General features: G+C 44.3%; 1 long non-coding RNA gene across 1 annotated transcript; it reads right to left on the reverse strand.

Moving 5' to 3' along the window:
• Positions 1 to 4,559: 4,559 nt before the first annotated feature.
• On the reverse strand, positions 4,560 to 88,601 carry LOC132541757 (uncharacterized). Its single transcript, XR_009552855.1, has 3 exons — positions 88,494 to 88,601; positions 34,528 to 34,674; positions 4,560 to 4,726 (listed from the first exon to the last, which is right to left on the reverse strand). It is a non-coding gene; the product is annotated as an uncharacterized LOC132541757 (long non-coding RNA).
• Positions 88,602 to 144,179: the final 55,578 nt, after the last annotated feature.

Genomic DNA, 144,179 nt, shown 5'->3' on the forward strand with positions numbered 1-144,179 from the left:
GAACCACTATATTTCACCAAAATATACAAAGGTATATTCCAAGTGGATCAAAGACTTGGATTTTAGACCAGAAACTAACAGATACTTAGAGGAAAATACTGGCAGAACTCTTTTCCACATAAATTTTAAGGACATCTTCAGTGAAACGAATCCAATTACAAAGATGACTAAGGCAAGCATAAATCTATGGGATTGCATCAAATTAAAAAGCTTCTGCACAGCAAAAGAAACCACTACCCAAACCAAGAGACCCCTCACAGAATGGGAGATGATCTTTACATGCCATACATCAGACAAGAGGTTAATAACCAAAATATATAAAGAGCTTGCCAGACTCAACAATAAGAAAATAAATAACCCCATCCAAAAATGAGGAGAGATCATGGACAGAATATTCACCAGAGAAGAGATCCAAAAGACTAAGAAACACATGAAAAAATGCTCAAAGTATGGTGTGGGCTCAAAGGAACCCTCCTGCACTGCTGGTAGAAATGTCAATTTGTCCATCCTCTGTGGAGAATGGTCTACAGAACTCTCAGGAGACTAGAAATGGACCTACCTTATGATCCTGCAATTCCTCTACTGGGGATAGATCCTAAGGAACCCAACACACCCAACCAAAAAGATCTGTGTATACATATGTTCTTAGCACAATATGTAATAGCCAAAGCCTGGAAGCAACCCAGGTGTTCAACAACAGATGAGTGGCTAAGCAAGTTGTGGTATGTCACTTGCGGCAGCGGCAGGATGCAGAAATAGGAGGTTTGGAGCAGAAAGGGAACACAATCCTTTATTTGCGCTGGCACCTCAGAGTTGGGTGAGAGAGCAGCAGTTTGGGCCATGTGGAGGTAGCAAAAATGGCCGCCTCACGCAGCAACCTTCCCTGCATCTAATCACTGAAGTGAAAGGCAGGCAAGAGAGCGAGGGGCAGAAGAAGAATGGCTTTCATGGGAATAGCTCTTATGAGAAAGAGAAGGGGGTGAAGTAACCATAGCACTCCAGGGTAGGATAATAACTCTCTCGGGAATGGGAAGGGGGAGGAGTAACCAAAGCACTCCAACTATGCGGGGAATTGAAAATGCCCTGAGGGCACAACATGGCAGAACAGGTGCTCTGAGAATGTCCCCACTCTCACAGGAACTAGCAATAGCCTGAGGGGACAACATGGCAGATGTGACTGCATCTGCACAATTTTCCAGCATCTCCCCTTTCTTTATATCTAATGGCCACAGTATAGGAAATTTAGAGTGGAGCAGGCTTAACTGTTTTTAAGGAATGCCATGCTCAGGTGGGAAGATGTAGGATGTTTTTGTGGGGGAGGGAAGACTTACATGGCCGCCAACCTTGTGAGATTATGTGTCTATGCCTTTTGGGCATAAACCTGAATGATATAACAAAACAGGAAGGGACAAGTAGGGGAGCAGTAAAAGCCAGTGTGATGTCAAGGGAAGGCTTGGTGCGCAAAGGAACAGTCCCTATCTCTGGCGGGGGGCAAGAGTTAGTAATGAGGGGGTGTTTCCTGCCTCAAAGGGCAGGAACTGTAGGCGGGAAGGCATGGCCCACCAAGCAGAGGGGCTATTTGGCATTGTATAGTCCTCAAGGCAACAGTCTGCAAAGTCTATGAACTACTCAGGGTCAGTCGCTGAAAAGCCAGCAGCGTGAATGGAAGGAAGCTGCTGTAAAATTGTGTAAAGTGTCCAAAGGGTAAACCAGCAAGTCCAATATAAGTGTCAGTCCAAAGTAGGCGACTAGGGGGAGAAATGGCAGGGGGTAAAATGCTGCATGAGGAAGGTCAGCTGCTGGAGTGGTATATATACACAATGGAATACTACACACTTATTGAAAATGGTGAATTCACTGTTTTCAGCCGATCTTGATGGACCTTGAAAAATTCATGTTGAGTGAAATAAGTCAGAAACAGAAGGATGAATATGGGATGATCACACTTTCAGGCAGAAGTTGAAAAACAAGATCAGAAGAGAAAACACATGTAGAACCTGAACTGGAGTTGGTGTATTGCACCAATGTAAAAGACTCTGGACTGTGTGGAGGGGAGAATACAGATCCAAAAAGGTTTCAGAGGACCTAGTGGGTGTTGTATTGGTATATGGAAAACTGAGAAATGTTATGCATGTGCAAACTATTGTATTTACTGTGGAATGTAAAGCATTAATTCCCCATTAAAGAAATTTTAAAAAATTAAATTAAATAAGGTAAAAAACCCTAACAGTCAGTCTGTTACTTGGACTGCTCAGGATTGGCTGCAGGTAACCTGAGCAAAGATAGTCAATTATAAGAAGTATACAAAAAGAAAAAAATGCCTCCAGGTAGACTTTCCAAGATAGGACTGAGGCTCTGATTGGTCAGGTATTTGTCACTCAAATAGAGCTCCAGCCACCTAGAAAAAACAAGAGAAGGAAAAAAAAAAAGGGAAAGGCTTGGAATGACACCCCAGTGAGCCAGGAATCTTGGTAAAGAAAATCGCTCAGTAGGACACCTGCTAGAATTGGCTGCCCAGCCCCTGGGGGCTGTTTCTGGGGTTGGGGGGGAGGGGTGAGTTTAGAAATAATCAAGCCAAAAAGATTTTCCTTTCTTGATCCTTTTGACCTTTGTTTGCCAGCCTGAGAGTGGATTATAGCACTCTTTTTTGGTGTCACCCTGACCATCCCTTGCTCACTCTCCTACAGAAGGCCCAGTATCCTACCCTATCCAGAGAATTCCAGGTTGTAAGCTGCTCCTGTTTGGAGCTCATGCTAGCTGCTGTTTCCAAGTCACCATCTTGGCTTTACCTTCCCAGAACATGTATATTTATGGAGTCCCTTAGAATGTCATCCACCTCCCTTCCAATTTCCCTGTCTACACAGTATTTGGGAACAGAATTAGCAAGCTACATTAAAAACTGTCTTGAGATTAGAGTCAAAGGAACTACTTTCTTGAGCACACACATTACCATGCTCAAGAACCTAGGTTCAAACACCATCCCCTTCCTCAAGGGAGACGTCTCACAAGCATAAAGTAGTGCTGCAGGTGTCTCTCTTTTACTCTTCCTCTCTGCCTCTCCTTTTGCTCTCAGCTTCTTTCTGTATCTACCCAATAAAACAAAAATAACTAGAACATCTTAAAGGAACTAAATAAAACAAACCTCTGCAACTTACTAGCTAGGCCAAGACACAATTTTATCCATCTCAGTCTCCTCATCTTTAAACTCAGTTCAAGTTATATCTAAGACCTTGGAAGAACTATAGTGGTTCTCTTTGGCAGAGTGGGGAGCACAGAACTTTGGTGGTGATCGTGCTGCACAACTATACCTTTATAATCCTATAATCTTCTAAGTCACCATAAACTCACTAATACAAAAAAAAGGAAAAAAAATAATGCATTGGGTATAAGTTTACATAGGCCATGGACATCACCAGAACAATGTTAGTAAGTGTTTCATGAAAGGCCTTGAGGAGAACATAAGCTGTGGCCCAGTCACATGGACTCAGGCTCCAAGGACACAGTTTAGCTCCATGCAGCCAGCCGCATGTGTCAGTCCCAGAAAGAAACCTGGAAAACCTGCTCTCTCAATCTGAGCCCTACCCCTTCTTCTAAGCACCCTCCATCTTCTAGAAGTTTCTATTCTTGCTCATACCATTCATCTCCTGCAGATGCTAGCAGAAAACTCCATTTCTCAGGACTTAGTTGATCAGAAGGTCCATGTATCAAGTGTCTCCTATACACTGAGCAGAGTTTAATTGGACAGGGCTCCCTCTTCTACAGTGACCAGACTGCTCCAAACGGGAATACTACCTCACCTGTCCTGATCAGCATGGTGGCCTAAGTACAAACTGTTCAATGTCATACTCCTGGCTCAAGGTCAATGGTGGTGCCTGCTGCTACCTGTTTTACCTAAATCCCAAGGCCACCCAGAGTCAGGTACAAGACTTAGCCCTCAGTCCCATCTCCCCATTGCCTCAGCCACACAGCTGCCTGATATGCACTTTCTTCACCACTTCCCTCCACCCACCCCACCCTGCCAATCCCTCAAGCCCTGCACTTCTCTGTGTTCTGTCTTCTGATACCTACCCCCCAACACACCCACACACAGAGCCTCCTGAACTCAGCACATAATTAAAGACTAAACTGAGCAATGTTGCTTTGTAGCCCTCACCTTTGTGCTCTCTCACACACAATGATCAGAAACCTGCTCTCCTGAAACTTAAATGTAAGTAGGGAAAGACAATGAGTTTCTCTTTAATGGATGTTTTTCTCTCAGTTTCTTAGTAGGAACTGACCTGAATATAGACCCTTTGAGAAACTATATGACTTAATCAATCACGAGTTAAAAGGGTAAATCTGGAGCCAGGAACCAGCTGGAGGCAAACCTGGCTGAATGCACAGGTTAATGTGCTCAAGGAAACAGGTTCAAGCCCCTCCTGGTCCCCACCTGCAGGGGAGAAACTTCAGAAGCAGTAAAGCAGTGCTGCAGGTTTCTCTCTCCCTCTTCCCTCTCAATTTCTGTCTCTATCCAAATTAAATAAATAAACAAATAAATAAATTTTAATATATGAGGACAACCAGAACATTTTAGGCCCAGGATAGTCCCCCTGGAAGATTTCACACTTAACCATAAGGACCTGGGTTCACAGCACCACATGGGAGCATCGTGTCCAGTATCAGAGGAAGCTCCTTAAACACTAGAGTAGTGCTATGATATCTCTCCTCTGTCTCCTTGTCTTTCTGTCTGTAATTTAAAAGGAAAAAAAAAATAAAAGGATTATACTTGGAGCAGTGCAACTGCATGCAAAAGAAGACAGTATTTGGGGGAAAATGAAAGATATTTCCCTATATTGGGAGTGGACAATACATAAAAGTAATAATAAAAATTTTACAAAAATCAATTAAAAAGAACAGGTAGACTTGAGACCTAACAAAATGTGTCCAAGTCTTCCAAATTTTTTCAGTTACTCTGAACTTAAGTGTGCCTATATCCTGGTTAAGAAACGAGGGAGATAACTAAGCTGTAGCACACATGCCTTACATGTGTGAAGCCCTGAGCCAGATCCCCAGCACTGCTAAAAGACCAAAAAGACAAAGGTGAATGAGACACTGTAAATGTAAGAGTGATGTTCTGTTCTCTCACAATTTTTTTCTCTTTTTTTTAAATTTTTTTATATTTATCTTATTTTCCCTTTTGTTGCCCTTATTGTTTTTTTATTATTGTTATTGATGTCATTGTTATATAGGACAGAGAGAAATGGAAAGAGGAGAGGAAGACAGAGAGGGGAGAGATAGACACCTGCAGAGTTGCTTCACTGCTTGCGAAGTGACTCCCCTGCAGGTGGGGAGCTGGGGGCTCGAACTGGGATCCTTAAGTTGGTCCTTGTGCTTCACACCATGTGCGTTTAACCCGCTGCACTACCGCCCGACTCCCTCACAATTTCTCTCTTTTACACACACACACACACATATCACAATAACATTGTTTTGTTTCATTTTGTTTGTTTTTTAAGATTTTATTTATTGATTGATGAGAGAGATAGGAGGAGAGAGAAAAATAACCAGACATCATTCTGGTACATGTGCAGCTGGGGCTTGAACTCAGGACCTCAAGCTTGAAAGTCAAGCACTTTATCCACTGTGCCACCTCCCAGACCACTTGTTTTGTTTTTAAACATCTGTGTTGATGGAGCATATCTGAGGAAATCAGCCAGGAAGCTCTGCTCTGTATTTGAACTCATTCATACAACAGTGCAGGGTAGACCTACCAGAAAGACATGCAATTTGGTCCTGGCACTGCTCCTTACTTAGCTGTGTGAACCTGGACGAAGCCCTAGCTTCAATGCAAGCTTCAATGCAAATGTGAAAATAGTACCTCCCAAAAGACACGCAGGGAGAGAATAATCAGGTACACTGCCTAATACATGTAGCACAGGTGGGCACACAGCAAATGGTGCTTGCTCAGTGTGAATAGTTCAGAGGGCATGGGCTAGGGCATTCCAGATCAGGCCCAGGGCTACTGCCGGTCCACTCTCAGTACTACTGCTAAGAGATTAGGAGAACTTCCCACCTTCCATCTCTTCTGAAGAAGAAGTGCACAGATGAGATGCAGCCTCATGTGAGAGGAGCCGGGTGCCTGGGCTTGCGGCTGTCTGGTGGGATCATTAATAAGATAGATGCTCCTAATGGCTCCAAGAAGGATCATGGAGCTACTCATTATCAGGGTTTGAAATCGCTAATGATTCGTTTCTCTGCAGCTGTCACTCGCTGCACCTCCCAAACCACAGGCCCCAACAGAGGTCCTTTCTCCCCTGGCCAACAGGGGGCCGCCAGCATGCATGGCCAGCCTCGGGGCTGGGGGTAAAGTCTTCTTCCTGCATTAAATACTTATTAAAGTTGATTAGAACTCAATGCACCATAAAATCTCTTTCAAGTCAGTGAAATGCCTTTGGCTACAGATTTTCTCCACCACCCCCCACCCCCCAGCCCCCCCCACACCCAATTCAATCCAAAAGGAACTCCCAAGCATTTGGAGAGTATTGGGAAAATTAAGGCTGAGGAGGGGGAGTGTAGCATTCCAGAATGGAGGAGTGGAGGTGGTTTAGAATCATTCTGGGAGCAGATAGCAATTCCTGGAATGAGGAGTATCCAGGACAAAAAAGGGAGTGTGGATTCAGGCAGGGTGGGGAGGCTGCTGGATGCCCATATTTTTAGGAACAATGTTACTCTGGACCTAAAAATATGAGACGTGGCTTTCTTTAAAAGCTATCTAGGCCCTATTTACATTTGAGCAAACAGCATATTGTTTTCATCAGGGGGAAATAAGCACTCATGTTTACCTTATGTTTCCTTCAAAATATTTGCATTTCAAAGCCTTCTGAGCTTTAAGTTTCAGAGCTGTTCAAAATGTGGCACCTGGGCTTCTCCCAGATGGGCCATGTTTACAACAGAAATCCATACCACTCAACCAGGATGAAACCCCTCAAAAAAAAAGGGGGGGACAGAGGCCCCTTTAAGGTCCATGATGTATCCCCAGGGGCTGTGCAGCTGGACCAAAGCTGGTGGCCAGATGAGAGATGGAGGGCCAGGCAGCTCTGCCACAAAGCTTCAGAGTGGCTTCTACAAGTCCTTCTCTTTCATCCACTGTAGACTGGGGGTTGGGGGTTGGGGCTGGGGGAGTGGTTACCATTCAGGAGGAAGAGGAAACAGTCCTGGAGCTCTCAAATGTTGCAAATGAAATGGGCTCAAGGTGCAGAATAGTTATCCCAGCATCAGTGTCAGTGTCAGAGGGCTGGCCCAAATGATCTCAACCACTTCTTGACCTAAATCTTTCATTCATTCACTGAACAAATCATCGCTGGAGATCCATTTAGTGCTGAACCTCAGGCTAGAAACCAAGGCCATACTGATGAGCAAACCATTCAGAGCCAGTGTTCAGTAGATGTGTGCTCTGTGTCAGGTACATGGCTGCATTCATGCCAAGTGCATAGCTGCATTTTAGAATGATCTGGGGAGATCTGGGTCACACCCCTAAGAAGTTAGAGCCAAGTATCTGGAGATGAGGCACATAAAATATTAATATTTTTAAAAGATGTATTACACATTTACTTTTGAGAAAACACTGGCTTATAAGACTATGTTTTAGAAGTACACTCCACACCTCTTCAAAATATCTGTCACAAACAGATGGAACCAGAGGTGATGGTGCTAAGTGAAATAATTCAAGAGGTGAAAGACAACTACTGGTAGTTTTGCTCATATGTAAAATACAGATTACTAAACAAACTAGCTTGCAAAAAAAAAAAAAAGCAACTGAATTGTCTCTGAGACCTCATGAGAATGGTAGGGGAGGGCAGAGGGTAGACAGCATAATGGTTATGCAAAGAGACTCATGTCTGAGGCTCCAAAGTCTCAGGTTCCATCCTGCACACCACCATAAGCAGGAGCTGAGCAGTGCTCTGGTAGAGAGAGAGAGAGAGAGAGAGAGAGAGAGAGAGAGAGAGAGAGAGAGAGAGAGATAGTGGTTGCTTTTAGAGAGTGAAACACAAGGGGGTGTTGCAGAGGAACCCTTCTGCACTGCTGGTGGGAATATAAACTGGCTCAACCTCTGTGGAGAGCAGTCTGGAGAACTCTCACAAGGCTAGACATGGACCTTCCATATGACCCAGTAATTCCTCTCCTGGGGATATACCCTAAGGACTCCATAACACCCAACCAAAAAGATATGTGCACACCTATGTTCATAGCAGCACAATTCATAATAGCTAAAATCTGGAAGCAACTCAGGTGTCCAACAACAGACGAGTGGCTGAGAAAGCTGTGGTATATATACACAATGGAATACTACGCAGCTATTAAGAACAATGAACCCACTTTCTCTGACCCATCTTGGATAGAGTTAGAAGGAATTATGTTAAGTGAGCTAAGTCAGAAAGATAAAGATGAGTATGAGATGATCCCACTCATAAACAGAAGTTGAGAAAGAATAACAGAAAGGGAAACTCAAAGAAGCATCTAACTAAATTTGGAGTACAGCACCAATGTAAAAACTCTCAGTTGAGGTTGAGGGTGGATGTTCAGCTTCATGGGGAGGGGGGATGGGATGGGATACCATCTTTTGGTGGTTATTTAATACGAGAGGGGGAAAAACTGAATGTCTCAAACTTTTTAAAGCACAGACTGAGTCTTTTTAATACATAGACTGAGTCTTTGATATGTTGACTCTCTTAAAAGCATAGTCCAGGGAGAACAGAAGCAACTGGTGGTATAGCTATATACAAATAATGTCAAAGGACATAAATTATGGTGATGGTGTGTATGATACAGCAAATCCTAACAAAGGGATTTTTCAAAGTTAACCCAATTGCCAAACAATGTGATTATAACAATAACTATCTATTGTCTTCTTAAACCCTAAGACAGCAGGGAATCTCCCACTTCCTCTATAGAACCTATATTTCCCCCAGTCCTGAAACCTCTGGGGTGGGCATCACTTTCCTGCATGCTTCTCTCAAGTCATACTAAATGTTATCGTATCTGCTGATCCCAACCTAATGAACACAAGGAATACCACTTCAGTATGTTTTACTTCAGACTGTGTCCTGGGACTTCAGATATGGAATGTCAACCCTTCACCCTCATTACTCTTGTGAGACCTTTCCTTTCATAGGATTCTCTAATTCTATTCCAGGAGGTTTACTTCCTAACAAAGTCCCAACACCTAGATATAGACCAGGCCCTGTTAGATAGAGCATATGTTCACATGTATCCATAAATTAGGGCAAAAGATATACCTGAATGTCAAAGTACACAATAGTCGGTAAGTGAGTCAGTATCAAGTTCATAATGAAATAGTATCTATTTAGACTTAGATACCCTCCTTACCTACTTCCTATTACAGTTCTCTTACTCACTCCAAAGCTAACCTTATCAAAGCAAGAACTGCAAAAGCTGAATAAGGGCAAGAGACTGGCATACTTTAACAATGACTCTTTAGTCACTATCAGGCCATCAGCTGGGGCCCTTGTCAGGGAATCCTGAGATTTCCAAACAGACTCGATGGGCCTAGACCTCGAATAAATCCCTCTCTCCATTGTTACCAGTCATCTCTATCAGGAACAACCCAATAGACCCTTTTGTGGGCCACCATAGGACATTGCCTTCAACTTGGATCAACAATGGTAGAGAATGTTCCATCCTCCAAAGGAAGGCTGGACAACATACTCTATGCTATATCTGAGGAAGGTGGGTCCTGATATTGGGGCAGCCTGGAATGTTCCTACTCATGACCACAGAATGTGAGCTCAGATCTACAGGAATGCAGAGTTCACACAGGCTCGTAAGCTGAATATGGGCCCCAGATCACATCAAATCGATGGGGTTTTCAGTCAACAATATTTATACCCCTTCCCCATATTAGGAAGCAACTCTCTTCCCTGATCCAGCTTTCTGGTCCTTCTGCCAGCCATGACATCATCTCCCCAGACAATAACTTGGATCCGCCTGCATATCAGATTTCAGGCTCAGGGGCAAAAAGAAAAAAGAAATAAAAACAACCAAAAAATAAATAAATAAATAAAACCACTAGTATAGCCACAGGCCCTTTGGAATGTAACTAAAAGATGCCTACCAGATATCTACAAAATGGAGGATCCCCCCCCCCAATTCTTCATCTTCACTATTCCAGCCCTTAGGTCCATGATTGGTCAACAATTTGTTTGACTTTATATGTTAATTCTGTTGTCAACCACCAGGTTCCAGATGCTACCATGATGCCAACCAGACCTCCCTGGACAGACAACCCCACCAATGTGTCCTGGAGCTCTGCTTCCCCAGAGCCCTTCCCTACGAGGGAAAGAGAGAGACAGGCTGGGAGTATGGATCGACTTGTCAATGCCCATGTTCAGAGGGCAAGCAATTACAGAAGCCAGACCTTCCACCTTCTGCAACCCATAATGACCCTGGGTCCGTACTCTCAGAGGGCTAAAGAATAAGAACGCTATCAGGGGAGGGGGTGGGATACAATGTTCCGGTGGTGGGAATTGTGTGGAGTTGTACCCCTCTTATTCTATGGTTTTGTCAGTGTTTCCTTTTTACAAATAAAAAAAAAAAAAACATCAGGGAGTTGGGCTGTAGTGCAGCGGGTTAAGCGTAGGTGGCACAAAGCGCAAGCACTGACATACGGATCCCAGTTCAAGCCCCCAGCTCCCCACCTGCAGGGGAATCATTTCACAAGCGGTGAAGCAGGTCTGCAGGTGTCTATCTTTCTCTCCCCCTCTCTGTCTTCCCCTCCTCTCTCCATTTCTCTCTATCCTATCCAACAATGACGACAATAATAACTACAACAATAAAACAACAAGGACAACAAAAGGGAATAAATAAATAAATATTAAAAAAACATCAAAAGTGAATACAATACATAGGATGTGTAGTTTAATAACTGCATAATCAAGAAACTGTGCTGATGAAAGATTCAATTAGGATGATGTTTAGTTTTTTTTTTTCAAAAAACTGCAAATCCATAGGCTTAAGGACAAAATATTAATTGAAAGAAGAGGCTGGGGCAAAATTTGAAGTAGAGCTTGTTTTTGAGAAACTGGTATCATAACTTTGAGAATTTGTAAATGTAAAATGTCTATGCTTCTTTTTAAAATTCAATAAAATTTCATTAACTTAAAGTATAAAAAAAGGAGTGAATGGTGGTGGCTTTTAGAGATTTAAACACAAGACTTTAATGGTAGGCGCAGTGACTCACATATAGCATGGATGGTATGAAACTACATCCCTTATAGTCTTATAAATGTGTAAACCACTGTTCAATCACTAATTATATATATATAAAAATCTCTGTGTCACCATACTACACTCACCACTAAGTTATTAACACCCTCCAGCACAGTCCACCAACACAACCCCCACACCCCAACCCCGCACACACACATAAACAATGGTAACCAGCCCTGCATTCTGAGTTTACAGTTTTGTTTTCACTTTGCTTGTTCCTTTGCTTTTGTTTCTTTTCTTTTCTTTTATTGCCACCAGGATTGTCGCTGGGGCTTGGTGCCCACATGATGAGTCCACCATTCCTAGAAGCCATTTTTTCCCTTGTTTTTCCTCTCTTTATTTTCATTGGATAGAATAGAGAGAAACTGAGAGAGGTGAGGAGATAGAAAGGAAGAGGGAAAGACAGAAACCCGCAGACCTGTTTTACTGCCCCTGAAGTGTGGCCCCTGCAAGTGGGAAGTAGGGGGCTCGAACCCAGATATCTGTGCATGGTAATGTGTGTGCTCTCCTGGGTGCACCACTGCCCAGCCCCCTCTTTTTTTAAATACCCATATGACTGAGTTCATTCAGACACCATTAGTTTTTGAAACTGCCTATGTGCTTTCACTATGCTGCCAAATTTGAGAACTGGTGTTCTAAATGTTCCACATATGAACTCATTTAATCCTCAAGACACAGTCTCAGGCAAGTAAGAATTTCTTTTTTGTCATCACCAGGCTTTCACCACTCCAGGCCAACTTTTTCAGACGAGAAGAGAAGGTGGGGAGAGGAGAGGGAGAAACTATAGTCCAAATGCTTCCCCCAGTGTCCTAGAGGCAAATTCAAACCTGGGTCACAAACATCACAAAGCAGGCACCCTTCTCAGGTCAGATATCATCCCATCAGGTAGGATATTATAGCTAATGAAAAGCAGAGATGCCAACCCAGTCAAGGAAGATGAGTAGAAGCAGCATTTGAACCCAGTTTTCAGGCTCCAGATACTACAACCCTAGCAGCTTGCTGTGATGTCTCCTGCTACCAGTCACTGACCACAAAGAACTCCAGCTGCCCATAGACAGCTGAACCCAGTGTCAGACACACCAGGACACTGAGGGGCAAAGTAGAAGGCATAGTGGTTGATAATGGTTCTCCAGCCACATGCCATTTCCAGCCTTCATCTTTGCTTGCCTCCCTATTTAAGTCGAATATCCAGCAACTTCCTGCCCATATCTCCCTTGGAGCTAGGATTCTGGTCAATATTATGCCAGAAAAGTTGACTTGGCAGTATCTGAGGAAAAGTTCCTCAAAGGTCAAAGGTTAAGAAAAAATACAAGTGTATGTGCCAATTCTGTCTTTTCACTATTCCAACTACCCTCATTCTTTCCTCTGGGATGTTTTCATGGAAGACCATGATGTGTGGGGTGACTGGAGCCATTTTGTGACCATGAGGAGAAGGCTGAGTGAATCACAAAGACAATGGTGAAGACTGTGGAGGTAGTCATGAAATACCAGCCCCCTACAGATTTCTTATTAAACAAGGTAACTAAAATTTGCTTTCCAGTATTCAGTACTTGCACCTGCATCAATTAGAATGAAATCTTCTTTTGATTAACAGAAAGTCCCAAAATAACAGTGATTCACAAGTTAGAAGCTTATTTATCTTTCATATTAAAAAAAAGAAGAAGAAAAGAAAAATCCCTGAAGATAAGAAATTCAAAGTAATAAATAAACCTTTTTAAAATATTCACTAGTGGGCAGGGGTAGATCACATAATGGTTATGCAAAGAGACTTTCATGCCTGAGGCTCCAAAGTCCCAGGTTGAATCCTCCACACCACCATTAACCAGAACTGAGCAGTGCTCTGGTTAAAAAAAAAAAAAAAAAAAATTACCAGTGATTTAATACTGTTTTACATGATTATAAAATTACAGGGGTCAGGTTCTGTGTCCCCCCCCAATCACAACCCCCACAGGTCTCACAAAATCTCAGCTATAGTTTACAATTTGGCTACTTCTTTTCAGACCCATGTGTTTTAGTTCTTTACATTTCACATAAGAGTGAAACCACCCAGTAGTTGTCTTTCACCTTGTTACTTCACTAAGTGTAATTACTTCTGGTTCCATCCATTTTGTCCCAAAAGACACAATATCAGTTTTGTTTTAATTGCAGAGTGGTATCCCACTGGATATATGTCCTAGAGAAACTTTTCTTTTTTTAGATGGAGACAAAGAAGCAGAGAGACAGTGAAAAAAATCAACTGTGCTGAGATGTCCTTCAATGCAATGAGGTCCAGACTCAAACCCAGGTCATGCACATGGCAAAGCAGCACACTATTTCACCAACCCAACTGATGGGGAAGCTTTAAAGTCATCAGAGATTCAAGTTGTTTTTTTTTTTTTCCTCTTGCTAGCCTGACATTCTTAGCACATGACTTCCACTTATATGGCTCAAAGATGACTTCCCAAGCTCTAGATGTCACATTTGCATCCTAGCTAGGGAAAAGGAGAGGTTTAAAAAAAAAAAAGTGATGTACACATCCTTTCAACACCACTTCCCAGAAGCCCTTCTCTTGGTATTGCAAAGGAGGTTGGGAACCATGTTGATCCTGCAAAGTCATGAATTCAACCAAAACAAGAGAATTCATTGAGATGGGAGAAAGGAAGACTATTTGGGAGGAATAAGTAGTTTCTGGCACACAGCTAAGGTCAAACTAATTGAATCAGGTGGTTGGCTCACACATGGGTTGAGGAACTTTGAGCTTTGAGCTCCAAAGATGATTTCTCTGGTGACGGAGTTAGGAGTTAATCAGGCCAAAGAAGGGAATACAGGATTCTAGCTAAGAGCCACACCTTGGACAAGAATTTAGAGAGAGATAAAATCCAGTGCATTTGAGGGACCTAAAAGAAATCCCGTCATTTGATGATAAAATCCCAGCAGGAAAAAGGTGATATAGGAAAGACAGCAAGGAACTAAGCTGTACAGGACCCTTTCTGGAAGGAAAGGGAGAAAAAACGTGGAGAGGAAAATGGGCTTTAGTCAAAGTGCAGTAGAGACACACTGGAAGCTGGTGGAAAAGTTTCAGGATAAGGATTGCAGTTTGAAAAGCTCATTCTGATAAACAGAGGATGAACTGCTGTGGAGGAGAGAAAGTCTAGAAACAGAAAGCCCCAGTAGGAGGCCTCTGTAGAGCAATAAAGAGATGACCTTTAGTAAAACAACAGAGTGGCAAGGGGCCAGGTGGTGGTGTAGCTGGATGAGCGCACATGTTACAACGTGAAAAGACGCAGATTTAAGTCATGGTCCCCATCCTCAGGGGGGAAGCTTTGCGAGTGGTAAAGCCATGCTTCAGGTGTCTCTTTGTCTCTCCCTCTCCTTGTGCTTCGTAATATATGTTTTTAAGCCAGTGCACCACCGCCTGGCTCCCTTCACGCTCCCTCTCTGTCTCCCCTTATCCTCTTGATTTCTGGCTGTCTCTATCTAATAAATAAAGACAATAAAAAGTTTAATAATAAGAAGAAATAAAGAAAAGGAAAGGGAGAAAAGGAAGAGAAGAGTAAAGAAGAAAAGAAAAGAAAAGAAAAGAAAAGAAAAGAAAAGAAAAGAAAAGAAAAGAAACAACAGAGTGGCAGGCCCTGCTTGTCTCACACTGCAAGGCAGAGAAGTAGCTCAGTGCTACTCAGAGAACTCAAAATCTGTACCAGGGCAACCCAGGTGTTCAACAACAGATGAGTGGCTGAGTAAGTGTGGTCTATATACAAAATGGAATACTACTCAGCTATTAAAAATGGTAATTTCACCATCTTCGCCTGACATTGGGTGGAGTGTGAAGACATCATGTTAAGCAAGATAAGTCAGAAATAGGAGGATGAATATGGATGGCATGATCTCACTCATAGGCAGAAGCTGAATAACAATATCAGAAGGGAAAACTCTAATCAGAATTTGGAAGGGAGTTGGTATACTGCACCAAAGTAAAAGAATCTAAGGTGGGAGAGGGTTCAAGTCCTGGAACATGATGGCAGAGGAGGACCTAGTGGGAGTTGAATTATTTTGTGGAAATGTTACACATGTACGAAGTATTGCATTTTACTGTCAACTGAAAACCATTAATCCCCCAATAAAAAAAATTTTTTTAAGTCTGTACGAGGATCTCAAACAATATACTGCCCCACAAATTTTATCACTATAAAAATTAATAAGTCTAAAGCCAACCGAATTAGTGCTGCTTATGTTACACTATAACACAGTTTGCAGATCAGCAACAGCTTGTGGGCAGACACTGAACATCACTGGTCTTGAGGCTAGGGGGCCCTGAAGTCTTTATGAACAACTGCAATCTCAGGTTACACGGGGGAAAAAGGGGGTTTCAAAGAAGACATATCTCAAAAACTGAATTCTGGTTGAGAACAACAAATGACACTCAACAATTAAACAACTGGGAGAAAATATAAGGTCGTCAGATTAAAAAAAAAAAAAAAAGGACTACAAAAGTTGGATAAGGGCAAGAAGACTGGCTCACTTAATAATGGCCCTTTTTGCAGGAAAAGCAATAAAATACCTAGGATAAACTGACCAAAGAAGTGGAAGACTTGTATACTGAAAACTATGAGTCACTATTCAAGGAAATAGAAACTGATACCAAGAAATGGAAAGCTATCCCATGCTCATGGATTGGAAGAATAAATATCATCAAAATGAATATTCTCCCAAAGAGCCATATACAAATTTAACATGATACCCATCAAAGTTCCACCAAGCTTTTTTAAGAGAATAGAACAAAAACTATAATCATTTATCTGGAACTACAATCATTTATCTGGAAAACACCTAGAATTTCCAAAACAATCTTGAGGAAAAGAAACAGAAACGGAAGCATCACACTCCCAGATCTCAAACTATATTATAAGACCATCATCATCAAAACAGTCTGGTACTGGAACAAAAATAGGAACAGAGACCAATGAAACAGAATTGAAAGCTCAGAACTAAACCTCCACACATACAGACATCTAATCTTTGATAAGGGGGCACATAGTATTAAATGGAGGAAGGAGGCTCTCTTCAATAAATGGTGCTGGGAAAACTGAGTTGAAGCATGCAGAAGAATGAAACTGAACCACCTTATCTCACCAGAAACAAAAATCAACTCCAAATGGATCAAGGACCTGGATGTTAGACCAGAGACTATTAAATACTTAGAGGAAAACATTGGTGGAACACTTTCCTACCTAAACCTCAAGGACATCTTTGATGAAACAAACTGAACTGCAAGGAAAACTAAAGCAGAAACAAACCAATGGGACTACATCAAATTGAAAAGCTTCTGCACAGCCAAAGAAACTATCACACAAACAAAGAGACCCCTCACAGAATGGGAGAAGATATTCACATGCCATGCATCAAACAAGAGACTAATAACCAAAATATACAAAGAGCTCAGCAAACTTAGCAACATAAAAGCAAATGACCCCATCCAAAAATGAGCAGAGGATATGAACAAGACATTCACTTCAGAGGAGATCCAAAAGGCCAGCAAACATGAAAAATTGCTCCACGTCACTGATTATCAGAGAAATGCAAATAAAGTCAACACTGAGATACCACCTCACCCCTATGAGAATGACATACATCAAAAAGGACTGCAGCAACAAATACTGGAGAGGCTGTGGGGACAACGGAACCCTTCTGCACTACTGGTGGGAATGTAAATTGGTCCAGCCTCTGTGGAGAGGAGTCTGGAGAACTCTCACAAGACTAGACATGGACCTTCCATATGACCCAGTAATTCCTCTCCTGGGGATATACCCCCAAGGACTCCATAACATGCAACCAAAATGATATGTGCACACCTATGTTCATAGCAGCACAATTCATAATAACTAAAACCTGGAAGCAACCCAGGTGTCCAACAACAGATGAGTGGCTGAGAAAGCTGTGGTATATATATATATATATACAATGGAATACTACGCAGCTATTAAGAACAATGAACCCACTTTCTCTGACCCATCTTGGATGGAGCTAGAAGGAATTATGTTAAGTGAGCTAAGTCAGAAAGATAAAGATGAATATGGGATTATCCCACTCATAAACAGAAGTTGAGAAAGAATAACAGAAAGGGGAGGCCGGGTGGTGGCGCACCTGGTTGAGCGCAAGGACCCAGATCGAATCTCTGGTCCCCACCTGCAGGGGAAAAGCTTTACAAGTGGTGAAGCAGGGCTGCAGGTGTCTCTCTGTCTCTCTCCCTCTCTATCACCCCCTCCCTCCTGATTTCTGGCTGTCTCTATCCAATAAATAAAGATAATAATAAATAAAATAAGAAAAAAAAAGGAAGAATAACAGAAAGGGAAACTCAAAGAAGCATCTGACTAAAGTTGGAGTAGGGCACCAAAGTAAAAACCCTGGGTGGAGGGTAAGGGTGGATGTTCAACTTCATGGGGCAGGGTGGTGTAGGGGGGATGGGATGGGATAGGACACAGCCTTTTGGTGGCAGGAATGGTGTTTATGTACACTCCTATTAGTCATATTAGTCACTATTTAAGTAATATGAGAGAGGAAAAACTGATTGAATGTCTCAAACTTTTTAAAGCACAGACTGGGTCTTCTTAATGCATAGGCTGAGTCTTTGATATATTGACTCTCATAAAAGCTTAGTCTAGGGAGAACAAAAGCAACCAGTGGCATAGCTGTATGCAAATAATGTCCAAGGACATAAAATATGATGATGGTGTGTATGATACAGCAAATCCTAACAAAGGAATTTTTAAAGTTAACCCAGCTGCCAAACAATATGATTATTGAAACAACTATCTATTGTCTTCTTAAACCCTAAGACAACAGGAATCTCCCGCTTCCTCTATAAAGCCTATGTTTCTCCCAGTCCTGGAACCTCTGGGGTGGGTCTCACTTCCCTGCATGCTTCTCTCAAGTCATACCTAATGATATTGCATCCACCAATTCCAACTTAATCAATGCAAGGAGTATCACTTCAGCATGCTTCACCTCAGACTGTGTACAGAGACATCAGGCATGGATTGCCAACACTTCACCCTCATTACCCGGGTGAGACCTTTCCTTTCATGGCATTCTCTAATTCCATTCCAGGAGGTTCACTTCCTAACAAAGTCCCAACACCTAGATATAGACCAGGTCCTGTTAGATAGAGCATATGTTCACATGTATCCATAAATTAGGGCAAAAGATATACCTGAAAGCAAAAATACATTATAGTCTGTAGGGAGTCAGTATCAAGTTCATAATGAAATACTGTCCACTTAGACTTAGATAACCTCCTCACCTACCTCCTATTACAGTTCTCACTCACTCCAAAGCTAACCTTATCAAAGCAAGGACTGCAAAAGCTGAATAAGGGCAAGAGACTGGTATACTTTAATGATGACTCTTAAGTCACTATCAGGCCACCCCATCAACTGGGGCCCTATTCAGGGAGTCCTGAGATTCCCAAACAGACTTGATGGGGCTAGAACTTGAATAAATCCTTCTCTTCATTGATACTAGTCATTTCTATCAGGAACAACAAAATAGACCCCTTTGTGGACCTTGCCCTCAACGTGGATCAACAATGGTAGAGAATATTCCATCCTCTGAAGGGAGGATGGACAACATACTCTATGCTACACCTGAGGAAGATGGGTCGATACTGGGAAAGCATGGAATGTTCCTTCCTACTCATGACCACAGAATGTGAGCTCAGATCTAGAGGGATGCAGAGTTCACACAGGCTCCGAAGCTAATTATGGGCCCCAGATCACATCAAATCGATGGGGGTTTACAGTCAATGTTATTTAGACCCCTTTCCCATGTTAGGGAGCTACTCTCTTCCCTGATGCAGCTTTCTGGTCCTTCTGCCAGCCATGACATCACCTCCCCAGACAATAACTTGGATCCACCTGCATATCAGATTTCAGGCTCAGGGGGAAACAAACAAACAAACACTAGTATAGCTACAGGCCCTTTGAAATATAACTAAAATATGCCTAATAGCTATCTACAAAATGGAGGACCCCCCCCCCCCAACACTTCATCTGCACTATTCCAGCCTTTAGGTCCATGACTGATCAACAGTTTGTTTGGCTTTGTATGTTAACTCTCTTTTCAGCCACCAGGTTCCAGATGCTAGCAGGATGTGACCAGACTTCCCTGGACAGACAACCCCACTAATGTGCCTTGAAGCTCCGTTTCCTCAGAGCCCTTCCCCACTAGGGAAAGAGAGACAGGTTGGGAGTATGGATTGACCTGTCAATGCCCATGTTCAGCAGTGAAGCAATTACAGAAGCCAGACCTTCAACCTTCTGCATCCCACAATGATCTTGGGTCCATACTCCCAGAGGGGTAAAGAATAGGAAAGCTATCAGAGGAGGGGATGGGATACAGAGGTCTGGTGGTGGGAATTGTGCGAAGTTGTACCTCTCATCCTATGGTTTTCTCAATGTCTCCTTTTATAAATAAAAAATGTAAAAAATATAAAGTAATGGCCCTTTTTGGGTGAATATCACACCAACTCATCATCTGGGGCCCTAATCAGGGAATCTTTGGACTCCCACACAAATAGAATGGGCCTAGACCTCTAATGGACCACTCTCTCCACTATCAATGATTCACTTCCAACAGGAATGTCATCATAAGCCCTCTCGTCGGTCTCTCTAGGACCTTGCTCTCACCATAAAGCAGCAATGGTAGGGTCAGCCCTACTCTCCAAAGGGAGGCTGGGTCATCTTGCCCTGCCACTCAAGGAAGACTGGCCCTGAATTGAGTGCAGCCTGCAGTGTTCCCAGTTGTGGCCATGAACTGCATAAATGTCGAGGTTAGATCAATAAGAACTCAAAAGGTTATACAGGTTCTTTTGCTAATTATTAAAATATATATATGGGCCCTAGGTCAGGTGGATGGGGTAAACAGTTGATTTTATTCATAAATTTTTTTTTTCAAGAATGAGAATTACTCTCTGCCCTAGCCCAACATTCTAGCCCTTTCCTCTACTCTGACACCATTTTCTTAGACAATAGTTTTGTCTGACACCACATTAGCTATCAAACTCAGGCAAAAAACTGTGATAGTCATGGGCCTCTAGGAACATGCCTAAAATGGACTTTCTATCTTTTTTCCATCTTAAGATCTCTGTTGTCATCGGCTCTACTACTTTTTGTTTCCTGTTCATTAATCAATTTTCCCTGCTTTATATCTTGCTGCCTCTCAGCCACCAAGTTGCAAATGCTACTAGGATTCAACCCTGACTTCTCTGTGAACCCATCCTCACCAATGTATCTTGGAACCTCACTTCTCCAGAGCCCTACCTCACTAGGGATAGAAAGAAACAGGCTTGGGGTTATATCAACATGGCAACACCCATGTCCAATGGAAAAGTAATTACAGAAGCCAGAACTCCCGTCTTCTGCATCCCCAAAAGAATTTTGGTCCATATTGCCAGTGAGGGAGAAGTGATAGGGTGATGATCAGAGGGCTCTGAACTCCAACTCCATCAGGACCTAGAGAGAGAAGAGGAAAAAGGAGGGGCATTTGGATGTAGTAATAAGGGTATGGGAGACTTGGAAAGGAGGAGAAGATGGGACCTTAAAAAATGGGCAAACATATACAAATATAGGCAGATAGCTGTAGAAATAATAGCCCATATCTGCAACCTTGGGAGAATTACTGTCGCTTACAATGGAGGGATTGGGGATTTAGAACTCTGGTGTTAGGAATGGTGTGAAGTTGTACCCCTGTTTTCTTCCAATTCTGTAAATCGATATTAACTCGTTAATAAAAAATAAAATAAAATTTAGATGAAAAATAAAAGAAAAAGAGAAAAAAACAAAAGGGATCTTCTCTGTGTCTCACACAAACCCTGGTATTTCTTTTTTTATTTATTCCCTTTTGTTGCCCTTATTGTTTTATTGTCATTATTGATGTCATTGTTATTGGATAGGACAGAGAAATGGAGAGAGATGGGGAAGACAGGGGGGAGAGAAAGACAGACACCTGCAGACCGGCTTCACCACTTATGAAGTGACTCCCCTGCAAGTGGGAAGCCTGGGCCTTGAACCAGTATCCTTACGTCAGTCCTTGGGCTTTGCACCACCTACGCTTAAAATGCTGTGCTACCGCTCAACTCCATAAAACCCTGATATTTCTTAATTGTCCTAGCATCCTATGTCATTGCACTTCCTGCAGAGCTTACAAGTGGCACTGAGGGACAGGTACTTCTGGTCACCTTTTTCTGGAGGACAAACTCCCAGGTAGGCAGCCTGTGAAAAGGGAGTTGGTCTGGTAATCATTTACCACCCACGTGGAACCCTAGGGACTATACAGCCCTCCCTAGTTAAGTTCTTTCTAGGAACAAATTGGTTGCCTTGGGGATGGCAGAGGGAGAAAACCTCAAGCTCATTCCCTGGGGAGAGGCCAATGTGAGCTCTGGGATTAGCTACTGGAGATGTCTCAGTTTTTCTGCCATTCTAACAGGAAAGGATGAAGGGTGGCGCTCAGACAGTCAGCAAATGAGAGATACTTTGAGGACTATAGGGACTCCTTCAGCTCAGGTCCCAGTCACTTTGAACACTGCCCTTCTATTCTGGGCTGAGACTATCCACTACTGGCCTGCCTCCTCCCACTGAAAGCTCTTTAAGGGAAGTGTCTGCGCCTATAATCAGCTTCCCTGGTGCAGCTCCATTTATCTCAGTGCTCGAAGGTTTTTCTCGGACTACTTTGTCTTCAACAGCTAGGTCAATACAACCATTCCAGAGAGAGTCAGTGTTTACGTACAAGTTTCAACGACAGGAGACCCCAGATTTGTATTCAGGAACAAAGACAACCAGTTGCTCCAGTGGAAGTCCATTTCCATCTCGGTATGAGCTTTGCTCTGATGGAGCATTCAGGCACAGGATCTGGGAGAGTGGGATTTGAGCTCTGCTAGACAGGACCTGAAAGACTGGCATAGTCCAGAGGCACCACCAGTGTGGTGTGGCCACATTCCCAGAGAAGCCTATGTACTTGGCCTATTCCAAGTACATCCATCCCAGCCTGCTTGTTGGGCAGATGACAAATCGGGGACACTCAAGGTCACTCCAAGGATGAAATGATAGGAATAAGGCCAGGTATTCTCCCCAAAGCAGACTGGATGTCCACAATGTCCACAACAGTGCTTCCCAGGGAAGAAGCCAGCATGCACGTGGGTGCATACCAGACCCAAGAGGCCACCAGCCCCTCACTGGAGACTTTTGTGACACTGACCAAGGAAAAGGGCTGAGGCATTCATGATCCTTTTTCTGAACCTCTGCCCCAGAAATAAACAAGTAAGAGACATCTGAAGGCCAGGCTAGTCACCCACCCAAATGGCTGGCCCCTCAATTGGAGACCAAAGTACCCTCCCCCTGACCTGATCTCTGTTGTATGGGAAAGTTGACTTTAGACCTTCACCCTGATGACATGAGCCCTGCCCTCCATTCAGCCCCTCATCTGTCTCCAGCTTCATGTTTTATGTAAAGGGGGCTGGGACATGGGAGGGGTGGCTTGCCAGTGGCAGGCCAGAGAAGCAGGGGAGACACAATGAATAAAATTCTTTGTTTAAGAAAGGCATGAGCCGCGCGTCTGCAAGCCCGGGAGAAGCATGTCATTTTGCTGGAAATGCGATTTTCCCTAACAAGTACAGAATTCTACATGACATGTTGAAAAGTGTATCTCTTTGAGAAGCTGCTCTGTATCTCAGAGGCATCGCCAGTACAGAGCCATGTAATGTGGCAGTTGCCATGGCAACACCTCGTTTTCCATAGACAGGAAAATCAGAGTGGCTAAGTCAATTGAGAGGCCCCAAATAATGTCTCAAGAGCAGGTTGAGATGTGGTGCCTGCTTCCTCAGTGACTGGGGTGTTATTTGGGGGTCTGGAGAGCTACCTTACATGTGCTTCAGAGAGAATCCCCAAGATAATGTGGAATGCCTTCTTCTCTTTTGTCAGTGGCTAGGAAATTATAAAATAGGATTTGCCCAATGTCACCAGACAAGATAATGACAGGTCCCTCACAACCAGGCACCAGTGTTCACAAATGAGGTGACATTGGCTCCAACCTCCCTCCCACCAGTCTCCCCTTCTACCTCCAGGTCCACTTCCCCAAAGACGGACATCAGCCCTCAGCACCAACTAAGCTTGATGGCAGTATGTCCCTCGCACCCACATGTGCTGCTCAGTCATGTGTGTCAAGGACACATGCACTCCCAGTGTCAAGGCCACACAGAGCAGGTGCTCCAAGCACCAGGGGTGTTGAACTAACAGTCATACACACCCAACCACACCTGCGGCTATTCAAGCTCAGAGGTTGAGGCTACATCACCCAGGGTCTGACAAGGGGCCTCACAAGGAACATATGCATATGACTGTGACAGCTTAATGCAACACTCACACACACACACACACACACACACACACACACACACACACACACGTGCAGACACACACACACACTGCAGCCAGTTCTCTGCCTCCCACTCACCAGTCATCCGCCTTTCCTTTATCAGGCATTAGCTGGAAGCAAGTTAGCCATTCTCCCACACCTTCCTCAGTTTGGTGACTTGTGGTTGTGTATGTGTGTGTGGGTGGGGGGATGAGGGAGTCTGGAGCCCATGGAGGAAGCAGCTCCCCCAAACAGACACCTGAGTCAGCAGAGTTCAGCCCTGTGGTCCTCTCCACTCTCAACTTTCATTGTGTCACCTGACAACCAGAGCTTCCTCACTCATCTACTGGTTGTGTGCCTAACCCTCCTACCTCCCTGGAAGTTACCAGCAGCTAATGTGGGGGCAGAAGTGAGAGAAGCATCCATCCTATTCTTTAATCTCCAAGTACAAGTTAGCATGGGGACTGGGAAGTTCTGGTGGCACATTCACCCCTCAACTTCCTAGAGGAGAAATTTTATAAAACTGTCAGAGATGTAACAGAACTGTCAGAAGTACAGGAAATCAGCTTCACAGATTACAAAAACATATGTCAGGGACCTATTGGTTTCATGACAGTGTGAAAATCACAATTTTTCTGTCAAGATAGAAAATAGAAACAGAGGGAAACCAGGAGCACTTTAGCATATACCAACTGACAGCAGCAAGTTCAACCCACTGTCATGGGGAGAGATCCTCTGGGGTAGGAATGAGTGATCTGAGCTCCCCTTGTTCCCACCCCCACCCCAAGCAACATTCACTTCCTCCACTCCAGTACTGAATCCCTGCCACCTTTACCTCCTGAGAATGCAGAATTTCATTCTTCTTGTATTTCCCGAAACCTTCACCTTCAGCTAGTAGTTGCCCTCCAATGATGGGCCATCCAGGTAATTCCAGATAGCAGATAGCAACTGGGTCATGAGCTGTCCTGGCTGCTGAGCGGTGGAAGAGTCAGGCCTCCTCACTGTTCCCTTCTGAAGTCAGACTGCCCTGTGACTTTCTAGGCCTATTCTCAACTCTGACACCATCTTCCCAGACAATAATTCTAGTCCATCTGCATGTTAGCTACCAGGCTCGAGCAAAAATTACTAAAGTCATGGGCCCCATGGAACAAACCTAAAATAGACTTCCTAGCTTCTTTCCATCCAAAGACCCCTAATCTCATCTGCTCTATTCCTATCTTTGGGTTCGTGTTTAGTAAGTGATTTATCCTGCTTTATACTGCCCCTCAGCCACCAAGCTGCAGATGCTACTAGGATTCAATTCTGACTTCCCTGTGCAGATGACTTCACCAATGTGTCCCAAAGTCTCACCTGCCCAGAGTCCTACCCTACTAGGGAACAATAGAAACAGGCTTGGGTATAGATTAAACTGCCAACATCCATGTCCAGTGTAGAAGCAATTACAGAAGCCAGATCTTTCACCTTCTAAACCCCATAAAGAATTTTGGTCCATGCTCCCAGAGGGATAAAGAATGGGGAAGCTTCCAATGGAGGGAACAGGACATGGAGCTCTGGTGGTAGGAACTATATGGAATTGTACCCCTGTTATCTTACAATAAATCACTAATAAAAAATAAAACCATGGTGTGCACTTGGAGAGTGCAGAAGGGTGTCAGGGCAGGGCCAGAGCCCATAATTTTGAGGAAACCTCAGTGCTGTCAACTTGTCTACATGTCCCTCTGCCTCCTTGCAACAGGAGCTCAGAGCCCTCTTTCCTCTGAGGATCTTCACAACCCTGCTGCCCAGTCTAGCAGTCTTTCCTGGAGCTGTATCCAGAGTCAGGATGGAGACATCTAGTTAACCAACACTGGGAAGAGCTGATAGACTTGCATTGTACACTAACAAGTAGTTGGAGTAGAAACACCTCAGAGGATTGGGAAGTGCTGAGGTACTGTTTGTAGTCAGACAGATTCAGGCTTAAAGGAATCTGAGATCCAGAGGTACTCCTGCCCTTGGCTAAAGTAGTTGACATCTCAAAGCCCCAATTGCCTCAAATGTCCACGGAGATGAAAGTATTCATCTGGTTGACTCGTGAGGGAATTTTACAAGATATCAAATGCACATTTGGGCTCCCAGGAAGTACCCCCTCCATGGGCTCCCAAGAAGTACCCCCTCCATGACTAGTCCCCTCCACAGCAACAGACAGGGCCCCATCTTTGTATATCACATTGCAATTGAAAATCCATTTTACATCTTGAACTTGGTTAGACATTTGATTTCTCTTCTGTATAATGGAAGTGACTGTTTCGGCCCTTGTACCTTTCCCTAAAGCCACAAGGAAGCCCCTCAGCTCCTGAGCACGGTCTGTGTATGTCAATCTGAGCCTTCCAGAAAACAGAAGTGGATGTGAGAGTCAATGGGGAGAGAAAATGTGAGGGTAAGAAAGGCTGGAGGAGCTTTCAGAACATAGAGCAGCTGTGACAATGAAAAAAGGAGAGGAGGAGGGGCAGGGGTTAGATAGCATAATGGTTATGCAGAGACTCTAATGCCTCAGGCTCTGAAATCCCAGGTTCAATCCCCCACACCACCATACACCAAAGGTAATAAGTGCTCTGGGAAAATAATAATAATAATAATAATGATAAATAAAATAAAAAAGGAGATGAGGAATTCACCATGTAGGCCAAGGAAGGCTGACCCACAGGCTGACCCTTTGCCTGCAACATTCTCCCAAACTCTGTGCCTAATTAATCCCAGCTCACCCAGTGAGGCTCCAAGCAGAGGTCCCTTTCACCAGGCCCCGTAACTGCATGGAGTTCTTGCCCCTCTCCTTACACTGTGCCTATTCACAGCTGTGCACTTTCCCTGCAGACCCTGGGCCAGGGACTGTGCCAGACCTCATTAATATTGCTGAATTATGAGGACAGAACAAAAACCCAGGAGCTGGCAGGGGCATTTGAATTTGGGAGTGCTGATTCCAAAACCCACCGCTGTGGCGCCTCGTCATTAGGGAAGGCTGTACAAACTTTTCAAACAGGAAGAGCACAGATACCATTCAATTAGAGAGAAAGAGAGAGGTAGAGAGAGACAGTTATCTGGTATCTGTGCTGCCTGTGTCAGAGTCAAATCCAGGATATTGGGGTCCATGCATTAGGGTACCCAGAAATAAGTACTCAGAAGCATTACTGATGCTGACTCAGGAGAGATAGCATCCAGGATACAGATGTCTCCGTCAGTGAGCTGGGAAGCACTTAAAGTCACCAAGCCTCATCCTGAAAGGGATATCTGAGTTGATAACTGACAGTCAGTCTACTCACCAGCTGCCTCAGACAAGAATTCCCTCAACCCTCCGGAAGTCCCCAAACTGGTCTCTCCTACCTGTGAGCAGTCTTGCCTGTTGTTATCCATAGCTCAGTTTGTTATCCAGAGTTCAACTTTTTCCACATTATGGAAATGTCAGGAGGTGCTGACTCTGACCCATCCCTGTGAGACAGAGGAGGAAATGAAAGGCCAAAAATAGGAAAGGGAACTTACTCAGAGACACCAGAAACAACGAGGATGTCTGGGTTCTCATTCTAGGGCTGTCACTGGGAAGATCAGGACACTGCAGCTTTGCCCTTACCAACCTCAGCCCCATGTCAGTTCCAGATCACAATGGGCCTTTCTCCCCCAAGTAGCTCCCTCTTTCCACTTAGGCCAGTAGATCCCAAGACCATCCTGACAGTCTTAGCTAAGAATGAACCCCTCTTTCCAGGAGCTGTCGCCACCTTCTCTAGTTTTCCCCTCTCGTAGGGGAAGGCATCATACCGGAGTAGGAATTCAGCTAATAAATATGTATGCAGGATTTTTATTACTTAATAGTTGTAAGGTTAATCGTCGTGGTGAACGCCTATATTTAATGTGTCAATGGAGCTGCAAAATGCCAAACTGAATAGCTTTAACACACATTAGTTCTACTTGTGAATCTACAAATAGGAACCTTGTCAGAAAAGTATTCAAACCAAGATCAGTATTGATTTTGGTCCTCGGGAAAGGCACTGGACTGTGACAGTTTAAAATGATAAATGTCTAGAGAATTATTTGCCCGTATTGATAAAAAGAGCAGATATAAAGCTGACAGTCTCAGAGGCATAGCCACTGAGTGAGGGCAGCACATCCAACATTGTTAGGGGGCTCCGAGCTAATCTCCCCTTTGATATGGAGAAGATCCTCATCTGATCTGGCCCTGCCCTGAGACTAGAATTGCAATTACAAAGGAGGGGTCTCCTTGCACATGCTCAGCCCACTCCCAGATGGCTGCCCTAGCCCCCTCCCCCCACCACCACCACCATTCTTGGTAGGTAGCATTCCGCAGAGCCCTAGAGATCATTCATGCCACAGCCTCCCTCCTGCAGTAACTTTTTGGAATAAACTGGCTTTCAAAATCAAGACTGATGTCCCCAGCAGGGCCTTAGCACTCTTGTTCCAAATGGCACCACCACCCTTCCAACGTCATCACTCAGAAGTTCACCCCACAGGACCTCCGTGACAGCCAGACTGGCCGGTCACAGCTCCTGTGAACTCCCTCAAAGGCTTTGTTCACACCACTGCTCTTATCTCAAATGCACCTGCTATCCACTGTAGCTGTCTGAAGCCAACACTCAGACTGACTCCACCCCCACATCCTCTTTGTCCTCTATGCCAGTGTCATTGTGACTTGAACAAGAGGGCCACCAACCAAGATTACCTCTTTGATCAAACTCTAGTCAGGCTTTTCCAGATGTCCTTCTCAACTAGATTGAGCCTTTTTACATGCTCATCTCTGCATTATACAATTTTAGGAAAAATTCTGCTAAGTCTCCCACCACCAGTATCTGATCACCACCCACATCTAGTGGGGTTTCTCATCCTTGACCATCTCATGGGTGACACCTGACCACCCTGGCCCACTGGCAGAAAGATTCTCGTTTGGTAGATTTGACCAGAATTCCCTAGTGTTTCCACTTCATAATTTTATATCACTACCTCCCACCCTGCTCCTTGGCTCTGTATTTCTTTTTTTTTTTTTTTTTTTGGTCATATTTAGAGTTGAGCCATTATCTTCCTCTCCTGTTACAAAACATCACAATAGTTTCCCCACACATCAGGCTAGTGAGGAGAGAGAGAGAGAGAGATAACCCAAGAACCAAACTCATGATGGCGAGGCCATTCAAATCTTTATTCATCCGCACACCCCAGAGTCAGGTCGTAGCACACCTGGTTAAGCCACATGGTGCAAACCACAATGGCTGGTGTCAGCCTTCCGGTCCAAGCCCATGTGCTCCTTGAGGCCAGAAACCAGAAGCCCTGCAAGTCAGAAATGGAAGTGGCTTGACAATACCATACATGGTTAGGAAAGGGGCGGAGAAAGGTAAAAGGGGACTGGGAAAGGTAGGGACTTCCTTAGCAACTGTTGCTAGGGTTTTAACTAGTAGGATTAATAATACCCTGTGGGGAATTAGGGAGGAGACCTTTCAGGCAAAACAATGATTATGTAGATAATATGGGAGCAGGTCATAGTATCAGGAATGCATGGTGGTTGTGAGGCATGGAGTCTGATAAGATGAGGAAAACCTTGGGGGTCATGTCCCTCCTCACTCGACCTCTCAGTAGAGAGAGACTGACAGGATGGATGTGCCCCTCAGTTCAAGCCCTGCCAAGCTCAACCACATCCTCACAATTTCCCTACACACCCCTAGTACATAAAGACTGTTTCAATTATTTAACAAGTAGCATGGACTGGTGAAATAGCTGACTTAGATAGTATGCAGCCATGTGTGCCACCCAGGCTCAAGCACTGAAGGAAGCTTTGGTGTCATGGTTTCTTTAACTCACTAGCTCTCTCTCCCTCTCTCTCTCCCCTACCCCTAACCCTAACCCCTCTTTTTCTTTATCTAAAAGACAAGACAAAAGTATCATGAATAAATTTGTCTTTTACACTGGACACACAAGATGAAAGAACATCCCGTTCACTCTGTCTCCTTACCTACCTGTTATTTTTCCTTCTGAGTCTGTTTTACTGCCTGAAGATATGTTTATATGTTGGTTACTTTCTGTCTATCTTCTAAACCGCAAATTCAGGGTGGGCCCATTGTTCATTTTATTCATCACTGTGGAATGACATCTATCCTATGAAGGTACAAAATAAGTATCTGCTGAATGAATGAATAAATAAATGAATGAGTGAACAAACAAACAAATGAATAAATCCTTTAAGAAATCTTTAAGGGCCTATGAAATAGCTCCTTTAATTAGCATACTGCTTTGCCTAAACCTGGGCCCCACCATATTGAAGGAAGTTTCAGTTCTGTGGTGGTCTCTCTGTCCCTCTGTCCCTCTGTCTCTCTGTCTCTCTGTCTCTCTCTCTCTCAATTCACTATCTTTCTTATTTTCCACCAGGGTTATCTCTGTGGCTCAGTGCCAACACTATGAATCCACCACTCTTGGCAGCCATTTTTCTTTTCTCCTGCCCCCCCTTCTATTTTGTAGGACAGAAAGAAATTGCAAAAGGAGAGAGAAGGGGAGAAAGACAGACACCTTCAGACCTGCTTCACCACTCATGAGGAGCCCTTCCCCCACCCCATTCGCAGGTGGGGATGCACTCATGCATTCACCATCTTGCTAAAAACAAAACAAACAAACAGACAAAAAAAAAAACAGTTTTTCAAACACCCCCAGCTCAGTGATTATCTATTTCTCTCATCTCTCCAAATTGACTGCAAACATTTCCAATCCTATCATCACCCACTCCCCTAATCAAAAGCTTTCTACTATTCCTTGTAGCCTATGGACCAGGTTAGCACTCCTTGGTTCTACACTGTAACACTGTGCCTGAACCTTCTACCTCTTCCCCTCAATTCAGAATCTGCAGCTGGGTGTCTCCTTCCTGCCTGCGGCCTGGCCTGACTGCCCTCTCTCTTCATGCCGCTGTAAGACAGACTTCTAGTGGTTTCATACTATTTTGTCATCCAAAGTGGCCGCTCCCAGTTATGAAGCTAAGGTTCTGTCCTGTTCTGCCCCCATCCTAGGACCTGGGCCAGCACAACAGAATGCAGTCAAAGTCTGAGCTCTGCTTGTTTCATGGGAATCTTAATGCCAAGCTCAGTTGGAGACACCTGAGTTCACATACATTTATACCAAATGGTGTGGCTGGAGACAATTTTTGTTTATTTTTGCCTCCAGGGTTATTTCTGGGGCTCAGTGCCTGCACTGTGAATCCACAGCTACTGGAGACCATTTTCCCCATTTTTTTTTCCCTTGCTGTTGCCTTTGTTGTTGTTACTGTTGCCATTGCTGCTATTGTTGTTGAATAGGACAGAGAGAATTTGAGAGAGTTGGGGAAGACTGAGAGGGGGAGAAAAAGATAAGTCGCCTACAGACCTGCTTCACTAGTTGTGAGGCGACCCCTCTGCAGGTAGGGAGCTGGGAACTCGAACCCAGATCTTTGAGCCGGTCCTTGTGCTTCACACCATGGGCACTTAACCTGCTGCACTACCACCCAGCTCCCTGACTGGAGATAATTTCAAAGTTTCAACTCCCAATGACATATTTTTCCTCCTGAAATCTTTGCTTTCCCCTCCCAGTCCTGCATCATTGCTGTGTAGTGGCACTGCTGTGCAGCAAAAAGGAAAAGGGATCTGTGGGATATTCTAACTTTTGCTTCCAAATCATGAGTCTTCTAGGAAAAAATGCGGAAGGTTTTCAGTGAAAGAATGAGAGAGAACCAAGGTGTTAGTAAGAAGCTGTTCACAGAAGAAACATGAATGAGAAGGCTTTCTCTCCAGAAAGAAACAAGCTGGGGGGGGGGGGAAGACCTGTAGGTGTCTTGCCTTTAGGAGTAGAGACGTAGAGACCTGCCCTCTGCTTCCCAGCACTGGCCCCAAGGAGCAAGAGCTCAGGGTAATGACTTCCTAGGGTTTGCAAGTGGGTGGCAGGGGTGGGGTCAGGCTCTGAGCAGCCTCTGAAAGGAGCCAGAGCCCTAGAGAGGGCTGGAAGGTGGCCAAGAGCAGGCCAAACCCTGCAGAGTATGCAGATGGGGAGAACAGAGAGCCTGGTGGAGGAACCCAGAGGTGACATCAGAGGCCCAAGAGGACTAGAATGAGCCCCGCTCCTGAGAGGGAGAAGAACCATCCAGAAGAGCTGTGTTGAAGAGCTTCTGCTAGCCGTACATGGTTGGCTGAGGTAGACATGAGCTACAGGAAAAGGGACAAGAGACTTGTAGTTCCAACCAGACTAGGTACTACCCGAGGATGGACACGGCACCCCTTCTCCATCCACTCAGAACTACTCCTGTCTCAAGTTCATTTCCTGAAGTTTCACCCCCATGAGTCTATGACCTACAGTGGCCTGAAAGATCCTAGAATCTAACCGATCACTGTGGACCTGCAGTGGGCTAAGTCAGAGATGGAGTTTCATACAGGCAAACGTTTTGAAGATCCAAAGCCAGAACAGAAATCCCTAGAGTCAGAGTGCCCAGTAAATCAGGTGGAGTAGTGAGTGGGCCTGGTCATGATGACAGCCTGAGGAAGATAAGAATCAAATGGCAGGGATCTTCAAGTCACTGAGAGCAACATCAGAGGGGCTGCTGCCCACCCTCCACCTCTCCAAGGAGGAAGTGGCCAAAATTCATGAAGACCAGAAGCAGGAAGCTGGACATCCTATTTAGCCAAGGTCAGGAGCCTGAAATTAGTCCTGCTTGCTCAAGGAGAGTAGCCTGTCCTAAGAAAAAGACTACCTGCAGGGGGGCATTTCTGATGAAGCCCAGTCACTAGGGACACTGGCCCTCCAGCCCTCGTCACTGTTCCGTTTGCTCCTCCTGTGCCTGACCCTTGGCATCCTCTCATCCACCCAGGCCTGCCTGCAGACATGACTTTCTTCCTCATGATGATGTTACATGTGGCATAAGAAAGCTAGTTATATAACAGGCTCTTTTCTAGTGCCCTTATTATAAGAGCCACAGAGGGTCCAAGACACCTTGGAGTCCAGTGAGGGACATCCTCTTCCTGCAGCAGGGAACTGGCCCTCATAAATAAGATTCCTAGGGGTTAGGCAGTAGCACAGCGGGTTAAGCACACATGGCGCAAAGCACAAGGACTGGCATAAGGATCCCGGTTTGAGCCCCCGGCTCCTCACCTACAGAAGGGTTGCTTCACAAGTGGTGAAGCATGTCTGTAGGTGTCTATCTTTCTCTCCCCTTCTCTGTCTTCCCCTCTTCTCTCCATTTCTCTCTGTCCTGTCCAACAACAACATCATCAATGACAATAATAATAATAACCACAACAATGATAAAAACAAGTGCAACAAAAGGGGAAAAAAGATGGCCTCCAGGAGCAGTGGATTCATGCAGGAGGCACTGAGCCCCAGTGATAACCCTGGAGGCCAAAAATAATAATAATAATAATAATAATAATAATAACAACAACAACAATAATAATAATATTCCTTAGAGCCCTGAACATACAGTCAATGAAAGGAAAATTGCTGTGGTGGTTAGAGGAAGGGGGTGGTTCTGACCCATACAGAGACCCCGTCCCTTTTCTCTGCCCTGTTGCTGAACTTACAGGGTTCTACAGAACAGTTTGGGAACCAACAACCTTGTCCATACCCCTCATTCTACCAACAGAAAAATGGCATCACAGAGAAAGGCAGGAAGGTGTTCAAGGTCACAGAGCCAGTCTGGAGAAGAGTCTGAGTTCAGGACATGGTAAGAAGGGAAGGTCACTATGCATTCTTCTCTGGCATCAGAAAGCTGTAACCTACCAGAGGGACAGAGGACCCAGCAATTCCCGCACAGCCTTGAGTAAGGCTTCCTCCCCCTAGAGAAGCTGAGCACTCAGTCCAGTAAAGAGCAAGTCTGCTTGCTGCCACAGGCACTGCTCTTCTGCCTCATGGCTCTCTTCCAGCGCCTTTCACTCCCTTCCCTTTGAAGTAAGTCAGAGCGCACACAGCCCGGAACAGTTCCCAGACATGGTGCCGGTGCCCTCGCTCCCTGCTCGTAATTAGCCTGTGATAGATGTCGGCATTGCTGCTAAAGGTATCTGCGTGCAGGCTTTATGGTCATTTTCCAACAGCCTAGACCTTTTAAACTCTCTTGTGGGAGCAGGTTAAGATGATTATGCAGATGGATGGGCCCTTGTGCAATATTATGTCAGCGATGGAGATGTAGGAGCTGCAGACGGGGCACGATTACCACCAAGAGGAGGCTGCTGCAGCCTGTACAGGAACCCTGGGCTCTGAGAACATCACACACACTCTCACACTCTGATTCACTCCTCCTCACTCACTCGCTCGAGCTCTGGTTATAGGCAGACAGTGTTCCCATGGAAACATGAAATGTCAGCCACATCTGTTGGGATGCCAAGAAGGCACAGGTCTGCTGGGAGGAGAGAAAGCCCAGATCCAAGGAAAACTGGCTCTCCAAATGGGTATGGGGCAAGCTAAGTAAGATGTCCCCAAAGGACAGTCCAAAGAATGGCCCAAAGGACCAGCAAGCCTCCATCAGGTCCTAGAACAAGAGTAAAGAGCGACACATAGAGGCATTAGTATCAGAGTCCTAGCATAGTCTAGAGATGGCTGCTCACTTGGCTCTGAGCTTCCCAAAGACAAAGCAGGGAGGAAGAAACAATCAATTTTTATCTAATAGTGGGGGGGGGGAAACTCCTATAATTGACCTTCCTTTTTCTAATTCCAAAGATGTAAGAAAAGTCTCCCAGCAAGTTCCTTGGCAGCTCCTCTCCTGCAATAAATAAGCATGGTCATTACTACCTTCTTAGGGCTGATTCCAACACCCTGTTTTCAGCATAAGTCAATGGTGTAGCTCCAAAGAGAAGCTCATGGAGGAGGTTCTACCAGGAACAAAACCAGCAACAAGGTATGGAAAGGTACCTCAGAGTGAAGGTCGGACTTTCAGCAACCCCCAGAAGCAGAGTCTTTTCTTCAGGCTTCAAGGAGCTTACAGTTGTCATCTGAGAGTGACCAGCAGGACGAGTAGCCTGTTTTTCTGATAAAGGGTGGATCCATGTGTTCTGACATCTGTGAAGCAGAAGATATGGATTATCAAATAGCCTTAAGGGCTGGACAGACAGTTCACAATTAGGGTGTCTGCGCTACCATACATAAGACCTAGGGGCCACATGAGAGATGCTGCGGCATTAGAGAAAGCTTTGATACTGTACTGTCTCCCCTCTCTGTTTTTCTCTATATCTGAATGAAAATAGTGGCCCAGGACAATGAAATCATGCACGTGTGAGGCCTCAGTTCCATCAAAAATAAACCACCTAACGTATAATAGGGGTACAGAGGAGCAATAATTATCAATAGCAGAAGTATATGCAAGCCTGCCTGTCTGTGGCTCATACTGGTCTTAGTCTCTGATACTAATCCTTAAATGGAGTGAAGGCTGCTGCTCTGCCGACAGTCCATGTGTGGCTGGCTCAGAATCTGGGGCGAATGAGACCCGCAGGAGGCGGACTTCTAAGGAGGCTGTGGGTACAGACATAGGGATATAAAGACAGGGTTGACACTGTCTTTTCCCCATGAATTTCATTCCTTGTATCAATATATAAGAACTAAAGCACAAGTCTGTATCTCCTAAAGTCAGCACCCAGAAGTGGGGATAAGAAATGGGCTCCTTTGGTGGGGAGGAACTAGGAAGCCCTATACCAACACACATCACCATCTCCCTGGATGAGTTGTTCTGGTTGGCTGTGCGCCCACCAGCAGCAGACACTGTCCTGAATCACTTACTTCATCCTGCCCAATGACATGTTTTCAAGGTGGGGATACTGAAGTTCAGAGAAACAGTGGGACTTTCCTAGGGTCACCCAAGAAAGGTTGTCAAGCCAACACAGAGAGGCTACAGAGGTATCTAACAGCAAAAAGAAATGAGTATCAGAGAGGGTCCAGCACTGAAGCCAAACAAACCTGGCTTTAAATCCCAGCACAGCTCCTCTAACTGTGTGCCCTTAGCCCGGTGAGTCAAGAGCATTAATCCTCCAGTTTTGCTCTCAAAGTTGATGTTAGTTACTCCCACCTCCAAGAGTCACTGTGAACAATCAGGAAGGAGACTGTGTAGGAAGTGTGCCCAGAAGCATCCTAGCTGGGAGAAGGACTGCCCTCTGAGAGGTAAGAGTGTCCTGTCTCTTGTACCACTGGACCCACACAGGGTCTCGGAGGGTCTGGCACTAAATAAGTAGCTGTGGAATCAATACAGGCTTTTGCCCTACTGGAAAGCAGCCTAGGCTCACAGAACACATAAGAAGTGAAAGCACGCAGTTTTTAAATGTCACAACTGAGATCCACCTCCCAAAAGCAATCACTGTTCTGTGTTTTTGTTTGTTTGTTTTCAGGCAAGTCATCTGAGTCCTATGAATTTCTCACCTCCCAGACAAGACGGAGTTCTGCCTTTTCTACTTCAAGCTGAATCAGTGATTGTCCTGAGGCTCCAGCCACATTCCTACCCCCACCCCCAGAGCTGCTAACTTAAGGAAGGAGAGTCCAGCCAGTCTCTGTGGTTCACCATATTCCTCCACTTGTTGCAAGTGAAACGGAAGACTTCTCCTCTCAGGAATGGTGATTTCACACACCTCACTCCTGATTCTAGATGTTTTCCAACTACCTATCCCAGGGCACTGTGACCTCAGCCTGCTCCAGGCTGCTGTTGCTTAGACACTGCCAATGTCCTCTCCTCTCCTCTTCTCTCCTCTCCTCTCCTCTCCTCTCCTCTCCTCTCCTCTCCTCTCCTCTCCTCTCCTCTCCTCTCCTCTCTCTCCTCTCCTCTCCTCTCCTCTCCTCTCTCCTCTCTCTCCTCTCCTCTCCCCTCCCCTCCCCTCTCCTCTCCTCTCCCCTCCCCTCCCCTCTCCCCTCCCCTCCCCTCCCCTCCCCTCTCCCCTCCCCTCCCCTCCCCTCTCCCCTCCCCTCCTCTCCCCTCTCCTCTCCTCTCCCCTCCCCTCTCCTCCCCTCTCCTCTCCCCTCTCCCCTCCCCTCCCCTTCCCTCCCCTCTCCTCCTCTCCTCTCCTTTCCCTTCCTCTCCTCTTCCCTCCTCTCCTGTCCTGTCCTCTCCTGAGCCACAAAGGTGGCTGTCACCTAAACAAAGCTGCACCTGCTCAGTGGGGGAGGTGGAGGTATGGAGCTCCAGTGGCAGGAGATGGAGGGCTGGAGACTCCATTCTCAGAAGGTGACACTGGACTGTGCTCCAAGGGATTGAGGCTCAGCTTCTGACACAGAAGGTCAAAATTAAATATTCACTGGACTAGAGTATCTCTGGAGAGATGAACGAGAGGCAACGGGGGAAGGGAAAGAGCAGCTGTGTGGGAGAACTGCTGTAGGGGAGCATCCAGGGAGCACCCCAGGGCCCTGACATCCTAAACCAACGCCCCTGTCTTCAGCCACCAAGTCCCAGCAGGCAGCCCCAGCCCAGGGAAGTGTGAGCACCAGGTGTGTGACCCCACCCACCCCCACCCTGCCGAGAGGCTCACCTTTGCACACAGTGAGCTCTGCCCTGTTGGCTGGGTTGTGGTTTTCCCTCCACTCCATGAGCTGAGCTGAGAGGAGCTGTTTGTGTTCCCATCAACCAGCCCTGATTAAATCGGCTGGGTTCCTCAAAGGGCAAAGCCACACAAACGGAAACTAATAATAATAATTTGCTAATTGCCTCCAAGCTGGAGCCACCCTAATCACCCACGGATAAAAGAGAATGATTAAAAGTCCCCCAACCAGGATTTGACACCATACCCCACCCCCAGTCAGGCAGGCTGCAGTAGAAGGGTGCAGGTGGCAGGGTGCTGTGCTGAGAACCAGAGACACAGAGCAGAGGAGAGCCAGATGGTGATGAGGGAAACAGATGCCCCCATCACCCCACAACTGCCACCCCTCGCTCAACCCACCACTCCTCAGCCTGTGGTGGTGAAACTCCCAGCTTCATCTCTTATCCATCAACCCTTTTATGTACCACCTCCTCCAGGGAGCCTTTCCAGACTGCAAATAATTCATTCCCAAGAACTAGTGAGCCTTACCCCTGCTGTACAGGTGAAGCACCTGGGACTCTGAAAAGTGCATCAAGTTGGCTGAGGTTACACTGGAGAGAACACGTGGGTACATGTCTCCTCCCCATGGGGATGTACAGTGAGAGTAGCTTTTCTGTTAAAGCACTTTCTCCACCCCACCCCCCACCCCACAAGTGTCATCTTTTCAACTATTCCTAAGGTAGTAAGTTGACAGGAGAGTTGATTTGACTGTGGTGAAAAGTCATTAAAGAAAACAGTGTAAAAACAAGCCTGTAAGGAACTCTGGTGGTGGGTTTGGTGTGGAACTATACACTGTAATCTTACAATCTTAACACACTATTAATAACAAATAAAAAAATTAAACAAGCCTGTAAGACATATAGAGAAGATAGGCAGAGGGGTCTGGTGGTTTCCACACTCACTCCCACCCCACCAACCAAGGAATGGTCAGGCCTGACCCTCCCCAAACTCATTCCGGTCCTTGTATAATGCAGCTTCTCCTCCCTAGGAGTCCCCTAATCTCCTATTACCAGCCTTCAGACCCACTTATGAGGGACTTGACAGCTCCCTTGTCTAGACTGCAGACTCCTAAAGTCTTAATTGCTCTTTCATCAGCAGAGAAGGGCTGCTTCTTCCTCAAGCAGCCAGCCACTCAGTGAGCCCTTGTGGAGCTCCTACTGGTACCAGGCTGTACTGGGGAATCAGAGACGTCTGAGGATTTGATGGATCATCGGGGTCAGAGGAGGACAGTTCAGAGGCTGCCTTGGCTGGGCCTCACGCCAGATGTCAGACTTCCAACAAAAAGCAAAACTCTAGCTGTCTGGATGCCCCGCCAGACCTCCAGAGAAATTGGGGGTGGGGACACAGGAAAGAAGAGATGGGGGCTGGGAGAAAAGCTCAGGCTGCAAGCTGCCTTCCCACATTGCCTTTCAACAACCTGGTCCAACGGCACAGTGACCTCTGTGGCTGTATCAGCACTGAGCCCCAACAGACACTCTCCACATCTTTACTGAGCACCTACTACATTCTGAGCAACATGTTCAGTGCAGGAAGAGTGTATATGAAGGATCTGGTTCCTGACTGGGCATTACCACCTGGCTAATTGGTTCTCACGTTCATGCCCACCTTGCCCGAGTGATCAGTAGATTAAGGGTATGTGTTCCCATAGCCCTCTGCTCTCCCTGTGACACCAAGGGTTGGATTCTGATTTATGTCACCCTCTCACCCACATCTCAATTCTGAACCCATCCAGGAGGTTCTACCCCCAACTCCAGTCACCAAGGGGCTCCATGAACAGTAACTATAGCCTAGTGACATCCCCTAGGCAGGGGGTACATGGGCATCTTCCATGTATGTCCCTGAAGGACAGCTCCCTCAGGCTCAGTGGAGCCACAACCCCTCCTTGGCATTCAAGGCAGAAGAGAAGAGCCCTCCTTTGTCATCATTCTAGAAAGATAGCTCCCTGGGGGTAAGACTCTGGGTTGTCATAAACAGGACTGTCAAGCCAAGAGCCATTAATTCATCTCACAATCATCTAAGTGCATCTGTTTTTTTTTCTAAAAAAAAAAAAAATCATTGATTGCTTGCAACATGCCAATCCTGTCATTTGCTTCTGCTTTGCATCCCCACTACCACTGAGGAAGCAGGGCTCAGAGAAGGGAAGCAGCACGTTCAAATCACCCAGCAAGTCAGAGCATACTGGGATCCAGTCCCACCTGCTCCCATACCAGGAGCTGGATGTCTTGCTTCTGTGCACAGCCCCCTCTGCTCCTCCAGGCAGAAGGAAGCATTAGCCTCACTACAGGGAAGAAGCTGCAGATTAACTACCTGAGCCTGTGCCTCACTCTCAACCAGCCATGCTGCTGCAGCCACTGCAGTAAGGATGAAATAGAGCCGTGGAAAACCCAATAGAGTGGTAGCCATAAACCATCCCTGCCAGGAAGGGCCCAGTGCCCCTCATGGGAGAGGAACAGCACTGTCAGGAAAGAGCAGCTACAATGGAAGAGGGTGATGGGGCCCTTCTAGGTCCATATTGTACCCCAGGAGGCTGGAAGGAGGCGGAAAAGCTACCTTGCTAGACAGAAACCAGGTGCTGCTCTATAGATCAGGAGGTGGGCGGAGGGGTGGAGGGGAGAGGAGGCAGACCATCTGCAAGGAAGAAACTGATTTCCTCGATGACATTGGATGTATTTCTGTGGAAAAGCCCCAAGATGGCCTTCTAATGGAAAAGTTAGGGCTCTGCTGTGCTGATATGTCCATCAAATCTTCCCCTGAGGGGAGACATCCTGCCTTCCAGAGCAGAGAACAATGGATACCCAGCTGAGCGTGTGTGTCTGTGTACATGTGAGCCTTCTCCCAGACACTGCCAAAGGAAGAGATCAATTTGGAGAATTAGAGGCCAGCCCACTTTGCATGGTTTCTAGGAGGCAAGTACAGTAAATAAGGATTCAGGAAAAGAAATGTTGCATCATTCAATTAATTTTAGCCTTGAATTGCAGCGACTAGGTGGGGATAGTGGGGGGGGTGTAATCAATACCAAGCATTCAGCTTGCTAACATGAAGCACATTTCATACAAAGCTGGACATTTTTCTCCTTGTCATACAGAATTATCTTAATTATTGTTTCAAGGAACAGCCTTATATAGCATCATCTAGTAGTCCAGGAGGCGGCTCAGAAACTCGTCACTGGAATAATTTATGATTTTCCTTTCTAACATCTTGGTCTTGTTTGATATGCTTGCCATTTCTCCCTGACAGGGAGGTCGATTAAATCACATTTATATTGTAAACGTATGCATTGCTTTTTACCCAAGGCGCTGGATGAAGAGATACAGGGGCCCCAAGGGAGGGAGAAGCCAATCCACTTTCATATTGCAAATTTCTGCTGTTCGGAAGAAATGAATGGTTGCCAGGGAGAACTGGGAATTACTTGAGGATGCAAAATGTTATTTTAGAATCCTTTTGAGAGGTGTTTTTCCCCCTCCCCCACCTCCTCCAGCATTTTCACTTCTCTTGCTGCTAATGGAGGCCAGCACCAAAGGAATGCACTTCACTGGCATTCTTCAGGGGATCAGAGGGACGCAGACAGCTGAATTTCCTGCTGGCGACCTGAAGCAGGCTGCCTCTTGGCCTCCGCGCAGGGTGGGGGGCATGCAGAAAGAAAAAGGAGCTGTTCACATTTTGCAGAGCATGTCCTCTCCCCATCCAGGACTAGATGGGGCCCCTGTAGAGCTGGTCCTTGGGTTGCTGAGGGTGGGGGAGTGTACATATCAGAACGTACTCAGAGTGAAGAGGGGAAAGGTCATTAGCAGGGACCAGGAAGAAGTGACGCTGCACCATCATTAACCTAACAGAACTAATTAGCAAACATTCAGGTTTTATAAATTATGCAAGATGCTCAATTTATACTTTTTCAAATTCCTACCATAACATAGATAATGAGGGAACATTTACAGTAACAGCGTAACCTAATCAAGAAACCCTTTCATTAGCATGAAATCTTCCAACACGGTGTTTGCGAGCACAACAAACGGAATTATAGATGCCAGGGGAGGCCAGGGAAAAGGCTGGGTGGTGGGAGAGGGGTACAGATTTTACATGTGGCAAAGAATCCCCCACTCTGATCCCCAGCAAGAAGTGGAGCTTTCCCAGCGCTCAGTTTTGCAAAAAAGGTCAGGGAGACCTGGAAGGTCCCTGAGACTTCACAGCCCACTCTCTGAGTCAGTCCATGGGTGATTTATAGTCTCTTCTGTCCTGACCCTTGAATCCAGGAAGACTGATAGCTGAGGTGCAGGCTGGCCTTTTGTGCAGGCCAAAAATACCCTCCATAGGTTATGAGTCAGGCCTATGCTGAAGGTGTCATCTTCTGTAAAGAAAAGACAAATGACTTGAGCTCCAAACAGGGCAGTGACTTTGCCTAGTCTTCTTCTAGCGTTTGCCCTTCTTCCATAGCCAGTCAACAGCGTCAGGTTGAGCCTGATAGTCATTTCAAGCTCACTGCTAGTGGCCAAAAAGCAGGGAGCATAGTACAGGCATCATCTTGGAATCCTAGGGCTCAGACAGATCCCATGTCAGGATACCAGACCAAGTAAGCAGGTTAACCCCCTGCAGACTGAACTCACTATTTCACAGGAAACTACTTCCCATGCTAAATAGTTCTCAAAACTTTGAAAGATTCTCATGAGGAAATGACAAAAGCTCAGCCTTCTACTGACCTCTCCAACCATAGGTTCCCAGTAGTGGGGCTGAACTGTAGTCTTCATATAAGTCACTTAGGTACCTATAACAAAATATCACCACAGACTGAGTGGCTTAAACTACAGAAATGCATTCTTCATTTGGGAGGTTTGAAAGTCCAATACCAAGGTACCAACAAGGTAGATTTCATTCTGAAGTCTCTTCTTTTAACTCATAGACAGTTGCTGTCTCTATGTGCACTCAAGACCCCTTCTTTTGTGCAAAGAAAGAGAGGAAAGAGGGCCCGGTGGTGGAGCACCTGGTTAAGTGCACGTATTACCATGCACAAGGGCTGGGTTCAAGCCTCCCCTCCCCACCTGCAGGGGTGAAGCTTCATGAGCAGTGAAACAGTGCTAAAGGTGTCTCCCTGTCTCTCTCTCTCTGCCACTCAATTTCTCTCTGTTCTATTGAATGAAATAAAGCTAAAAAATTAAAAGAGAAAGAAAGAAAAGAGAGAGCTCTCTGTTATCTCTGATTATAAGTTCACTGATTTGATCATGAGGCATGCACTCTCGAGCCCTCATCTAACCCAAACTAACTTCCAGGGGCATCACCTCCAAATGTCATCACTTGCAGGAGTAGATCTTCAACACATCGATCTTCAGGAGACCTAAATATTCAATCTGAAAGTGTTATGTCCATCACTCCTTAATGTGTGAACTGTCCTTATTTGAAATAAAGATTTTCATAAATGTGATTAAATTAAGAATCCTGAAAAATTATCACTCTGGAAGTAGGCCTTAAATCCAAAATAAGACAAGGAAAGGATAAAATGAGAAAACAGAGACAGAGATTGGAGTGACAAAATCTACGAACCAAGGATCAGCAAGAATTGTTGGCAGACAATGTCTAAATGCATTAATCAGGTTTCTCTATAGGAATAATAGAATGCACATATATATAAAAACAAGTTGCTGTAAGGAATTGACCCATATAAGCTAGAAGGCTGAAATGCCCCCCTGTCTTCCAACTATAAGCAAGAAACCCAAAGAAATCCAGAGATGTATTTCCAGTCTGAATCTAAAAACATAACTAAGATAACTAAAAGTGTAATTCTTTTTTTTTAAATTTCTTTATTGGGGGATTAATAGTTTACAATCAACAGTAAAATACAATAGTTGGTACATGCATAACATTTCCATAAATAATACATCCCCCACTAGGTCCTCCTCTACCATCATGTTTCAGGACCTGGACCCTCCTCCCTATCCCAGAGTCTTATACTTTGGTGCAGTACACCAACTCCAGTCCAAGTTCCACTTAGAGTTTTCCCTTCTGCTCTTGTTTTTCAACTTCTGCCTATGAGTGAGATCATCCCAATTCATCCTTTTTTCTTTCTGAGTTATCTCACTTAACTTGATGTCTTTGAGCTCCATCCAAGATGGGGTAAAAAAAAAAAAAAAAAAGGATGAATTCACCATCAACCTGAGAATTGGAGCCTCAGGAATAAGAGTCTCTTTAAACATGACAGCAGAGGAGGACCTAGAGGGACACTGAATTGTTATGTGGAAAACTGAGAAATATGAACAGGGGTAGATGATTATGAAAAAAAGTATAAATTCTAAGCCCAATCTGAGGGTCTAAGAACCAAAGAACTGACTGATGGTGTATAGTCTCAATCTGAGTGCAGGAAAAGATAGATAAATGGATATTCCAGCTCAGTCAGACAGGCGTGAAGAGAGAATTCTTTCTTCCCCCATCTATTTTTTCTATTAAGTCCCTTAATGGATTAGATGAGTCTCACCACTAGAGATGGCAATCTTCTTTAATCTGTCTACTGATTCAAATACTAATCTCTTGTAGAAGATATCCTTACAGACATACCCAGAAATAATGTTTAACAAGGAACCAGACATCCCTTGACTCAATCAAGTTGACATATAAATGTAGCCATTACACTAATCCTGTGTCCATTGCCTGCAGTGGCAACAGTAGCAATACCCTACTCCCTCCTTGCAATCTAAAGACAAGGTATTTTATGATCACAGCTAGATACTCCTAGTAGTTTACACTGCTTCTTCTATGGCATAGTTGTTACCACCTCATTATTCTGATAGCTGTTTTTTGTCCAACCAAGGCACAAGCCTTGGGATGAACATGGATGAAATAGAGTAGGACTTCACTTCCTCCGGAACCATTAATTTATCACTCATAATTCACTGATACATTCATTCATTTATTCATTGAGTGAAAAACTTTAAGGATCTCCTAGGTAACAAGGCCCATGCTTACAGCTAAGAATACTGAGGTGGAATGACAGAATCTCTACTTCTATGGAGATTTCAGACTAACTTGCACCCTTCTGCTACCTACTTGGCCACAACCCATTGTATAAGAAAATATCCACTGGGGGCACTTGTATGAATCAAAGCCCAGGGCTCAGTGGCTCTGTCTTTCATCAAAGTCTGACTTCCCCACCAGAGCAATCCTCCCAGTGCAGTGAGGATATTTCAAATACCGTCATGGAGATTACCTTTGCTATAACTGTTCAGAGCATGAGTTTCAATTACCCAATCTCTGGTTCTCTGGTGCAAGAAAACCCACATTCGTGCCGGGGAATGTTCTCTCCCACATCATTACCCAGGTTTCCACATTCCCTCCAGTAATTTGCAAGCTGCAGACTGTAAATTCTTCCAGGAAAGTGCCAGAGACAAAGGTATTCTGCTTTACCTTCACAGCCATGTGGCAGAGATGGCTCACAGGCTATTCCCCTCCAGTTATACCACTTGCAGAGAGAGGAGAAAGAAAGAGAATGTTTCTAAAATTACTCCCAAATGTTCCTCTGAAAACCTTAGGTTGACCCTGCTTGTCAATGAACTATTCATAGGGTGACAATTTCATAGATCTTGGTCAATGAGCATAAATCTCTGCTTTGGGAGGAGGGGTGATTATGGGCCTGCTTTTAGCAAGCGCTCTTGCAGATGTTTCCAAGCACCTCGTCACTGGGTACCAGAATCACACATCTGGATAATAAACTTGAGGCTTCACATTCAGATGTGGGGGGTGGGGGGTGTCGGGTCAAGACAGTACAAATGAGAGACAAATAGAATGGCTCTAAAGGTATCTCCCAAGCTGGGGAGATAACACCACACCATCATTAGTGCAACAGATTTTCATACCTGAGGGCACCAGACGCTCCAGGTTCAATCCCTAGCACCACCATAAGCCAAAGCTGAACAGTTCTCTGGATAACATAACAATAAGTTAGTAAGTAAATGAATAGGTAGGTAGGTAGGTAGGTAGGTAGTAAATAAAGGTGTCTCTCTTGAAGGTCAATGGAAGGAAAAAAAAAAAAAAAAAAACTCAAGACATCTACCCAGCTCTAATCCTCATAATTCCACAAAGTCAGCAAGTGAGAAGAGACTGCTCCATTTTATAGATAAGGAAACTGGAGGCTTAGGAAGCTAGAGAATGTAGAATTGGGGGGTGTGGGTGGGTGGTGACACACCCAGTTGAGTGCACATAGTATATAATGCAAGGACCCAGGTTCAAGCCCCCACCTCCCCATCTACAGTGGGCAGGGGGTGGGGGAGGGGGAGTGCTTCACAAGCAGCAAAGCAGGTCTGCAGGTATCTTTCTCTCTTGCTCTCTATCCCTTCCTCTCTCAATTTCTCTCTGTTCTATCCAATAAAATAGAAAAAAAAATGGCCACCAGGAGTAGTAGATTTGTAGTGCTAGCACCAAGCCCTGGAAGAAAGAGGGAAAGAGAGAAACAGAAGAGGAAGAGAAAGAGACAGGATGTAGAATTAGGATTGCTGAATGATTTTCGAGGCTAGATAGGACAATTCAAAGGTGCTGCTTAGCCAGGTGATCATCGGAGCACAATCGTCACCCCATGTCCGGGCCAGCAGAGTTGTGCAGACCACGCAAGCAGGCCTTTAGCATCTACCTATCGCTCTGGCACATTTCCCAGTCTCAGTCGAAACATTCTCTAGACTAGGCTGAGCTTGATCATGTTTCTAATTCTGAAGACTAAAAGTCATATAGGGTCTTCCTCTCCTCTCTCAATTTCTCTCTGCCCTATCCAACAACAGCAATGGCAACAATAACAACAACAAGTAGGGCAACAACAAGGGCAACAAAATTAGAAAAATGGCCTCCAGGAGCAGTGGATTCATAGGCACCGGGCCCCAGCAATAACCCTAGAGGCCAAAAAAAAAGTCAGGTATGGGAGCCAGGTGGTAGTGCACCTGGCTGAGTGCACATGTTACAATGTGCAAGGACCTGGGTTTAAGCCCCTGGGTCCCACCTTCAGGGGAAAGATTTGTGAGTGGTGAAAGGGACTGCAGGTCTACCTATCTATCTATCTATCTATCTATCTATCTATCTATCTATCTCCCCCTTCCCTCTCAATTTCTGACTACCTGTATACAATAAATAAATAAAGATTAATTAAAAAATTTTTTAGAAAGTCAAAGACAGAGACTGTATAATGGTTACTCAAAAGATTTTCAAGTCTTAGTTACCAAAGGTTCAAACCCCAGCACCACGATAAACCAGAGCTGAGCAGTGCTCTGGTTTCTTTCTTTGTATCTCTCTCATTAAAATAAAGTAAATGTGAGGATAGGGATATAGCGTATTGATTATGTTATGCCTAAGGCACCAGTGGTCCTAGGTTTAATCCCCAGCACCACTAGAGACCAGAGCTGAGCAATGCACTGGATATAATAAAGGGGGAGTTGGGGGGGGGGAGAAAGAAGGAGAAAAAGAAAGGAAGAGAGGGAGAGAAAGAGAAAGGGAAAGAAAACAATAAAATACAGAGTCTAGGCAGTGGTGTATCTGGTTGAGTCCACTCATTATAGTGTGCAAGGACCTGGGTTCAAGCCCCTGGTCCCCATCTGCAGGTCTGAAGCTTCACAGCAGCAAAACAGTGCTGCAGGTGACTCTTTCTTTCCCTCTCTATTTCCCTTTTCCCTCTCATCTTCTCTCTATATATATCCAAAGTAGATAAATAAAAATAAATCAGATAAGAAATAAATAAAAAATTTTCATGTCAGATGTTCACATCCAAAAATCATGTCTTAGGTAGATTATGACCATAAACAAGAACACAAGGGCAAAGCATATGATTTGATTGCATCATTTGAATGCCTAAGGCTTAAAAATATGAGACAAGGGTAGAGGGTTAGTGGGGGTAAAAAGGAGAAGGACAGATGCAATGTAGGAGAAGTAGTAAGACTTCTACAGATGGAGCTGCTCCTTTCTGTGGTAAGCAAAATACAATTATCCTTTTGTCACAATTCCCATGAGGCCCCACTAGGGTACAAGTCCCATTTCTGGTGCCTTTAAGAAACTTAACATCTTTCAGTAAACCATTTTTCAAAGGATATTTGAGTAGGCCTTCAGTTTTGGTAATTAAATGAGCCTAACTGCAGGTGTCTAGGGCCATCTCCCTATTAACCTTGTACGTACACAGATTTCCCCCAGGTCCTCCCAGATGCACATGAGAAACAAATCCGAATGTGGAGCTCCCCTCCCTTTTGGTGCTTGTGTGCTGGTGCAAGAAACCAAGACCAGCTCTTAGAGGGATTAGCTATACTAAGGAAACTACTGACAGTCACAGCTAGCTCAGGGCTGCCTCACTAATGGGGAGATGTTAGTTGCAGCACCACAGTAGACAATCTTTGCTATTGGATTTTTGTTAGAGGCCAGGCAGGAAAAGGTAAGCAATACTGAAGATGCAACAGAGAAGCAAGCAGAGTTCATTGAGGACCGGGAGAGTTCCCAGGCCGGGGAGTAAAGATAAGGGCCACTGAACTGGGTCTTGATGGAATGTGTGAGTATGAACAGGGTGAGAGGGACTTGCATAAAGTAAGAAGACTTAACATCCAGCCCATGTGGAGAAGGCTGATGTGTCCCACTGACCTCAGCTAGTCTCGTCAGCTATAGCCTCTAACACATATAGGAGACATAGGTGGCAGGGGACAGGAAGAAAGCAGACATTACCTTTTAAATACCCTGCTGTCCTCCTATCAATTCAAGGTGAAGCATGTCACCATTTGTTATTATTGTTTGATGATATAACCTGAGGATGGGGTTCTCTCCACACTGCACAGATGAGATGCATGGAGTTCAACAAGGTGAGGCAATTTACCTTTGGTCACTCAGCAAGATACCAAGACAGTCCAAACAAGGGTCCATTTATTCTGACCCCAGACTCCCAGCAATCTTTACTAGACCCTTCTTGGAGCAACTAGTTGTGAGCAACTCTTGATTTTCTCCTCAGTACACCCTACAGTGAGGTCTTTCAGGGCAGCTGGCCTTCATTATTTTTAGTGCTGTTTACATATGAGAGCAAGGCAAGATGAGCAAGGAGGCAGTACAAAAGAGCACCAGGTCAAATGTAAAGCCGGTGGCAGCCAGAGTCCTTCCTTTCCCTCTCCTCCACTCTCCACTCAGCATCAAACCCTTCTGATTGTTAGGAAAATAACTGAGGCTGCCATTTGATTCCCAGCTGAGGGACTGAGGCTGGGTCAGGGAATTGATGGCCTCTCCTGGCAGTGATGGAAGGGCTAGAGGCAGTGGAGGTTAGAAATGCAATTTCACAGAGGAGCTGAAGACAGGATTGGGCGGGGCACGAATGAGGGACAGGGTGGAGAGGAGACATCATGGTCTCTAGGAGGAAGGATTGGGGCAAGGAGCTATGGAGGGTTGGTGGCAGCTTTCAAGCTGTTAAGCATGGGCTCCCTGAAGCCCATAGGGAAGTTACTACTTCAGAGAGTTCCTCCTTAGGGGAACACCCTGTTCATTTCTTAGTACTCCTGCCCTGAGACTCAGCTCAAAACCCCCAGGAAGTTTTCCTTGATCTTCTCAAGGCTAAACTATAGACTCTTCTTCTCCTGTAGTCCTGTGGCATCCCTCTTCTGCAACTGTTATGGCATGGTAGTGTGTGTGTGTGTGTGTGTGTGTGTGTGTGTGTGTGTGTGTGTGTGTGTGTGTGTGTGTTAGAGAGAGCACAAGAGTGCAAATGTGCATATTTCTATGTGTATGTGTCTGTTTACAGGGGCATGTATTTCTGTTTGCATATGTATGTGATTGATGTCTTCCTATGGGTGTGTGGCTGTGTGCATCTGTATCTGTAGTGTCAGTTTCCACTGGACGTGGGCTGCTTAAGGGTATGCGTCATACATAAAGCAGTTGTTTCCTTAGGGGTTGATCCTGGGCCTAGCATGTAATAAAATCTCAAATTACAGAGACTGAAATAATGCATTAATAAATGAAATATCCTTTGGGATGCAACTTGGATAAAGCTAATCTGTTTCACCAACAATATGCCTACCCTTTAACATCCTTGATGGGAGAGATCTGGTCTAGATTGAGCACTGCTGGAAGACCAGTGTCTACAGCAGAATCTCTTGACCTCAGCACTATTGAAGTTTGGGATTGATAACTGTTTATTATAGGGACGGTCCTGTGCATCATAGAATGTTTAGAAATATCTCTGGCCTTTACTCACTAGATGCCAGTAAGAGGTCTTGCCTCCCAGTTGTAATAAGAACATCTTGAATAATGCTACATGTGCCCCCAACCCCAGAGAGCAAAATAGGCCCCAGCTGGGAAATATAGGTCTAGTGGAATTCTTACAAAGTCAATATTGACTAGTATGGTTGTCTAGTTAACTGATCTTTGAAAGTGTTGTAACCATGCCTGGTTTGCCCAAGATGACTGCAATTCTCAGGGCACTGCAACTGAGTAAGGGCTAAAAAACCAGAAAAGTATGAGTGTGGGACTTCTGGTCTCACTTCTTCAATGTCAATGATCAGCACTGTGGAATTGGGCTTGCTGCTTTTCCCTTGCAGGCAGGACCCATCTTTACCATTCTAAATCTGAGTTACTCATGATGTTACTTCCTGCCACATCTGATCAGCTCCCACATGCCTGAAAGAGATTCAATTCAGGGTTGGAGAGAAAGTATCATGGCTAGAAAAAGACTCTCTTTTCATGCCTGAGATTCTGAAGTCCCAGGTTCAATTCTCAACACTATCAGGCATTTTTTTCTGTATCTTTCCCATTAAATATAAAATAAATGCTGAGAGAAATAGAGATCGAGATAGATGGGGGGGGGGGTGTAGATTTGATTCCACTTCCTAAACAGAGTACTCATCCTTCAGGGTTTCTCTACAGTGCTTGCTTTTCCAGCAATGCCTAATGTAACAAGCTCCCGCTTGAACTCAGTTAAACTAGGCAAAATGTCTTAGTTTCATTCCAAAATGGTCTCCATCTGAGAGCAATGTGGAAATGTCTCAAAATGGCTAGCAAATGCACCAAGTCCTAAGCTATAGTGGGTGGTAAAGGAGCTTTTAATTGGGAGGAGAATCGGTATTGGATGTGTGTGCTTGTAGTGTATGTAAGCTTGTGAGTAACCCATCTACCTTTCCCAGGGAGGGTACATAACTGAGACTAGAGACTGGCAAAGGCTACTCTCATACGATTTCACGGATCTTGGAGGAAGATGAGAGTGGGGAAACAGGACTTAGCTAAGGCAGACAATTGCAGACATACAAAGTTGAGGAAGTTGGATACATTTCAGAAACTGGGCCACCCACCAAGAAAATCGAAGAACAAGAGAAGCCCAGAGGACTAAGGGCTTTTTTATGCAGTCACTACACCAATTGGCATCAGCACACTGGACACTCTGACTGGAACCAAGGATATAAGAACAACAATGGTAGTCATTATAGGACTCAGACAGAAAGGACATTTGAGGACTCATTCAACTAATTCTGCCTGATTTTTTTTTCTTTGTTCTGACTACATTATTAGTGGCTCATGGGCAGGGTCCAAACACCTTATGTTTCACTACCTCCCATAATATCTTGCATATAGCACAAAGTACAATAAATGTTATGCATTTGTGGCTGATGAGTAAGACACCTGATGTGCATGAGCTTAAAACAGAGGACTCAGATAAAACACTTTGGCTCCTTTGGTTCTCGGGCTCCAACCCAAATCTTCATTGCTAGTCATCAGGAGACAAGATGTAAGAGGCAGCAATGATCACTGTCTCCTCTAACAAACACTGCTGATAATCCCTGGATTACTCCTACCCTCTTGTCACATACACTCATGAAATACAGGACACTGGGGATATATGTTAATAAAAAGGGGGTGTTCCCCCACCCCATATTATTAAATAAGACCCAGAATCATAGGGACCCAATCATCATTTAGAAGGGAAAGTGAAGAAAAGAAAGGCCATAAAGTAAGTAGTATCCTAATGCACAGAACTGGAGCATATGCCCAGCTCTCTTGGTCAAGTACCCTGAAAGCCCAGCCTACACGCTGCTATACCCTTTCCTCCTCTTACCTTGCCCGCTGTTCTCAAGATACAGTCTCACATGCAGTGTCTTCTCTAGCCTCAGTTGAAATTACTGACTTATTGTAAAACATATGATGTATTTTTTTTGCATGGAAAGACATAGAAAAAATATGTCATGGCTTTTCCAAGCAGCCACAATATGCCTACATCACAGACTTCTCTCACTGTAATTGATGTAGATATGCAACCAGTAGTCCAGGGCAACTAGGCAAGGAAAAAGAAATAAAAGGCACCTATATTTGAAAGGAAGAAATAAAGCTACATCTATTTGCAGATGAAAAATTGTATAAAAAAATCTTAGTTTATCAGTACCAATAAACAAGGATAGCAAGGCTGTAGGATACAAGATCCATATATATATAATCCATTGCAGTTCCATAGGCCAACAATTAACAATCCAAAAATGAAATTAACAAAACTAATTCTACTCACAATATCACAAACATAAAATACTGAAGAAATAATTTAACAAAAGACATGCATGAACTATACACTGAAAACTACAAATTACTGCTGAAATACTTTAATAATAAATGGAAAAACTTTTCACATGCTTAGTTTTAAGTTTACAATATTCCTCCAACTGGTCTATGTATTTAGTGTAATTCCATTTGAATCCCAGCTGACTTCTTATTGAAATTCAGAAGCTTATTCTAAAATTGATATAGAATTGCATGAGGGCTGGCAAAATGGTTTATTTAAAGTGTGCAGCTTTGCCATTCCTGAGACACAGGTTTGAGCCTGGTCCCCCACTATACTGGAGGAAACTTTAGTGCTATGGTGCCTTTCGTGTGTGTGTGTGTGTGTGTGTGTGTGTATGTAAAATAGAATTGCATGAGATTCAGAATAGCTAAAATAATTTTGTAAAAAGTTGATAAATTCATACTTACCAATTTCAAAACTTATGACAAAGCTTTAGCAAACAAAGCTGTATGGCATTACTGTGTGGGAAGACATAGATTAGTGGAATGGAGAATTTCAAAACAAAAATCTCATACTCACTTTCAACGCAACAGTGTCAAACTACTTAAGTTGGGGTGGGGATGGAGAATAGTTTCCTCAATAAATTATGCTGGGGTAACAGATGGACTACATGCAAAAGAATAAAGTTTTGATCTCATACTGGATGTAGAAAGTAACTAAAAATGAAGCAAAACTACAACAATCTTAGAAGAAAACATAGGGGTAAACTCTCGTAGTCTTGAATTTGGAAAAAGATTCTTAGATATAAAAAGTACAGCAACAAATGAAACATAGAGTAGTTGGACTTCACCAAACTCCAAACTTTTTTTCCTCCAAAGGACAAAGTAATCATGAAAAAGTGAAAAGAGAGCCCACCCAATGGGAAGAAATATTTGCAAATCATACATCAACTGTGGGCTCTGTATGTCATATACATAGAATCTTTAAAACTCACTAATAAAAAGACAACCCAATCATGAACATGGAATATCTTCCCACTTTTTTGTGTCTTTTTCTGATAATCTCCAAGAGCTTCCCATTGGATTCTTTAGATTTTTCTATATATTATATCATATCACCTGCAAATAGAGAGAGTTTGACTTCTTCTTGTCCAAGCTGTATCCCTTTAATCCCTTGCTCTTGCCTTACTGTTATGGCAAGAACTTTCAACACTATGTTGAGTAGTAATGGTGATAATGGGCAGCCCTGTCTGGGGAGTGGAGGAGATGTTTCCAGTTTTTCACCATTGAGTATGACATTGGGTATAAGTTTTGTATATATATGGACTCCACTATCTTGAGGTATTTTCCATTTATTCCCATTTTATAGTGTTTTGAACATGAAGGGATGTTGTATTTTGTCAAAGGCTTTCTCTGCATCTATTGATATGATCATGTGGTTTTTGGTCTTGCTTTTGATGTGGCGGATCACACTGAGTGATTCATGTATATTAAACCAACCTTGTATCCCTTGGATAAACCCAGGAATAATCTTTTAAATATACTGCTGTATCCAGTTGGCTAGAATTTTTTTCAATATATTAGTATCTATGTTCATTAGAGATAATGGTCTGTAGTTTTCTTTTCTTTTTTTTTTTTTTTTGTCGGATCCCTGTCTGCTTTTGGTATCAGGGTGATGTTGGCTTTATAGAAACTGGAAGGGAGTATTTTGGTTCGTACTCCCAGAGAGATAAATATTAGGAGAAGATGAAAGGGCTCTGAACACCATTTCCACTGGGTCCAGGAACTTTTATGACATGTAACTTTTGTTTTTACCCCATCGGTGAGAGGGAAGAGAATCTGACTAACACTGAAGGAAGGCAGGTGCTGTTTCCTTTATATGACAGAGAAAAGGAAAAAAGGAAGAACACGCAGAACTTGTAGTAGGTGTAGGGTGACTTAGAAAAAGAAGTAAAGGGAGGGCCTTATAAGTGAATAAAAAATGAGCACCAGCTCCCATATAGGGTCATTCATCTTTGCCCAAATGCCTACAAGCTTCTACGTTGGATGCCTTTTCTTCTCATGGATGTATATCTATGTTACCACTGGACTATCTCCCCAACCCCTTAACTCTCGTTTTATATACAGAAATTTGGATCCTGAAAGGGGTGTTAACCAAACCCAGGTCATACTGCACAAAAGCAAAAGGTTCAGACCTAGAACTGCTTTTCAACTATCAAGGATCTGAGGCCACATGCAGCTTCAGACTCCATTTTTGCATCTATAACATGGGGACTGCACCTCAACCCCATAACCCAAACTCTAGCCCTAGAGTTAAAAAGGGAGAATGTGTATGAAAGCTTGTTCCTGGGAAAGAATGTTGTTTCCACAGCATGGCTGGGGGTGTCATCCTTATCTCTGGTATGTCTGGCAGCCCTGCCCCCAGCAGCCTGGGCCTCTATTCCAGCTCCCTGGGACTGGAGCCCAGTCCAACTCTTAGGAAGCCTTGTTCTCTTCCTCAGCACTTCTCAGACTCCCTGGGTTCCTGCCTCTACAGAATGACTGTGATATATTGGGGATATCTTGGAAGTACTTCATAACCAATGACAAATCATGCTTAACTTCTCTTGCATTCATTAGTGTGACATTAATCCCGATAGACACATTTAGGGTGCAAGGAGAGAGCACTATGCATGCCACTCTTCCTACTCCCACCACTTGAGCTGCTAAATCTTTACTCTGGAATAGCTGTGCACCTTTTTCTTAAAATTCCCCCCAGGAGGTGGGGATGTGACTAGAAATTTGCTAGTGGAACCATGCATCTTCTCTCTAGTATCTCTATCAAAACCCTCCCACCATTCCAGTCCCCAATCAGAGAAGACCTTATTCCGTGAACATCCCAAGACCTGACTGGCCTTTCTTTCATTTAATGTGCATAGCTGTGGGTCTACAGGAGTAACATCTAGGAACAAGTTCATCACTGCAACCCTCTGATAAAACATGTATGGTTGCCAATGAAGTATTAATAGGGATCACCTCATCCTAAGCTTAGGAGGTGCACCACACTGGCATTGAGGCTTGAGAATCTGCATGTCACTGTGACACAGAAGGGGAAGGGGGCCAAAGTCCTACTAGGCAGTCAACCTGCTTGAAGCATGGGTCATCACATCAACCCCCCTTACCCTCATGATAACCCAGTAGCATCTGTTCTTTGTCTTCATTTTACATGTAAGAAAACAGAGGTCCTCCTTTGTGGGCCCCCATAGGACCTTGCCCTAAACGTAGATTGACAATGGCAGAGAATGTTCGATCCTCTGAAGGGAGGATGGACAACATACTCTATGTTCCACCTGAGGAAGATAGGTCCTGAAACTGAGGCAGCTTGGAATGTTCCTACTCATGACCACAGAATGTGAGCTCAGATCTACAGGGATGCAGAGGCCACATAGGCTCCTAAGCTGAATATGGACCCCAGATCACATCAAATCCATGGGGCTTATAGTCAACAATATTTATACACCTTTCCCATATTTGGGAGCTACTCTCTTCCCTGATCCAGCTTTCTGGTCCTTTTTCCAGCCATGACATCATCTCCCCAGACAATAATTAGGATCCACCTGCATATCAGATGTCAGGCTTAGAAAAAAAAATAGTATACTCATGGGCCCTTTGGAATATAACTAAAATAGGCCTACTTACTATCTACAAAATTCATCATCTGAACTATTCCAGCCTGTAGGTTCATGATTAGTCAACAATTTGTTTGGCTTTATATGTTAACTCTTTTTTCAGCCACCAGGTTCCAGATGCTAAAATGATGCAAACTGGATTTCCTTGGTAGAAGACCCCACCAATGTGTCCTGGAGCCTCACTTCCTCAGAGCCCTGCCCCATGAGGGAAAGAGAGAGGCAGGCTGGGAGTATGGATCAACCTGCCAACGCCTATGTTCAGTGGGGAAGCAACTGCAGAAGCCAGACCTTCCACCTTCTGTACCCCATAATGACCCTGGTCCATACTCCCAGAGGGCTAAAGAATAGGAAAGCTACAAGGGAGGGGATGTAGTTCTAGTGGTAGGAATTGTGTGGAGTTGTACCCCTCTTATCCTATGGTTTTTGTCAGTGTTTCCTTTTTATAAATTAAATTTAAAAAAGAAAAAGAAAACCGAGGTCCTAAGATGCCCTAAGAAAGACAAAGAAGGGTCTTGGATCAATATTTTCTTTTGCACTCTGGAAAAACATAAAGGTCATAATCATCTCTCCTTACTGGAGGAGGGAAATTAGAAATGGAAGAAGGGAATTCTCACTGGGAAAGCTGAAGCCATCAATATCCGGTTGAAGAGGAAACTATGGTTAACAAATTACAACATGTGAAAAGGGATATGGAAACAACAGCATCCAACTCTCCTTAGCCAACCCTTTTCCCCACAACATCAAAACATTTTGGCATCTTTAAGATTAAGGCAGAGACAGCCCCTGGACTTTAATTGCTTTCAGTCAAAGACTGTAGCTAACATGTTATTAAATATGTAAATAATATGAAAGCCAGAAGAGAATTAATATTTCATATATAATGAAGTTAAGATGAATTCTCCTGTGTCTAATTTTCTGTTTTTAAATACAGAATGCACTGTGGAGCCCAAAGTGATTCATGGTATTTTATATTGGTTAAAGACGGCCGGGGCTTCTCTGAAGCAGCTTCCTAAATGATTAAATGGAATATTATGATTACAAATACGATTTGTTTTTTAAAAAATTAATTCTGTAGTTAATCTGAATGGAAAGCATAGAGTTCATGGCTGGCGGGCTCATTTTAAATAGGGAAGAGGAACTGATAGGGATCACAAATCTGAATCTGTACACTGACCCAACAAATAAACATGAATCATCTGGGAGTCACAGGAAGGGGTAAGGGCTGTGGCGAATAGGGAGACATGTAACCGAGCCAGACAGCACTACGGCCCTTCAGAAGCCAAAGTTGGAAGCTCAAGCTTTTGTGTGAAAGTTGCTGATATATATAAAGCTAGCTCTTAATTAAAATATTGTAAAACATCATGGGTCCAAAAGATGATGGATGATTCAAGAACTACCAGTGTGTAAGCTCTACACTGAGAAATGCTGCTTAAGGGCAAGCTGCCTCCAGAGTTAAGTCCTGCAATTCCTGATATGTGGAAACAGTTTGCTCTGACCTTGACTATATGAGAAACTGGATAGTATAAAATCTGAGGAGTTGAGCTTTTAGAGGACAATCTTGCAATATGTGGAAAAAAAAAATCTTTGACCAACTAGTTCTATTCTACTTTTTACTGCATCTAAGAATTTAACCTAAAGAAATAACTAAAGGTTGGCCAAATTTTCACTAAGTTGATGTTCTTACTCTTTAAATTGTTTAAAATAAGAAAGAAATGTAACACTCTTGTGTGATTGTTAAATTACATTGTAAAGCATCTGAAGACATCAGAACTATGAGTCTTTGCAAAGAGTAGTAAGAATCCAAAAGACTAATTTTTTTAAAGCATGTATGAAATACATATACATTATAATCGTAATTTAGTTTTTACAATGGCGATGCATTAGTCTATGCAGGAATAATATAAGATGATGGGATATACTAAGTAGTCAGCAAAGGTTATCTCTGAATCAGTAGTATAATCACTGGGTGAATTACATCTGTCTCTTTTGCTTATCTATATTCTGTGAATTATTTCAAATGAACTTTTAGTGTTCTTATATAAAATCAATAAAAGTAACTTGGTATGGTGTGGTATATTCTAAAAGGAAGAGAAAAAAAAAAAAGAAAAGAAAAGCACTGACCTTTGGAAGTTAAGACTTAACTTAGACCATAGTCTTCTCTTGGTTAATGACTCTGTGTAGGTCAATTCAGACTCTCACCTCCCTGAACCTTACAATTCTTATCTAAGGAATGAATAATTGGGTTCTGTTATTTCCAAGCTCCCTCTGTGATTTGAGACCACAGTGAAGGGACATTAAGGACATGACAGTTTACTGATCTATTTATTCACAGAAATTTACTAGCTGTTCTATGGATCATGCTGGATTTTGGGCTAGGTATTGTCCTCCAAGAACACACAGGTGAGATGCAGAACATGTGAGTGCATGTACCTGAAATATCAGGTTTATATACAGGATCCTATGGAAGCACAGAGGAGGAGGAGGGGTGCCTACTTTAGAAACCAGTCAGAGATTTCTTAGAAGAAATGATATTTGAGCTGAGTCATAAAAGATGAGCAGGAATGGAACAGAAAGGGGAAGCACAAAGCAGAACTTGGATTGGGCTTGGTGTATTGTGCCAAAGCAAAGGAATCTGGGGTATCAGGGGAGTGGGGGTTTGGGGAGGACTCTGGGGTCCTGGTGCATGATGGTGGAAAAGGACCTAGGCTGGGACTGAAGCTGTTTTTGTGGGAGTCGGACGGTAGCGCAGCGGTTTAAGCACACGTGACGCAAAGTGCAAGGACAGGCATAAAGAATCCTGGTTGGAGCCCCTGGCTCCCCACCTGCAGGGGAGTCTCTTCACAGGTGGTGAAGCAGGTCTGCAGGTGTCTATCTTTTTCTCCCCCTTTCTGTCTTCCCCTCTTCACCCTATTTCTCTCTGTCCTATCCAATAACAATGGCAATAATAACTACAACAATAAAACAACAAGGGCAACAAAAGGAAATAAAAATTTAAAAAAAAAAGAAAGTGTTTTTGCAGACACCTGTTATGGTGAAATAAACTTACCCATATGTCAACAGCCATACTTTAAAACATTACCCCCACTAAAACAGTAACAACAACAACAGAAGTAGACAAAGAGTCTCCAGGACTTAGTGAAAAATACATTGGTTATCTCTGGGAGGGTGAGGGCACAGAACTTTGGTGGCAGGTGTGGAACTATACTCTATAATCTTACAATCTTCTAAGCCACTATTAATTACAAAAAAAAGAATGGCTTGATAAAAAAAAAAAAAAAAAAAAAAGATGAGCAGGAGTTCACCAGCTAGTCAAAGAGAAGAAAGAGAAAGGCATTTCAGGAACAGGAAAGAGTGCACAAAGGTATACTACAGGTGAGAATAGGTTCTGGAGTAGTGGGGGCAGCGAGCGGGGAGGAAGAGGCAGGGTTAAATCAGAGAAGTACTCAGCTCTACATGTAGGAGTTGGGATTTTAAACTATAGTGAAGGGTTCCCTGAAGCTTTTAAAAATTAAACAGCCCATATGCCAGATTTTTAGAAATCTGTGCAGCAGTCAGAACAGAAATTGGAGGGAACAGGTACCCAAAAGCCTATTGTGATGGAAAGGTCAGACTTCAGGACATACTGAATGCATGAGACATAAAAAGGAAGCTATAAACAATTACAGAAGCCAGAACTGTCACATTCTGCACTCCATAAAGATCTTTAGTCTGTACTCCCAGAGGAATAAAGAATAGGGAAGCTTTCAGTGAATGGGATATAGAACTCTGGTGGTGGGAATTGTATGAAACTGTACCCTTCTTATCCTATAATTTTGTCTATCATTATTAAATCACCAATAAAATAAAATTAAAAAGGAAGATATAATGACTCTCAGGTGTCTGCTTTTGACAGCCATTGGATGAGTATGCCATTCACTGAAATAGAGATTACTGGTGACTGGGGAGGTGGCCCAATGGGCGCCGTGCAGGATGTGTATGTATGAAGTCCTGGGTTTGAGCCTCAGAACAGGATGGAACAGTACTCTCATCTGAGTCTCTCACTATCTCGATCTCTACTGCTGTCTCACAAAATTAATAAATATATATTTTTTTAAATTTTATTTTTTATATTTATTAATTTATTTTCCCTTTTGTTGCCCTTGTTGTCTTTCATTGTTGTTGTAGTTATTGTTGTTGTTATTGATGTCGTCATTGTTATATAGGACAGAAAGAAATATAGAGAGAAGGGGAAGACAGGGAGAGAGAAAGATAGACACCTGCGGACCTGCTTCACCACCTGTGAAGTGACTCTCCTACAGGTGGGGATCCGGGGGCTCAAACTGGGATCCTCATGCCAGTCCTTGCACTTTGCGCCATGTGTGCTTAATCCACTGCACTACTGCCCGAATCACAATAAATATTTTTAAAACAAGCATTGATGGATGGAATTGGAGAAGATCATGATAAGAGGTGGAAGACAACTACCAGTTGGGCTCCCTTGTGTGTGGAATTTGGATAATTAAAGCAAAAAAGCAACTTGCAAAATAATAGTAACCAAACTGTCTCATAGGTTTTATAATATATATGGTGTTATTATAGGGAAGAGAAAGGGACAAGAATTCTAGAGAATCAGTGAGCACATTTGAAAATCAAGAGAGGTGTATATTGAGGATTTATCAAAGTATAAGCCAAAGACAGAGATGAGAAGGCCCCAAAAGAGGTGAGCTGTACATGGAATTCTAGGAACCACAGGTACAGAGGGCCCAGATGAAGAAAGAGGAAGAGGGGCCAGGTGGTAGAGCACCTGGTTAACCACACATATTACCATGCACAAAGGCCTAGATTTGAGCCCCCATTCCCCATCTGTAGGGGAAACTTCACGAGTAGTGAAACAGGTCTGCAGGTGTCTATTTTTCTCCTTTTCTAGCTCCTCCTACCCTCTCAATTTCTCTGTCCTATCAAAGAAGATAGAAAGAAAAAGAAAAGAAATGAAGGAAGGAAGAGAAAGAGAGAGAGGTAAAGGAAGGAAGGGAGGGAGGGAGGGAGGGAGGGAGGGAGGGAGGGAAGAAGGAAGGAAGAAAGATGACTGCTGGGAGTGGTGAATTCATAGTGTAGGCACTGAGCCCAGAGATAACCCTGGTGGCAATAAAGATTAGATAGATAAATAGACAGACAGACAGACAGGCAGATGGTACAAAGATGCCATGAACAGGGCTGAGAAGGGGGTTCAGAAAGGCAGGAAGAGAATCTGCTAGTATTGAAGCCCAAAGGGGGGGATGTGCAAGGACCCAGGTTTGAGCTCCTAGTCCCCACCTGCAGAGGGAAAGCTTTGTGAGTGGTGAAGTAGGGCGTCAGGTATCTCTGTTTCTCTCCTTCTCTATCTCCCCCTGGCCTCCAGGAGCAGTGGATTCATGATGCAGGCATTGAGCCCCAGCAATAACCCTGGAGGGGAAAAAAAATAATAATAATCCCATGCCTCTCCTGAAATTATGCCACTGAATCAGGACAGCTGGTACAGGAGTTCCATGGAGATGCAGAGGCCATGCTGTCAGTTTTCCAGAAACTTGAGTATGCAACCTCATTTGGCCCTTCAAGACACAATTCCCAGTCTATGCAAGAGCACACTCAGCTGGAAAGTTATCTGCAGAAAGGGAGCCTGCCTAGGAAAACAGTGGAGGCTTTTCCACCTGTGGGGAGCACAGGTCAAAGAAAGTGAAGGACAGGAAAGCAGGGGTTCTAAAGGCTTGTTGGGTTTGAAAATCAGTCTTTCTCTCCTGCCTTCCAAACTCTTTGCTAGGAGTTTAAACCGGCTCCCATTGCCCAGGGGCATCCTCCTCAAGGACCAGTGGTTTCTCTGGCAGCCTATTTTTGTTTGTTTGCTTATTTGGTTGCTTGCTTGCTTATCTGCCTGCTTGCTTTTTTATCAGAGCACTGATTAGCTCTGGCTTATGGTGATGCAGGGAATTGCATCTAGGATTTCAGAGCCTCAGGCATGAGAGGTTTTTTGCATAACCATTGTGCTATCTATCCCAACTTAGATGGTCTCAAAACAAGACCTTTGAGGGATCTGAGACAACTGCTGCTTCACATCCCTCCCACTCTGCCAGGAGACAGGTGCCCCTTCTAGAATGGCCACGCAAATAAGCCGTGAAAAGAATGCTGGCCTAAAGTTCCCAAAGCCTGAAATAAAGCCCAAATAGCAGTCAGCAACAGCAACACCATTCATCAATTCTTTCCAGTGCTCCACCTCCTAGGCATGTACTAAGATTACCTATCCTGGCCCCTATGTTTAGGTGAGGTCATGGGACCAAGTATGAGTCAGTACACTGTGAGTTGAATCGAGGTATCAATCTCCATATGAGGCCTGCCAAAGGTCACTCCTCCCCTCTGCCCTGGGGACCAGTCATGCACCAGATGGTAGTCACTCTGACAGTCCAGTCCTAGAGCAAGGATGATGAAGGGCGGAACCCCCAGCTGACCCCTGATGGATATGTAACACAAATAAGAGTTAGATCTTTGCTATCTTGAGCCTTTGGGGGGGGGTTATAGTGTCCAAATCTTGCATACCCTGATGGGTTCAACTTCGTTCCATGGCAACCATGGGGAGGTGGCCTTCTGCCTCTGACACTGCAGTAAGACCTCCTAGAAAACTAGAAAGTATTTCCCCTGATAGACAACCTCACCACTGTGTTCTGGATCCACCTCTCTCCAGAGCCGTACCCCACTAGGGAAAGATAGAAACAGGCTGGGGGTATGGATTAACCTGCCAAAGCCCATATCCAGCGGAGAAGCAATTACAGAAGCCAGACCTTACACCTTCTGTACTGCATAAACAATTTTGATCCATACCCCCAGTGAGGGAGAAGTGATAGGGGGAAGATGACCAGAGGGCTCTGAACTCCAACTCCACCAGAACCAGGAGAGAGAAGAGGAAAAAGGGAGGGACATTTGGATGTAGTAATAGGTGTAGGTGTGACTTGGAAAGGAAGAGAAGATTGGACCACAGGGAGGGGGATGGGCAAATATAAACAAATATAGACAGATAGCTGTAGAAATAATAGTTAACTTATACCTACAACCTTAAGAGAACTGGTGTAGCTTACAGTGGAGGGATTGGGGGTCCAGAACTCTGGTGGTGGGAATGGTGCAGAGTTGTTCTCCTGTTATCTTGTAATTTTGTAAATCAGTATTAAATCACTAATTTAAAAAAACTGAGAGGTATCTACAACAATGAATTGTGCCAAGGTTGGTGAGGATCAGAGGGAGGGTGCAGACACTCCCACAGAAAGGTGCCTGTTACAGTGCCTCACGTCCCTGTGACAGAAGTCAGTGCCTCCAGAGGATGCCTATTCCAGGAGCTACAGAATTCTGACAGCTACACAATTTGTCCTCAGGCTTCCTCTTGGCCCTTCCAGAATATGTTTGACAGCCATTCAGAGAACTGGCCTCAGAGAGAGAGAGAGAGAAAAAGAGTTTGAAGCTACTGTCTGTCAGACTCTTGCATGCCGGAGCCTTGGTGAGAGCATCACTTTCCTTATCAATAATCCTTCCAATTTTGTGAAACTAGTATTATTGTCCCATTGTAAGAATGGGGAGAGAAGGATGTCCTGGCTGTCTCTGTCTGCCCCTGCTTACCATTCATCTCCCCTGGCCTGTGAGGGAGTCCCTGCTGTCAATCAGTCCTTTGCCAGCTGGAAGTAGTTGGATGGGAGGGGAAAGTAGGAGGGAGGGAGGGAGGGAGGGAGGGAGAGAGAGAGAGAGAGAGAGAGAGAGAGAGAGTAGTTGGATGGGAGGGGAAGGTAGGAGGGAGGGAGGGAGGGAGAGAGAGAGAGAGAGAGGGAGTTTCATCCTCATTCCCTTGCTGCTCAGGCTACAGTCTGCAAGTACTCCTGATCTGTGAGCCCAGTACTCATGGGGGTTCTCCTAACACTGTCTCTCCAACACTCAGACACAGTAATGGCATCCAGGTTATTAGCCACTGGGAGCACCACCATTGCTTGTTCATCCCCCCAACACTGCCCACAGGGCAGTCACCTCTTCATTAGAACCATCTGGGATGAATTCTGCTTCCTGCCAGAGCCCTTAGAATTTATACCCTGGCCTTTGACGCTACGTCCTGCATCTGCTACTATTCACCCCCCAACTCACTTAGGAAAGCTCTTGTGTAGCCTCTTAGTGGACATCTACTTCCCAGCACTTAACATTTTCTTGTCTCAAGGCCCTCATTTCCATGCTTCCTGCTCCCCTAAGCATGTATATCTGCATGGGGGAGATGTAGAAGCAGGCCTGGGGTACACTCTCTGCTCCATGAGTCTCTTCTGGGCTGCTCCTTAGCCCATACCTAGGCTGAAAGAGCTAGTGGGCACTTCCTCTACCCTGGCTGACCTCCATGCTCAAGGGTACTAGGATCCTGACCAAAAGTTCTTTGTGAACCCTCAGAGCCAAGCTAGCCCAGGCCAGGAGAAGGTGTTTCCCAGTCTGGACTTCCTATGCTTTGCTCTAGTCTCTACTGTGGTAAATGTATCAGATCTTTGTCTTTCTTAAACCATGGAGCAATGGCCTCCAGTAGCCATCAATTAATTACCACAACCCTGTTACCTTTGAAAACATCACCCAGGTTCACGGGCTTTGCTGTTACCACTTGCACCCCACGGCTGAGCAAGCACCATGACCAGAACTGGCCAGGCTCAGCCAGTAATGGCTTTTTCTCCTTGCCCCTCCACAACTGATCAATAAATCAAAGGGACAGAAAAACTTGTCTCCATGTGGGAAAAGCCCTACTACACACCCCAAGGAAAAAGGTCCCAGAGTAGCTCTGGGAGTAAAGAAAGCAGTTATCCAGGAAGGGATTTCTGAGTCAGGCCTGTTCCTATTACTAGTAGCTGTGAGACCTAGAGAGCAAGTATCTCTACTTCCAAGCTTGCTTGTCATCCCTGTTTCCTACCCTGTGTTTGAGGTGTCCTGACTCCGGGGTGGTCTAAATTTTACATGCAATAAACATAATTACTGTTTATTTGTTGCCTCCTGTGTTCCCAGCCCTGGGCTAAATATCGGATTCTGCCAAGGTGTGGAGTGGTCCTCCCACATGGAATTAACCTCCACCATTCTCAAGCAGGCCACTTTTTTCTTTTGATTTCATATATTTTTGTTTGGTTTTTTGTTTTTAAATTATTTATTAATTTGATAGAGCCAAAGAGGAATTAAGAGAGGAGGCAAAGATAGAGAGAAATAGAGACAGAGAGACACCTGCTGCCCTATTTCACTGCTCACAAAGCTTCCCCCCTGCAAGTGGGGACTGGGGACTTGAACCTTTGTTCTTGTGCATTGTGACATATGTACTTAACCAGGTGCACCAATACCTGCCCCCTCATTTCACATGTTTACTGGGTTTTTATATAATTGGTTGGGGGAGGAAGGAGGGCTAATTTGTTTATTTGGTAAATGCCAAAAACTTAAAACTTGCTTCAGACTGTTCATTACACGTGTAAAGGTAACAGTATATGTGTTACACCTAAGTCTCTCTATTACTAAAGTTAGCTTTCTTTCTGGCCTATGATGAAGACACCTCCATGAAAGTCATCACTGTGAGACCCTTAATGGACTGAGGACAACAGGCTCAATGTGATTAAGCAACTTAATCAAGTCACATCAATAATAAAAATAATTAGCTGAGATTTGAACAGTAGACTCTTGGGAGTCGGGCGGTAGTGCAGCAGGTTAAGTGCACGTGGCGCAAAGCACAAGGACCTGAGTAAGGATCCTGGTTAGAGCCCCCAGCTCCCCACCTTCAGGGGAGTTGCTTTACAGGCGGTGAAGCAGGTCTGCAGGTGTCTTTCTCTTTCTCTCTCTCTGTCTTCCCCTCCTCTCTCCATTTCTCTCTGTCCTGTCCAACAATGACGACATCAACAATAATAACTACAACAATAAGAAAAACAATAAGGGCAACAAAAAGGAAATAAATAAATATTAAAAAACAAACAAACAGTGGATTCTTGTTCTGGAACCCATTTCTTTTTCCCCTTTTGTTATTTGATGGCTCTCCTTTTTTAAAAAATGTTTTATTATGGAATTTGTCAAAATATGCAAGACAAAGAATAAGGCATCAGGACTCCATGACCCATTACCCAGCTTCAACAGCTAGCAACATTCTTTGGTGCTGTATCATCTATCCCTATCCCTACTACTTGACTATTTTCCTTTCCAGTAATTTCAAAACAAACACTAGTCATGAAATTTCACCAGTAAGTGCTTAAGTGCACATCTACAGAGCCCTTATTCTTCATCTTCACTGGAATGCCTCAGCTGTACTTGATAAAGGACCATGAACAATCCAAAGTCTGGGCTCCTGTTGGGAAGTTAGGGTAGAACAGGCAGAAGCCAAGTCACACTTGATTTCCAATCCCAGCACTGTCATTTTGTCTCTGTGTGTCTCTGATATGACACTTACCTCTCTGACCATCCCCCTCTTCTTTGCAAAATGAACATTGCAGCTGAAACTTTACTAGCTTGTCATTAGACAAAATAATGTGTGTGGGGGGAGGCTCTGAGGTAGAGGGCGGGCAGTGGCACATTCGGTTAAGAGCATATATCACCATGTGCAAGGATCTGGGTTCAAGCCTCTGATCCTCACCTGTAGGAAGGCTACTTCATAAGCAGTGAACAGGTCCACAGGTCTATCTTCCTCTCTCCCTCTCTATTTCCCCCTCCCCTCTCAATTTCTTTCTGTCCTGTCAAATAAAAATAAAGTAGAAAGGTAAAAAAATAATAAGGGAAAAAAATGGCCGTTGGGAGCAGTGGATTCATAGTGTTGGCACCAAGCCCCAGCGATAATTTTGGGAGCAAAATAAACAAAATAAAACAATGTGGTTGGGGAGGTGGCTTAGCAGTGGAGTGCAGGACAAGCATTCGTGGGGTCCTGCACTCTACTGCCTCTCTCTCATCACATACGCCACAGCACAGCAACACTACTCTCTATCTTTCTCATGAAAATCAGTATTTTAAAATCAGGAAGTAAGACAATGAAAGGCCTGAATTCTGATGACCAGGAAGAACCTAGAGGTATGATCACACAATCTCAAGGCGTGATGGAAAGGTGTGTAGAAATACAGAGCTAGGAAGTACCAGAAGCAATATCAGGTTGTGTTCTGACTTCAGGCAAGTAAGACACCCCAGTGACACTTTGGGGACAGAACGTCATCCTGGCCTATTTTCCAGCAATCAGGGTGAGAACCTGACCTTAACCCCCGGGCAGTGTCTTTCTGACCACCTCTGCAAGAAAAGGAACAGAGCCCACGCAAAGGAAAAGGGTGGCAGGGCAGAAAGACAGATAGTATCCCAGGTACATTTTTGTTGCTTCTTCTGTCAGAGTCCCTACCTCCTTTAAATAGTCTTTAGGACACATTCAATCATGAAAGCTGTCTCCAGAGTGCTTCTCCCTTCCAGAAAACAAAGTCGACAGCTGCATGTTAAGAATCTAAAAACCCTGGGCTGAAAAAGTAGCTCACCAGGTCAGACATGTGTCTTGTCATGTGTGCCACCCAGGTTCAAGTCCCAATATCACATAAGAAGTGCTATGGCAACAGAGGAAGCCCCCCCCCCCCGTGTGCGTGTGTGTGTGTGTGTGTGTGTGTGTGTGTGTGTGTGTGTGTGAGTGAGTGTGTGTGTGTGTGTGTGTGTGTGTGTGTGTGTGTCTCCTCTATGACTCTCTATGGGAATGTAAAAAGCATCCTAGAATGATGAAATTGTACATAAATACATAAGAACCTGGTTACATCGACACCAAAAGAAAAAAGAAAGAAAGAAAAGAAAAAAAAAGAATCTGAAAATTTAAGGAAACAGCAAACAAAGGGATTAAGCCAGTGCTGAAATAAACAAAGCCAGCATCAGCTCCTGCAGCCCAGCTCCCCTGCCCTGAGGGTAATGTGGGTGGCACTGGAAACCCTGGGCTGTTTGGGGAAAGACTCAAACCTCCCCAGCTGCATCCCATGAGGTAGATGTGGATGAGTAGCAGGCAAACGTCACGGAAATGTCACTTCCGCCAGCTGCATCCCTCTTCTCACCCCCACAAAGCAAGTCCCTTCTGCAAGCTGCCTGTCTGAAATGGAAGGTCAGTCATGCCCTGGAACTTCTCAATCAGAGAGCATTCCCACTGCTCCGTTTTATTTTATCCTCTCCTGCTAGAAAAAGTAATAACAGACTTGGGTGGCTGAGTGAGTCAGCCTCACTGAAGGGTCAATTAGCTCGCCCACAGATACCCATTAACTGTCCCCTACCAGTAATTCTGGGTTGCAGGCACCCTTCTTAGTAAACCAGTAGCCTGGTGAGTTCAGGATCTCCTCCTTCCACCCCTCTCCAGCCACAGACTTCAACCTCCTTCCTTCCACCTCCTAAAACTGCCCATCCCTGTCCCTGTTCACCTTTCCTGCCTTGCTCACACTTTCTAAGGTCTCCTGGTCTCTGAGGCCAACTCCTGAAGGGCGATCTCCTGCCCAGATGCTCACAGAATGACCTTCTAAAACCTGATCTACTCATGTCACTTTATTCAAAATCTCCCATGGTTCCACATTGCTCCAAAATAAAATTCCCTCTCACTGGACTTACATGTAAGTCCTCCCTGAAGTCTTACCTCTCCCTCTCTAGTGTTCTCTGCAGCTGTTCCTCCACAGCCTAACAGGAACCAGACACCTAACTAGCCTACCCAACTCTAGCTCTGCTCCTTTGCTGCCACCCCTTCAGATATATTCTCTCAACCCATTAAACACAGACCTTCCACCAAGGGTTGTCTCTACTCTTCCTGCTACTGAAAGTCTCCCCCACCTCACTGTCTCATTCATCAACTGCCCTTCCTCCAGAACATCTATGGGCTCTCTGTCACCCAACATCTGGCAGTCCCAACTCCTGTAAATATTTTGCAGGCTTGCCTTCTCAGCATTGTGGCTTTCTGCATGGGCCAAAATATACACTTAAGAATTAATTAAATTACTGAAAATTCCTGTAGTGGAGAACTAAGTAACCAATAAAGGTAAGTGATAGGAGAAAAAGATTGATATGAAGATACTGCTTATCGATTAATGGGGTGAGAGGTTATGAAACAAGAAGAGCCCTAATTGTTCACTTTTAGTTAAAATAGTTCTTAGAAAAAGAATGTGAACAATTCTACAACAAAATGCTATCTAGGGGAGGGGGGCTGTAATTGAGCAGTGAGATTATAAGCCATTTTTATTTTATTTTGTTAACTTTATTTTAAAATATTGGTTGTTTATACTTTTTTTTCCCTTTTAATTCCAAGTAGATCTAGAGAGAAAGGGAGAGGGAAATAGAGGTAGGGAGAGGAAAGACACCACAACACCACTCCATTATTTATGGTGCTTCGCCTGTGATGCCAGAGGCTCAAAACCAGGTAAAGTGTGCACCCTACCAGGTGAGCTCTCTCCTGGCCATTAGTTAACTGCAGATTTTTGTAGCACCTTGGAACTACACAGGCTAGTTCTTTGCTATCTTCCTCTTTGTGTTACTTTTAGGATTGACATGTGGAGAACACTGTGTGTGTGTGTGTGTGTGTGTGTGTGTGTGTGTGTGTGTGTGTGTGTGTAACAAGAAGAGAATTGTACAGACCTACCTTTTCCATCTTTATCACTCCCACCCCCCCTCTTTCTATAGCAGAAGTTATATTGAAAATTCATCTGGGCCTTGCCCTTTGCAGAAGCTTCATCGTAAGTCCTAAATTCATTGTTTGGTTTTGTGAAAGCTACTTTGCTCTCTGGCCCTTAAGTTTTTTTCTTCTGTAAAAAGAAAGAGATGGTAGTACCATCAGATTTTAAAGCATAAAAAAAAAAAAGCAGAAAATGCAAAATATAGCCAGATGCACAGTAAATATGCAATAAAGGTTTGTTATGGTTACTATAATGCATCATGTAGCCCTTATAGTCTTGCAAGTAGGCAGTATCACCACCCCCACTTCATACTGAAGGAAATTCTGAGGATCAGAGAATTTAATAGACTTTAATAGAGAGACAGAGAGGGAGAGGGCACAATTGTGAGTGCAGTCAGGACAAAAAGAAAAACCTGCTCAAGACAATGGCTATAGGAAATGGAAGAGACAGAAATTAAACCCAAGTCTGTTCACTCCATCCATAACCTGTGCTTCCAACACTAAATCACTGTGATAACGAATGTAGCAGAAGTTTGGCTTCTCCCAAGGTCACAAAACTAGTTGGTACAGCATTGAGATTATATTTAATGCATCTTATAATGCTTTAATGAAATAATCTGTGTTAGGGGCCGGGCAGTAGCACAGCAGGTTAAGTGCACATGGTGCGAAGTGCAAGGACCGGTGTAAGGATCCCAGTTCAAGCCCCTGGCTCCCCACCTGCAGAGGGTCACTGCACAAACGGTAAAGCAGGTCTTCAGGTGTCTAACTTTCTCTCCTCTTCTCTGTCTTCCCCTCCTCTCTCGATTTCTCTCTGTCCTATCCAACAACAACAGCAATGGTAACATAACAATAATAACAACAACAGGGGCAACAAAATAGGAAAAATAGCTTCCAGGAGCAGTAGATTCATAGTGGATTCATGGCACCAAGCCCCAGTGATAACCCTGGAGGTACTACTACTACTACTACTACTACTAATAATAATAATAATAATATATTATTATAATCAGGGTCATGCTTTTCTTGCAGTGCTAGTCTTTGAAAAATGTGGCCTAAGAAAGTCAGTTCTGGGTTTTCCAGGAGTTGGTGTGGATTGGGTCAGATCCCCAAGCACTGGGTTTGACTGGAAGGCTGATGAGCACCATACCTCAGATGGAACTTAAGAAAATGCTTGATTTGAGAACTATCGAGGTTGTGAACAAGCCATGCCAAGAGTGAGAAGAGATAGAGCTGCAAGGGATGGGCATGGCATTCCATACATAATCCACACAACTTTCTAGATGTAAGAAACTCTTAGGCCCAAAGGAGCTCACCTGCTAGCAGCTGGAGCAACCATCTCCACATGCAAGGAAGGGTCCACCAATGATCACCGTAAGAGCATGTCCTTGTGACGCTAGCCCCTACTTCTGACAACCATAATGGCTACATTAGTTAGAACAGCATGTTGATTTTCAATTGTCAACTACTGGGTAGAAAAAAGAGAAAGCCAAATGACCCCAAGATCACCTGTAGGAGGAATTGCGAAGCAGAGAATCCCCCACTCCCTTACCCATCAATTCTCGAGACACAACACTGTCCCTATGTTTCATGCACCTCACCCCCATCTCTGCTTTTTCTTCCCAGCTCATTTCTGACAGGCAGAGAACAATGAAATTATATGCACTGTTGTGAGCCCAGCCATCAAAGTTCCAGGTCCAGAGACTGAACCCACTTTTGAGGCTTTTTCTCTCCATTACTATATGTAATGCTGACAAGTAAATTAAAAGTGTTAGCAATCCACAAGAAGACAGGTGCTTACAGTCACGTGATCCTTAGTCTACTACAAGACAGGGTATGTAAGGTACAGGAGGAAACCATGCCAAACATTTATTGGAAAGGATGCCGTGTATACCACTGAGAGCAACCATTCTTGTCTTGCTCCATAAGCCAAATCGTGAAGAACTCAAACGTTACCACAGTTCCCACCCCAAATCAGATGTTCTACTTTGTGAAGGTAAACCTCATCTTTAAAAAGAATAAACTGTTCACAGAGGTGTGGATGAAAGCAGCAGAGATCTCCATTTATTAAAATGAGCATGGAACTTAAACGAATTAGTCTGGGTACTAACGGAAGAGATATTGCATCTTTCAATCTGATACAGTCAGTATTCTTTCTTCTTTCTGAGGACCAAATCAAAGTCACCATCCTTTCTTATACCACCCAGTAAGATATGAATTACCTTCCAGAGCTGATAATTGCTAGTCATTCTTACACTTAATGGCCCTAGAGAAATTCCTCTGCCACCTCAAACTGTCATGACACTGCTGTTCTGACAAGACTTCTGAAAGTCCATGAACATTTGCCATCTTCTGGTCATGCAAGTTCTACACTCATTAACTCACTCATTGATTCACTTTTTTGTCATTGCCAAGGATTCACTATTGTGGGCTGAATTTTTCAAGTAGAAAGGGAGAGACTGAGACAGAAAGAAAGGGCAAGAGAGGAGCAGCTTCCCCCAGTGCAGTGGGGGCCAGGCAAAGCAGGTGCCCTCCCAAGTGAGCTATCTTGCAGGTCCATTCATTCACTTAATAAAGGGTCTCTGAACACCTGCTCTGTGCCAGACCCTTGGTTAGGAACCGTACATGAAGATCAGAAAGGATTGAAGTCTATCCTTACCTCCCTTCTGGTTATGTTTGTGCCATTTCACCTCTCAACCCCTCAATCTATCCTTCCACCAAGGTGAGGGATTAAGAGTAGAGAGATTTTTAAAGACAATCTAATTCAAGGATCAGCAAAACACAGTTCTCTAGCTGTTTTGTCTGAGAGCTAAGAATAGTTTTCCATTGTTTATGGCTGAAAGAAAAGAATGTTTCCTGACAGATGGCAATCACATGGAGTTGAAATTTCAGTGCCCGTGAAGTTTCCTCAGTACCTAGCTACACCCATTCATTGACCTGCTGCCTGAGCAGAGCTGAAGAGGAGCTGCAAGAGGAATCACATGGCTCACCAGGCTGAAATCATCTCCTTCACAGAATGACCAATGACCTCTACTCCAGTGTGATGGTGTTTTATCCACCTCTACCTCCTACCAACACACCAACTCCAAAGGCTGCCTGTGAAAAGGACCTTGAAGGAATCTAGTCAACCTCTGGCTACTATCACACACAACCACACCTGAATGCTTGTCAGGAGTTATCTGACTTTCTCTTGCGCATGTTCATTGATGGAAAGTCCTCCACTGCCTCTCTCTCCAAAAAGAGGGTGGGTCATTCTACTCTGCCACTCTAAGAGGATTGGTCCTGTAATGAGTGCAGCCTAGAATGTTCCCAGTTGTGGCCATGAACTGCGAGCCCAGACTGACAGGGACTCGGAGGTTTTTCAGGATTCTCTGCTTAATAAGAATATACAAGGGCTCCAGGTCAGATCAGTGTGGTAAATAGTTCATTGTAATTATATATATATAAGATATACATATATATGTATATATTTTCAAGTTTGGGAGTTATTCTCTATCCCTACCCACCTTTCAAGTTCTATTCTCTTCTCAAACACCATCAATATGTGGACCAGACAATATTTCTAGTTCACCACCACATTATCTATCAAGCCGAATCAAAGATTACTAAAGTTCTGGGCTCCTAGGAATGTATCTAAAATAGACTTCTAGCTTCCTTCCACCCTATTCTCATTTGCTCTATTCCTATTCTTTGATTCCTATTTATTAAACACTTTTTGTGCTTTATCTCTTACTGCCTTTCAACCACCAAGTTGCAGACGCTATCATGATTACATCCTGACCTCCCTAGACTGATGATCTCACCAACTTGTCCCAAAGACCTCACCTCTCCAGAATATTACCCCACGAGGGAAAGAGAGAAGCAGGCTGGGGTTATGGATCAACTGGCCAATATCCATGTCCAGTGGAGAAACAATTACAGTATCTAAACTCCTTCCTTCTGCATCCCAAAAAGAATTTTGGTACATACTCCCAGAGGGGGGAATAGTAGAAGGAAGATGACCAGAGTGCTCTGGACCCCAGTTTCACTAGGACCTTCTGGAACATTTATGATCAGGAATCTTAGCTTTTATACCATGACTGAAAATGAATATAATCTGAATGTCAGAGACATTTTTCTTTTTTAAAATTTTATTAGTGATTTAATATAGATTTACAAAGTTACAAGATAACAGTGGTATAATTCCATACTATTCCCACCACCAGAGTTCTGCAGACACTTTTTTTTTTTATCTGAGAGGGAAGAGGAAAAAAGAGGGACATTCAGAAGCAGTGATGGGTGTAGGTGTAACTTAGGGAAAAAAAGTCACAGAAGTGAATAAAAATAGGCAAGTACACATTCAACCCTTATGGGAAAACTGTGGCAGTTTCATCTGGAGGAGAATGAGGACACAGATCTCTAGCGGTGGGAATGGTATGGAATTACACTCCAATTTATCCTATAATTTTATAAATCACTACTGAAGCACAAATAAAAAATAAAGTGAAAATATGTAAAAAAAAATAATAATAACTCAAAAAAGTCCTTTTAGGAGTTTGTATTTTGAGATTACTCTGAACTTTTTCATATTCTCTCTACAGAAGTGAACCCCAGCAAGTTTGAACACATTTCTCATCGCTCCTCACAGAGTTTCCTTCCCTAGTGATGATCCACTAAACATATAACCCTTCAACACTGGCCTCCAAAAGTTGGTCTCTAGCAGAGCCAAATTCTAGAAACAGAGATGGTATGGAATTATAGATCAGGATCACTGTGCTGAGAATATACCACCACCCAGTATGAGAATGTGACATGCTAGCAGTAGGTTCACAGAATATACTTTCATCACCCTTCTCAAACATCCTCAGGAGACAGCACAGGGGACATTCAATTCTCTGGGTCTGGATCCCTCTGCCTGCCTTGGCCCATGTCCCCAGCCTAACCTTCAGCTCCATGAGCTGATGCAGCAGGAATTTATTTACAAGCTCATTATCCCTGTGAATCATGTCCAGCATGAGTTAGGGCTTAACAAGAAGATGAGGAGTGGTCCTTCAAGCAGCTGTGCCCATGAGGCTTGGGGAGGAGATGAGCCAGGACAGGCAGGTCCTCACTATGCCAAGAGCCAAGAGGGCAGATGGGAGCAGTGGATGGGAGGTGGCTCTTGCCAGCCCCAGAGTTTGTTCTGGCTCCAGCAGTTCTCGGGCTTCTCTAAACTCTGGCTTAATTCCAACACAGAGGCCCCAGATGGAAGATTTGGCTGGCAGTCATTCTTAACTTTTAAGTCCAAAATGTACCAGGGAACTTGAGAGGGTAGGGTAGAGGTGATCAGTGTCTTTCTGTCCCATCAGGAAGGTATCTGCTCCCTGGCCTCTACTCTATCAGTCCCTATGGTAGAAGGGTTTGTAAAATAATATTATTCAAATGTGAATGATGAGTGTTAACATATTCAGACTCCTATCACTAACACTATATTTGATCACTGTCATAAGTCTATCCATCTTGAGAATGGGTTCAAGGCTTTCCAAAAAATAAAATGTAAAGGGAAAAGGTCTCAGAATAAAAAATAAATTGGGGGGAGGAGTGGGCAGCAGTGCACTGAGTTAAGCACACATAGTATGAAGCGCAAGGACATGCTCAAGGATCCCAGTTTGAGCCCCCGGCTCCCCACCTGCAGGGGGGTCACTTCACAAGCGGTGAAGCAGGTTTGCAGGTGTCTTGCCCTCTCTTTATCTCCCCTCCTCTCTCAATTTCTCCCTGTCCTATCCAATAAAATGGAAAACAAAATGGCTGCCAGAAGCAGTGGATTCATAGTGCAGGCACCTAGCCCCAGCCATAACCCTGAAGGCAAATAAATAAATAATATAAAAGAATTATAGTAGATGGTGCAGCACAAGACTCAAAGCCAAATCCTGAGCTCCACACCCACACTTGACCCAAATATTAGTATTTGCTTCCTCTTTCTGATTACCTTCTGAAATGCTGAATGATGCTATCTCTCTCAACATTTACCTAGAGAAGCACTCTCCAGATTTTTCAAGCAGGATACAATTGAACACAAGAAATGCCTTTATAGCCATGGATGTAGCATAGTAGGTAGAGTGTCATGCATGCCTGTGTGTGGCCTTGGGTCAGATACCTGTCACCACATCTGACAAAACAGTATTTGTTGGGTAGTTGCCATCTCCCCCTGGCTTCTTCTTATCCATATGCCTATATAGGGATTTACTGATCCAAAGGTTTGGTCTATTTACATAAATCACTTTTACATAAAGCACTCCAGGGCATTGGTGGTTCAGTTATAGGATTCTCGCCTGTTCCGCCCCCTCCTTGTCACACTCTGATTTTCACCAGTCACTTTTCTCTCCACCCTCTCTATATCACATCCTGTTTCCACCCTACTTGGAGAGTATAAAAACAGCTGCTCTTCTGATTAAAGACACTTGGAAATTGCTTTCCGGCTCCGAGAGTTCCAGAGTGTATCTCCTGCGGAAGTTGGTGCAGCACGCGTTCCTGATCCCTCTCCCACACAGCAGCCTAGATCAGCTCCAGTTGAGTTCTCTCCAACCCAGAGAGCACCGGCTCGGGAAGAAGTACCCTCAGGCTATCCCGGCATCTGGCGCCCGGAACAGGGACCCGAAAGCAGCAGATTTACAAGAAGACATCTTAGATAAGTACACACCTTTTGGGTATCTGCAATATTGTGTTAAGGCACTGTGATTTTTTTTTCTTTTTTATTGTTTTCCGGAGATCTTTCCACCATGGAAAATCTTTTCCAAATCCTGCATTCTTTTTCCAGTATACAATTTTTATATATCTGGGACATTTTTCTCGGGGCTTCACCTTATATCCTGTTGATCATCATAGCAGCTTTTAAGGGATATATAGGGCAACCTCTCAAAAGGCTTAAGAAACTAGAGGCTGAGGTCCAAGAGATAAAGGAAGTAATCATAGAACTTAACCAGCACCTTAAAAACAAGAAGAAGCAAAGGCCTGTCGTGATCTTGACCCACCCTAATTCCTCTGCATCTTGCCCTGAGGCCCCTATTTTGGCATCTTGCCCTGAGGCCCCTATTTTGGCAGACACGTGTCCGAATTCTCCTTTGGACTCCACAGCCACTTCTTCGGCCACCCCCATTTTGGCAGGAACGTGTCCGGAACCTCCTGCTGCCTCCACGGCTGCTTCTTCACCCCACCCTGTTTTGATAGACACATGTCCGAATTCTCCTGTAGCCTCCAAAACCACTTCTTCGGCCACTTGTCCAGAAGCTTCCACTTCAGTGACTCCTCCTACCGCTACACACTTATCAGAGGAAGTCCACACATTTCCGGTCAATGTTGCCCCCAATAGACAAAAACCTCAGGCCTGGTATCCATATTCCGCCACAGACCTGAAGGAACTACGCCAGGCTATCAAAGATGACGGTGTTCATGCCCCATGGACCAGGTCCATTTTACAAGGCCTGCTTCAGAACCTTAATACCCCTCAAGATTGGAGAGATGTGACTCGTGCTACGCTCCCAGGCCCCCTCTTCCTGCAATGGGAGGCATTCTTTCGCGATGAATGTTTACAACAATCGCGGAAAAATATTCAAAATCAGCCAGAGGGTAATTTTGATGCATTGTTTGGAACAGGCCAATTAGAAACAGGGATTCAACAGGCGGAAGCCAAGTTTCCAGCGGGGTATTTTGATCAAGTACGCCTGTGTGCATTAAAAGCATGGGAGCGATTAACACCACCCATGGGAGCAGCCTCAGCCCCCATTCTCTCCCTGCAACAAGAACCTGATGAATCCCTCGCTAAATTCATTGCCAGGGTCCAGTCGAGTTTGGAAAGGAAGATTTATAATCCTGACGCTCGTTTTCTCCTACTGCGATCCATAGTCTGGGATGGAATGCTTCCGCATTTTCGACAGGCCTGTATCACTCTTAAAAATGAACACCCAGATACTTGGATTCTAGCTACACAGGATCTCAGATCAAGCTCTTTTCAAGGACCTATGTTACAGGCCTATGCAGCTACCTTACATAAGCAAAAAGGAGCTTGCTTTCAGTGCGGTCGCCAAGGGCATTGGCGTAACCAATGTCCAGAAAATAGACCGCGACCCCGCCTCCAGTCAGGGCGACCCCACCTCCAGTCAGGGCAACCCCGCCTCCAATCAGGGCAACCCCGCATCCAGACAGGGAATCAGAGACCACGAATGCCTTGTCCCAGGTGCCAGAAAGGATTTCACTGGAGGAGAGATTGTTGGTCAAGGTTCCATAGGAACGGCACGCCTCTGCCAAATGTAAACAGGGATTTAAACTAGGTATGGGGCTTCCCTTAGCCCCGCCCCCAAGAGGGAAGGAAGCAGGTCGCCCACTTGGTGCTGTGCCCTTCTTCCACAAACAGAAGCCCAGCTTGGGACCCAATCCGTCGCTATACCCACCACGCCAAGTAACAATAACAGAGGGTGAGCAGAAGGAGGAACCCGTGGTATGTGGGAACTTCCAGCATAGAAATAACCGGCTGGAGCAAGAGAACAGCTCGAATTCAGAGCCTGAGATTTTATGGACCACCCCTGTTTTAGAAAGGGGTCACCCAACTATGACAGTAAAGATTGGTAATATTCCTTTTAAGTGTTTGATTGACACGGGAGCAGATAAGACAATATTAAGACAAGCAGAGGTTCCCCAGAGTTGGGAACTCCTCCCAGGACCACGCTTACATGGTGTTGGAGGATTGACTCAGGCATTCCGCACACGAGATTCCCTTGTGTGGGAAGATCCAGAAGGGACTACCGGATGCTTTCAGCCTTTAATAGCTGATATAAGCACCAATTTATTGGGAAGAGACTTGCTGGAATCTTTAGATGTAGTGATATCCTCAGACACCTCTGCAGGACACCACACTCACTCCTGTGAGACTGCTAGACCCAACCAGCACCCCCAATACTAACTGCCACTGTTCGTAACAGAACTCCCCGCTTAGATTGGCTTTCTAATGAGCCTGTCTGGGTGGAACAGTGGCCTTTGCCTAGGGAGAAGCTAGAAATTTTAAAAAAACTCGTCCAAGAGCAGTTATCGTTGGGACACATTCGTCATTCTCGGAGCCCATGGAATACTCCAGTCTTTGTAATTAAAAAGCGCTCAGGAAAATGGCACCTCCTCCAAGATCTTCGTGCAGTTAATAAAACCATGCAGGTTTGGGGCTCCCCCCAAAGGGGTTTGCCTCTTGCTTCCGCAATTCCCACAGGAATTCCAATCATAGCTATTGATATACAGGATTGTTTTTTCTCTATTCCCTTACACCCACAAGATTGTAAACATTTTGCTTTCTCTGTTCCTTCTATTAATAATGCCAGCCCTGCCGATAGATTTGAATGGGTGGTACTGCCCCAGGGCATGGCTAATAGTCCTACTATTTGTCAAGAGGTTGTTAAATCTGCCCTTTTTCCATATATTCATAAGGGCCTTAAGGTTTTTCATTATATGGATGACGTGTTAATATGGGGAGAATTAGATACAGATCTCTCCGCCCTACGTGATTTTCTAATCCCTGCCTTAAAGAGAAGTGGACTTAATGTAGCTCCTGAGAAGATACAGCTAATCCCTCCAATATCTTTCTTAGGCTCAGAGATTTCCCTAACGCAGATTCGTCCTTTAAAACCTTGTGTTACTTTTCCTTCTAATCTCACTCTTGCTTCTTTACAAAGTTTTCTTGGAAATTTGAATTGGCTTAGGCAGTATCTTTATCTGCCTACGAGCTGCCTGCAACCACTGTTCGATCTGTTAAAAGGAAACAAACAGCCCTCCTCAAAGCGTATGTTAACCCCCGAAGCATCCTTGGCTCTGGAAAAAGTTAACCAGGCTCTCCAGGACATGCACCTCGTTCGATTCTCCCCCTCCTCTCCAGTAAATCTTCTAATCTTTAACTCCACCCCCACGGTAGTGGGGGCATTGTGGCAGAAACATGGCGTTCTCGAATGGCTTCATACGCCAGTAGGCGGAGCTCCAAGACTCCTTACCGAGATTGATGCCTTAGCATTTATGGTTCGCCAAGGAAGAAACAGATCGGTTCAGGTCTTAGGAAGGGAACCAGATTCAATCATTCTTCCCTTTTCTCTCACTGATACAGAATGGCTCATACGCCACCATTCTCGTTTTGCCATAAGTTTAATGGGTTTTCCAGGACATTTAGATAATCATTTTCCCTCTAATAATTTGATAGCTTCTTTACCTCTGTTGCCTCTACTAGTACCTAAACTTTTCTCTCGAGATCCCATCCCCTCTGCTCCTACAGTGTTCACTGATGGTGGAAAAAAGGGAGCTGCTGCCCTTATATATTATCCAGACCAGAAATACCCCAAACCTCTCTTTACTGAACTTCCTGATAATTCCCCTCAGTACAAAGAACTTTATGCTGTTTTCCTTGCATTAAAAGCTGTACCAGAATCCTTCAACCTTTTTTCTGACAGTGTGTATACTGTTAACTTACTTCCATGGCTTGCTCGATCTTATGTAAGAATTGATGACAACCCACTTTCTCCTCTTTTAATTCAAATTGCCTCTATGCTCTGTTCTCGAACCCATCCACTGTATGTTCAGCACCTACGTTCCCACAGCCCTCTTCCTGGTCCCCTGTCCGAAGGGAATGCTGCAGCTGACCGCCTTGCCTCCACAGGAATTCTCCTAGCCTCTGTCTCTAATCCTGCTGACTTTCATTCCCTAACCCATGTTAATCTTAAAGGTCTTCGAGCTCGATTTCCTGATATTCCTCTGCCACAGTTAAAACGTATTCTTGCTACATGTTCCTCCTGTGCAGGTCTAATCAAAACACCTGCTATTCAGACTCTGGGGGTTAATCCTCGAGGTTTAAAAGCCAACGCTCTTTGGCAAATTGATGTTACCCACATACCTAACTTTGGCAAACAAAAATATGTGTTTGTCTCAATTGATACCTTCTCTAAGTTTATGTGGGCTACAGCTCAGACTGGAGAAAACTCAAAAAAGCTTATAAGCCATATGCTCTCCTGTTTTGCTGTAATGGGCTTACCTCTTCAACTTAAAACGGATAATGGACCTGCTTTTACCAGCAAACAATTTAAAGATTTTTGTTCCCTCTGGAACATTACTCATACTACAGGCATTCCGTATAATCCACAGGGACAAGGCATTGTTGAGAGGGCCCATCAAACTCTTAAGGCTCAATTAAATAAAGAAAAAGGGGAAATGTACCCCCCTAATATCCAGCTGGCAAAAGCCTTAACTACATTAAATCTCTTTAATATTTACAAAAACTCCGACCAACCTCCTATAATTCTTCATTGGCAAACACCACCCACCCTCCCAGCTATTAAAGTCAAATGGAAAGACCCACTTGATAAAATTTGGAAAGGACCTGACCCCCTGTTGACTATGGGGAGGGGTTTCGCATGTATTTTTCCACAAAATTACTCCAAGCCTGTTTGGGTTCCTGCCCGCCATGTCCGGCAATACCCACATGATGGTGCTGATATCCCTGAAGAACAAGAAACACTGCAAGAAGACTGGCTGCAAGAGGACTGGCTACAGGATGCACCCCAGGATCCATAATACAGCATGGCAGAATCAAAAAAAAAAAAAATCTGATTCACAGAACTCTCCCCCCCCCCCGAATGAATGTCTTATGCTATGACTGGCCAGTTGTGTTTTGTGAGTGAGTGAGTGAAAAAAAAAAAAAATTGAGTGAGTTGAGTGACCAAAATTTTTGTATGACCCATTGTGCTCAGAGTACTCTGAAAGTTAACTGACTTTATATCAAACGGCTGGACGCAGCCATGGTTTCTGGAGACGTCCAGAAACAGTCCAAAAATTGTTCATTCCCCCTTTTGATTTCTTTTTTAAGTCTTGATATCAATATGAAATGTTTAGTCTTAAACTGTGTGAGTAAAGATGGTTCAACTATGACAGTAGTTCTAAATTCACATTTGAAATGATATATCTTATTTACAAGTTTTTCTCCTCCTGTGTGTTATAAACTATATATTTAATATGCGTGTTTCAAGTTTGGTAAACATTAACTTGACAGTTAAATCGTAACTTCGAAGTTACATTTTTACGAGAAGAGGTAAAATCAATTCATTTAAGTAACTGAGTGTTTAAGGTAAAACTCTAAATATTCAATGTGACAATTCATCATCTCCTAAGTTAAAATACAAATTCTCTATACAGGACATTTTTGGAGGGCCCCCAAAAATGTCCTGTAAGCTATCTTGTGGAAATTAATCCACAACAAATTTGGCATCAATCTGATATTGTAAATGTACCAAAAAAAAAAAAAATTGTCACTAAAATGTGTTAACTCTAGTAACCTGAGTTTGCTTAAAAACCCAATGTAAAAATAGTCAAGAATCAATATATGTAACTTAAACTCGGTATGAAAACTTTGCTATATAAAGACTGCTACATGAGGTCACGTAAGATGACCTTTACACAAAATTATAAAGATACCTAAACCAGTTATAATCATTGAGTTATCAATTGTAGTAAACTTCTAATTTGTTACAAAGTTTTTTCATAAGTAATTGACTACAGCTATGACAAGCCTTCGCATAAAGAAGCATCTGCTCATATAGAATCCCCAGAAATCCATCTTGGACCCCTGACCTCTGACATCACCCACAATTACAGCCATCCCCAGAAACCCATGATGTGACCTGACACGATCTGGAGAACCTGATTCACAGACTCCGAAGGACAAGACTTTCCTACTGCCTTTCTCTCAACCATCGGTGTCTGCTCTTCCTGCTTCTGTTTCGCCCATCATGTTTTGGCGGTTCCAGGTCACTCTCTACAGAGAAGAAAAGTTCCGGTGGCCGTCCTCCTCCATCAAGATAGACGTGTGGCATTTATTTCCTGGCCGTTGACATTGGACTGATGCTTCTATAGAACTTGCTGGACACTCCTTTTATACTCCTGGACTTCTTGAAGAATGACTGTAGCAGGCTGACTCGGGATTTTGCAATGCCAGATCACCCCTCTAGCCCCTCGGCTTATCAGGCCCCCACTCCTCCACCCATCAGGCTCACTCTGTCTCTTGCTACTCTTACTTATCCCTCCGTCTTGTGCTAGTTCTTTTTAAAGACACTTACACACTATCATTCTGCTTTCTTCCCAACAGGTTTCCGTTCACCCCTACACTGCTATTCCCCTGACAGAGATGAAGCCTTTTACAGACATTGACCCAGTTATATATGGCCATTAAGTAAGAGGAAGATGTTGGGGAATTGTGAGGATATGGTTGAGCTTGGAAGGGCTTGAGCCTGAGGGGTGTGTCAATCCTGTTAGTCTCTCTCTCCACGGAAAGGTTGAGCAAGGAGGGACAGTAGAACCCCAAAAAAGGTGTGCCTCCTATCAGTCTCCCTGCCTCACAAAGTGCCCCACACTCCTGATACTATGGCAAAAAGTTAAAAAGAAAGGGGGAGATGTTGGGTAGTTGCCATCTCCCCCTGGCTTCTTCTTATCCATATGCCTATATAGGGATTTACTGATCCAAATGTTTGGTCTATTTACATAAATCACTTTTACATAAAGCACTCCAGGGCATTGGTGGTTCAGTTATAGGATTCTCGCCTGTTCCGCCCCCTCCTTGTCACACTCTGATTTTCACCAGTCACTTTTCTCTCCACCCTCTCTATATCACATCCTGTTTCCACCCTACTTGGAGAGTATAAAAACAGCTGCTCTTCTGATTAAAGACACTTGGAAATTGCTTTCCGGCTCCGAGAGTTCCAGAGTGTATCTCCTGCGGAAGTTGGTGCAGCACGCGTTCCTGATCCCTCTCCCACACAGCAGCCTAGATCAGCTCCAGTTGAGTTCTCTCCAACGCAGAGAGCACCGGCTCGGGAAGAAGTACCCTCAGGCTATCCCGGCAAGTATTCTCTCTCCCATTCTTTCTCTCTCATTCTCTCTCTCTCTCTCTCTCTCTCTCTCTCTCTCCCTCTCTTTTCTCTCTTTCTTTTTCTCTTCATACAATAAATATTTTGTTTAAAGAAAGAAACAGGATTGTGTTAAGAGTGTTCACAATACTGACCATGATTATTCTCCTCCCTGTATCTATGTGATGTGATTTTGAATTTACGTTAGTCATGTAACTTAGTTTGGTCAGTAGAATATGGCAGACATTACGTTGCACTATTTCTAAGCACAACATGAAGAAACCTTGCATTCTTTTGCTGACTTCCTTAGAATCCTGCACAGTGATTTGGTATGCAAGAATGAAGACCTTGTGGGGCATAAATGTCACTCTCGCTAAGGCCACGCCAGACAAACCAGCCTGTAGGGCATCTTGCAGCTGATTTCAGATCTTGCTGTTGACTTCAGATGCATGAATAAAACTAAGACCAGAAGAACCATTTAACTGAGACTACTTCAACAACACTATAAGGTATATTGTAAGTATATAACTGTTGCTTTAAGTGACCAGATATTCAGCAAAAGCTAGTCCAACACTTAGAAAAAGTTAGAATGGCTAGAGAAATTAAGATGATTTTGTATTTGAGGATTAAGCTTCTATGCAATTTTTCAGGAAGCAAAAAAAAAAAGTTGCAAGATTTACAGGAAGTGCTGCAATGCTCAGTTCAACTGGTGCAGGGAACTGGCAAAGGGATGCCCTCCGTATTGCTGACTCACAGAAAAAGCCTAAGGTTGATTTAAAATCTCACATCAGCCAAAGCCCTCCAATCTACCCATCACATCTAGAAAACAGTAATATGGCTTTTGACTTTTCCTGCTTTTGAATGACATGCAATTGCCTCTCATTTAAAGAATACGCAGGGCCAGGTAGTGGCACACTTGATAAAGGGCACATATTACAGTGCACAAAGACCCAGGTTCAAGCCCCTGGTCCCCACCTGCAGGCGGAAAGCTTCATGAGTGGTGAAGCAGGGCTGCAGGTGTCTTTCTGTCTCTCACCCTTTCTATCTTCTCCATCTCTCTCAATTTCTCTCTGTCTCTATCCAATAATAATAAATAAAAATATTTGGAGAAAAAAAAGAAGAAAAATCTGGTCTGGAGCAGGTGTGACAGTGATCCTTGTAAACATCGTTATCAAGCTTCCAACCCTGTTATCAAAAGGAGAGCAGGACGAGCAGTGGTGCACCCTGCTGAACACACATTTTTTAAATTTCTTTATTGGGGTATTAATGGTTCACAGCCAACAGTAAAATACAATAGTTTGTACTTGTGTAATAGTTCTCAGTTTTCCACATTTCCATTCAACCCCCACTAGGTCCTCCTCTGCCATCACATTCCAGGACCTGGATCCTCCCCACCCCCACCCCCACCCCCATCCCAGAGTCCTTTACTTTGGTGCCATTCACCAACTCCAGTCCAAGTTCTGCTTTGTGTTCCCTTCTGTTGAACACACATGTTGCCATGCACAAGGTTCAAGCCGCCAGTCCCTGCCTGCAGGAGACCAGTGGTGAAGTAGTGCTGCAGGCTTCTCTCTTTCTCTCGCCCTGTCTTCCCTTTCCCTCTCAGTTTTTCTGTCTCTTTCCAATAAAAATAAAAATAAATGAATTATTTTTTTTAAAAAAAGAAAGGAGAGCACAGACTCAGTTAAGTAAGGTCCAGCTGTCAGCCAATAACCTGCATATGCACAATGGTCTACTCTGCTTCAGACTCTGCTTCTGAAGGAGCTTAATAGCAGAAAGGAATTTCTGTTTCCATGTTACTCCTCTCACTACTCTCTACCGGCATTAACTCTGCCTTTAGGATCACATTGGCTATTTCATTCTCTTTTTAGATCTACAATGAAAAAAGTGCTGAAGGGATAGACAGATTCCCAGAAGTGAGGACAACCTGCACAATGTCCCTCAGCTAACATTAGGCAGGACCCATCTTTGTATTTATAACAGCATCACTGGGGGTGTAGCTGAAAAAGCTTTCTCCATTTTAGAGACAGGAAAAATGATGCAGGCAGTCAACTCAGTCAACTGCCAAAACATAAAGGTAACAGGGTAAGAATAAAGAACTTAGGATGCTGGGTTTTCTCTCTGTTCCTTGATTTATACAAGGACCTAGTCACAATAGTTGAGATTTATGACAGACAGGATTTGAGGGCAAAGAAGTTTTCCTTGGATTATTTTAATAACTTGAACCGATGAGAAATCTGGACTTCAAAGTGTCTACAGAACCTCTAGCCTACCAAAAGATTATCTCTCCTGCCTCTCTTCAGGGTTCAAACTCCCTAGGATTGCCTTGATCTTGACCTTTTTTTTTTTTCTTCAGGCAAAGCACTTTATTGAGGGATTGAGGGACTGGGCATAGAAGCTCTGAGCACAGGTGGTGCGGCCGACATCCAGGGACTACGGGACCTCACAGCCGCAGAAAGATCTTGACCTTTCTTGAACTCTTATGAATTCAGTGATCATTGAAACACTGATGGATCCCGATCTAGTCTTCAGATCATCATCCAACTTCCTGTTGACTATTGCTACCTGAAATGCCCACAAGGCATTCAACATATTCAAGCTCAGATCCTTCCCTCTTAATTAGCCCTGATCACCACCAAATGAATTGGGAGTATCACCAAATTGCCCAAGCAAAGATTTTATCCACCTCTCAGTTTGATTTCCATAACCAGCTCCTCTCCAAGTCTCTTAGTCTCCAATCTTGTGCCTCTCTAATCAAGGAATCCCACAACTATATACCTGACACAATATTCTCTAGATTAAAAAAAAAATGTTAGTATCCTAGAACTTATGGACTAACATTCTAGATCCATGATTTCATCTTTGGAGGCCAACAGATAGCTCATCTGATAGAGCACACACTTTGTGAGGTGAGAGTGCCCAAATTCTAGACCCTACCCCTGTATGGGAGCATCATGCAAGGGACGTACTTCAGGATGCTGGAGGGGTGCTGAGGTATTTCTTTCTCTCTCTCTCTCTCCCTATCTATCTATCTATCTCTATCTATCTCTCAACCTGACCTGGGGGAAAAAATAAGAAAAGAACTTAAGTCTCAGGCTGGGAATAGTGATCAACCTGTCAACATCCATGTTCAGCAGGGAAGCAATTATAGAAGCCAGACCTTCCACCTTCTGCATCCCACAATGACTTTGGGTCCATACTCCCAGAGGCTTTAAGAATAGGAAAGCTATCAGGGGAGGGGATGGAATACATAGTTCTGGTGGTGGGAACAGTGTGGAATTATACTTCTCTTATCCTATGATTTTGTCAATGTTTCCTTTTTATAAATAATAAATTAAATAAAAACACCAGAGCTGAGTACTGCTCTGCTAAAAAAAAAAAAAAAAAAAGGAAAAAAATGCCACCTTCCAGACACCAAGCTACAGATGCTACCATGACTCCACCCCAACTTCTCTGGGCAAATAAACTCAGCAATGTGTCCTGGACCATTGCATCTCCAGAGCTCTGGTCCACTAGGGGAAGATAGATAAAGGCTGGGGGTATGGATCAACCTGTCAATGCCCATGCTCAGCAGAGAAGTGGCTACAGAAGCCAGAACTCCTACTTTCTGCTCCCCATAAAGAACCTTGATCCATACTCCCAGCAGGATGAAGATAAGAGGACTCTGTACTCCAGCTCCATCAGCACCCAGTGAGAGAGAAGGAAAAGGAGAGGGACATATGGAGGTAGCTACAATGTTATGAGTGGCTTAGAGGGGAAGCGAGGATTGAATCAGAAAAAGAAGGGGCAACTATGTATAAATATGGACAGATTGTTGTAGAGAAGATGGTTGGCCCATGTCTACAACTTTAGGGGAACTGTGGTGGATTGCAGTGGGGAGAGTGAGGATTCAGAACTCTGGTGGTAGGAATGATGTGATTTCAAATCCCCATCAACATGTAATTCTGTAATATAAAAATTAAAGAATTAAGTCTCCTGGGAGTATTGGAATCCTTCAAGCTCAAAGCTACAGAGAAGCTGAGGGCAGAAGAAGGAGAAGGAGGAGGAAGAAGAGGAGGAGAAGGAGGAGGAAGAGGAGGAGGAGGATTTCAGCTTTGTGCCTAGCATTTAAGTCCCTCCTTGCATGGTTCCTGCCAATATCTTTAGCGCTATCCTTTTTCATATTATTTCCTAGCCACAATGAACTGCCTGTTACACACAAAGCTGTCAGTTACCTTCATGTATTAGCCTATAGCATCCTTTCCACACAGCCCTCAGCCTAGACTAGCTTCTCTTCCCATGAATTCTCACAGTAACATGGTCTTAACTATCCCTTTTTGAATTATTTCTTAACTTATCTGTCTAGTCCACAAGACTGGGAACTAAATTCATAAAGGCCAGGGCCATACCATCAGCTTCATTTTTTTTTCTCTCTCTCAATTCCCACTGGGAATAGACACAAATAAATGATTGTTACACAGAGCCATGCGCTCCCCAGATGCTAAGAAGTTTCTGGCAGTGATTGTGTTTAATCCATAATAACATAACAATAATAACAATAGCTAAATATTTTTAGCATTTACTATGGATCAGAGAGTTTGCAGGCATTATTAGTTCATTTAATCCTCACCACAGTCTCAAGAGATATTATTATTATTATTACTCTGATTTGTGGCTAGGAAACAAGATTTAGAGAGGTCAAATAACTTACCCACATCATTCAGCTAGCATGTGGTGAAGTCAGACACAAGTTTTCCCTCTGGAATCATATAGGCATTATTAGCTCACTTAATCCTCATTTAAAGTAGCCTGCAGGCTCCAACTCTAGGTAATCCCTATGGAGATACGATTATTTCACCTAGTGTCAGGTTTAAGAATAGGAACAGAGGGCTGGAAATATCAGATAGTTCACCTGTAAAGGTGTCTGCCTTGCCATGTGTAAGTCCTAGGTTTGAGCCCAACCCCCACTATGTTGGGAAAAGCTTTGTTACTGTAATATCTGCATCTATCTCTCCCCTCTTCTATCTAAAAAAGTTGGCCTAGAGCAGAGAAGCCCCTTCACTGAAGAAGGAGATAAGAAGAAAGAGGAGGAGGAGAAAGAGGAGGAGGAGAACATCTGGAGGGAGAAAGGGAGGAAGTGGGAGGAGAACACTATGTCTGGCTATATCGGCTAATGCTGTGCACTAGGCAGCCTCTCAGCCTCTCTCATAGGAATAGTCTATACTCACTAGCAATGAAGAGAGGGATAGAATGAAGGATTCAAAGCCAGGTGTTTTCACACCATGCCCATTGGACATGCAACTTCCCCACTGAAATCACCTCCATGACAACAGGATGGCTTGGAGTCTGTTCTTCATTGGTGAGGTTGTCAACAAGTATACTTTGCTCTATAAATATCTGGGGAAGTACTAATGATGTGAGCTTTCTTACTGCAGGATATGTCAGGGCTCTTAACATGCCAGTGTGCCTTGAAAAAAAAAAAAAGATATAGTCTCCCAAACTCACTGAACCACAGAGCATTTCATTTCCTCAGGCATTGCCTAAACTAGCAGTCCACAGAGCACACTCTGGCAACTATTAATTCCTCACTCCCATCCCTCCAGAGGCCTGGCTGCATTCATAAACCAGATTCTTTCCAGTGTATTTTCCTCTCTGCCCAAGTTAGCTCAGGTCAGTTTCCACTATTTGCAATAGCAGACATTGACTGAGACGTGCCCCCACTTACCCTTCAGGAAGGACAAGTCTCTGGAGCCTGCTGGGATTTACACTCAAAAGAGGAACATATGAGGAGGGCTTAGGAAGACTCAGTCATCCAGATATGGCCACACAGCTTTTGTTGAGACTCACCACTGAGGGGCCTTCCTTGAGAACAGCATACTAAAATGCTCATAGTTCTTTGTGTGTGTGTGTTTGTTTCCAATTTCCTCCCTGATGAGAAATTTACCATTTGGGGACAAATGGAACTACATGGCATATGCTTCTGGATTCCTGTGGCTGAGTTCATGTCCTCTTGGCCTTTCTATCTTGTTTCTGGATATTACAAAGAGTTTCCCTTCCTCTGGGAAGTTAAAAAAGGAAATCATGTGTCCCTGCCCCATAATTCACCCCAACTGTGACACATATACACACATTCACCTTACTCCTGCTTAATTGCACCTGTGTATTACTGAGACTGACAGAGGCAGGTGGGGCAGTGATGGAATGGGATACTGTCATTCCTTTACCACTGGACATTCTATGTTGATCTCTTGGAGAACCAGAAGTCCTGGCTTCCAAAGTATTCCTCACCATGTCCCTTCCATCCTGCCCAAAGTAAACTGAAGTTCTGTTCCATTTTATGACTTGGTCTATTTAGACTATGAGTGAGGTTTATTGTCATCAAAATGGCAACTGAGAAATTCAATGGTGAGAGTGACAAGGATGGGCAAATGGTACTGGGTTTCTCCGACCCTCCTGAAATCTATCCTCTGTCTGAACCACACAAAACAGCTAGTGGAAAAGGGAGGGATGGAATTAAAGAGAACTAGATCCTGTCATCTCACCTGGGAGAAGAGATCCAGGAAGTGAAAGCTGTACATTCCTACATTCCCCACATCACACCTGTGTCTCTCTACACCTATATCTCTGCATGTCACCTTGCCATGAATCACCACCATATGTGAAAACCTCTGTTCCTTGAGACTCATACTACCTGGCTACAGTACCTCCACCACACACACACACACACACACACAAACACAAACACATATACACACACATAAACACATATACACACATACACACACATAACACACATACACAGACACACACATACACACAAACACATACACACATAAACACATATACACATATACACACATGTACACACATACACATACACACAAACACACACACACATCTAAGTCATCCATTAGCCTTCCAGCCTTTCCCTAAGTTTGTAAAAGATTTTGGCAATAGACAGAGGTTGAAAAATAAGAACAAAAGGGAGAACACAAAGCATAACTTGGACTAGATTTGATGTATTGCACCAAAGTAAAGAACTCTGGGGTGTGGAAGGAAGGTGTTCAGGTCCTAGAACATGATGGCAGAGGAGGACTTAGGTGTGGAGTTAAGAGTGTTATGTGGAAAACTAAGAAATGTTATACATGTACCATCTACTGTATTTCACTGTCAACTATAAACCATTAATCACCCCAATAAAGAAAAATTACTTTGGCACAAGGGGTCACAGCCATCACCTCCACCCACACTTCACTATAGTGACTTCAGTTCCCATGTGGATATCCCATTCAACATCCTGGGTACTCAGCTCCTTATTTTTACCAATAAAGACCTTTTCCTTCTCCCCACTGCAGCCACCCACATCTCTGACTGCACTCAGGACATGCCATCATCTGGGACCGACCTGCTTTTGCTACTCTGAAATCATAAATGCAGGTCAAATGATTCTATTTGTCCTTTTTTTTTTGTGGCAAAACACACATAACATAAATTTACCATCCTGAACATGTTTAACTGTATAGCTCACTGCATTTATAGTGTCCAACCACTATTCATTTGCAGAACTCTTGCATAACCAAAGCCCTGCCTTTACTAAACATCAGGGCGCCATCCCTTCCTCCCACTGGTCCCTTGCAACATGAGAGATTACAGCTATGATTTTCACTATTCTAAGAGGAATCAAACAGAATTTGTCTTTCTGAAATTGGGCTACTTTACTGAGCACAATATCCTCAAGGCTGATCCACGTAATAGAATGTGTCTGAAATTTCTGCCTAATTTTAAGACTGAATAATGGTTCAATGTTTTACTAATCTAATTATTTGTTGGTGGACACTTGAATTTCTTGTGTTTTAGTGATTGTGAATAATTCTACTATTTGAATAGCTCTTTTTGTTAATTGCTCCTTTAAACTCTGACTTCAATGGGGGAGTGCATATGCTCAGAAGTAGAATTTGGTGTCACATGGTAAGTTTATTTATAATTTTTTAAAGAACAGTCAAACCATTTTTATGCTTAGTGCTATGTGTACTTAACCAGGTGTGCCACTGCCTGGCCCCCTCAAACTGTTTTACATAGTGGGTACACCATTTTACATTTCTAACAACTGTTCAGAGTTGTTAATTTCTTCACAAACTCATATCCCTTGTGTTGCATTTTTGTTGTTGTTATTTTTTACTTTTGAAAAACAGCTATTCTGTTGGGTGTGAGGTGGTATCTGATTATGGTTTTTCTTTACATCTCTCTAGTGATCAGTGATGCTGAGCATCTTTTCATGTGCCCAGTTTTATCTTTCTTATGAAGAAAAAATATCTACTCAACTTATTCTTCCATCTCTGAATAGGGTTTTTGAATTTTTTGTTGTTGTTACTGTTGTACTTTGTATTCTGTATATTAATCTTATTGGGTACGTGACTTGTAAATATTTTCTGTCAGTAAATTGTCTTGTTACTCTGCTGAGGAACAGTAGCATCTTTTAATGTATTTTTATTTTATTTTACAGAGTCAAGACCTCACACTTATACAATTTCACCACCCTGGGTTGCTTTTTCACTCAAATCAAAAAAGACAAAGAATGTGAGAGATACCATGACCCCAAATCTTCCTCCAGTGACATAGTACCTCCCACTTGGTTCTAGGGCTCGAGCCTGGATTACATGCACCACAAGGCACACATCCCATCTGGTAAGCTATCTTTCTAGTTCTTAACTTTTATAAAATTCAACTTATCTGTTTGTTTGTTTGTTGTTTTTTCAACTTATCTGTTTGTTTGCCTTTGACAGCATGCCCAAGAAATCACTGTCAAGTCTAACGTCATTAATTCTTGACCTCTGTTTTCTTCTTCTAAGAAATTTTTAGTTTTGAATCTCCCACTTAAGTCTAGTATTATGTTAGGTTAGTATTTAACTTGACTATTTTTCATGCAGATACCTACTTTACCCAATAACATTGGTTGAAAACACTTATTTCATTTCCTCATTATATGGCTTTGGACCCTGTCACAAACCATTTCACCATACATGTAAGACTCTGGGGGCTTTCTACTCTATTCCATTTATCAATATGTCTATTATGCCAGCACCGCATTGCTTTGATTATGGTTGCTTTGTAGTAAGTTTCAAAATCAAGATAGACTACTACTTTTTTTAAAAAATGATTTATTTATGAGAAAGACAGGAGGAGAGAGAAAGACCCAGACTTCACTCTGGCACATGTACTGCCAGGGATCAAACTCAGGACCTCATGCTTGAGAGTCCAGACCTTTATTACTACGCCATGTCCCAAACCACATACATTTTTTTATATACTGTTTTGACTATTTGTGATCCCTTGAGGTTCCATGTGTATTTTAGGTTGGTGTCTATTTCAGGTGGGTGGAGGAGAGATATTTGGGATTTTGACAGAGATTTCCTGGATCCTATAGAGAAAATTCGAATAGCATGGACATCGTGGCAATATAGGATCATAAGATTCCAATCTATAAATATGAGACTTTTTTTCCATGCAACTATTTGTAGCTATCATGTTACAAGTTCTTCAGCTTTGAACTAGGCTAATTCTAAGGTATTTTTATGCTGTTATAAGTGGAATGTTTTCTTAATTTCCTATCTAGGTTGTTCCTATTTTTTATTGGTTGATCTATTTTTAATTTTTCTTTATTGGGGGATTAATGGCATACAGTTGACAGTAAAATACAATATTTTGTACATGCATAACATTTCCACATGACAGTATAACCCCATAAGGTCTTCCCCTGCCATCATGTTCCAGGACCTGAGGCCCCCCCCCACACACACACACACACCCAAGAGTCTTTTATTTTGGTGAAATACACCAAATCCAGTCCAAGTTCTACTTAGTGATCACTTACACCAGAGTCTTTTACTTTGGTGCAATACATCAACTCCAGTCCAGGTTCTGCTTAGCATTTTCTCTTCTGATCTTGTTTTTCAACTTCTGCCTGTGAGTGAGATAATCCCACATTCATCCTTTTGTTTATGACTTATTTCACTTAACATGATTTCTTCAAGCTCTATTCAAGATGGGCTGAAAATGGTGAAGTCACCATTTTTAATAGCTGAGCAATATCCCATTGTGTATATATCCCACAACATGCTCAGCCACTCATCTGTTGTTGGACACCTGGGTTGCTTCCAGGTTTTGGCTATTACAAATTGTGCTGCTATGAACATGGGTATAAACAAATCTTTTGGGATGGATATGTTTGGTTCCTTAGGATATATCCCAAGGAGAGGAATTGCAGGGTCATAGGGTAGGTCCATTTCTAGTCTTCTGAGAGTTCTCCAGACTGCTCTCCACAGAGGTTGACATTCCCACTAGCAGTGTAGGAGGGTTCTTTTGTCCTCACAAACTCTCCAGCATTTGTTGCTGTTACTTTTTCTGAAGTATGACATTCTCACAGGGGTGAAGTGGTATCTCATTGTTGTCTTTATTTGCATTTCTCTGACAATCAGTGACTTGGAACATTTTTTCATATGTTTCTTGGCCTTTTGGATCTCTTCTGTGGTGAATATTCTATCCATGTCCTCTCCCCATTTTTGAATGGGGTCATTTGTTTGCTTGTTGTTGAGTTTGGCAAGCTCTTTATATATTTTGGTTATTAAACTCTTACCTGATTATGGCCTGTAAAGATCTTCTTCCCTTCTGTGAGGGTTCTTTTTGTTTGATTATTGGTTTCTTTTGCCGTGCAGAAGCTCTTTAATTTGATTGGTTTATTCTTGCCTTAGTTTTTTTGTAATTGGATTTGTTTCATTGAAGATGTCTTTAAAATTTATGCAGAAAAGAGTTCTGCCAATATTTTCCTCTAAGTATCTGATAGTTTGTGGTCTAACATCTAAGTCCTTGATCCACTTGGAATTTACTTTTGTGTTTGGTGAAATAGAGTGGTTAAGTTTCATTCTTCTTCATATTTCAACCCAATTTTTCCAACATCATTTGTTGAAGAGACCCCCCTTTCCCCATTTAATATATGGGCACTTTTATCAAAGATTAGATGTCCATAGGTGTGGGGGCTTACTTCTGGGCTCTCAATTCTATTCCACTAGTCAGTGTGTCTATATTCCAGTACCAAGCAGTTTTGATGACAATGGCCCTATAATACAATTTGATATCTGGGAGTGTGATGCCTCCTAGTTCTGTTCTTTCATCTCAAAATTGTTATGGCAATTCTTGGTCCTTTCCAGTTCCAAATAAACATTTGTGGCTTTTGTTTTATTCTTCTAAAAAAATTGGATGGGATCTTGATCGGAATTGCATTAAATTTGTATATGGTTCTGGGTGGTATAATCTTTTTTTAAAAAATTTTATTTATAAGAAGGAAACACTGACAGAAAAACCATAGGATAAGAGGGGTACAATTCCACACAATACCTGCCACCAGAACTCTGTATCCCATCCCCTCCCCTGATAGCTTTCCTATTCTTTAACCCTCTGGGAGTATGGACCCAAGGTAGGATGCAGAAGGTGAAAGATCTGGCTTCCGTAATTGCTTCCCCACTGAACATAGTCAGTGACAGGCCAATCCATACTCCCAGCCTGTCTCTCTCTTTCCCTAGTGGGGCAGGGCTCTGGGGAAGCGTGGCTCTAGGACACATTGGTGTATATTGGTGTATATTCTTTTTTATGATGTTAATTCTTCCAACCCATGAACATGGAATATCTTTCCACTTCTTTGTATATTTTCTATTTCCTTGAATAGTGACTCATAATTTTCAGTACATAAGTCTTTTACTTCTTTTATTAGGTTTATTCTGAGATATTATAACTGATCTTTGTGTATTAACTTCATCAGCTTTGTTCTACCAACTTAAGCAAAATCTTCTGGATGTTTATATATGTGACTGACATCACTTTTATATAGAACTTACTTATTGTTCCTTTCTGATTTTCATACAATTTATTTTTTTTACTTGTCTAATTGCTGTGATTTAAACTTCTAGTACTACACTGAATAGAAGTGGTGAATGTAACAGTATTGTTTTATTCCTGATCTTAAGAGGTAAACCTTTTAGTCTTTCATCATTGAATATACATTCACTAGGTTTCTTCAGATATATTATAGGATAAGTTAGTTTTCTCCTGTTGCTAATTTGTTGAGCATCTCTAATCATGAAAGATTGTTAAACTTTGTTAATTGCTTTTTCTGTGTCAATGAAGATGATCACGTATTTTTTCATCATTCAGTTAATAAGGTTACATTGATTGATTTTCATATGTTGAATCATCCTTGCACTCCAAAGAATAAATCCCACTTGGTCCTGGTGCATAACCCTCTCAATATGTTGAAGAATTTGGTTTGTTAATATCTTATTTAGAATTTTTTATCACTGTTCACAAGGAGACCAGTCTACTTTTGTGCTTTTACTAGTTATTTAATAATGTTTTATGATATTATAAGATTGTAGAGTATGTGCAGTTTCATACTACATCCACCACCAAAGTTCTGTGACTCTCCCCACCCACTACCATCACTAGCCCCATAGACACTATAGTTTTCACAAAATCTTAAGACACAGTTTGGAGATTTTTTTTTTTTTTTTGCAAATACCTACTTACATACATGAGCAGAAATTGAGAACAGTACATAGTTCATTGAGCATTTCCAATTCTTCTGCATGTCTCACAAAACTCTAGAAAGATGTTTAACCTCATAGCTACCTATCTTTTCTTGAATCACCTGTCGACATTCTACTAAACTGTCTCCTTCTAGGTCATTTGCATTTTCTACCCAGTGAGGTTTCCATGGTTCATGATTTCATGCATTCTCTATCAATATTATTTACTTATTGCTTCATCAAAGCCAAAGCCCAAATATTTCATTCTCTGCTGTGTTCAATTCCATCCTGGGGACACTGAGCACAATCAGAAAAAAATCATATGCCAACCATGGTTATTGCACGGTAGTGAGTTCGAAGTTTGAATTAATCTCATTATCCTGGATCTCTTTTTTTTTTTTATTGTTACCAGGGATATCACCAGGGCTCAGGGCCAACACTGCAAGTCCACCACTCCCAGTGGCTATTTGTGCAATTTTTTTCTTTCTATTTTATTTGACAGGAAAGAGAAATTGAGATGGAAGAGAAATAGAAAGGACGGAGGGGAGAGAGAGAGAGAGATAGACAGAGAGAGAGAGAGACCTGCAAACCTGCTTCACCACTTGCGATAAATCTCTGCATCTTCACCCTACAAGTGGAGAGTGTGGGATTGAAACCAGGTCTTTGCACATGTTGCTATGTTTGCTTTACTGGATGCTCCACTGTCTGGCCCCTGAAGCCAGTCATTTTCTTCTTTCTCTTCTCACAAACACTTTAAAATCATGCAGTCATCTCCTACTCCACCAAGAACCATCTTGTCTAAAGAGACAGCCTCATTTCCTTTACTATCTATAAGTCAAACAATTCCCTTCCTGGTCTAATTTGTTCTTCCTTAACACCACCCTTGCTTTACTGTTTCCTTTGTCAATTATAAAGGTGTCTCTCTGTAGAAAATTAATTCTATCCCATACTTTGAATTCCAACCCCACTGACTTTTAAAGAAACAAAATAACACTTTCTTGATGAACCCAGTATTAGCCAAACTACAAAGAGCTTCCCATGACCAATGAACATTGACTAAGAGTATTCAAAACCTTATGTATTCCTACCACAGTAGATCTGGCCTGATCATGTGTAACTAAGAGAATGCAATAGAATACATTTTCTCATATAATTCTCTACATATATATTATAGGTAAAAAAAAAAAACTTATATACATGCATTGAACTTATTCTACTTTACAAGTATGAGGCAGATACAGTTTTTTTTCTAGACTGTTCCCTTGTTGATCCAATCCTATTTATTGAGAAGACTTATTTTATCGCTCCAACTGAAATACCATATTTACCTTAGACTAAATTCTCATGTATAATTCTTGTCATTGTATGTGGTTCCACTGAATTGCAAAGTACCATCCTAATGTAAACTATCTAATGTAACACAGTTTTATAACACAGTTTAATTTCTGATTGGTCTACTCCTTCTTCTTAACTATTAATTGTTGTTTAAATTCTCGGTGACAGTATGCCAGACTAGCTTCGCGGCAATAGACAGATGACCAGGGACACGCAGCTGAGCAGAGAAACAGTACTTCTTTATTCACGAGCAAACAGTTCAAAAAACTAATCTAATCTAATCACCACACAATTCTGTCCTACATCTTTCTCCTTCAGTGGCAGCATCCAGAACCCAGGAAGTACGTGGGATAGGGGGCAGGGAGAACGGAGAAGCGTGAATAGGCAAAGACTAAACCAAAATCTCTCGGAGGCAGGGGGAGTGAGACCAAACCAATGTAACAGAATGACCATGTAAATAGACCGACCACAACGTCAAGCAATGTAACAGAAGGGATCCCAGAAGCAGAACTAGAAGCATACCAACAATTCCCCCTTTTCTTTTTAACTAATTGACCATAGTATCAGGAGTGTGGGGTGAACAGAAACCGATATCAAACAGGCATTTTTTTTAAAAAAAAGAGAAACTAGCACAAACATGGAGGAACAAGTAAGCAAGCAACAAGAACCGGTGTGATGCCAAGGGAAGGCCTGAGGGGAGCGTTTTTGCCTCTGTGGGCAAGGCTTATCAGCTAAAGAACATTTTCTGCCTCTGTGGGCTTCTCTTGCCTCTGGGGTATTTCTTACCTCGACGGGTGTTTCTTGCCTCTGTGGGCATTGCCTAGTAAGGAGCGAGGGTATTGCCTATAGAGTCCCAAGGCAGCTGGCTGCAGTCAGTCTTTGAGAAACCCAGCAGCGTAATGGGAAGCTGCTATAAAATTGTGCAAAATGTCCAAGAGGTGTACCAGTGAGTCCGATAGAAGTGCCGGTCCAAAGCAGATGTCCATGGAAGAATGCCAGGGGGTGGAACATTGCATGAGGAAGGTCAGCTACTGGAATTCCACTTTTCTGTAGAGAACTTGACAGCTGCAATTTACTTACTTATGAAACAAAACTTGTAGCAGGTTAGAAGTTTACCACAATTGACAACTCGATGATTATAATTGGTTTAGGTATCTGTATAAATTTGGATGGTCTTTTTCATTTTATTTTAAGTCTCCTTAACCAATTTAAGCGCAATAAAATGTGGTAAGGGAAAGAACCACTGCTAGAGCCTCAGGCATGAGAATCATTAGCATAACCATTGTGCAATCTATCTTACACCTGGGCTGGTTCTAACTCTAAATGAGAAGGTATTTGAGAGCTTTACATATCAATAACGTCTTATTTAACCTTTTGTTACACGCGTACAAGATGGAGACACACCCTAAGTGTGCACAGGCCTCCTAGATGAAATTAGCCAAAATATATTGATTTTTAACTAATTTTTACCTCAGACTTTAAATGTAAGTTAATTTTACCTTTATGAGAATTATGTTGGAAACTTTTTTCATTTAACTTTGCCTGGTAAGAATGTAGCCTTAAATTTACATTTCTAACCTTAAAGTTAATGTTTACCAAACTTCAAACACACACATAAACATGGTCTTTAAGGAGAAAAACTTTTGTTATGAAGACATGTCATTTTAAACACGAGTTTAGATCTGCACTGTCTTAGTTGTTTGGGGGGGTGCGTTGTCCGGCAGCTGTGTATTCTAGCTCCTCTGCCTTCAGAGCCAAGCTGGGGATCTCGGCCAGGGGGCCCAGTCCTGGCAGGGAGCCCGCAGTCTCCGGGTGGTCTGGGATCTGCCCAGACTTCATAGCAGGAGGGTGGGTGGGCCGGCCGTGCAGAAGGTGCGGGCCGAGGTGCCCCGGGGCAGCAGCCAGCATGGGCTGCAGCTCTGCCCACCATGCCTGCCGCCCTGCTCCCAGTGGCTGAGCAGCGCGGAGGGAGTCTGGGCCCAGCACCCCACATCACACAGCAGCGAATAGGCTCCGTTGGGCCTGCAGTGGGTGGAAACCAAAATGTGGCCCATAGCGAAATGTTCCAGAGACAGAGAAACTGTCTCATGAAGAAGAGTAGAGGCTTTTAGAAACCTCTCCATACATAGAAAGGCAGGCCATTGTGGCTTTAGTTATCTGATCTTCTTTGGTCTGTTGCATGTGTGTGGAGCTGAAATTCTTGTCCCTGTTCAGGGCGCCATTATGTTGTTTTCTTCGGGCTGGCTTCACAGGAAGGTAACAGATGACCAGGGACACACGGCTGACCTGAAAACGCAGTTTAATCTTTATTTACGAGTGGGCAAGCAGTCCAACAACTTAATCACCACACAATGTGCTCCTCCATCTCTCTCCTCCGGTCACAGCGCCAGGAACCAAGGAAGTATATAGGATAGGGGGTGGGAGAAGGGAGAAGTGCGAATAGGCAAAGACTAAACCAAAATCTCTTGGAGGCAGGGGGAGTGAGACCAAACCAATGTAACAGAATGACCATGTAAATAGACCACAATGTCAAGCAATGTAACAGAAGGGATCCCAGAAGCAGAACTAGAAGCATACCAACAATTATGTTTGGGTTTTTTTTTTTTTTTTCATAAATTCGTGACTCTTTTTGCTCTCAAGAAGTAAAAAGAATATGAGATTTTATCTGTTCATAAGCCAATAACTTAGCCTGCCTTGTTTCCTCATGCCAGCAAAAGATGTGAGTCTCAAGGGTCAGAGAAAAATGACATTGTTACTTGTGACAAAACTTATAACAACAGCCAGGATATCAGCATTTGTGACAAGCCCATGAGCCCCAGTGCCAACATAAAGAACTCTAAAAAAAATCTCTGAATATACAGGATGCTGTACTGCAGGAGAACAGCCTTGAGCTTCAGGAGCCCAAGCCTTTTTATAAGGGGCAGGATTGTCTGCCTGTTCTTGCCCCAGGTTGGACATTTTCTTCATTAACCTTAACAATAAATAAACTTGCCTTTTGCTCTAGAGACTTTGCTCTTACTTCCAAAATGTGTCCACTGTACAAACAACCTGAAATAAAAATCACCTGCAACAAAGGGAGTTACCACTTCTGCTCCTCCAAAAACATGAGCAGTCTAAGAAGTGCTGTCTTTCAACCAACACATTTATTCTTCTGTATAAACTTTAGAATTGGTTTGCCTAAATACCAATAACAAAGGCTTCATTTTTATTGAGAGTTTTATTAAATTCTAAATTATCTGACGGAGAATGGATAATTTTATAATGCTAGTTTTCCTAAGAACATTATTCAAATTTTTTTTGTCCCTTGGAAACATTTTAATGTTTCCTCCACTTAGGATTTTGTACATTCATTGTTGTGGTTATCCCTTAGTTTTTGTTATCTTTCTGTTGCTACTATAAATGTTTTTCTATTCCCACTTTATCTCTAACAGGTTATCATTAATGTCCGCTCTTTAAATGAATAGCTTTCCCTTTGCGTCCTTCCTTGGCCTTCTTGCCTTCTAACTCTTAAGATTTCCCTGGATGATCTCATCATCTCCCAGAACTTAAGTGAGCATCTGTCAGCCCATGCCTTCCATAATGTCATTTCCAGTCTTGGTCTCAGAAACTCCTGACACATATGTATGGATGCCCTGTGGGTATTTCACACACAGTCAGCACTGAAAGTAAGCTCCTCATCCTTATCCCCAAGCCAGCTCCTCCTCTTGTCAGTCAATGACAACACTGTCCCCCAGCAAGAAGGAAGCCAGTCCTCTTTATCCTTCCTCTTCAACCCCACTTCAGCCCATATTGCCAGTTTCACTGCCATGGCCAAATATCTCTAGAAAAATTATAAGCATCCCTTAGCCACTCACTTAGTCTTGCATCTTTTCTCTTATTTATTCCTGTCCTCTGCAGGAGTGGCACACAGTTTGGATCATGCCAGGCTCCTCCAGCAGCTCCAGGATAAAATAGAAACCACAGTAACTCCCTTCCATTCCAGCAAAGACAGCTCAAGTGGAGAAGAAAACACAATTTCCAGAAAGATGTACGAAGTCATATTGGTGAAGATGAACTGAGTCATATAGTGAAGATGTGGATAAAAGATCGGGGCGTGGTCCTGGAGGTGGCACAGTGGATGGATAAGGCATTGGACTCTCAAGTATGAGGTCCTGAGTTCAATCCCTGGCAGCACATGTACCAGAGTGATGTCTGGTTCTTTCTCTCTCCTATCATTTCTCATGAGTAAATAAAATCTTTAAAAAAAAAAAAAAAAAAGATCAGGGGCAATTGGAAGGATGCAGGTTTGTAGTGGTGAAAATAAAACATCCGCAAGGCAGGTAGCAATGAGAGGAAGACCAATAGCAGGCAAAAAGTCCATAGGTTTCAGTATTAACTGAGTCTTTGGTTTAGTTTGTTTGTTTTTTAGTACTGAGCAAAAAAATTAGCACTTTCTATGGAATTATTTAAGTAATTCTCAACTAAAGTCCTGGAAATAGGTCTACAGTTGTCATCTTCAGTTTACCAAGGAAAAAGCAAGCAGAGAGAAGTGAAGTTAGTTGTTCAGCAGACCCAGGAATTGAGTTCAGGTCATGACTACTTTTCACCCCTCTTTGTGGAAGAGCTTTAGGCATGCTGGGAGTTAAAAGCCTGTGATTTCTTTCTTTGCCTCCAGGGTTATCACAGTACCTGCACTACAAATCCACTGCTTCTATGGCCATTTTCTTTTCTTTTTTTTTTTTTTTTTTTTTTTTTTTGGTGAAGACAGAGAGAAATTGAGAGTGGAGGGAAAGATAGAAAGGGAAAGCAAAAGATAGACACCTGAAGATCTGCTTCACCACTTGTGAAGCAATCCCCCTGCAGGTGGGGAGCCGGGGACTCAAACCAGGATCCTAGTGCAGGTCCTTCCACTTTGTTCTGTGTGGGCTTAACCCGACGCACCACCGTCTGGTCCCCAGGCATGAGATTTCTAACGGGAGAAGAATGAGTGGAACAGAGGAAACCTGAGTCCTTGAAGGGGTAGAGGGTGCTAGCATTGGTGATAATGGAGCTGGGCAACCATAAACTCCCCACTGCCCTTCAAACTTCCGTCTGCTGGTTTAAAGAACTCAGCATTAAGCAGATACCCAGTCTCCTTCAGGAGCCTGCAGCTGACTCTGGAAAACAGACCCTGTAACAGGGCAGAAAGTGGGGAAAACTTCATCACAGAAGGGAACAACAGATACAGCAGCATTAGTCAGGAGACAGGCTCTGGGGACACATTATCAGTACCCCATAGCCTTTCTCTAGCTCCCACCCGAAGAATTCCACAATTGAGGCATCCCGGCCCCACAAACCTGCCACATTCAGCTATATTTCTGACAGAAGAAACTTTCTGCTCTGACTAAGCTGTCATAAGATTATTTCTAGGCTGCCATCTTCTCAACTACAGAATGGAACCAGTGGTGATTTCGTCAAAGAACTCTCAGTAGAAGCAAACAGCTCTCACATGAAGAAGGCAGTTGGCAGATAATAGTTTCCACATCACTAACAGCGCTTCTCCACACTCTACAGAGGAGAGGGTTTCTTTCCAGTGGGCATCAGTGATACAGTTACTAAGCAGAACTTGGATCCTCCCTCTCCTAATTCAGGTCCCAAGATCACAGCCAGAGCTGCAGTGGGAGAGCTAACTTGGAACTCCTAGTTAACTGACAAGGGTTACCTGAATGGGGGAAAGTTATCTAGGGAGCCCCTACCTCTCACCAAGGCCAGAAGCCACACACATCGGCCCTGCTGGAAACATGCCTCAGAATGCCAGAGCTTCTGATTTACAAGAGAAGGCAAAAATACATCTTTCTCTGAAATCTCCTGAGTTTTTAAATATAGATGACTAATTTATATAAATATTGCAAACACTGGGGTGACCAGTCTAGCCTGGATAGTGTCTAGGAATTGAATTAGGTCATTTGCCACCAGAGTCTTTGGCAAGAATAAGGATGGCACCTCTGTCTTTGAAAGTGCACGAGCACGCCCATGAGTATTCCTATGTATGTGTCAGCGGGGCCGGGGCGTGTTTGGAGCGGTCCACAAGGACGCTCGTGCAGATGCAAGCACACGCAGAGATGCACGGCAAGTGGCAGAGCAGCTGTGTACAGTCCTCATGGGCATCTGTGAGCAGGCATGATCAAGCTCAGGTGTAGGAGTTCTTTCATGTGTGTGAGCAAGGCGAACAAGCAAGTGTTTGCACGCATGACCAAGGTGGGGCAGCGGAAAGTCAGTTCCCGGGTCCCCGTTCTGGCTTGAAGGCTGGGGGACCTCTGCCTGTGCAACGTGGGATTCTATGGCACCTGGAAGCAGGTTAACCTGGGTCCCTCTCTCCACTTGCCCACACCCAGCCGGCTGGCCTGCAGAGCAGAAGAGAAAGACAGCTGCACCCCCAGTGCTGCTCTGCTGGGGGGAGGAGCAAGGCACACAGCCTGGGCCATTAGTCACCAGATGTCACCTTCTGCTGCCAAGGCGGCGCCAGGCACAGACAATGGCTGCTTGGGCCGAGGGGCGGATCATTCTACCCACCCCCACCCCAGCTGCCCCCAAAGCCTTGCCTCTGCTGACACCTAGAGCTCTGCACCCAGCTCTCCTCATGTCCCTCTCCACGAGATGCCTTGCATCAGGATGCCTGTCCCCTAAGCGTTTACAGCCACCCCCTTTTCCAGGTCCCGTTCCTAATGAATGCCTAGTTTTTCACAACAGCAGCAGGAGTGGCAAGAGTGAAGGCCTCTGGGAAACATTCTTAGCCTGTTCCCTCTTCAATTCTCACAGCTCCTGTGGCTTGACTTAGACCCCATCTCATATCCTCTATGTTCCCCAGAGTGGGCTCTGTGAGTCCAACAGGGACTGGCCCCGTATTCTGTGGTGTGTTACACTCGCGTCAGTGGTATAGCGTCCGTGTCTTCTGATGCTAGTGGCATCAGTGCCTTCTATTTTGCAGGGGGCATACAAGATGTAGAAAGTCACTGCCCCCCTCACATGGGTACATGTGACACCATCAGCAGAAAAAGCCCTTCAACTCAGAGGATCAGTGAGCTTTTCCATGGGTGCAGATAGCCCCCCAAAACTGAGAGAGATAAAGTAAGGTTACTTCCTTTGAAGCAGGAGCTTAAGCAGTGCTAGACATGCTGGAGATTAATTTCTAATGCCTACCTCTGCCACAGCCGGTGCTTTCAGCCCCTAAAAGCATCATATATACCCCTCCACCCCCATCCACCTAGATTACTATGGGCATTTGATCCTCTGGGTCCCAGAGAGTGAAAGGACATGACAGACTGCCTTCTTTGAAAAAAAGAGTAGCAAACCCAGGCAGTGACACACTCAGTAGAGTGTACACATCACCATGTGCAAGAATCTAGTTTCAAGCTTCTAGTCCTCACCTGCAGGGTGGAAGCTTCACAAGTAGTGGGGCAGTGATGCATATGCCTCTCCTCTCTCTCTCCCTATCTCTCCCTCTCTCCTTCTCTACTTTTCTCCATCTCTATAAGGGAAATGAAAAAGAAAAGGTCCCTGGGAGCAGAAAAGTTGTCATGCAGGCATAGAACCCCAGCAGTAGACCTCGTGGGAGTAAAGGAGGTGGAGGGGGCCAGATGGTGATACAGCTGGTTAAGCATATTACACATTACAGTGCATAAGGACACAGGTTCAAGCCCCTTGTCCCCACCTGCAAGGGGAAATCTTCACAAATGGTAAAGCAGGGCTGCAGGTGTCTCTCTGTCTATCTCCCTATCTTCCTCTCCACTCTCAATTTCTCTTTGTCTCTATCCAATAGTAAATACTTTAAAAAAAAAAAAAGAGGAGGAAGTGGTTGGGGGTAGTGAAAACAAATATTGAGGTAATATAAGTCCCTCTAACATGTGACTGCTCAAAGTAAGAATATTGTCTTATGAGGTGTACAATATATAGGATTTAGAACCTATTAAAATGATATTATGCAAATGGAGGGTGGCAAACGCTTGCAAGAACTTTATATTTTGCATAAAATGGTAAAATAGTAACTCCAATTGAACTATGAAAAGTTACTGGTATTCATTATAATCCCTAGGAAAAAGGAAAAAATACCTGGGGGCTGAGCAGTAGCGCCAACTGGTTAAGCACACATATTACTATGCACAAAGCCACGGGTTCAAGTCCCCACTCCCCACCTGCAGGGGATACACTTCATGAGTGGTGAGGCAGGTCTGCAAGTGTCTTATCTTTCTCTCTCCCTCTCTATTTTTCTTGCCCCTCTCAATTTCTCTCTGTCCTGTCAAAAAAAAAAAAGTAAAAGAGTAAATAGAAAGGTACAAATGGCCATTAGGAGCTGTGGATTTATCATGCAGGCACGAGCCCCTATCAATGACCCTGGTGGGGAAAGAAAGAATGAGAAAGAGAAAGGAAAGAAGGAAGGAAGGAAGGAAGGAAGGAAGAAAGAGAAAGAAAGAACAGGAAGGAAACTTAAAAATGTAAAGCAGTAGAACTGAAAGTCAAACAGTTATATTCTGGTCCTACTGTAGATGGTAGAGGACAGAAAGAGAGCAGGACCCCATTTAGGATGTTACTGGAATAATCTATGTGAGAAACGCTACTAGTTTGGCCTAGGGTGGAAACAGTAGGCATGGGGAGAAATGTCAGATGCTGGGTGTGTCCTGAAGGCAGAACCAAATGGCTTTGTTAGTAAATTGGGTTTGTGGCATGGAAAAAAGGAATCCGTGAGGAACTTAGGGTCTATGAAGAAGGAGTTGCCATTTACCACAATTACAGTGAGGACTCTTCTGCTTCTCTGTGGCATCTGAGGCTTGCAACAGCTCCTGTGCTTGGAGGATGAGACAGGCTAGAGACCAGCTGAGGATGAAGAAGAGGACAGAGTCATATGTCACCCACCCCACTACAGCCCTCAGGTTGGAACAGCAAAGACAAAGCATGTGTACCTTTCAGCAAGGTTCATGCAGGATCTAAAACTGTCATCCTAATGCCTGCTTCCAACTTCCGGAGCCTATCTCCAAGAGTGGCTTTCCAGTTGGGAAGTAATTGAGAAATAATTACTAATATTTCACAGAGATGGCAGAAGCCTCAGCCCCAGCCCTCTGGAAACGAATTAGAGATGAGGAGGAGGTTTAGAAATGGAGAACATCCCTGCTTCTCATTAGCAATTGCAAATAAGATTATAGAAAAAAATATTCCTGCCAAGAGGATAGTGTCTGCCTGGGAAAAAAAAAAAAAAAAAAAGTTAAACCAGTTTAGAGGCCAAATGGGAGTCCCAGAACCAGGACCTGGGAATCTAGATCTAAGGTAGAAAAAGGTAGGGCTCTAGGATCAATGTGCCCAAAGTCACAGAGCATTTGCAGCCACCTGCCTGGGCTTCATTATCTAAATTTGTTAAATGGAAAGAGGTTTCAGGCTCATGTCTGGAGTTGGACAATCTTTTCTCCTCTGTGTAAGATGCTTTTTACATCCTGAGTCCCACCAGCTCGTGTAGCACAACATACAAAGCTGGGATGTTGCAGGGGGCTGGGAGGGGGACAGCAAAGAAGAGACTAGCTGAAGGGCTGTACCTTGCTGCAGTCTCCCCCTGCCTGGACTAATCCCACATTCCAAGTAGCAGAGGCTGACATCTTGTTCTTCAGGATTTATCTGTATACTTATTTGTCTGTGTCTATATCTATCTGTGTATCTTCACTTATTTAATTCTCACAACAAGCCTGAGGGAAATCCAACGACTACCCCGTTTTACAGAGGAAGAAAATACAGCACAAAGAAGTCAACCAGTGTGGCCAAGATCACAGAGCAAGCACAGCGCAGAGCCAACCCGCTTTGACTTCTAAAACTGTGCTCCTAGTCACTTTTCAAGATCGGTCTCCTGACTCTGATCCCCCTCCCCAACTTTAGAACTTCAAAGGTTTGGGCAAATAACCTGTGAAAGGATCTCAGGTTCTGAAGTCCCCCAAACATAGGTGTGAATACTAACTCTACTGTCAGCTGTATGACTCTGTCTGTTTTTCATGTGGTTTTGTTTTGTTTTTTGTTTTGTTTTGTTTTGTTTTGTTTGTTGTTGTTCCCCAGAGTACTGCTCAGCTCTGGCTAACAGTTGTGCAGGGGATTGAACCAAGTACTTTGGAACCTCAGGCATGAGAGCAGGTACATGTTTTAAATTAATTGTAGATTTGCTTAAAGAAAACAGACCTGAATATAAGATGCCAGACCCTACCTGAGGTTCTGTTTCACCCCCCTCTCCTCTGCAGTCTATCTCTCAACAACGGCTAAGGGAAACTCAAGGCTTCTTGAAGTACTTTCCTAACCCAGAAGCCCTCCTCTCCTTCCACTGCCCTTGGCCCTGCATCCAGGCTCCTTCCAGGCAGCTGTGGCTCCACATGTTGCCACCTGCATGGCTGCCCTCTTCCATTCTGCTGGCTACCTGAAAGGGACTCCTTTCCCCCAGTGCTACTGTGGATTCATGTGAGGAAGTCCAATTTCTGCAGCTTGGCATTCAAGGCCCTCCTTACCTTTACACTCTGAAGAAGCTGATCTCAGTTCAGCCTCCATTTTTCCTGCACACACAAGAACCTCTGTCCAAATCCTTCTCCCTAGCCCCCAGGCAGGGGCCAAGAGAGAGGATGAATTCTGAAGCACAAGGATTTTCTGGTCAAAGCTGTCCTGGGGCCAGGCCATGACAGAGAGTTCTGAAGTCAAGATAAAGAGGCCAGGTTTCTAGAGAGCTAACCTAATTCTGTATAGTTGGAGAGAGGAGCCTTGAGCCTTGAAAAAACAGAAAGACTGACCAGGATTCTAGAGCCAAGAATCCAGAAAGAACATAGTGGGTGCCAGTCTCAGTGCCACCTCCACCTGCCAGCTAGGTGCCGCTATACAGATCATCTAACCTCTCTGAAGTCTGATGTCCGATTCTAAAGTCAGGCAGTTCTCCAGCTACCCAAGTTTGTTGGGATGACACCAAAGGGGTAAAAATTCAAATAAAAAGGGAAAAAACAGCCTAGGGCTGAGCTTGGCCCTGTCTGTGTTTTCTAAGTGTCAGTTCCTCTTGTCCCCTTCATGCACAGAGCTGGACAACATGCCCCCCCACCACCACAGCCTGGGGGCTGACAAATGCCCCCACCAGCAGTCAGCAGCTAGTCTGTCAACCTGAGAGAGAATCTGCCCCCTGGGAGGCTCCTAATTTAATCAGCTTCACAAATCAGCTCGATGAGCTTAATTGATCTTTTTCACTCCTAATATTGTCGCTGTCACTTTCAGAGCTGTGCCTCCTCCAGCCACCCCATGCATCGTGCTCAGCCAGCTGGAGAGGGAGAAGAAACACTATGTGATGAAGAAGCACTGAGTGTATAACCAAGTAGTCCTGCGGGAGGGAGCTGGCATATGCGGCAGAGGGGAGGGAGGACAAGGCCAGAGGGGGGAGTTTACACAGCGCCTGCTGCCCAAGGTGGCTATCCTTTGGGGGTGGAGGGAAAAAGAGCTCCTCCTGAGTTACTGGGTGGGACTTACAGCAAGTAGTCAACTCCAAGTAGGCACCTGTTTTCTCGCCTGTAAAGATAACACTGATGCTCTACCCTCACACTAAAGTCTTCATAGTCCATGTATGGCACCAGACACAGAGAATGATGGGCCAGTAAAAAACTAACCTGTCCCAGTCCTCATAGGGCACTCTAGACAGGGCATCCTCCCCTGGGTGACTCCCCCAGAAAGCATGTAGACTAATGGGGTGACTGGTGCTCATGGCATAAGCACAAGGACTAGTGATAAATTGCAGTAGCCACCTTCAGTGTCAGAAGAGGAGGTCCACGGTGCTGTATAGGCAACTAGGGGAGATCCCTGAGGAAGCAGTGCAGGTGCTAAGATGCTAAGAAGATGGGGTTATGCAAATGAAGAGAAAAGGAGAGGTTTTTTTTTTTTTTTTGAAGGGAGGGAAAGCCCTGAGTTCTTAACTGAAAGTCAAGACACAGTGAGAGGCTGTAGGGGTTCCTGACCAGTGGCTTCCTCAGGCCTTGACAGTGCCCTAAGAAAAGCATTGTGTGGTGACCCAGAATACAGGACACACGCACGCAATCACCCGCACATGCCGATTTAAAGAGATTGATGAAGCACTGTTACTCTTGCCACATCAAACATAACCCTCTCTCAGAGTTTCCATTCTACTTCTATGCCAGCATTTTCTATTTCTCTGATTGAAGAAAATGCAGGTCACCAGCCACTGTGCTGATTTCCCAGCCACCTAATGGGCCATGGCTGCAGGTTGAGAGACACTGCACTTCTCAGAGCTATATTCACCACTTGTATGATTCCCCCCACAAGCAACAGAAAGCCCCAGTTCTCTTCTGCAGAGCAGTCTAATGAGACCTGCATGTTGAAAAGGTCACTCTAACTGCTGTGTGGGAGATGGCTGGAGGGAGCAGGAGGCTTCTGCAGTAGCCAGCAAGGGAGGGTGGTGGCGTGGCTTTGACAGTTCTGCAAAGCAATGGAGGCAGTGGGTATGGAAAATTCTATGCCAATTAAAAAAGAAGTTATGAAAAGTCATGTGATGAAATGACAAGTTCTCTAAATATAGGTTCGGGAAACCTAAGTATAAAACCCAGCTTCATCACTTCGCAGTTGCAAACATCTTGGGGTGGGGGGTAGCGTGGGGGTGTCACCTTTTCTTAAAAACTCTTAGTTTCGGGGGTCAGGCGGTGGCGCAGTGGGTTAAGCGCATGTGGTGCAAAGCACAGGGACCAGCGTAAGGATCCCGGTTCGAGCCCCCAGCTCCCCACCTGCAGGGGAGTTGCTTCACAGGCGGTGAAGCAGGTCTGCAGGTGTCTATCTTTCTCTCCTCTTCTCTGTCTTCCCCTCCTCTCTCCATTTCTCTCTGTCCTATCCAACAACAAATTGCGTCAACAAGGGCAATAATAATAACCACAACGAAGCTACAACAAGGGCAACAAAAGGGGGAAAAAATGGCCTCCAGGAGCGGTGGATTCATGGTGCAGGCACCGAGCCCAGCAATAACCCTGGAGGAGGGAAAAAAAAAAAAAAAAACCTCTTAGTTTCCTAACTGTAACATGGGTCATATTACAGTGGACCTATCCCCTAGAGTCACTGTCAAGTTTGGCTACATCAGTGCATATCTTTAGTCTAATGCCTGGTCTGTAGCTAGAACACAACAAATCATCATCATTAATATGAATAGAAATGTGAGAACATGCACTAATCAATAGCTATTCAATGCCAGATACTGTAGAATAAAGTCACATAGTCCCTGCCCTGTGGGGATTCCTGATCCCAAAAAGGTTTCTAGGGCTGTAACAGATTTATTTTTCTTAGTTGAAGCTGGTTTTGCATCTGTGTCTGAGCTGTCCAGCTCACCTGGTCAAGCTCCCTCACATATAGGTGGGTAAAGTAAGGCCAAGCCAGGTATGGCTCATTTTTAAATGGGCTGTACCTTCACATGAGTATTTACCTGGAGCCTGTTTGGGTTATTTCTGTGGGGGGAATCATGCCTCTCTCAATGTCTGGAAGGCTGTGTTGTATCCCTTAAGCATTTAGCTCCCTCTTGCCCCTACCCTTCAGAAGCTTCTGTGGGACAAACTTATGGAGAGGCCACAGCAAAAGTATGCTATGCACGCAGGAGCTGGCACAGCCAGGCAGGCTGTCTGTTCCCTGCAAGTCAAGCTTCAGTGAGCAGATGGGGTTAGTGGCTGGGGTCTCCCTACCATGAGCATACACCCTCCAAGACAACTCAGTTAAATAGCCACAGGCTGGTACTACCCACCCTCAGACTGGATCCTGGGCACCTGGTATGCTTGCAGAGAGAAGCTGCACCCTTGTCCTGCACCCTCTCTGCAGCCAAGACTCACTGGAGTGGGTTTGTGAGCCATAGGGCCCCTGGCCATCAAGGGGTTCTCTGAGGTCCTCTGCTAGGCTTTCATCCAACAACTTCCTGTCTCTGCTCCTTAGCTCGCTGCCCGGGAACAGGGGAGAACCCTCCAGTCTGTGCAGCTGGCTCTCTCTTCCCATCCTGCTGTCTTCGTCCCTCCACATCCACAGGTTCATGTCCTTGATGTGTCTCCTCTTCCTTGGGCTTCTGAATGCCTCTTTGACCTGTGTCTCTACGTCTGGGCAGGCCTGAATTCCATCTGTCTAGGGATGGCCCTGTCTACCTCTGGAATGCACATCTGTGGATTTTTGGCAACAGTCTACTCCATGTCTTGGCTGTCCCCAGTGTCTGTCTCTCTTCATTTTCATTTTTGTGTTTACTTGTCTCTGTGCTTATCTCCTCTTAGGCTTTGTGCTTTTGTATTTCTCTCTGGTACCCACCTGGGGTAAGGGATGTAGAAGGCGTCTCTTTGGGGGTCAGGCGGTAGTGCAGCAGGTTAAGCACACATGGCATGAAGCGCAAGGACTGGCATAAGGATCCCAGTTCAAGCTCCAGGCTCCCCACCTGCAGGGGAGTTGCCTCACAGGTGGTGAAGCATATCTGCAGGTGTCTATCTTTCTTTCCCCCTTCCATCTTCCCCTCTTCTCTCCATTTCTCTCTGTCCTATCCAACAACAAAGACATCAATAACAACAATAATAGCCACAACAATGATAAAAAAAAAAAAAAAGGCAATAAAAGGGGAAAAAACAGCCTCCAGGAGCAGTAGATTCGTGGTACAGGCACTGATCCCCAGCAATAACCCTGTAGGAAAAAAAAAAAAAAAAGAAAGAAAGAAGGCGTCTCTTTCTCTAGGGGCTCAAACCTCTTGCCTTCTGGACAAGTGATGTCCTTGAAATGAAGCAATCAGACTTGTAGAAGTCACTTGCCACCTTCCTATGCCACCTTCCACCTCCCACCAACATACATAGACACGCCTGCTCCTCTAAACCTTGTGCAAAGTGCCCATGGCCTTGACTCACTAGGCAGGCTGCCTTCTCCATACTTCTCCCAGTCAAAGTGCCAGCTCTACTGCCTTCAACCAAACTTCAACTGCTGCTCCAATACTCCCCAGCTACATAATCTTGGGCAAGTCACATAATTTTTCTGTGCAACACTCACCACCAAGCGCTCTACACAGCATCACACTGCCTTCTCAACTGATTGCTCTCTGATAGAGGATACTTACAGCTAATAATCCTTAAGATGCTTCCCCAGTAAAGGTAGTAAATCCAAAATTGCCATCTCTCTCCCCAAGAGGAGTCTCTGCAATGGCGCAGTAAGGGTGTCCTCCGTGTCAGGTGTGGGAGTAATCTCTTAGCTCCTTGCTAAATGAGAGGGAGAAAGACTTGTTCCTAAGAGGCCCTGCTCTTACATGCATAAAACCAAATGCAGTCACCAACAGCACACTGGCAGTGGGAAAACCTCACCAGATCACTCTAATTCTGTGCCTTTCTGAGGGCAGAAAGAAAATGGGGGCAGCCTGACTTGATGGTTTGCATCTAAGGAGGGAGGGAAACACCAGCTGGTGACAGTCTTCTGCTTGTATACAGATATCCCCACAGGTGCTCCTGGAATCCAGGAGAAGCCACAGGGAATGAGGCACAAGCTCTGTATGGACAGAGAGAGTGTCGACCACGTGTTTGACAGAGCTGAGCAGACATTTGCAGAACCCATGCTAGGAACCAGGGGCTGTGTTGAGGCCACAGACAAAGAAGCACCCTGCCCACAACCATGAGACGGAAAGCTATCCTAGCACAGCCTCACATACCAGCCTCTGGCACATGTTCACATCCTGGAGTGTGAAGGTGCTAGCAGTCATCCCCATCTTCACTGAGGGGGGAAGGTGAGGCACAGCAGGAATAAGTAGATGTCCCCACGTCACCCTGCTAGATTCGAGTCCATGCAGTCTGGTTCCAGATTCAATGCACTGTGAAACTAAGTATATAGACCAGAAGGCAGAGCCGGCAGGTAAGCCAATAAAGTAACTGTGTGGAGTATGTGTCTATCAGCACTTCTTGGAGGTTGGGGATGGGAGGGGAGACAGATACCCCCAACACACACACATACACACACACACACACACACACACACACACACACACACACCCCTCCTATTTTGTTCTACTAAAATTATTTTTTATTTTTTTACAATTTAAAAATACTTGATTGGGGGAAATGATTTACAAGACTGTTATTGTCACACATGTACTGTTTCATACTGTCCTGTGATGTGTATCAGCATACCACACCCTCCACCAACTTACCCCCTTCCTCTATTATATATCACTAGGTCCCCACTACTCACCCTTTCTCTCTCTCTCTCTCTCTCTCTCTCTCTCTCTCTCTCTTTCTTTTTGCCTCAAGAGTTATCACTGGGGCTCGGTGCCTGCATGATGAATTCCACTGCTCCTCGAAGCCATTTTGTTGCCGTTGTTCTTGTTATTGGTATCCTTGCTATTTTTTAATGTTTAAAACAGGATTACTGGCATGGGTCTGAGATCAGATCGATGGGGTGCTTATATACTTTTCCCATACTTGGAAGCTTCTCTCTGCCCTTACCCAACTTTCTAGTCCTATCCTCAACTCTAACACCATCTTTGCTGTTGGGTTCAGTCAAAAATTAATAAAGTTATTAGCCCTTGGAATAATACCAGAAATAGACTTCCTAGCTCCCTCCAACATGAAGACCCCAAATTTCATCTGCTATACTTTTTCCTTTAGGTTCCTGATTACTAAACAAATTGTTCTGCTTTATGTCTTAATGCTTTTTCAGCCACCAAGTTGCAGATGCTACCATGATGCCAACCTGCCTTCCTTGAATAGACAACCTCACCAATGTGTCCTGGAGCCCTATCTCCCCAGAAAAAGATAGAAATAGGCTGGAGGTATGGATTGACCTGTCAATGTACATGTCCAGTGGAGAAGCAATTATAGAAGCTAGACCTCCCACCTTCTGCTCCCCATAAAGATCTTTGGTCCATACTCGCAGAGGGATAAAGAATAGGGAAGCTTTCAATGGAGGGGAGGGGATACAGAACTTTGGTGGTGGGAATTGTATGGAATTGTACCCCTCTTATAACACAATCTTGTCAATCACTATCAAATCACTAAAAAAAATTTAAAAAACAGGATTACCCACTCTCTGGGTGGTCTTCAATGTTTATATTTCACAAAAAGTAATTTTAGTCATCAAAATATAAAGCAAAAGAAGTATGCTTTTTCCAAGATAATTACATTACTTACAAAAAAAATGTGATCTCATAGCAGACTATCAGTAATATGGTGACAAGGGCATAGATGGAAGTTACGGAGGACTGTTTCTCGTTGAGTGTTGCTTTGAATCTAACCTTTCAAGCCAATAATATCATAAGTCTAATGTTGCTAGCCTTGGAGATGAATAAAGGAATCCATGAACCAGGACATCACTTTCTGACCTACAGAACTGTAGATAACAAATGTGTTGTTTTAAGAAAAAAAAAAAAAAGCTAATCTGGAATTGTAAACCTGAGCCTTTCATATTCCTGCTACTCTCTAAGGGGTTACTAAGTGTTTAACAAAGAACAGATATCTGCAGGAAAAAGATGTGATGAATCCTCTCAGGACTGGGCATGGGAAACTAACCAAGAATGGCTTCAGAGAGATAATGACCATTGAGCAGAATGAACAGCAGTTCTTCAGGCATATAAAGTGGGGATGGGAGGGTGGGATGCACATTGTGTAGAAGGAAAAAGCTGGGAGAAATTGTTTGATTCAATGAATGGTCTATGTAGGAATACCATGCATGGTTCAAGTGAACTCAAATGCAGTAGAAAACTGTGAGTGGCAGGAAAGATAAAACCAGCTGGGTACATAGTAACTAGATCCTGCAGAGCCCTAGCAGTAAGTAAAAAGGGGGGTGGGGTGGGGAAGGCTTGGATTTCACTTTCTTGGGGAAGTTTCCAATACCCCAGAAATGTTTAGTTTACAAATAGAGAATGGGGGGTGGGGCATGAGTGTGATGCTAACTGACAGGCATCTGTGTCTGTGAAGTCTTTTAAATTTCTACCCCAATGCACAGGGCTTCTATCAGTACAATTTACAGCTGAAGATAAACAAGTACAAGAATAGAATGGGTCATTGGGGTGAAAATGAGCTCCTCATTGCTGGAGATATTTAAGCAGAAGCCAAAAGACCACCTGAAAGAGATGTCAACAGGATATTTAATCATCAGGTAGGAATTGGACTAGTTCATTTCTGAGCTTTCTTCCAGCCTAGAATATCTCAGATACTATTTTGTCTTGGATTAGAATAGATTCAAGATGTTGCCTTGGGGAGGGGGATAGCAATCAAAATGTAAATACCATGGGAATAACAAATTTGGCCTAATTATCAGTTATTACTCAGCGTTTGTCATTATTTCCATACAATATATCCCAAAGTTCCAGAAAACAAATCAAAGAAAGTACCACAGCCAATGCCATTAATAGAAGCAAAACACTTCAAGTCGAGAATTTAATTTACTGGGTGAGTTCTTGAGGCATGTTCTTGTTGATGAATATATATAAAAGTGGCTTAGACTTGACCTGGTAATGATTACTAAAAATTTTTAATGCTGTCCCCTCATTAATTTACTTTTAATGAATGACTTGGTAAAGCGTAACCATTTGTACGTAATGATTTCATTAATGGCTATGGCACGTGCAACCGTTTTTCACACATTTGAATGTCACTTAAACAAAATGATACCTTAAATTATACTGTGCAATAATGTATGTTTGTTGAAACATGACAAGTTTCTGCCTCTTTGGACTCAAGCTCCAAGAACTGGTTGTATTTGGAATAGCAACAGTTTAATAGGGCTGGAGTACTGAATTTCTTCTTCCATATCTAGTGTTTCTCTCAAAACTAATCCCTTAGTTTCTACCCTGAGCATTTACTACATGAAAACTTGGAGTCATGGGTCATGCGTCCCTCATAGCACTTCAACCCCCACTTTCCATGCCTCATTCCTAAAGGGTAGCTTAATCCCACCCTGGGAGTAGTAGCCCAAAGTATCTCATATAAGAATGGTAGCTTGGGGCTGGACAAGGTCTGGAGTAAATGTGACCAGGAAATGGGCCAAGCCTGAAAGGGACTGGAATCAGGCTACTGCTAGGTGTGGGAAGAAGCAGCTTAGATCAGTCTATGTTCTCATCTGCGTCCTCTAAGGACTCATTCATCAGTATTGGTCACAATGTCTGGCATGCCAATATACTTCCTAAAGCTTTGCTGAAACCAACTGGGAAGAAGGGAGAGGCCTCCTCCTATTTAAAACAGGTCCAACCACCCTTGTTAGTGGGTGCTGTGTAGAACTATACCCTATAATCTTACTACCCACTATTAATCGTGAATTTAAAAAAATGACAAAAAATACAAATAGAATAAAATAGATCCCTTTGGTTATTCCTTAGTTGACTCCTATGCCTGTTCTCATAGACAGCTTCTCCAGGTTGTCACTGTCTTATTTCTTTGTGCTCACTATTGAGTCCCCACCTTTGGGACCGAAAGAAGTAATCAGAAAGTGTTTCTCTAGGAAAGAAAAGAGGTAAGGAGACAGGTAATAAGGAGGAAATGGAAAGAGACGTACAGGAAGAAAGAAAGAACACTAACTGCAAAGAGAGCTGAAATATAAAAGCAGTGACCAAAACAAGAGTCAAAGTCATTGGCTCCACAGAGCAGCCATGTCCTTCCCTGCCCTGAGCCTCATCACTCCCGCCCTCTGTGGTTCCTCATTCCCTCCTGTCATGAAAGTGGCTCCAGAAATGAATAAGGTATTTGGACAACAATGAAAGTAATATTCCTCTGCAGGTGTAACATGGAATGTGACTTTCAGAGTGTTGTCCTATCTTTGATCTCCTCAAATTCTTGCCAATCTAGTCTGCCTCACAGGGTTGTTTCATTATCTCCCACCCCACCCCCTTTTTTTTTTCCTGGAAGAAAGAGTCTCTTTTGGAATTAAACACTGGCTCAAGGTCACAGAGCCAGGAAATGGCTGAGCTAAGAAGACTTCAACTCAAGTCCAAGATTATGTGGTTGAATGGCTTTTAATGTTACTCAGTCACTTAATAAGTTACCTCTGATGGGGGGGTGCATTTTGAAAGAAAACATAAAATGTGAGAGAGAAATATGTAATTCAAATGAATGAATCACAAATAGTAAAGTGTCTACTGCAAAAGCATATGTACAGGAAAGAGTAGCCTGAGGGGGTGGGGAGGGAGGTGAGGAAGTAGACATAGTCCCTGAAGATTATCAACACACAAGCTTTCAGTGTCAAGCAGGCCTGGGCTCAGATCTCTTCCACACTATTAACCCAGTGAGCTCAAGCCAGCACTTTCCATTTTCTGGGTCTATTCCCCCCTCCCTTTTCTTTTTTACTTTGTTTGTTTGTTTATTCAATAGAGACAGAGAGACATTAAGAGGGAAGGGGAGATGAGCGGAGTTAGATAGACACCTACAGCACTGCTTCCCCTCTCATGAAACTTCCCCTCTAAAGGTAAAGACCAGGGGCTTGAACCTGGGTCCTTGCATATGGTAACATGTGCACTCAACCAGGTGCATTGCCACCCAGCCCCTCAAGGTCTGTTTCCTAATCTGTGAAACAGGATGATGATCAAATCTCAAAGGCTGTTGGGAGACTGACCTGCATACAAATTGACACGCAGTGGGCAGCCATCAAAGGTCAACAGCATGACATGGAGTGACAAAAAAGAAAAAAAAAAATTAACTGTACTGACTGCAGCTGTCCTGTGCAGGGTGCTGAGCTGGTGGGTCCCCACCCACAACTCCACAGTGGAAGAGAGATAGATGAGAAGTCCAGGGCTGCAGCTTCAGGCCTATGTCTTTGCCCAGTGCAAGGCTGACCTTACCCACCCTCGTGTTAATTGCATAGCCCTTAGGTTCAGACCGGGATAAGAAGGGCCAGTACCTACAGCTATGCTGCAGCCCTCGGCTCCTCTGAGTCTTCCCCCACCTCCTAGGAAAAGATTTATGGAAAGATTAAGGGGTCCTTTTTTTTCAATATCTATTAATATTCATGGCAGTCTTCACAGCCATCTGCTTTTAACGATTTTGTTTGCAAAGACCTGAGATTAAAATATGGCCTGCTAGTGCTCTGAAGCATCTGAACTGAAGGCGATAAAACAAAGGCCTTTTCAGGAGCTCTGAGCTGGCCTGTCACTCTACCTGCAGTGGGGAGACTAATGACTAGCAGAGGGAGGGCTGAGCAGCTGAGAAGGGGGTCCAGAACCGGCTGATGTGGATCCAGGGCCAGTGCAGCTTCTCCTCAAGCAGTAGGGTTAATTGAGGGGGAGGGAGGCTGACCACCCCCCCCCCTACTCCCTCCCTACCACACTGCAGAGTCCCTGGAGATGAGGGCGCATGCCTGGGGCAGGAGGAAGATGCTAACAACAGCATAAGGGAGATTCAATGCTTTGAAGGCTCCCAACTCCAGGATCAGCACCCTAGGGAGAGGACCTTTGTGCTGGAAGTGTCCAGGGATCCAGAGGGTGGAGTTGGGGGGTGGGGTGTCTGTGATGCTGTAACCTCGATCCACCAGGCCATGCCACATCTCTGCATCAATACTGTGCAATCGAAAACTGGCGTCTTCAATACCATCACGCCTTGGGTGGAAGCCCCATGTGTCTAGCAGTATCTGGGAGTGCTCTGGATCAAGCAGGTATCCTTCTCTTGACCTCATCTGAGAGAGGAGATATCAGAGAGCACCCAGAATGTGGTGTGGAACCACTAGTGGGTTCCAGGCCAGCCTGTGCCTGCATGACTCCCAGGACTACCTCTCCTAGACTCTGCAGTGGTCCTGAGCAGGCCTGGAGCCTCTCACCTAAGTAACTGCCTGGGCATTGTACTCTCTGTGTCAAAGGTCCATCTCAGGCACATCTGACAAAAGACTCCTGCTGCTTAAAAATGCTTGAAAACAAGTAGAGTTCCAGTCATTTCTCTCCGCTGACAGATACATTCTCTGGCTCCCTTCAACTCTAGGTTCCATATTTATACTTAGTTCCTAGGCATGAAAGTAGATGAAAATGATGGGTTTCAGCATCAGGAGATTAGCTCACCCTAGAAGGTGCATTCTTACAATGCACAGTGCCCTGGGTGCGGTCGGTCACAGCACCACATGGGAGCACTATGACCCAGAGGGAAGCTTCATAAGGGGTAAAGCAGGGCTGCTGTGTATCTCCTCTCTGTGTGTCTAGAATAAAAGAATGAATATGTTGGCCTAGGAGTTCCATACCACACATTCCAAGGCTCTGGGGGTGGGGGAGGAGGAAGGGAAGGAGGGGAGATGGGGAGAGGGGAAAGGGGAAGGGGAGGAGAAGGGAAGAGGCAGGGAGGGAGAGGGGGAAAGGAGAAGGGAAGAGGGAGAGAGAAAGGGAGAGGGAGGGGAGAGGGGAAGGGATAGGGAGGAGGGAGAGAGAAAGGGAGGGGGAGGGAGTGGGGAGGGAAAGGGGAAGAGAGAAAGGGAGAGGGAGAGAGGGGAAAGGAGAGAGGGAGAGAGAAAGGGAGAGGGGAGGGGAGAAGGGAGAGAGGAATAGGGGAAGAAAAGGGAGAAGAGGAGAGGAATAGGGGAAGGGAGGGGGAGGAGTGAGGGGAAGGGGAGTTAGGGGAGGGGGAGGAGTGAGGGGAGGGGAAGTGAGGGGAAGTGAGGGGGAGGGAGGGGAGCATGGAGGGAAAAGGGGAAGGAAAAGGGAGAGGGGGAGAGGAGAGGGGAAGGGAAAGGGAGAGGGGGAGGGGAGAGAGGGGGGGAGGGGGAAAGAGAAGGGGAGGGGAGAGAGAAAGGGAGATGAGGAGGGGAGGGGAAGGGAGAGAGAGGACAGACAGTGGGAGCATCCTGGGAGTTGGCATAATGGTTAGAACTTTAAACCTGAAAGTATGATATCCCAGAGCCAGGCGGTGGTGCACCTAGTTAAGCATTCACATCAAAGTGTGCAAGGACCTGGGTTTGAGCCCCTGGTCCCCACCTGCAGGAGGGGAGCTTCAGTGAAGCAGGGCAGTGAAGCAGGGCAGTGAAGCAGGGCTGCAGGTGTCTCTGTCTCCTTCCCTCTATATCTCCTTGTCCCTCTAAATTTTCACCTGCTATGATTCCCCATGGTGAACTCTACCCCCTGCCAAGACTCTGGGGGGGGGGGGCTGAGGGAGAGAGGTAACTAGTCAGACCCCATCCCTTCTTTCTAAGGATCACTTAGCACCCACAGTCCCATGACTGGATGGGAAATGCTTTTCCCACAATGGGGTCCCACTGTGTAGTCAGGCTTAATCACCCCCAAACAGGCCCCATCAGGCAGGTTCCCTCCCCAGACCCAGGACTGGGGTCAGAGAATTCTGGTCACTTCTTCGGAAGTCCAAGGTGGGAAACGAGTGCCCTTCATGAAGCAGCCAGTATCAGGGAGAAAGGAGATAGGAAAACACATCACCTGGTAGGTGGAGGGAACAGACTGGACTCCTCCGAGTGACCAGCTCTAGCAGGTGAGCCTTAGCACTAGGCCAACCAGTCCTTAGTCCAGCTGCCCCTCTTCCTCAAGGGCCCAGGCAACTAGGGAAGATGTTCTGTGTCAATTTGCTTCTGTCATTGTCACAGTGAATTTGCTTCTACTCCTTAAAACCAAAGATGGAGGTCTCCAAATAAGCCCTCCAGTCTTGTCACCCCTCTGGACCCAGACAGTGAGAACCCAATCCAAATGGACCCAAAGCCCCCTCTTAGGTCCCTAAGACACCCTTTGGCTGGGACATCAGCTCTCCTTCTCAACCCCCAAAAGATCTGGCTTAGTCTACACAGACTAAGCATTCTTCCTCACTGCCCAAGAGCTATGCAGACACATCCCCTACTATTCTCCGGAGCATTGGAGTCAGGAGCAGTCAGGACATAGGTGTCCTGGTATGCTGTTTCCCAACATAAGCTTCAATTCCCTGGGCTCCTGTCTCTATACTTAGCACTCAGTAGACTTCTCTCCAAAATCTTTTCTTCCTTTCGCTTGGAAGTGAGTCACTGTTCCCTGTAGGCACGTCTCTACAACAGTAAAACATTTATTCTCATAAGATCCTAAAACAAGATCACCAGACAAGTCCTTGAATAATGGCTTCAACTCTTACACTTTATAGCTAGGGAGATGAGGCCAGATTCAGATACCCCCAACAGCCAGGGCCACCACCAACTCACACACTTCTGCCTCCAGAGTACCCCCTCCATATCACAGAAGAGCAAACAACAGAGTAAGGTTCCTGGGAGGCGGCACATGGGTGGTGCCATGCCACTAGGGGAAGCCAGTACTCTTTCCCCCTTCCTCCCCCTCCTGGATAAAAAAGTCAGCTGTGTATTGGTGTATATTGCAACACTGAGGAACATGCTCGTGTGTGAGTGTGTACATGTGAATGTGCTTATGCGTGTGCGTGTGTGTGTGTGTAAGCAAGTGGGGAGGAAGCTGTGTTGACCTTTTGTCCTAGCCTCTTCCCTGGACTCCCTGTCCCGCTTCATGTGGGCTAACCTGGCCATTGCTCACCACACTGTAGCTCTTCCACATCTATGGCAAAACCCCAGTCCCTCAGAATGAGACACAAGGTCTGTCAGCACCAGCTCTTGCCTACTTTTCCAGAATCTTCTCAGGCACCTCACTCACATGTTCCAGTCACACTAAATATCCCACATTTATGAGACATATACTCCCCATCATGCCTCTGAGTCTTTGCACACGCACATCTTTGCACATCTCTTTGCCTGAGATGTTTCCCTTCTTGTTTCCAAACTACAAGACTCCAAACTCAAATGTTACCTCTCCCCCTAAACATGAGGCAACTCCTCCACAGGCCAAAACCACCACTCTGTGTAGGCTCACTGCCACATTTGTACCTGTGTTTGTTAACCCTCACCTACCCCTGTACAGAATGTTCAATTATTAGTCCCATTTGATAAGAATATTGCATCATAGGTACTACCCCACTCCAAAGGGAGTCTGGGTCATCCTACTCTGTCACTCAAGGAAGGCTGGTTCTGAAATGGATCGACCTGCCAATATCCAGCAAAGAAGCAATTACAGAAGCCAGAATTCCTACCTTCTGCCCTTCATAAAGAATTCTGATCCATACCTCCAGAGAAGGAAAAGTGTTAGGGGAAGATATCAGAGGGCTCTAAACTCAAACTCCATCACGACCTGGAGAGAGAAGAGCAAAACAGGAAGAACATTCAGAAGTAGCAATAGGTGTAGGTGTGACTTAGAAAGGAAAATAAGGTAGGGCATAGGAAAAAAACAATAGACAAGTATAGCTAGTGGTAGAAATAACAGTCAACCCATATCTGTGACCTTGTGAGAACTATAGCAGTTTCCAATAGAGGGAAGGGAGACACAGAAGTCTGGTGGTGGGAACAGTATGAAATAATATCCCTGTTATCTCATCATTTTGTAAATCAATAAAAAAAAAAAATCCAGCAGAGAAGAGGAAGAATGGCTGTCCTGAAGTCATATAGCTACAGTAGGAGAGCGCCACAGTTCAAACCCAGGCACTCTGAGCTCCCGGATGAGCTTGTGTCCAGTCTACCACACTGCTCTCACACCTTCACTTCACACAGGACATCAGTGTGACGTGGGTAAAAATGAAGACAGGATGCTGGGTGGTCCACTTGTGTATCTTCCTTGTCACACTGAGTGGACCTTGATGTGTGCCTGTAGCCCAGCACCTGGCACAGAACCTGGCAAAGAAGTGGGGCATGGGGAGTGTTTCGAACAGTTAAGTGAAGAAAGGACCACATACCTGTGCGTGTGGCATGTACACAAGAGGATATGCAAGGGCAGGGGTCTGAAGGAGTCTGGGAGTGAGAGGATAATGGAGAGTGTATGGGATGGGGAGTGTCATGGAGATCTGTGATGCCATGGTGCTGTGCATGACAGTGTGTGATAGTGTGTGACGTGTGTGAAAGGGTGAAGCTGGGGAGGTGGGTTGACTGTGTGTATGCACAAGTGGGAGCATGTGCAAAGAGGAAGGCCCTGTGTGTGAGAGGAGGTGCAGTGTGACATGTGTGTATGTGAGGGTGTGCATTGTGTGAGAGAGACAGGGTTGTGTAAGGGGACCATGAGAGTGAGTGCATGTGAGAGTGGCTGGTGTGAGTCAGCAGATATGGGGGTTCGTGTATGCACACAGGTCCTCAGACACACTGGCCCTCTTGTGGGTGGGATAAGGCCCCCACCTCGGTGGCATGAATAGTTAAAGCCCTCAAACCACACTGCTCCATCATTGATATTTTTACAAAGTTGTCACAGAGAAATATCATTTTTCTTCCTCCTTTATTTCATTTTCTTTGGGATATAGTAATTAACAAAAGCTGTTAGTTGCCAGCAAAACTGTTTCTTTTGAAGTTTCTACATGGCTGTCACCCGGGAGATAAAGGAAGATTATTCAATCTTGACATTATAATTGTGGATGCCAGATAAAAGCCTGGATTAGACACTTCACAGCCCTACTCAGAGGGGAGGGTGGGAGAGCCACAAGGGAGTCCTCCCTCAGCCAGGAGGACAGGAAGGGTAGAGGGAGGGTGTGCATGGGCAAAGGTTGGAAGTGGTTCCCATATGCTTGGCTTCTTTCATTTTGAGTTGGACAGTCCCCAAATCACTCAGTATAGACAGAATGGAAGCATATTCACCCAGATATGGAACAATCTAGAAGTCAGTTACTCAGTTCCTGAGTCTGGGTATCTCTCCTTCCCAGGGACTCCCCTGTAGTCATGTGGCCCACCACACCTGGCAGGATCATCCTTGGATGCTGATCTCCTGGAAGGTTAGAGCCTTCTTACTCTGGGCCTCTCCTGCCGCTGACAGTGAGTGTGGCCCACGGCATGAGTGGATACATGTTTCCTGGAGGGGTGTGCTCTGGACTCGAGCCCCGAGTCACACTCCCACACTATAACCTAGGCCTTGAAGAAGGCAGCAGAGGCAAGGGGGTGTGGAAAGTCCTCGTCCTGAATAGGAGAATCCCAAAAGCAGTGCCACCTCATTGCCAGGAGGGAATGCTAATCAGGCTGAGGTGGAACGGAGCAAGGCCAGAAGAGGTTTCAGCATGGAAAGCCAGAGGTCACCCTGCTTTTTATTGGAAGCAAAAGTTCCAGAATCCAAATGCCCCAGAGAATATGTGCACTCAAACTGAAAGCTTTGATAACGGAGGAACTGACACCATCTGAGTTCAGAGTGAAGCAGAAGGAATTTAACCCAAGGACTGGTGGCACCGATGATGGCAAACTGAATATTAGCAACAGCTATAAGACAGGTAAGAAGTGGCATTTCCAGAGCCTGGGGGCCATCATGACCTGGTCAGTCTGAAACTTTTCTGGTTCCTAGAGAGACATGCACACTGTCAGAGAGAGTGTCCATAGCAGAGAGACAGGAAGCAGGGAAGACAGCCTGGCTTCTTCCTGACACTTATTCTCTCATATTCTACCCCAAACTAGAGTCTCCCAGTAATTCAACACAACTAACCTGGGAGCCTTAGGACACCCCCAAAATATAGAGCAGAACAGATGAACGGCAAGGAAGAAGGCCTGGCGTCAAAATTAGCTGAAGACTGGAACCCTTGCCAACACTGTCTTATTCTTAACACTGACACCATCTTTCAAGATAACATTTTTAGTCTACCTGCATGGTAACTACCAGGTTCAGGCAAACATTACTGAATTAATTTAGTATGTCCCCTGGAACATATCTCAAATAAATTTCCTAGCTTCATTCCACATGAAGACCCTTAGTTTCATCTACTCTATTCCTACCTTTGGGTTCCTGTTTATTCTAAAAAAAAAAATTGTCCTGCTTTATATCTTACCACCTTTCAGTCACCAAGTTGCAGTCACTACCATGACAACATCCTGACTTCCCTGGGCAGATGAACTTACTAATGTGTCCCGAAGTCTCACCTCCCCAGAGTCCTAGCCCACTAGGGAAAGACAGATCAACCCACAAACATGCAAGTCCAGTGGAGAAACAATTACAGAAGCCAGACCTTCAACCTTCTGCATGACATGAAGAATTTTGGTCCATACTCCCAGAGGGATAAATAATAAGAAAATTTCCAATGGAGGGGATGATACACAGAACTCTGGTGGTGTGAAATGTATGGAATAATGCCCATTATCTTACGACCTTGTTGCTGATTATTAAATCACTAATATTTTTTTAAATCTTGCACTGTATTTCCAGCTTCTACTGAAAAGGACAGTATGGAGACAATTCTCCCAAGTGGCCACAGACATCAAGAGGCTGTCCCCTTCAGAAGGAGCACACTCTTCTCCAGCTTTTACAATCCCCACCAGAACTTCCATCTTATTCATTAATGCTACCTGGTGGCATTTGAGTTCAACCACTGATCTAAGTCAGTGTACTCATTTTGTAGGGAGAGGAAGAATGGTTACTTACCTAAGATCATATGACAGATCAAAAAACAGAAACAAAACCAGAACTTAGATGCACTAGACTACATTTCCTAAAATAGAATTCCTAGGTGGACTTGACAAGCAGAAAAGGGACAGCATTTGTGAAGTAATGGTGTCTATGGGGAAACAAATGATATTTATTGAGCCAGCGCTGGTAAAAGAGTCAGCAAGCCTTGTCAAGAGGATGACGGGGCGGGGGGGGAATGCCAGCAGTGAAGACAAGGTCAGGACCTACGTGGTGGAGACTGTTCTGAGCTGGGCACTGCCACTCAGTCTCTGTAACCATAGTAAAATCCCTCTGGCACTCTAGACCAGGAGAAGGTAGGGCCAGACATCCTCCTAGAACCTTCCCCACTGCACTAGGCTGGAACTCTAGTTCCTGGACAGAGGTGGGAGGAAACCACTCCCATGTAGAAGCCAGCTGAGTGTACGAGGGTCCTTCTACAGAGGAAGGTCGAGGGGGAGACACTGGGAACATAAATCTGCTGGCTGGGCTCTCTTGGAAAGGGCTTTAATTAATTGTTTTTATACGACATAAGAGCAACTCATTACCGAACAGCTTTGATTTGTGACACCTGCATTATAGATGATTTTTAAATTAACATTTCCCCAATAAAAGGTGTCAGTAGAGAGTTGAAGGCGCCCAGAGAAGTATAAAAGGATAATAATATGAAAATACAAATAAACACCAGCCCAGTCTAACAAAGGGGGTTGCATAATCAATTTTACAATTAATTAAGGCTGCCTAGGGTAGCTGGGGCTCTGGAGGCAGCTGGAGGTGCTGGGTTAAGGCTCTGGCATCAAATACTAGGAAGAGGAAAAGCATTTGAAATTTAAGAGAGAAATACAGTAAGAATAAAAGCAGTCCCAGCAGGCTTATTCTTAAGGGGAGGGAGATTGGAAGCAAATCTGTCTTTGGAGTATTCTTTGTCCCTGTGCTCTCCTGGATTCCACTGATTTAGTAAGGGTGTGTTTTAGAGTTCCTGCTACAAACTCCAGCAGAGCGGGGATGCTAGGCAAAGGCACCAAGGTAAGTCAGTTGGAGGAGCTCACTAGAGGGGCTCATGTGACTGGTCCAGGAAGAGTAGAAGGCAAAATAACAGAGAAAACTGGGAAAGGAGGCTACAGAGGACTCTAGAAAATGTCATACTGCATTTGAAGTTATTTTTAAATGCGCTTTGAAGAGTTTAGGCAAAAGAGTTGCAAGACAGGATTCTTAAGGCATCTGGCTACTAAGTGGACACTGTACAGCAAACAAAGGAGGATAACAGTGTCATCTAAGCAAGGCTTACTCTGTGTGTGTGTGTGTGTGTGTGTGTGTGTGTGTGTGTGTGTGTGTGTGTGTGTGTGTGTGTGTGTGTGTCGGAGTGGGGTGGACACACAGGTTGGTTTCAGGAAGACTTCAAAGCTGTATCCCACAAGTCCTTCTCCTGGAGGGACTGGTGGAGAGCAGGGCAGGGGAAGAGCTGGAAAATGCTCCAGTCATAAAAGGTGCTGGAGAAACAACTATACACACTACACAGAGAAGTTCTCCACCCATAGGGTCTTATACTCTGGTCAGGAGTAACAAGATATATGAACAAATGACTTCTGAGACAGTGCTGAAATGGGAAGGAAATCAAACCAGATTGTATGGTGAGGACTTTCAAAGAACTGTGGCTTAGAAAGCTCTATCCCACTAGGGAAAGATAGAAACAGGCTGGAGGTATGGATCAACCTGCCAACACCCATGTCCAGTGGAGAAGCAATTACAGAAACCAGAACTCCCACTTTTTGCACCCCAAAAAGGATGTTGATCCATAATCCGAGCAGGGGAGAAATGATAGGGGTAAGATGATCGGAGGGCTCTAAACTCCAACTCCATCAGGACCTAGAGAGAGAAGAGAAAAAAAGGAAAGACGTGTGGGTGTTATAATAGCTATAGGTATGACTTAGGAAAGGAAGATGGGACCATGGGAAAAGATGGGCAAATAAGTAAATATAGACAGACAGTTATAGAAATAATAGGCAACCCATATCTATAACCTTGGGAGAACTACTGTAGCTTCAAATGGAGGGGATGGGGACAAAGAACTCTAGTGATGGAAACAGTATGTAACTATAACTCCGTTATCTTATAGTTTTGTAAATCAATATTAAGTCACCAGTAAAATTGAAAAAAAAAAAAAAAAAAGAAAAGATAAGATAAAGAAAAAGAAGAGGAGGAGGAAGTATGGCTTGAGGCAAGGTGGTCTGGAAGGTTAACCTTGAAGGCTGAGGTAGGCAGCCAGGCCAAAAATAGGGGAATAATGTAGTCGAGGATCGGTTTGGCAAGTACAAAGGTCCTGAGGCTGGGATGAGGAACACACAAGAATCACCTCTACATGCCTCTAATTCTTCTGTGCTCTCTTAATTCTGACTTTGCTTTTCCTTTGGTTGACCAACAAGGAGCATAAAATTGGTGCGGATTTTAAAGACTAGCCTCGTATACGGAGAAAGCTCATGGAGCATGGGGAGCTTCTAATGCCCCACCCCAAGTCATCTACATTTCCTTACTCACATAATCAGTCTCACTAGGGAGATCAGTCTGTGTTGCATCCTAATGACCCTTTATCTTTATCACTGCTGCAGTCCTCTCTCTAAAACTCTAGATTCACTTAAGAGTCTCCCAGGTATCTCATAACACAACCCTCAACTCTTCATCTGCACTATTCCAGCCTTTAGGTCCATGATTGGTCAACAATTTGTTTGGCTTTGTACCTTAATTCTCTTGTAAACCATCAGCTTCCACTCAAAGGAAGCTTCCTCTACATCCTAATCTCAGTGTAAGATGCCACCATCCAACCAGTTGCTGAAAACAAAAACAGACCAGTGATCTCAATGTTCCTCACCACATCCTACTTCGTTCCTTTAGCAAAAGTTATTTTATTAACTTGACTTTCTCCTCACATACTGGGGTTAGTTCACTCTCCCAGGACATGTATGGTGTTGTGATGGGAGGAAGGGCTCCAGTGTCTGCTTCCATAAAGCCACTGGGATAGTGAGGCCAAGAGGATGCCATGAAATCTGTGGATTGGTTGGTGTGTGTCCTCTCCATGTCATCCCAGTGCCAAGAACACATGGCCATCAAGAGGCACCTGACATGAGGGGTCTGCCTATGAAAGAAGTAGTTTCTCCAAGTCAGTCTATCACCAGAATAGTTCTTGTCCACATCTAGGAGCTGGGGGGTTGGGGGAGGAAAGATCACAAATTGTGGCCAGGACCCAAGTTGGACAAGTGATGTATACCAGTCATTTCTATCAGGAACAACACAATAGCCCCCATAGGACCTTGCCCTCAACTTGGATCAACAATGGTAGAGAATGTTCTGTCCTCCGAAGGGAGGATGGGCAACATACTCTATGCTACACCTGAGGAAGATGGGCCAATATTGGGGCAGTTTGGAATGTTCCTACTCATGTCCATAGAATGTGAGCTCAGATCTACAGGGATGCAGAGGTCACATAGGCTCCTAAGCTGAATATGGGCCCCAGATCACATCAAATTGATGGGGTTTACCATCAAAAATATTTATATACCTTTCCCATATTAGGGAGCTACTCTCTTCCCTGATCCAGCTTTCTGGTCCTTTTTCCAGCCATGACATCATCTCCAAGGACAATAACTTGGACTCACCTGCATATCAGATTTCAGGCTCAAGGAAAAAAAAAAAAAAAACTAGTATAGCAGAGGCCCTTTGGAACTTAACTAAAATATGCCTAATAGCTATCTACAAAATGGAGGATCCCCCCTCAACTCTTCATCTGCACTATTCCAGCCTTTAGGTCAATGATTGGTCAACAATTTGTTTGGCTTTGTATGTTAACTCTCTTTTCGACCACCAGGTTCCAGATGCTAGCAGGATGCCAACCAGACTTCCCTGGACAGACAACCCCACCAATGTGTCCTGGAACTCTGCTTCTCCCAAGCCCTTCCCCATTAGGGAAAGTGACAGACAGGCTGAGAGTGTGGATCAACCTGTCAATGCCCATGTTCAGCGGGGAAGCAATTACAGAAGCCAGACCTTCCACCTTCTGCATCCCACAATGACCTTGGGTCCATACTCCCAGAGGGTTAAAGAATAAGAAAGCCATCGGGAAGGGGATAGGATACAGAGTTCTGGTGGTGGGAATTGTGTGGAGTTGTACCTCTCTGAGTCTGTGGTTTAGTCAATGTTTCCTTTTTATAAATAAAAAAGAAAAAGAAAGAAAAAAAGAAAAAAAAATGTGGCCAGGACCCAAGTTGGACAAGTGATGTTTATAAGTGGGTTATTTAAACAAGGACACCTTCAGGTCACTGGTATGACTAGCAGCTCAAGTTAAAATTAGTAAGTTGGACCAGCACAACCAGCAGAACTATGCTGTGTCCATGTGTACATGTGTGAATCTGTGTATCTGGGTGTGCTAGACCTGTACACAGAAGCTAGGGTTAAGGTAGGATCAGCATTATAGGAGTGGCTTCAGGGAGTCTGCCGCATCGAGCCCACCAGGAAGATCAGAAAGTGGGGAGTAAAAGCCAAGCTGAGTGATTCAACAAATGGCACCAAGGATAAATTGTTGGATTCTCAAGCATTAAGGTCTGAATGCAATCCCTCGCAATGCATGTGCCAGAGTGATGCTCTGGTTCTCTCTCTATCTTTCTATCTCTCTCCATCAACAAAGAAATGAAATTTTTAAAACAAAAAAGGTAATTTCTCTATCAGAAAGAATGAGAAGGCTTGTTCCTGAATATTACAGGCTGACAGGATGATCAAGTTGCTTTTTCCTTCATCCTCAAATCTTCCTGCCCAGAAGCACCACCACCAAGGATCACCACTTTCATCCTCTGGAGTCACAGGCTCGGACATGGGTGACACAATTAGCAAATTTCAGGGCTGGGGTGAACTGCTACCCAACCCATCCCATTTTAGAAATGAGATCCAGAGAGAGAAGGAAAATTACCCACTGCATTTTGAGAACACTGCTTTGTGCATCTGAAGTGGACATCTCAAAGACACCTGCACAGTAGACACGGCCCTCCATCACTTAACAGAGGCTGAGGTCTGGAGGGGGCAAAGGCTTATTGTGGTCACACAGTAGCTGACAGAGTCAGGACTCAAACCCAGGCTGGTCTGATCTCATGGCTAACATCCTTAGAGGAATTTTCCTTTCTTCTGGTACTGATTTTTTCTAAAGTACAGAAAGAATAACTGGCAATTGATATAAAAATATATGTAACTATCTTGATTGACAGTATAAGCTCAGTGATGTGCAAACATGGAATGATTCTATTTTTCTCAGTAACTGCTATCAGCCTAGTTCTGCATGCCCCAACCCCACAGAGTAGAAGTTGAGGAAGTGGAGAGAGAGATGGAAAAAAGCAAACTAACTAAATATGGGGCCAGAGAGACAGCACAGCAGCTGGTATAGGAGTTGCAGATCTGAGGCCCCAGAAGCCCCAGGTTCAGTGCTGGGCATCCTATACCAGAGCCTAGTGGTATTCTGGTTTCTCTCTTATTCCCTCTCTCTCATTAAATAAGTAATAAATAATAATGGTTTCATTTGATGACTTTCCTATATATGTTTGATATTTGCAGCTGTCACTTTCTAATTATTTAAAAGTATCCTTGTACTTGGATGTTAGACAAGAAACTATCAAATACTTAGAGAAAAATATTGGCAGAACTCTTTTCTGCATAAATTTTAAAGACATCTTCAATGAAACAAATCCAATTACAAAGAAGAACCAATGGGAGTAGATCAAAAAAAGCTTCTGCAAATAATAATAATAATTAAAAGCTTCTGCACAGGAAAAGAAACCACTACCCAAACCAAGAGACCCCTCACAGAATTGGAGAAGATCTTTACATGCTATACATCAGACAAGAGGCTAATAACCAAATATATATAAAGAACTAATAACCAAAATATATAAAGAACTTGCCAAACTCAACAACAAGAAAACAAGTAACCCCATCCAAAAATGGGGAGAGAACATGGACAGAATATTCACCACAGAAGAGATCCAAAAGGCTGAGAAACACATGAAAAAATGCTCTGAGTCTTTGTCAGAGAAATGCAAATAAAGACAACAATAAGATACCACTTCACTCCTGTGAGAATGTCATATTTCAGAAAAAGTAGCAGCAACAAATGCTGGAGAGGTTATGGGGACAAAGAAACCCTCCTGCACTGCTGGTGGGAATGTTAATTGGTCCAATCTCTGTGGAGAACAGTCTGGAGAGCTCTCAGAAGGCTAGAAATGGACCTACCCTATGACCCTGCAATTCCTCTCTTGGGGATATATCCTAAGGAACCCAGCACACCCATCCAAAAAGATCTGTGTACACATATGTTCATGGCAGCACAATTTGTAATAGCCAAAACCTGGAAGCAACCCAGGTGTCCAACAACAGATGAGTGGCTGGGATATATACACAATGGGATAGTATTCAGCTATTAAAAATGGTGACTTCACAATTTTCAGCCCATCTTAAATAGAGCTTGAAGAAATCATGTTAAGTGAAATAAGTCAGAAACGGATGAATATGGATAGGATGGTCTCACTCACAAGCATAAGTTGAAAAACAAGATCAGAAGAAAAAACACTAAGCAGAACCTGGACTGGACTTGGTGTATTGCACCAAAGTAAAAGACTCTGGGGTGGGGGTGGGGGGTAGAGTACAGGTCCTGGAACAGGACGACAGAGGACCTAGGAAACTGGGAAATGTTATGCATGTACAAACTATTGTATTTACTGTCGAATGCAAAACATTAATCCCCCAGTAAAGGGGGAAAAAAGAAAAAGAAAAAAAAACAAGTAATAAAAAATAAAATTACAGTATTAAGTATGAGGGGAGGAAGTGTCCTTGTCCAGTTCAAAGACACCTCCTGCCTAGCTTCCATAAGCATCAGCAGCAGAAAAAAGAGTGCCTTGCCTATGAATGACAGGCCACCCTTCCTTGGGAGACTAGTTGCCATCTTCAAGGTGCTGCTTCCTTTTTTTAAAAAAAATATATATTTTCTTATCTTTATTATTTATTGGTTAGAGACAGAAATTGAGAGGGAAGGGGGGAGCTAGAGAGGGAGAGACAGAAAGACACCTGAAGCCCTGCTTCCCCACTCACAAAGCTTTCCCCCTGCAGGTGGGGACTGGAGGTTCCAACCTGGGTCCTTGTAAGTTGTAACATGTGCACTCAACTAGGTGCACCATCACCCCCCCTTTTTTTTTAAATTTTAGTGCTGCTTCCTTTTTAACTCTGGTCACTGGTTTCCCCACCCTGGCTGGCTTGGCAGCTGCCTGTTTAACACTATAAACCTCTCAAACCATGAGGAAATACCATGAGGAATATCATGAATATATACCATAAGGAACCACAACCATGAGGAAGTCCCCAAGGGGATATACCAGCTTCATCTCCTCTCTCCTGGATAGTTTTATAAAAGAGGCATGAGTATTTCCACCCAGTAAGTGTTCCTCTGCTGGGCTCTGCTCTGCTCACCTCTCCTCACCCCAACCTCACCTCACCTCACCTCTCCTCTCCTCTCCTCTCCTCTCCTCTCCTCTCCTCTCCTCTCCTCTCCTCTTCCCTCCCCTTCCCTCCCCTCCCCTCCTCCCCTCCCCTCCCCTCCTCTCCTCTCCTCTCCTCTCCCCTCCCTTCCCCTCCCCTCCCCTCCCCTCCCCTTCCCTTCTCTACCCTCCCTCCCCTCCCCTCTCCTCTTCTTTCTAGGCCAGGCAAAAAGAAACATCTGGTCCATGAACAATATACAGCATACAAAGTCATTTTTTCTTGACCTGTCAGGACAACTGCAGGTGGAACTCAAAATTCAATGAATCAAGATTTTTTTTCATCCCAACATTAAGTGCTAACTTTTAAGTTGGTAATTTTGCATGGCCTGTGAATGATATTATAAATATGCAAATGGACCTTGGCAGTAAAACAGTTCCCCACTGCTGTTTTAGACAGAGTAATGGCCAGCGGTGCCCTGTTTCTGCCAGAGTGCCCTTCTTACCAAAGCCTACAAGAGATGCGACAATAACACATAGTCTTCACCAAAATTCAATCTTCCTTGACAAGATGTGACCAGGCCCAAGGTCACCATCCAAACTGGAGTCTGTACACTCTGACACACCAGCCAGATCCAATCTGTCTATTTTTTTATATTTATTTATTTATTTATTCCCTTTTGTTGCCCTTGTTGTTTCATTGTTGTAGTTATGATTGATGGATGTCGTTGTTGGACAGGACAGAGAGAAATGGAGAGAGGAGGGGAAGACAAGAGGAGGAGGGGGAGAGAAAGACAGATACCTGCAGACCTGCTTCACTACTTGTGAAGCGACTCCCCTGCAGGTGGGGAGCCGGGGGCTCGAACTGGGGTCCTTACGCCAGTCCTTGTGCTTTGTGCCATATGCGCTTAATCCACTGCGCCACTGCCCGACTCCTTCAATCTGTCTATTTTTAACTGGCTCACGAATTAAGAATGGTTTTTACATTTCTAAATGCTTTAAAAAAATAGAATAATAATATCCATGACATGGAATATATATGAAATTCAAACTTCAGGGCTCAGAGTTTTATTGAAACAGAACCTTATTTGTTTACTTGCATATTATCTGTGGCTGTTTACAGGATACCAGGGTCGAGTGTTGTTCCTCAGCAATTCCCACTCCCAGAGGTAGCCCCTAACTGAGCGTGCTCAGGGCAGGAGTCAAATTGGCACTGGGTCTAATCCAGATCACCCTAAGCATATAGTGGGAGGCAGCTCTGCCTCAACTGCCCATCCTGGATCACTCAGCTCAGGTCTGAAGGATGCAGAGCTGTGACACAGGACAGCAGCCACCCACACCGGACACCACACTGGACAGAGGGTCAGCCTAGAAACCATCCTCTCCAAGGGATAGAGGAGGTCTGTAATTAAAAGCTTCTGAACTAATTTGCTTGATTTAACTCGAGCGCTTTGTGTGACCATCAGCAAGTTTGGCGCATTCATTTCTACTTTCAAGAGATAGAAATCATAATGAACATTCCTGCCTCATAGGGTTAGAGGGATAAAATGAATTAGTCCATGTAAAGCACTTAACATAGTACCTCCTGACATATAGTTAGGGAAAGTTAGTAATTATAATTATTACTATCATCATCTCTGTAACAAGAAGGAAATAAGTCAAAGTCCTATTCTTTTGCTAAATGTCTCAAGAGTGCTTAGTGAATGATTCGAGTCAGCTTGAGAGAAGCACAATGACTGGGCCATAGAGGCAGCTCTCTGAAGGATGCAGGGCACAGAGGCCACCATCTCACAAGGACTCATTCATCTCTGCTCAGCCTGGGCTCAGCCCACTCGACCAGGCAAAGATGAAGTTTCAGTAGGGTAAGCTGTGTGAATCGATAAACTATAGACTGTCTTCCTCCTTTTAATTTTATTTAATTTGTTTTTTTATAGAGACAGAGAAATTGAGAGGGAAGGGCGACAAGGAGAGAGAGAGAGAGAGAGAGAGAGAGAGAGAGATGGCACTGTAGCATTGCTTCATCATTTGTGAAGCTTCCCACCCTGCACATGGTAACTGGGGGCTTGAGCCTGGGTCACTGGGTACTGCAACATACATGCTCTACTGAGTGCACCATCACCCAGCTCCCATCTTTCCCTTTTTAAGGGGGATTTATGAAAAAGAGAGTGAGACACACACACACACACACACAGAGAGAGAGAGAGGACTGAGAGGAATGAGGAAGAGGAAGAGAGAGAAGAGGAAGACTATCAGTATCACTCTGGCACATGCAGTAATGGGGGGTCAAACTTGGGACTTCATGCCTGACTTCAGTGCCTCCTCTAGGCCACACTCTGTGTGTTTCCACCAGCATGGACAACAAAAGGAGCCCCCTAGCTGCTGGGCCCCCTAGCTGGGCCCCCTAGCTGCTGGATCCTGTCCATCTAGAGATGAGCAAGCTAAGGATAGAGAAAAAGGTACCAAGAGCAAGGGACACCAGGATTCCCTGTAGGACAGGTGGAGAGGTGTAGGAAAATGGGAAGGGGCCCAGTGGGAGAGAAAGGGCTGCACCAGATTGGGGAAAGAGCAGCAGGTTTGGGGCAGGTGAGAGATGTGGCCATGTGTATGGTTGAACTTCTCCTTGTCAGAGTATCACATCTATGGAGCAGTGTCCCTATTTAGCAAGCCAAGTCCTGGCTGGAGCAAGGCCTGCCACCCCAAGAGCCTGTAGACACTCTGCTCCCTATCCATGTGGGACATGAGGCCCTGCCCTTCTCCCAGCCACAGAAAACCAAATGTCTCCTGTTGCTGACCCCATTCTGATGTTTTAGTTTCCATTTGTTCTTGGAGGAAGCACAGGGCAATCCGTGACTTCCATTGCAATCTGGAACCAAAGTGTTTCACTCCCCAATTTTCCAATTTATTGTATGCTTAAACATCATGGTTTAAAAAAAAAAAAAAAACTATTATCCTCCAAACCCCAGTAGGTCTCTTAATGACTACGCAACTAATTAGTAGCAGCTGTTAATGAAGTGTGCAGGTACAAGCCTAGCCTCGTCAATTAATCCATACATGCTCCTGGGCTGCAGTAATATTTAAAGGGGAAATCAATACCTGGCAGCTGGGCCTGGGGAGGTCGGCCCGGGTGGGCAGGGAAGGTATAGCATTTCAAGGAATTTGTAACTAAAATAGCATATGCCTGGAGCACAGCACAGAGGAGCAGAAACCAGGGCAACCTTTAAGGGGCCCAGGGAGTTAAGCATGCCTTTAGGGTCAATGCAGGAGAGAGTGCAGGCACCTGCTCCCTCCAGGAGTGGGGAGAAAACACCATACCAGGCCAGCAGCAGCACGGCACCTGGGGGTAACATCCCTCTCTGGTTCATCATATCACAAAATCCACTTATCTTGTGGGATCTCCAAGGTGGGAGGCCTTCTCTTTCCTCCTCCTGGCAGATGTAGGGATCAAGGCTCCAAGTGAGACAATGGCTTGTCCACCATTGCAAAGTAAGAATAACAATTGTTTTCTTGCCTCTACCCCTATCTGTACCACCTTGATGAATCTTTACACTACCTCAATGAAATAAGAACTACTATTCCCCCTTTCCAGAGGTGGGAATACTGAGGCTTTGAGAGGCTAAAACATCTATCTAGCAAAGCTGGTCACTGGCAAGGCTAGCATTCAATCTACACAGCCTGAATTCACAGCTCGTAAACCTGACATCCTGGCCAACAGAACAGCTCCTGGATAGTGCATCTACTCTGTCATGTACACAAATTAGATCTGAGTCAGGCCCACATCAGTTTGGGTGAAGCTTTGGTGTTCTGCTTTAGTTCTCTCTCTGTCTCTATCTGAAAAGGTAGGCCAGAAGTGGCGTTGAAGCTCCAGCAATAACCACCAAAAAAAAAAAAAAAAAAGTCTAACAGGGACTCCTAAGCAGCAATAAACCTTCAGTCCTATAGAACAAAATATTAACTCCTTCACATGATTTATGGCGTCTTGAATTCTGGCCCCTAGTATTAGTCACATGTTGCTACTCTAACAAAGCGCTAGAAACCTTCTGACTTAACACAACATAAATCCACTATCTTACAGTTTCAGAAGCCAACTAACTGAAGGATTAAAAAGTCAAGGTGCTGACTTATCCAAAGAGATCTATACACATCCACCTATGCTCATGGCAGTGGCTGGCTATACTAGCCAACAACTGGAAACACGACAAGAAACAACAAACAGCAGGGAAGTGGTAAAGAAAGCTGTCATATATAATGGAGTGGCAAATCTTTTCTTTTTCTACAACATGGATGGAACTGGAGGAAATCTGGTTAATTGAAGTAAGCCAAAAGGAGAAAAATAAATACCAGATTATCTCACTCCCAGATGGGATCTAAGAAAGCAAAGGATAACACAGGGTGAAACTTCAATGGACTGTGCTCTATTGCAGCAAAATCAGAGACCAGATAGCAGAGTAGTTATAAGCTAGGACTTGAAGAATGGCTGAGGACCTAGTGTTCTGTGGTAGAGAAGGATGATGTTTTGGTGGAAAGTGAAGTATACTGACATAACTTGGAAAGAGATGGAACCATACTGGTATGACAGCAATCCTATAAATTAACATTTTCTCAATAAAGTGAAACACATACCTAAAATAGCCTTTCTAGCTTCTTCCCATCCAAAGACCCCTAGTTTCATCGATCTATTCCTACTTTGGGTTCCTGTTTACTAAATAAATTGTCTGCTTTATATTTTATCACCTTTCAGCCACAAGATTACAAACACTATCGTGATTCCATCCTGACTTCCCTGGGTAGACAACCTCACCAATGTGTCCTGGAACCCCACCTCCCCAGAGCCCTGTCCCACTAGGGAAAGATAGAAACAGGCTGGGGGTGTGGATAGACCTGCCAATGCCCATGTCCAGCAGAGAAGCAATTACAGAAGCCAGACCTTTTACCTTCTGCATCCCATAAAGAATTTTGGTCCATACTCCCAGAGGGATAAAAAAACAGAAAAAAATTCCACTGGAGGAGATGGGATATGAAACTCTGGTGGTGGGAAGTGTATGGAATTATACCCTTGTTATCTTACAATCATGTAGATCATTATTAAATCACTAATAAGAATTTGTAATTAAAAAATATAAAGTAAAAATAAAGTGAACCAAAAAAATTATCATGGTATTGGTAGAGCTAGATTCCCATCTGAAAGCTGAAGGCACTAGAAAATAACTTCAGCTTTCCCTTGTTAGTTTCTTCTTTGCCTCTTTTCAGCATCGAAAGCCCACCTGCATTCCTGACTTGTGGCTCATCCTTCAAATCAGCAATTGCACCACTCCAGCCTCTGCTTCCATCACCACATCTCCTTCCCTGAGTTTCCCCTGCTTCCCTTTCAGAAAGACTCTCCTGCTGACATTGGTAATCCAGAATAATGTCCCAAAATGTTTGATTTAATCACATCTGCAAGACCCCTTTTGCCATATAAAGTAACAAAGTCACAGGTTTTGGGAAAATAGCGTGTGGCTATCTGAGGAGGGATGGTAATCTGCCGACACACATGCTCATTTTTTTAAATTTCTTTATTGAGGGATTAATCCTTTTCAGTCAACAGTAATATGCTCATTTTCTATTTCTCTCCCCACCCACCCCCCCAAAAAAAGACCCTGCCCTTTATTTCATCTGTAGCCATCAGCCTCTAGTCAGAAAGATGAGACCATTTAGGATACTTAAAACAGAAAAATTTAGTATCGAAAACTATCAATAGGGAGTCGGGCGGTAGCGCAGCAGGTTAAGTGCAGGTGGCACAAAGCACAGGGACTTGCGTAAGGATCCCGGTTCAAGCCCCCAGCTCCCCACCTGCAGGGGAATCGCTTCACAAGCGGTGAAGCAGGTTTGCAGGTGTTTATCATTCTCTCCCCCTCTCTGTCTTCCCCTCTTCTCTCCATTTCTCTCTGTTCTATCCAACAACAGTGACATCAATAATAACTACAATAATAAAACAACAAGGGCAACAAAAGGGAATAAATATTTTTTAAAAAGAAAAGAAAACTATCCATAGTTACGTAGATGATGTTCATATATACAGAAACCAAATAGTGGCTGTGGAAGCAACCTAGAAATTAATAAAAGTAGCAACCTTGCCCCATTCCACTCACACAGACACATGCAGTCAAGTTCAACAGTTGCTGGCCTTACAGTTCCTGTTTGACCTTACTCAAAGTAGCAGTGACCTAAGGACTGAGAAAATGACTGAGGTCTGGTCCATGGTATGCCCCCCTGTGCTGAGCTCAGAGCCTTCCATAGAACAATGAAAGGTCACCCAAGCCTAGGATCCGTCCTCCACACCAGAGGGAAGGGCACAGCTCTGGTCCAGGGCACATAGAACAAGTCACAGGACAGGTGGAGGCAGTAGGGAGGAGAGAGAGGTAAAATGTCCTCAATCAAGAACTGACAGCTGGTCACTGAAACTAGGAATTATATGCTGAGTGCATTTTGCTGCCAATCACAGGCTTGAGCAAGGTGAGTTGTAACTATTTAGAGAAACACTGAGGGGCAGACAGATCAACCCTAGTTAAAATAGGATGGCATGAGCCACATGTCCCAGAGGATCTGGTAGGAATTTGAAGTCCACAGAGCTTCCCTGCTGCTTAATGGGAGTGCTGAGCTTGCTTCTAGCTAAAGCTGCTGAGTCTATCTTCTTATCACATAAGAGACATAGGGAGACACCATAATTACAGTCTTGAACTACAAACTTTTCCCTGATTGGATGTTATCACATATCTCTGCTTCCCCAGCTGCTCATCCTGAGATGTCTGCAGATGGGGAAGGGAGGAGGCTGGGAAAAGATACCAGGGAGAAGGGGAAGGGGAGGAGAAAAGAATGCAGAAATGGAAGGGCAGGGAATAGCCTCTCATGAGTGAGCCAGGGTAAGAATCAGCATGAATACAGGTAGTGTTTGTTTTCAGAGTCATCTCATAGTCATCCAGGGGTACTGAGTATCACTCACCCCAGCTCCTGGGGGAGTTCTTCCTTCAGGAGTCCTTATCCTGCTTAATTACATCATTGGCCCCCTCTTACCACACTACAAGACATGGGGTCCTAGATTTATTCTCCCCCAAGATGTCCCTGTAATTCAACCCACTGATTCCCTAGGCCCTGGTTAGTCTGCCTGTCCCCCTGTCCTTGTTCTCAGTGTCAGACCTCGACTGGACTCCTACCATGTCTTCTCCTGGGTTCCTTCCACAGCATCCTAACAGTGTTCCTGCCTCTAGTCTCACCCCTTAGTTGATTTTTCATAATATCATCAAGACCTTTTCTGAAATAGATCTGATCACATCACTCCTTCATTTGAACCCAGCAGTATCTTCCCACCTTTACCAGGAGAACTGGAGAGCTTCACAGCACAATCCGCATCTCCCTCTCCAGCCCTGTATCCTCCCACCTCCCCTCCTCCCTCATATCACTCTCTAGTCAGCTGCCTGGAGTATGTGTAGTACACATACCGCCAGCGCCGCCATTCACAACTTTGCACTTGCTGCTGTCTGAGTCTAATTCTCTTCTCCTCCTACCCTGTGAATGCACTCATAGCCTTAAGAATCCCTAGAATCCTGCTCTAAATCTTGAGTCTTAGAATCCTATTTCTGTCCCCATCCAACTTCACCCACTCATGCGTCTTTGTCCGTCCCTACCTGCATCTGGTCATGTAACCACATACATGGAAGGGAAAGGAACAGGGTAATGGGGACCAGATGTCCACTGATGTTTCACCGCATTTTCTTTTTCTTTTTTCTTTTCTTTCTTTCTTTTTTTTTTTTTTGCTGAGGCTGTGACTGCACTACAAATCAATGGCTCCTGGAGGCTTTTTTCCCTTTTGTTGCCCTTGTTTTTATCATTGTTGTTGTAATTATTATTGTTGTTGTTGTTGCCGTCATTGTTGGCTAGGACACAGAGAAATAAAGCAAGGAGAAGACAGAGAGTGGAGAGAAAGATAGACACACCTGCTTCGCTGCTTGTGAAGTGACCCTCCCCTGCCCCCCGCAGGTGGGGAAACAGGGGCTCAAACTAGGATCCTTGAGCAGGTCCTTGCACTTTGTGCCATGTGCACTTAGCCTCCTATGCCACTGCCTGGCCCCCTCATTGCATTTTCTATTAGCTCCCTTTTTCCTTTTTGCATCCTGATCCCATGGGCACCTGAGGGCCACAGAGAAGACAAACCAGCCTGGCTAGCACTGAAGTTAGGAAACATTATTGACATCACGCCACCTACCATCACCAAGGTGGGGAAAGATAGACCATTTCTCAGTGCTATTGGAAAGGGCTTTGTTTGAACCAAGGCAGTCTAGAAGTTAAAAATTCATTCTTCCTGTGTGGCATTTTATCATGGTCATCCAGTTCAGCCATGCCATCATCGTAACAATCAGCTCCCCTGATGACAAGTCACAAGTGTCAGGACAGTTGAGAGGAGGAGTTAGGCTTCCAGTATAGACCTTGGCAAAATCTCACGATCATTTTATCATTTCCAATGGAGCTTTGAGTAGCCTGTATCATATACTGCCCACCCATGAGCATTGCAAAACCTCAGATGAATTTGCCACGTGAGCCTTCCTTGTGTCAAGTGATCAAAGAACCACTGACGTAACTGCCCTTCATTTACCGAGTCTTCAAACACACATTGAAATCCTACTGGTCACAGGGGTCTTCCAAGGGCTGGAGGCACAGTTGTAAGCCAAACAGCCAAGCCCTTCTCTACAGAGTTGTAATTTCAGTGTAGGGGTTCAAAGCAAAGTAGTGTTTATGTGACATACAAGACAGAGAGAAGTCTTGTGTGGGGAGAAGCATTAGGCAAAGAGGAGGAGACTGAAATGTTGGTCATGCTTTCAAAACCAAGAGAATAACAACCCCCACTGACTTTAGACCTAAGAAAAAACAGAGTAATCAATTACAGAAAAGTGTAAAGGGGCCAGAGGTGGCCGACCTGGTTGGGTGTACATGTTACTATGTGCAAGGACCCGGGTTCAAGCCCCTACTCCCCACCTTCAGAGAGATAGCTTCATGAGTGGTGAAACAGTCTTCCTTTCTCTCTCCCTCTCTATCTACCTTTTCCATCTCAGTTTCTCTTCGTCTATATCCAATAAATAAATAGATAAACAGTATAACGGCCTAATGGAGGAGGAGACAGGTCACCCAGTCAGAGGCATACTTTGCCATGCATGGGAACCAGGGTTCAAGCTATCAGTCACCACATGAGAGCACCATTCACAGGGAAATCTTCACAAGTGATGGAGTAATGCGATAGTGCCTCTCCTTCTTTCTGTGTGTCTCTCTCCCTCTTTGACTCTCTTGCTCTGTCACTCACCCTCTATCTAAAAAAAAAAAAATGGGGGGGGGAGTCTTCCAGGAGCAGAGGATTAATGCATGCATGACATCTCAGAGAGAAAACCCTAGTTGGGGGGAAGAAAAAAAACAGTATCTAATATTATCAATAAGGAGAAGTAAATATTAGCCTGAAGCTTCTGAGAGAGGCCAGAACAGCTCCCCCACTCCATGCCAGCAGGGCACCCCCAACAAAACAGAATGGTCCCAGCAGCCCTCCCCCTGCCTAGTGCCCACACAGAAACACCTGCTGACAAAGTGTTCGCCTTCACACACACCACCACACAGGCTTCTTTCTTCTCTCTCTCATCCCTCCGGAGCTCTGTGCAGCCGTGCGTTAACTCAAGCTGTTCTCTGCCCCTGCAATGACCTTCCTCCCTTCTCCTGCAAATGCCCACCCTCTCCTGGCTCAACTCAGAGCCATCCTTGAAACTCCTTCTGGCCTTGTCTCTCACTCCTCTGCATCCCCAGACTACAGGGTACTCACTGGCCCCAATTCTATAAAAAAAAAAAAAAGTGTTTCTGAGCATGCACCTGACTGCCCTGCCACTAGTGTTAAAGACAGAGCATCCTTTCAATGGCTCCGTGTCCTCTGTGATGTCTGCCACAGGACCATGTGTGCACAGGAATGAGAGGGAGCCGGGTGGGCTGAGCCAGGAACACTGTTTTAGTTTGTCCTCATGCTGGCAATGCAAGGCAGGCAGAGTGCTGGCTGACCCCAAACTCCTTCCCACTTGCTCATGCTGCCTGATGACAAGAGCAGCTCAATAAATACATGAGGAGCAAGAAAATGAATGACTGAACAAAGGAAATGGACACTGTCCCCTCCAGGTCCCCAGAAGCCCTCATGGGGCCACCCCCAGGCTACAGGCCAGGTTAGGCTTGGGCTTGGCTCTACCATCTGACTGCAGGCAGAGAAGCCCTTCTGATGCTTACAGCAGGTTGTACATTAGGAAAGGAAGGACCTTTATCCAGTCACTAACCTGACTTCTTTTTTTTTATTTTTTAATATATTTTATTTATTTTCCCTTTTTTTTTTTCCTCCAGAGTTATTGCTGGGCTCGGTGCCTGCACCATGAATCCACCGCTCCTGGAGGCCATTTTTCCCCCTTTTGTTGCCCTTGTTGTTGTAGCCTCGTTGTGGTTATTATTATTACCATTGTTGATGTTGTTCGTTGTTGGATAGGACAGAGAGAAATGGAGAGAGGAGGGGAAGACAGAAAGGGGGAGAGAAAGATAGACACCTGTAGACCTGCTTCACCGCCTGTAAAGCGACTCCCCTGCAGGTGGGGAGCCGGGGGCTCGAATGGGGATCCTTACTTACGCCGGTCCTTGCGCTTTGCCCCACGTGCGCTTAACCCACTGCACCACTGCCCGACCCCCTATTTTCCCTTTTTTTACCCTTTTTTTATTGTTGTTGTACTTATTATTGTTATTGTTATTGACATCATCGTTGTTAGAACAGAGAGAAATGGAGAGAGGAAGGGAAGACAGAGGGGGAGAGAAAGACAGACACCTGCAGACCTGCTTCACCACCTGTGAAGTGACTCCTCTGCAGGTGGGGAGCCAGGGGTTTGAACCAGCATCCTTTATGCCAGTCCTTGTGCTTTGCGCCACGGGTGCTTAAGCCGCTGTGCTACCGCCCAACTCCCTAACCTGACTTCTTAACTCAGCTTTCTAGAAATCATTTTAGACCCTCCTGTAACATGGAACATGGAATATTGGGAGGCTTGTTTTTATTATTAGGTTTGCAGGTTGTGCTCAGTGACTGCTGACATCCAGTAAGGTCAGAGTCCAAAGCCCTCCCAAGTCTAATGGGCTAGCCTTCTGCTCCGATCTTGGACACTTAAGCTCAAAATTGTACACTAGATCCAAGCTTTCCAGCCTTGTACTCATCCAACCATGCCCACATGTATTAGCCAGTGGTAGTGGATAAGCTAGAAATTCTTTCTGATCTCCACCCGCAGCTGGAAGAATCAGGGGCAGTGTCTGTAGATTACAGGAAAGATGTGGACTTGGGACTGCTCACTTGTCTGTGGCTCTAGTGAGCTTTTGTCATGCAGCCCAGGGCAGGCAGGTGGGATGCTTCCTGAGCATAATCAGACCAGGGTTGTCATTTCGCAAGAAACAGGGTCGCACTCATGTTAATAGGAGGCACACGAATTTCTCACCTATCTGAAAGGGAGCTTGAGAAGGGAATTAATTCTCGCAGTGGTGAGGCCTGTCTGATTGCTGCTGGTTTAGAAGCAATCAGACTGGCATGAGGGCCCGTCCACTCCTCCCTGCTCACCTCTCCCTGGTACACACTACTTCTCCCCTCCTCAGAGGAA

This window comes from Erinaceus europaeus, chromosome 1 (genome assembly GCF_950295315.1).
Source record: "Erinaceus europaeus chromosome 1, mEriEur2.1, whole genome shotgun sequence".
NCBI classification, from domain to species: domain Eukaryota; kingdom Metazoa; phylum Chordata; class Mammalia; order Eulipotyphla; family Erinaceidae; genus Erinaceus; species Erinaceus europaeus.